This window comes from Schistocerca gregaria, chromosome 9 (genome assembly GCF_023897955.1).
Source record: "Schistocerca gregaria isolate iqSchGreg1 chromosome 9, iqSchGreg1.2, whole genome shotgun sequence".
NCBI lineage: Eukaryota > Metazoa > Arthropoda > Insecta > Orthoptera > Acrididae > Schistocerca > Schistocerca gregaria.
The window spans coordinates 93,530,788-93,674,966 of NC_064928.1; the positions used below are offsets into that span (position 1 = coordinate 93,530,788).

The 144,179-nt window shown below is 43.6% G+C and overlaps 1 protein-coding gene across 1 annotated transcript; it reads right to left on the reverse strand.

Moving 5' to 3' along the window:
* Nucleotides 1-8,206: 8,206 nt before the first annotated feature.
* LOC126292317 (dihydropyrimidinase) lies at nt 8,207-102,543 on the reverse strand. Its single transcript, XM_049986254.1, has 12 exons — nt 102,438-102,543; nt 95,651-95,745; nt 95,497-95,570; nt 76,479-76,589; nt 76,271-76,398; nt 65,064-65,243; nt 60,953-61,066; nt 53,366-53,613; nt 39,297-39,522; nt 39,031-39,141; nt 19,935-20,087; nt 8,207-8,603 (listed from the first exon to the last, which is right to left on the reverse strand). Exons 1-12 carry the CDS (start codon nt 102,441-102,443, stop codon nt 8,595-8,597), a joined length of 1,455 nt encoding a protein of 484 aa, XP_049842211.1. The 5' UTR covers nt 102,444-102,543; the 3' UTR covers nt 8,207-8,594.
* Nucleotides 102,544-144,179: the final 41,636 nt, after the last annotated feature.

Consider the following 144,179-nt stretch of genomic DNA (forward strand, 5'->3'; position numbering starts at 1 on the left):
GCTCAGAGCCATTTGAATCATTTGCTCCCTCTGTGCTCAGGACTAAAAAGAACGACGTAACGTGATCGACGGGCATACTACAGACACTGCCCAACACACCTGAGCAAAACTTGATCGGATTTTCACTGTGGTTTCCATTTCGCGACCGTTCGTTCCTTACTTTCTGAATAACCCTCGTATTTCAGTGTGCTTGTTTTGCTCAATATTAAATTTTAAATTTCCTGAAGTCGTCGTTGAAAACCTGGAACAACCAATAATTTACTTCTGCAGGAGATTTAATTCTTATAATTGCATTTTACTGACCTCGTTCTCTTTTTTCTTTTATTTTGCTGTGCTTGCTCTGTTCTTAGTAAATTAAAATTTCCTTAAGTCGTTCTTGAGGATGTGGAGCAAGCAGTAATTCAATTCCATAAGAGGCTGAATATTTTTATATAGCCTGTTTTAAATTTTTTCATTCTAAATTTTAAATGTATATTTTGATTTGAAGCATTATCTGAACGCTAAGAGTGTGCCATATGTTACTGGAAGGTATTATCCAGTCATTGTGGTCAAGTGATAAGGTAGTTGCATGTTTTGCAAATAAAAAAAGGTTTTGTCACAACATCTTGCCGCTTCCAATCCAGGAATCTTGTTTCCTCTCTCGACCGACTCTAAGATCAGTTACCTTTCGCTTTGGGGAAGGGTTTTCAATTACTTGCAATTCCAGCTGTAAAAATTGGCCAGGTGCAGGTAGCACTAGCCCACTGGCGCTTCCGTACAAACTCGATCATGTAAACAGACAGTTCATCCATTCCGGATTCGAGAATCTAGACAATTTTTGCTTGTTATCGACATTGAGTCTGGCAAGATATCGGCCTCAGGGATTCCAAGACTCTAGAGAATGTTTTAATTTCAAGCCTGACGTTGGATAACAAACGACAAAGAAATATTTCTTTCGTGTGAAATAATTACAAATTAACAATTTTCTTATTTTTTCCTTGTATTGTACCGTACTGTAAAACCTTTCTCCCTGCCAAATTTAATGATTCTGCGTCAATTGGAAGTATCTTATACATTTAAATGAGTGAGTTTGGGAGTTTCAAAATATGACATAAACGGCCGCATATTTTGATTTCGCTGATTTATAAGCTTAACGTTTTTTTACACCACCGAAGGACGATAGGCCTCAGTGACATAAATTTCAGCTTGATACGTTAACCTGCTCATGAAAAAACGTTGCCTTAAAAGACTGACTAATAGTCTTATAACAAATGACAAAAACTTTTTTTTCACGTGATGTAATTACGAATTAACAGTTTCCTGCATTTATCTTTTATTTGTACTGTACATTACTACTGATATTCACGGTACACTCGTGAAATGGTTGCTGTTGCTGTTGTGGTCTTCAGTCCTGAGATTGGTTTGATGCAGCTCTCCATGTTACACTATCCTGTGCAAGCTTCTTCATCTCCCAGTACCTACTGCAACCTACATCCTTCTGAATCTGCTTAGTGTATACATCTCTTGGCCTCCCTCTACGATTTTTTTCCTCCACGCTGCCCTCCAATACTAAACTGACGATCCCTTGGTGCCTCAGATCATGTCCTACCAACCGATCCCCTCGTCTAGTTAAGTTGTGCCACAAATTTCTTTCATCCCAATACTATTCAATATCTCTTCATTAGTTATGTGATCTACCCATCTAATCTTCTGCATGCTTCTGTAGCACCACATTTCGAAAGCTTCTATTCTCTATTCCAAACTATTTATCGTCTATGTTTCACTTCCATACATGGCTACACTCCATACAAATACTTTCAGAAACGACTTCCTTACACTTAAATGTATACTCTTCTTCAGAACCGCTTTCCTTGCCATTGCCAGTTACATTTTATATCCTCTTTACTTCGACCATCATCAGTTATTTTGCTCCCCAAATAGCAAAACTCCTTTACTTCTTTAAGTGTCTCATTTCCTAATCTAATTCCCTCAGCATCATCCGACTTAATTCGACTACATTCCATTATCCTCGTTTTGCTTTTGTTGATGTTTATCTTATATCCTCCTTTCAAGAGACTGTCCACTCCGTTCAACTGCTCTTCCAAGTCCTTTGCTGGCTCTGACAGAATTACAATGTCATCGGCGAACCTCAAAGTTTTTATTTCTTCTCCATGGATTTTAATACCTACTCCGAATTTTTCTTTTGTTTCCTTTACTGCTTGCTCAATATACAGATTGAATAACATCGGGGAGAGGCTACAAGCCTGTCTCACTCCCTTCCCAACCACTGCTTCACTTTCATGCCCCTCGACTCTTATAACTGCCATCTGGTTTCTGTACAAATTGTAGATAGCCTTTCGCTCCCTGTATTTTACCGCTGCCAGTATTCCAGTCAACATTGTCAAAAGCTTTTTCTAAGTCCACAAATGCTATGAACGTAGGTTTACCTTTCTTTGGTAGTACGGGAAATTCCCACTACATCTACCTCGGAGATGCTGTGTTTCATCGCTTGTGCGCCGACTATAATACCACGTTCAGAATCACTTAAACCTTGATAACCTGCCATTGTAGCAGGAGTAACCGATCTAACAACTGCGCCATACACTTGTCCAGTGTAGGCGTTGCCCAACGCAGTGGCATATGGTGCCCGTTGATATACACTCCTGGAAATGGAAAAAAGAACACATTGACACCGGTGTGTCAGACCCACCATACTTTCTCCGGACACTGCGAGAGGGCTGTACAAGCAATGATCACACGCACGGCACAGCGGACACACCAGGAACCGCGGTGTTGGCCGTCGAATGGCGCTAGATGCGCAGCATTTGTGCACCGCCGCCGTCAGTGTCAGCCAGTTTGCCGTGGCATACGGAGCTGCATCGCTGTCTTTAACACTGGTAGCATGCCGCGACAGCGTGGACGTGAACCGTATGTGCAGTTGACGGACTTTGAGCGAGGGCGTATAGTGGGCATGCGGGAGGCCGGGTGGACGTACCGCCGAATTGCTCAACACGTGGGACGTGAGGTCTCCACAGTACATCGATGTTGTCGCCAGTGGTCGGCGGAAGGTGCACGTTCCCGTCGACCTGGGACCGGACCGCAGCGACGCACGGATGCACGCCAAGACCGTAGGATCTTACGCAGTGCCGTAGCGGACCGCACCGCCACTTTCCAGCAAATTAGGGACACTGTTGCTCCTGGGGTATCGGCAAGGACCTTACCAACCGTCTCCATGAAGCTGGCCTACGGTCCCGCACACCGTTAGGCCGTCTTACGCTCACGCCCCAACATCGTGCAGCCCGCCTCCAGTGGTGTCGCGACAAGCGTGAATCGAGGGACGAATGGAGACGTGTCGTCTTCAGCGATGAGAGTCGCTTCTGCCTTGGTGCCAATGATGGTCGTATGCGTGTTTGGCGCCGTGCAGGTGAGCGCCACAATCAGGACTGCATACGACCGAGGCACACAGGGCCAACACCCGGCATCATGGTGTGGGGAGCGATCTCCTATACTGGCCGTACACCTCTGGTGATCGTCGAGGGGACACTGAATAGTGCACGGTACATGCAAACCGTCATCGAACCCATCGTTCTACCATTCCTAGACCGGCAAGGGAACTTGCTGTTCCAACAGGACAATGCACGTCCGCATGTATCCCGTGCCACCCAACGTGCTCTAGAAGGTGTAAGTCAACTACCCTGGCCAGCAAGATCTCCGGATCTGTCCCCCATTGAGCATGTTTGGGACTGGATGAAGCGTCGTCTCACGCGGTCTGCACGTCCAGCACGAACGCTGGTCCAACTGAGGCGCCAGGTGGAAATGGCATGGCAAGCCGTTCCATAGGACTACATCCAGCATCTCTACGATCGTCTCCATGGGAGAATAGCAGCCTGCATTGCTGCGAAAGGAGGATATACACTGTACTAGTGCCGACATTGTGCATGCTCTGTTGCCTGTGTCTATGTGCGTGTGGTTCTGTCAGTGTGATCATGTGATGTATCTGACCCCAGGAATGTGTCAATAAAGTTTCCCCTTCCTGGGACAATGAATTCACGGTGTTCTTATTTCAATTTCCAGGAGTGTATTTGCTGGCGTCACGAACTTCCTGCCTTAACTGCCTGTGACCAGCAGCAGCAGCACGTATCGATAAGTGCACTGTCCTACCATCTCTAGAGCGACCGATAGTACTTCTGGGCCGTAGTGTGTCTGGCAGTCTGTTCAGGACGGACCAGCAGTGCAGTTGGGGACGGAGCGCCGGTGAGACTCGCCGACCGCTGGCGGCACACGTGAACTGTCCGACGGAGGGAGACTGGAGCGGGACGACCTTCGGTTGGTCGTTCGGTTGGTCGTCTCATCGGCTGACGTATGTTTGGTCCTTTCGCCGTTTCCGGGCCTGGGCAGTCGGTCTGTTGGCGTGGAGCAGCAAGTAATTGTCCTCGGGATGTGGTTTGGCTGGGGCCGCTGGCGGTCTCTATGCGGTGTCGGTGTGTGTGGGGCTGTTCCCATTGCTACGAGGTTCGTGGCTCACCGACCCTGGACACGAAAGTTGATTTTTGATTCAATCTACCAGCAAGTCACGACTGTTCACATTGTTTCGTTTGGAGTTCGTTGTCGGCTGTTGGAATAATCCTGCGAGCAACAACGTGGTTTTCAGGTTGAAAAATTCTAGCCACCCTCCCGTGGAGTTTCACTGTATTTGGTTATTTGAATTGAAGCGCACCACCAGAATATTCTGCTTTGTGGCCATTAACGTTCCGGTTACCTGCCCTGGCCGTTGGCGTAAATTTCAGGCAGTGTACTTACCTCATAGTGTTGTTGCTGTCCAGCACGGTGTGTACTTTGACAGCTACGTGTATGATTGGTTGTGGGCGCCAATATCTTTTACGTTGTTCCGTTGAACTCCCTGTTGTGCCCTGGTCAGGTGAAGTGGAAGTTGTCTTGTCAGTGGGTCTTGGGTTGCCGTCGGATCGTGAATGGTTGGCCCGACTGCCTGTCTCACCTAAGCGAGCTTTAGTTTTTGAAGATCTGAGCGCCCTTGGCTGTACTGCCTTTTTTTTAAATATATTTTTTTGGTTTGTACTTGTATGGCTTATACGCCGGCCGCTGTGGCCAAGCGGTTCTAGGCGCTTCAGTCTAGAACTGCGCAACCCTCAACGGTCGCAGGTACAAATCCTGCCTCGGGCATGGATGTGTGTCATGTCCTTAGGTTAGTTAGGTTTAAGTAGTTCTAAGTTCTAGGGGACAGATGACCTCAGATGTTAAGTCCCATAGTACTCAGAGCCATTTGAACCATTTTTTATTTTTAAATTAAGTTTCTTTTGCTCTTAAGGCATAAGATTCTTTAGGCCTTCAGCGTAATTTAAAGAACTGTTTCACGCAAGACCTTGGGCATTTTAAAGGTTTTAATGTTGTTGAATTTTAAGTGTTGGGCCTTCAGCCGATTTTGAGTTTGCGTAGTTTTATTCTTAAGGCCTTCAGCGTAGTTCAAAGAACTGTTTCACGTAAGGCATTTGGTATTTAAAAAAAATTTATAGAGTTTTAAGTGTTATGCCTTCAGCCGATTTGAATTTAATATGTTTGCTCTTGAAGGGTCTGATTCTTTGAGCCTTCAGCCTAACTAAAGAACTGTTTTAAGATAAGGTTTTGCGTTTTAAGTTATTGGCCTTAAGCCGTTTTTAAATGAAAGTGGCTTTCAGCCGGTAATTAAGTTCCAAAGATTAAAGTCGTGCGTTTAAAAATTTTTTTTTGGATCTTGTGATATTTGATCAAATAATTATTTCGGCCCCTTTCCACAATTTAAACTACCTGTCCTATCCTGCAGGTTCAGCTGGGCGTTTCATTGATGTTTCTCCGTAGTTATTTCCTCTTCATGAGTTACACTTGTCATTTGCGTACCACCTCCAAACGCGCAGAAGTGCGTATGTTGTGTCTTTTTGAAACTGAGAGTCAGATCATTCGCAGAAAACCACGCAATAATACTTTTAACGACATTATGTACCATTCCTTCTGTTGCTGTGTGCGTGTTTTTCATTAATTACAATAAGAGTGTCATCAGCAAGAAGTTCTAATTCTGCATGTTGTGTGTTAGACAAAAGGTCGTTTACATATATGAAAAAATGGACGTGAGATTGAGCCGTTTGGAACCCCATAATTCATTTCTCAGAAGAATCTCCTCTGCTTACATTGAGTGATTTCATAAGTATAATTTTCTGCATTCTTTTAGTTAGATATGGGGTATAATTGCCTAACTATACCATCAATCCCATTAAGTCTCAGTTTATGCAGCAGAATATTGAAAGTCACACAGTCAAGCATCTTATACAAGTCACAGAAAATACCAAATGTTAGGGTCTGTAACACTTGGTGAATGTGCATTGCCAGTTGAACGACTCTTCTGAAATCCAGTGTGGCTTACTGAGAATATGTATTGCGGAATACATGACCTCAGGTATTTGGAAAATGACGTCAGCATTTAAATGGGTCAGTAGTTATTGACATATCTTCAGTTACCTTTACTAAAAAGGAGTTTTACAAAGCCATATTTCAGTCTTTTTGAAAAAGCGTACTGAGTTAGTGCTGCCTTCCGTATTTCAGAAAAGACTGTGCTTATCATATAGGAACAATACTCTTCGACCCCATCAAATCCAGATGAGCTCTTATTTTTGATATATATCGTAATTTCAGAAGGAGAAGTGGGTGAGGCATCCGTGTTTTTGAATTTTATGTGATTGCTCATCATAGCCTTCCGGCTCTTCTCTTGGACTATTTGGCCCCATACATTTGTATTACACTTCAGAAAGTCTTATTAAAACATCTGCTATCCGTGGCTAATCATTATAGCTCTTCAATTTAAATGTATGGTGATGTTATCCTCTTCTGTGGCTTGTTGTCCTGTCTCTCGATTTACTACATTCCATATAGTCCTAAGTCTATGGGTATAAAGTTGAAATTTATGTAAAATACTAAGATCTGTTGTGCCTTGGTAGTGTAAATAGTGATGTCTCTAAGTCAGTGCGGTCAAAAGATACGGTCCTATATGACACATCTAGATAATCGCAAACTCATTCATCGAAATCTGTGGATGAATTATCTAGCGTAAATATGTGACTGGAAACCGAGAGGTGGCGGGATCGAATCTCGGCTGCACCACGAATTGATCAGTTTTCGCTTTAATCCAGCATTCACCTCTCAGCGAAATGATGTCAAATAAAGGCTTGTGTTTGATACTTGTCTTGGCCATGGAAACTCACGAGTATTGCCGAGCCATGAGTATGGTCATTTTCACAAAGTATCTCTGAATTCTGGGTAGAAGAACTGTTCACTAGCATTGAAAAATCAGTACCTAAAGAGTACGGCAACAATGTTTTTCGGTTCTCAAATTATAACAGCTTCACACTCAAAAGTGGAATGTTGTTGTTGTTGTGGTCTTCAGTTCTGAGACTGGTTTGATGCAGCTCTCCGTGCTACTCTATCCTGTGCAAGCTTCTTCATCTCCCAGTACTTGCTGCAACCTACATCCCTTTGAATCTGCTTAGTGTATTCATCTCTTGGTCTACCTCTACGATTTTTACCCTCCACGGTGCCCTCCAATACTAGATTGGTGATCCCTTGATGCCTCAGAACATGTCCTACCAAACGATCCCTTCTTCTAGTCAAGTTGTGCCACAAACTCCTCTTCTCCCCAATCCAATACCTCCTCATTAGTTATGTGATCTACCCATCTAATGTTCAGCATTGTGCTGTAGCACCACATTTCAAAAGCTTCTATTCTCTTCTTCTCTAAACTATTTATCGTCCACGTTTCACTTCCATACATGGCTACACTCCATACAAATGCTTTCAAGAACGACTTCCTGACACTTAAATCTATACTCGATGTCAACAAATTTCTCTTCTTCAGGAACGCTTTCCTTGCTATTGCCAGTCTACGTTTTATGTCCTCTCTACTTCGACCATCATCAGTTATTTTGCTCCCCAAATAGCAAAACTTCTTTACTACTTCAAGTGTCTCATTTCCTAATCTAATTCCCTCAGCATCACCCGACTTAATTCGACTACATTCCATTATCCTCGATTTGCTTTTGTTGATGTTCATCTTATACCCTCCTTTCAAGACACTGTCCATTCCGTTGAACTGCTCTTCCAAGTCCAAGTGGAATATAAGGTTCTATACCAATTAAAGTAAGATAGTGGAAAGTGCAGGATGGAATAGAAAAGTAGATTCTGTGCATAAGTCAGAATAATAAACTTTTAATTGGTACAATACTTTTGGACAGACTATTAACAACAATTATTACAAAACCAGCCATGTTAAACTTATCTTCAAATGGCCACTATTGAAATGTACCCTTACAGCAATAAACTTACACTTCCTTCTTCTGTAGCACAGCTGGAGCTAGATATAGCTAGAACATCTCTTTACAATCTAAAATTTTAAAAAGCAATGGCATACAGTTATTCACATGAAGTATCTGAACGGTTATCAGTCGCAGCTGACAGACGCTGCAGCAAATCATGGCCGAACTTCAGCTGCCAGGCGATGCTTTACCGAATCCCACCCGATGGCTACCTGCCAGAGGGGCTCTTCACTCGGATAGAGAACTTCTTTGTGATGTCGTCTAGCTCCGCTGTAACACGAAAATCTTGTCGGAATTCTTGTGCTTATCAAAAACTGAGCATTGAAAAATAATGGAAAAACGTAAGCGGTAAGGATGATAAGCATGCGTTAGTCCTCAGTTCATTAACTTAAAAGACCTATGCATGACTCCTTTACACCACATTATAAGCTGTATATATACTAAGATGGTATCTGTTCTTTCGGACATGTCCGAAAGAAGAGATACCATAGGTGACCATGCACCTCGTTAGAATGAAATTGCAGTGTGAATGAAAACCCTTAACTGCTTACAGGCGTTGACATACGCCAACGGGGACAGATGAAAATGTGTGCCCCGACCGGGACTCGAACTCCTGCTTACATGGTAGACGCTCTATCCATCTGAGCCACAGAGGAGAATGTGGGTTTCGCGGGAGGCGTGCCAGAGATAAATCCCTGCAGTCTCGCTATTCATCTGTGTCCTCGGTGGCTCGTGGACATGATGATGCCACAGTTGGTGTCGATGTACAATGAGGCGATGCGTCCGGACATGCGCCTACCGTCGGATTTTGTAACGGGCTTTCTTCTTCCCATCCCGAAGATGGCGGGGAGTCGCAATGTTAATCAATATCGGCCTCTCACTATGCTAAACACCGATTATAAAATCTTTGCAGGACTACTAGGGTCTCATCTCAAGCTGGCGATATCCAGGACAATATCCCCTGATCAGGCTTGCCTAGGGGTGCGAAGCAACATCTCCTCGGCGTTAAGTGAATACCGTGACGTTATCGCCCTTGTGGAAACGTGTAAAATGCGAGCAGCGATGATATCTGTGGACTTCGATCGTGCGTTCGATAGGATAAACCATGACTTCTTGGCGTCAGTCATGAGCCGAATGGCGATTCCACCTGTTTTCATCTCCATCGTTATGAGGCTAATACGAGGGGCTACATCGAAGGTGATTGTAAACGGCCGGGAAGCGGGCTCGATTCCCATTAACAGCTCAGTCCGACAAGGGTGCCCACTCTCCATGATGCTGTTTGCGATAGCGCTTGAGCCGCTGATGTGTGTTATGAGGCGCTCACTTACTGGGATAGCGCTTAATGAGAACTCTTTCGTTTGCCGCGCATATGCGGACGACATGATCCTCCTTGTCAGATCAGGACATGAAGTGCGTCAGGCTGTTGAACATCTAAACTCTTACGGGACGGCGGCAGGCAGTGTCGTTAACATGACGAAATCCAAAATTATGCACATTGGACGGGGTCTGGAAGACGTACTGGGACCGTTTCAGACGGTGGAATCGCTGAGATGTCTGGGGATTACATTTACCCGTTCACTACGGCGGTCGGCGGCGGCGAGTTCTGCAGAATGTTCGTCTGACGATACGCAACAACTCACTGAGAGCCTTTGACATGATCCAACGTGTGGCATACACCAACGTTCACATAGCGTCACGACTGCCCCATTTAGTGCAGATCCTACAAATATCGAAGGGTATTGCAGATCGCCTCATGGCTGCCTTTGGTTACTATGTTAGTACTGGGATGTTATTTAAGATCAAATATGATACGTTAACGCTACAGTTCCGGAACGGTGGCCTCAACCTCACAAACGTGAGAAACAAAGTTCTGGCGCTTGACATGCGAGCGATGATACGAAATTGGCAACAAAGAAGGCATACCATAACGTCAGCTCTGATAGAAGTACTTGTTCCGCCTTCGTACGAACCCCCTATGGCGATGGGCAATATTTCGCCTTCTCTTGCACACATTGCCTCATTTCTTGTTGATTACAGTTACGTTCGTCTGAAAGTACCTTCGACGAGAATACCCACGACTCGGGAGATCTATAGATGCTTGATGGATCACCATGGCCGCAATATAATGGAATTCAAATACCCGTCGAGAACGTGGAACCACATTTGGTGTGCAGTGCATACTCCATTACTGTCAACAGCAGCGAGATCGATGTGGTATATTCTTATAAACCGTAAACTTGTGACCAGGAGTCGATTACATACAATTCATATGGTCGATTCTCCTCTTTGCACCAACTGTGGACTGTTAGCAACGGAAGAACATGGTTTAATGTGTGGCGCAGCGAGGGACGTCTGGATGCTGACGCGTCGAATACTGGCCTTCCTTCAGCGCACTAACTACACAGAAATCACATCGGATGTACTTTTTCTACCGGACAAGACCTTTTTTCCCAAACAAAAGACATATGCGGTCAATTGGATCGCTGGACATGCGACGAAATATTTGTTTTCGTACGATATTAAGTCCGTGATGGATTATTGGATGTATTTACAAGAACAACACGAGCTCATACGGAGTCATACGAAATACTGGACTTACTTTTCCAATTTCTTAGGAAGTGTTTTTCACAATCCTCCCGATAGCTGGGGGGTCCGCCCGTGACTACGATTGTCATTTACTTTATAGCTGTAAAAAAATAGAAAATAGGGCGGCCTTTGTGTTGATTTTTTGGTTTCTAAATTGTTTTTGCTGTCTCGATACTTTTCTTATCCCTAGGACAGCACAATTGTACGAATAAAGAATGTTTGTTTACCCTGCCTTCCTGGAAAAAAAAAAATAAAAAAATAAAAAAAGCGGTAAAAAAAAGCGCACAGTCCGGTACCGTGCGACTGCTACGTAATAAATAAAAAAAAGGGGGTAGCGAAAAAAAAAAGGTGGATAGAGCGTCTGCCGTGTAAGCAGGAGATCCCGGGATCGAGTCCCGGTCGGGGCAAACATTTGCATCTGTCCCCGTTGACATATGTCAACGCCTGTAAGCGGAGTTTTCATTTTTATTGTAATTTCATTATAAGCTGTGATTATACAGAGGGGTCACTTTAGCACCCAAGTTTATCAAAAGGCTGCTATTACATGTATTGTATCCCTGTCCTTAACGACGTTTGACAGACTCCAAATCACTGTGCAGTTTGATTATTTTTTATGCACAATTTACTACTACAACATAGTTATGCTGCAATTACCACCTGCATAAGTTATCTACACTGACGTTTATTTCTGCAGTGTTGCTTGCATAATGCATTATAAAGCTATATTTAATACCAATGATAGAATAATTAGTCCAGTTAATAATTATAATGTGCTGTAGTTCAACGTTTACAGCTAAGTATTGCACTCAGTTCCAGACATCATTATCTGATGTAATGAGGAAGAAAAATGTTTTAACACATTATTCACTGTCTCTCTCTCTCTCTCTCTCTCTCTCTCACACACACACACACACACACATGCACACACCTTTCTGATTAGTACATACAGGGTAAAAACTATTTAAACCGACAAGCTCTGGGAGGTTGTAGGGGACATCAAAACAAATATTTTTCCCTAATGTCATTTTTTCCTATGAGGATTATTTAAACCAGTGGAGGCCGTATTACGCTCTTCGTTGTTAGACGATGTATTAAAATCTTCAGTTGTTAAAGAGCTTATTACGCTCTTCAGATGTAGGCAACTGCTGTCCACCAGTGTTTATCAACAACAATATCCTAATCGCCGTATCCCAGATCATACGACCTTTCCTGCTGTGTACCAACGTCTGCGTGAGACCGGGTCATTTAGCAGATTACATGGGCAGGAACGCCGTCGCACGGTAAGAACGCTCCAATTTGAGAAAGCTGTCTTGCAGCATGTGGAGCGGGATCCTTCAATCAGTGCGGTTCTTCATTAATGTGTGGGTCGGTGTTGTTGGTGACTGTTTAATTGGGCCTTATCTGCTACATAAGCCATTAAATGGCAGGCACAATTACAATTTTCTCGCCAGTATTGCTGGAAGACCTCACGCTCCCTACGAGACAACGCATGTCGTTCCAACATGACGGCGCGCCGGCACATTTCAGTCGTCGTGTGCGTCGATTCCTGGACCGACGGTTCCGAGAAACGCGGATTGGCAGAGGTGGTCCTGTACCATGGCGTGCTGGATCCCCAGATGTATCCCCTCTGGACTTTTTTGTGTGGGGAGAGATGTGCAACCTTGTTTCTGCAACTCCTGTACCATGGCCTGCTCGATCCCCAGATGTGTCCCCTCTGGACTTCTTTGTGTGGGGAGAGATGCGCAACCTTGTTTCTGCAACTCCTGTACCATGGCCTGCTCGATCCCCAGATGTGTCCCCTCTGGACTTTTTTGTGTGGGGAGAGATGCGCAACCTTGTTTCTGCAACTCCTGTGCCATGGCCTGCTCGATCCCCAGATGTGTCCCCTCTGGACTTTTTTGTGTGGGGAGAGATGCGCAACCTTGTTTCTGCAACTCCTGTGCCATGGCCTGCTCGATCCCCAGATGTGTCCCCTCTGGACTTTTTTGTGTGGGGAGAGATGCGCAACCTTGTTTCTGCAACTCCTGTACCATGGCCTGCTCGATTCCCAGATGTGTCCCCTCTGGACTTTTTTGTGTGGGGAGAGATGCGCAACCTTGTTTCTGCAACTTCTGTTGCATCAGAAGAGGATCTGGTTGCCCGGATAGTAGCAGCAGCAGGAACAATTCAGGATACTCCTGGGGTTTTTGCCCGTGTCACACAGAACATCATCCGACGGTGTAACCTCTGTTTACGTGTCAATGGAGGCATTTTTTGAAATTTACAGTAGACTCTGGCTGCTTGACCCCTAAGGGTAATCTTCGTCTAGTTATCGGGACTTATCGCTGGTGACAATTCTGCAGGGTAAGTATTTAAACCGACAATCTCTGGGAAGCTGTAGCGGACTTCAAAATAAATATTTTTCCCTAATGTCATTTTTTCCTATTAGGAGTAGAGAGGAAGATTTCTCTGGGGGAAAATTAATTAAACCAACAAATAATTTTCCATTTTTTTTATGACCAATAGACAGCACAATGACACAACCCAATTTAAATTACAGTAGATTTTCAAAAATGCCTCCATTGACACGGAAACAAACGTTACGCCGTCGGATCATGTTCTGTCTGACACGGGCAAAAACCCCAGAAGTACCTGAATTGTTCCTGCTGCTGCTACTATCCGGGCAACCAGATCCTCTTCTGGTGCAGCAGGAGTTGCGTAAACAAGGTTGCGCGTCTCTCCCCACACAAAACAGTCCAGAGGGGACACATCTGGGGATCGAGCAGGCCATGGTACAGGACCACCTCTGCCAATCCACGTTTCTGGGAACCGTCGGTCCAGGAATCGACTCACACGACGACTGAAATGTGCCGGCGGCCCGTCACGTTGGAACCACATGCGTTGTCTTGTAGGGAGCGGGACGTCTTCCAGCAATTCTGGCAATGCTCTGGAGAGAAAATTGTAATAGTGCCTGCCGTTTAACGGCCTAGGTACAGATACGACCCAGTTAAGCAGCCCCAACAACACCGACCAACGCATTAACGAAGAACCGCACTTGATGAGCGCTAGTAACTGTGGCATGTGGGTTATCCTCACTCCAAACATGCGAATTGTGCATGTTGAAGACTCCATCACGCCCGATCGTTGCTTCATCGGTAAACAACACAGAAGAAGGAAATGTAGGATGCATCTCACACTGTTCCAGGTACCACTTCGAAAACTGTGCTCTGGGTGGATAATCAACTGGTTCCAGGCTGTGGACACGCTGTAAGTGAAATGGACGTAACAATTGCTCTCCATCGACTGTTCTTACATTCGCCTGACTCATCCCCATGTTACTTGCAACTGCACGAGTGCTGATTGAAGGATCCCGCTCCACATGCTTCCTAGAATTGCAGCGTTCTTACGGTGCGACGGCGTCCCTGTCCAGGCAATCTGCTAAATGACCCGGTCTCACGCAGACGTTGGTATACAGCACCAAAGGCCGTTTGATGCGGCATACGGCCGATTAGGATATTGTTGTTGATAAACCTGCTGTGCAGCTCGTCCGTTGTGGTGCGCTACGTAGTACGCACCAACCGTATCAGTGTACTCACTCCGGATGTATCGCTCCATTAGTAAACAGAGACAATGCACTACTACACTGGTGGACAGCAGTTGCCTACAGGTGAAGAGCGTAATACGCCCTCTAACAACTGAAGACCGTAATACGGCCTTCACTGGTTTAAAGAATCCCCATAGGAAGAAATGACGTTAGCGACAAATATTTGTTTTGTTGTCCCCTACAACCTCCCAGAGTTTGTCGGTTTAAATACTCTTCACCCTGTAGTCCAGTCAATCAAATTCCTGGCCACTGACGAGTCTGGAGATACCTCGGACAGCAGTGAGACACTAACCCCAGTGAGACCCACCATACGGCACGACACGCAGGAGTGACAGCCTGGGCTGCCATTTTGTTTGACAGCAGGACCCCTTTGGTTGCCATCCGCAGCACTCTCACAGCACAGCTGTACCTCGACGATATCCTACGCCCTGTTTTGTTGCCCTTCATGGCGAGCCACCGTGGACTTACATTTCAGCAAGATAATGCCCGCCCGCACACGGCGAGCGTCTCTACCGCTTGTCTTCGTGTTTGTCAGACCCTGCCTTTCCCAGAAAGCTTGCTAAATGTTTTCTCCAGTTGAAAATGTTTGGAGCATTATTGGCAGAGCCCTGTAACTATCTCGGGGTAACAAAAGAAATTTAATTGATGAAAGGAGAAAATACAAAAAATTCAGTAAATTAAGCAGGCAAAAGGAATACAAACGTCTCAAAAATGAGTTCGTCAGGAAGTGCAAAATGTCTAAGCAGGGATGGCTAGAGGACAAATGTAAGGATGCAGAGGCATATCTCACTAGGGGTAAGATAGATACTGCCTACAGGAAAATTAGAGAGACGATGGAGAAAAGAGAACCACTTGTAAGAATATCAAGAGCTCAGATGGAAACTCAGTTCTAAGCAAAGAAGGGAAAGCAGAAAGGTGGGAGGAGTATATAGAGGGTCTATACAAGGGCGATGTACTCGAGGACAATATTATTGAAGTGGAAGAGGATGAACATGAAATGGGAGATACAGTACTGCGTGAATAGTTTGACAGAGCACTGAAAGACCTAGCGCGAAACAAGGCTCCGGGAGTAGACAACATTCCATTAGAACTACTGACGGCCTTGGGAGAGCCAGTCCTGACAAAACTCTACCATCTGCTGAGCAAGATGTATGAGACAGGCGAAATACCGTCAGACTTCAAGAAGAATATAATAATTCCAGTCCGAAAGAAAGCAGGTGTTGACAGATGTGAAAATTACCGAACTGTAAGATTAAGAAGTCACAGCTGCAAAATAGCAACGCGAATTCTTTGCAGACGGATGGAGAAACTGGTAGAAGCCGACCTCGGGGAAGACCAGATTGGATTCCGTAGAAATGTTGGAAGACGTCGCATTTTGGTTGGCCGCAGACAGGGGGAGCGGCGACACAGTGACTGCATTCGCACAAGACATACAGCGGCAGCTCGAGGCCTTATGGTGTGGGGTGCTGTGTGGTACAGCCACGAATCACATCTGGAGCGTGTCGAGCGCACTGTGACCAGTGAATGACATTCTGCGAACCGTAACCATACTACAAACACCCCACACACCATTTTTCAGCAAGACAATGCCCGACCGCACATTGCTGCAAGAACATGTGCCTTCTTGATCTCACAGAATGTCTACCGTTTGTCCTCGCCCGCCAGATCACTAGACTTGTCGCCAATCGAAAAAGTGCTGGATATGGTGAATCGACCACTGCAGCGCTATGACCCAGTACCAGCCGCCACAGATGAACTTTGGAACAAGATGAATGCAGCATGGGTGGTTATACCACAGGACGCCATTAGCGCCTTATGCGTGTTCATGGCATTACGCATGGGAAAAGTTATCAGGAACCATGGTGGGCAACATAACATATACTGAACTAAAATGACTGAAATACTGATAACGTACATGTACATGTTGAGCCGAGTATCGACTCGTGTTTACATTGCATTGGTTTTCCTGTTCTTCCCCTGACACGTTTGTTTGATATGTTGTCTGTCATTAAGTGGCTGCTTGGTTGTCTTTTCCCTCTGCTATCGATATCTGCGTTTATGCTTCCGGGATACTGCTATGCATGAAGTGAGATCGGTTGTAGCCTCCTGTGGAGGCACGGAAGTAGAGGCGTTGCGCGCAGAGAGAGTGTGGTGGACACAGGAGGGCAGTGTGGCTCTCCAGCGCGAAGCAGGCGTGGTCGGTTGTACCGAGTCGCCACGTGATGTATGTAGGTTGTGTCTAACGAGCGGGTCGAGTTGACGGAAGAGCTCCCCACGTGTTGGTTGTATACAGAATCGCCCCACGAGTCGTTGCTGTTCATTTCGCGTTGGTGGGACGTTAACAAGCTTCTTTAAATCCTCCGTTTCAACTCTGGAGTTTAAAAGGAGACACCTAACATGAAGGAGCTGTCACTACCCGTCAACGTTGCAGAGAAGACGTGAGCTCCGGTGACAGAGCGTGTTGTCGCGTGACCGTGGCGTGTTGGGTACACTGGCGACGCGTGCGCGGTCGGATGTGTGGATCCTTGCCATCGGAGGTCGTGTACTGCCTGTTCGAGCATAATTGCAAGTTAAGATCGTAGAAGGTTTAATCATTAAGTAATAATTTTGTGTAACCAGCTTCTCTTCGGCATTGTGGCTTCCGGCGACCGGGTTTCCTGTCCCTGGCACCGGTGTAATTGAAGACAGTGATCTTTCCTCCTCCTCTCGTTGCTGCCCGACGGGAGGTGTAGTTTTGGCATTTTAATTGTTTCGCTATTCTGTCGTGGGTTATGAGTAAATTCATGCTTCTTGTTGGTTGCTCTTGTGGTCGCTGATTCAGGATATGTGGTTACATGTTTCCTTGCAAGAGGTTGGCTCGATATTTTGGTAAATGTTTCCTTGCTAGAGGTTGGCTCTTATTCTGTCAGCAAGTTAAGCCGTCTTATAACAAGTTTTCGCTGGCTAAAAGTCGGTGCAGTGACCAGCTTGAGAGTGTCAACTGTGTTTACGGTCGTATTTAAATTGGTCAGTACTCTGTCTAGCCCGAGCATCCCTGAGTGGGTGATTTGTGGCCGCCTTACACGGGTCCGTCATATCTGTTATGTTCTAATGATATTCCAGGACAGATTTGTTTAAAAAAAATTTTAAATTGCTCAAAGTTTGTAAATTCCTTTTATTGCCATTAATCGTGTGTTTCCTGAGACCTGTTTAATTTTTTAAATGGCGGTGTTGGTAGCTTCACTACCTCAACATACTGTATTTACTTATGTAGCCTGTTCACTAAGGTACTTTAAATTGTTTAAAAATTGTTGTATTGCTATAAATTACTTTGATTGGCGTCAAGAGCGTGTTTTAAAAGGTAGTTTGTTGTCGTACTGCTGCTAACTTCTGTGTTTAAAAAAATTTTTTTTACACTGTTGTATTGCTATAAATTACTTGATTGTCGTTAGTGCCGTGTTTCAAAAGGATGCTTATTGCTGTACTGCTAGCTTCTGTGTTTTTATTTTTTTTTTGAAATTGTTGTTTTGCTATAAATTACTTGATTGCCGATAGCGGCGTGTTGAAAAGGCCGTTTATTGCCGTACTGCTAGTTTCTATAAGACATGAATAAAACATTTGTGTGTGAAAATCTCAACTGGACAGTAAACTCCTAGAAATTTGGCCCCGTTTCCCAACTTGTGGTGTGGCCTGTAGTAACTGTAACCACTGTGTGTGTCACATGTGAATATGAACATCCTATCCCATATCGTTGAAAGTGTTCTGTTTTCCTGAACATGAGTGTACATCACGATCGCTAAACGAAACGTTAAGTGAATTTCAATCGACAGTTCTAGACGTATTTAAAGTTTCAATTCAAATTGTTGGACAAGGATATTCCGTCACAACCATTATGTGACAGATTTTAGTGCCAGCTATACGTGTGTCCAGTTTCTCCACTATAAACCTTCTCCAATTATCTGTTTCCTCTACGACAATGTACGGCCGCATATTGCTATAAGAAAACAACGTGCCTTCTTGATGCCACAGGATGTCTATGGGCACCGAAAGATAACGACATGATTCAGTAGATACGTGATCACTCATCTCGAACGTCAGGACTGGCAAAATATCTACCATCTGTTCCCCATACCGTGCTGGATGTCTACCTGTCCTCTAGATTCTTATTAAGACCTCTAAATTTCTAGTCTGGAGGGCGTCAGTTTTAGATTAAATGTTTCAGCTGACAAGTGCTGCGGTATCTCATTGAGTGGCTTCTGTCCTCTGTTACTAGTCCTTTCCTCCCTGCTGATAACACTGGTCTCTTTGACCTTGCTTTCTGGTGTGACTGTTCGTTACTGTTATTTTCGTTGTAACATTAAGAAAATTTTGTATGTCGAGGTAAGCCCCTGTGAGTAACGGGGTTCTCCTGAATATAGCAGCGCCTGGTTTAACAGAATTCAACCCTGAAGCTAGTGGTAAGCCGAAAAATGAGGCGTGGCTTTACATACGCAGACTGAATGCACCTCGTGTAAGGAACAGTCGAAATATCTACTGACTTCCTGTTGACAAGGAGTTATTTTCGGCATAATATGCGTGAAAGTACTCTCTAAAATTGAATCGGAACAACACAATTTATTGAGCCTATGAAATTCCGTTTCCCTGTAGGTTCTGATGTTACAAATTATTAACTTGTTATGGCATGAATACGTCTATTTTCTTTGTTGAAACTGTCTTAAATATATGATGTTTTTCTTTGCTGTTGCCAATTCACACAAAGAAGTCATATAAATAGTTTTGGCAAGCGACTTGTTCAGGGTAACGAAAAGCATGGAAGCCACATAAATGCAGGGATAATGAATTACTCCTATAACGTCCGCATCGTCTTTTGATAAGGCTTAACCTAATATGGCTACGCATTGTCAAAGCATCTATTGCTTTTTACCTAATTGCACAAACAGGCAGCAGCAAATTTAGGTCTCGCACAGGGTGACAGAAATTCACGCTGCGTCAATGGATAAGTAACCACTGAAAAATTATACGTATTGTCTTCTCTTTTTTCCCCGCCCCTTTTTCCGCAGTTGAAGATATACAAGTTACGTATTTTAATTACCGTCTGTTGCAGCTGTAATGACAGTCTTGTTAAGACCAGACGCATTTCGCTTTATCCTTGAGCATCTTCAGTGGCCACTGTAAAAACCATATTTTTGGGTCACTGAAGATGGGAAACGCGTCTGATCTTAATAAGACTTTCATTCCAATTGCAAAAGAAGGTATGAAGTAATACAATTACAAAATTATTTGCATTTATCAAGAAGACACTGTTACAATACCACCAGTGCAAAAGGTATGTGCACACACTGGGCAGTTTAAGGTCTACATATTGATACATTAGCATCCAAGATTCAATAAATGCAAGGTAAAAAAGAGGAGTATATTCACACAAACAGTCACATAAAATTAATAGTACTTACTTTGGCTTGTTTCACCTTCTCATATACATATTCTGAATACACTGGTGTTGGAACAAATTTTCCAAAACCTTGAACAGCCTTCAAAACCCCTGCATCAACGCACACTCTCCCATTAACTATTACATATTCTGGAACACCATGACATTCCATTCCCTGAAAATATTATTATTTTTAGTAACACAGTCAATGAGATTTCGCTCTCAAAAGTACTAAACGTAATAAAAATGTGCACAAAATATCTGTTTCTTATTAACTGTGTAAAGACAAGGAGTCTGGTAAGCCTCCTTTACAATTTCATGCCCTTCGACAGGAATATGGAGCATCATTTCATATTCACCTTTCCATTCTGCTTTGCGAAGCATGGCGTAGTGACAGATGGGAGTGTATGACATAGTTTTTGTATGACATTGTTTGATAGGGCTCCACAGGTGGGATACATAAGCTAATAGCTCAAAAAATAAAGCTTCTGTTTCAAATAATGAACAGGAGCATACAGGAAAATGACTTCTTTCAAGAAATGTTAAGTCTTTATTGTGTAAACAATATTTAGGCATACAATCTAAGAAGTCACATCAATATTAAAGAAAGGTAGTAGGAGTAATCCACTACATTACAGGCCCATATCGTTAACGTCGATATCCAGCAGGATTTTAGAACATATGTTGTGTTCAAACATTATGAATCACCTCTAAGAAAGCTGTCTATTGACACACAGTCAACATGGGTTTAGAAAACATCGTTCCTGTGAAACACAACTAGCTCTTTATTCACATGAAGTGTTGAGTGCTATTTACAAGGGATTTCAGATCGATTCCGTATTTCTGGATTTCCAGAAGGCTTTTGACGCTGTACCACACAAGTGGCTTGTATGGAAATTGCGTGCTTATGGAATATCGTCTCAGTTATGCGACTGGATTTGTGATTTCCTGTCAGAGAGGTCACAGTTCGTAGAAATTGATGGAAAGTCATCGAGTAAAACAGAAGTGATTTCTGGTGTTCCTCAAGGTAGTGTTATAGGCCCTTTGCTGTTCTCTATCTATATGAACGATGTGGGAGACAATCTGAGCAGCCGCCTTAGGTTGTTTGCAGATGACGCTGCCGTTTATCGACTAATAAAGTCATCAGAAGATCAAAAAAAAAACTGCAAAACCATTTAGAAAGGATATCTGAATGGTGCGAATATTGGCAGTTGACCCTAAATAACGAAAAGTGTGAGGTCATCCTTTTAGCAATCATATGCATTCGTTAAACTTCGGTTGCACGATAAATCAGTCTAATCTAAAAGCCGTAAATTCAACTAAATACGTACGTATTACAATTACGAAAAACTTAAATTGGAAGGAACACACAGAAAATGTTGGGAGGAAGCCTAACCAAAGACTGAGTTTCATTGGCAGGACACTTATAAAATGTGACAGACCTACTAAGGAGACTGCCTACACTACGCTTGTCCGTCCTCTTTTAGAATACTGCTGCGCGGTGTAGGATCCTTAACAGATAGGACTGACGGAGTACATCTAAAATGTTCAAAGAAAGGCAGCACGTTTTGTATTATCGCGAAATATGGGAGAGAGTGTCACCGTAATGATACAGGATTCTGGCTGGACATCATTAAAAGAAAGGCGTTTTGCGTTGCGACGGAATCTTCTCACGACATTCCAATCACAAACTTTCTCTTCAGAATGCGAAAATATTTGATTGACGCCGACCTACATAGGGAGAAACGATCACCACGATAAAATAAGGGAAATCAGAGGTCGTACGGATAGATATAGGTGTTCATTCTTTCCGCGCGGTATACTAGATAGGTATAAGAGAAAATTGTGAAGGTGATTGGATGAACCCTCTGCCAGGCACTTAAATATGATTTGTCTCCATGTAGATGTAGATGTAGATAAATAAAATTTATACTGACTTTTTGATCACCCGGTAAATGTACGCACAAATAAATGATTACAATTTCAGAACAATTCATTATTACGATATGTTTAAGAGAAAGAGCTTCACAAATTGAGCAAGTTTGTAACGCATTGGTACATTTCTGGCCCTAATGCAAGAAGTTATTCGGATTAGCATTAATTGACAGAGTTCTTGAATCTCCTTTTGAGGGCTTTTAACATTTAAATGTTCGGATAATAAGTTTCCGTCTCTTTATCTAAGAATAGATGATGAATGCAGCTAGCCGCTATCTCTGTGTAATGTCTTCTCTGTATAGACGTGTATCTGTTGCCTTTAAGATCCCTCCACCTTCACACATAAATCTATACAGTAAAGTAAGGCCCTCCGAGTTCTTCGCTGATCCGTGATAAGACAGGCGAAAAATTAGACTCATGGAGGATTATTAGTATTACCTCTATTTTCATTCGCTCTCTCTCTTTCTCTCCTTTATCTATGTACAGTTTTTAATATAATATTTCATTACGTGAAATCAGCGAAATAGGATCTTTGGTGGAGTCCTTCGTCTTGGTAATCAGCGGCTGGCTTGCTGTAAGAGATCTTTACATTTATTATTACTGTTAAACACTGCAGTCAGTCGGGAGAATCAATCCTTTGGACAATTTGTTCCTTTTACGAAAGATTGCGAATTCCAGATGTGTACGAAACCTTTTTGGGCGATTTAACACAGACTCAGTGAGTGCAGGCTCTCTTCGACACAGCTGAAACTTCCCCACTAATTACAGGCCCAACGTGATCATCAAATGATTCAGGAAAAACTCATTCGTTCATTCACTCCAGAACAAAAAAGTCACAAACCTTATTTACGGAGGAAATTGTGTATTAAATCCATCTCCATTACATGTCCAGATCTCCGGTGATACCACGCCTTAATTATTTTCCTTTTACAGTCTCTCTTCAAACAAACCGCTAGCGGCATAAATGTTAATTGGTTCGCTATAGCGAGAAGGAAAGCAGAATATGTATCTCTCAGAAACACGTCAAACCACCAACAGATACTCCAGAAGCTGTCCTAGTTACCACTCTAACAACCATGGAGAATGCATATACGCATCTCTGTTATTTCAAAGAATAAACGCACTAGAAAATACTTTGGCGTCGTCGAGCATATATTACGAGAAAATCAGATCAGATAACTTTTCCAAAGTGAGTCAATGTGGATTGATTGAAAATGATTAATTGGTGCGTGGTAGAGGGTATTTTCTGTGGGGACATTACAGGCTGTAGTGCCAAATTCTGTCCAACTGGTGCGTTAGATCGTCCGAATGCAGAGCTGGTTGGCGGGCGCTGCCAGTAATGCTCCAAACGTTCTCAGTGGGGAAGGACCCGGCGGCCTTGCTGGCGAAGGGTGGGTTTGGAATCAGAAACACAGGCAGTAGAAACACTCATCGTGTGCAGGCGGGCATTACCTTGTGAAATGTGAGCCCCGGATGACTTGCCATAAAGGACAAACGGAGCTGTGCTATAAGGGTGTCGCGGAGACTCAGAGGTCCATGGACACGGGTTGCCAGATAGATGCCGTGTTTCTTGACTCCCGCAAGCCGTTCGATACAGTTCCCCACAGTCGTTTAATGAACAAAGTAATAGCATATGGACTATCAGACCAATTGTGTGACTGGATTGAAGAGTTCCTAGATAAAGGAACGCAGCATGTCATTCTCAAGTGAGAGAAGTCTTCCGAAGTAAGAGTGATTGCAGGTGTGCTGCAGGGGAGTGTCGTAGGGACGTTGCTATTCACAATATACATGCATGACCTTGTGGATGACATCGGAAGTTCACTGAGACTTTTTGCGGATGATGCTGTGCTGTATCGAGAGGTTGTAACAATGGAATATTGTACTGAAATGCATCAGAATCTGCAGCGAATTGACACATGGTGCACGGAATGGCAATTGAATCTCAATGTAGACAAGTCTAATGCGCTGCGAATACATGGAAAGAAAGATCACTTATCATTTAGCTACAATATAGCAGGTCAGAAACTGGAAGCAGCTAAATCCATAAATTATCTGGGAGTATGCATTAGGAGTGATTTAAAATGGAATGATCATATAAAGTTGATGGTCGGTAAAGCAGATGCCAGACTGAGATTCATTGGAAGAATCCTAAGTAAATGCAATACGAAAACAAAGGAAGTGGGTTACAGTACGATTGTTCGCCCACTGCTTGAATACTGCTCAGCAATGTGGGATCTGTACCAGATAGCGTTGATAGAAGAGATAGAGAAGATCCAACGGAGAGCAGCGCGCTTCGTTACAGGATCATTTAGTAATCGCGAAAGCGTTACCGAGATGATAAACTCCAGTGGTAGACTCTGCAGGAGAGACGCTCAGTAGCTCGGCACGGGCTTTTGTTGAAGTTTCGAGAACATACCTTCACCGACGAGTCTAACAGTATATTGCTCCGTCCTACGTATATCTCGCGAAGAGACCATGAGGATAAAATCAGAGAGATTAGAGCCCACACAGAAGCCTACGGACAATCCTTCTTTCCACGAACAATACAAGACTGGAATAGAAGGGAGAACCGATAGAGGTGCTCAAGGTACCCTCCGCCACACACCGTCAGGTGGTTTGTGGAGTATGGATGTAAATGACAACTAGAGGTGCCCTCCTATGAAATGAAATGACACCCCGGACCATCATTCCTTGTCGGGCCGTATTGTGGGCTACAAGCAGTTTGGTATCCCACCAGTGTCTTTGCAGTCTGTAGAAACGATTTCGCTCTGGAATCTCATCGACCGGAGTAGACCTGTCTTCAGTGATGACTCCGACGACGAGAGAAGTTTCCAACTTGACTGTCACCCGCCCTGCGACCTGCCAACCAGAATCAAAGACCTGGAGTGTCATTTAATTTCATAGCAGGCTCCCTTGGGCTGTCATCCGCGTCGCTTTTACAGCAGAACAGTATGTCGAGATATTCTGCACCCTGGTTTGTTGTTCTTCGTGGCAAGGCGTTTTGGGCTTATGTTTCACAAGATAGTGCTCGTCCACACACGCCAACAATTTCAGCCGCTTGTTTTCATGCTGGCCAAACCATACCTCGGCCAGCGAGGTAACCAGGTTTCTCACCGACTGAAAACGTCTAGAGCATTAACGGGAGGGCCATCCAATCCGCTCCTGATTTTCACGATCTAACGCCCCAGTTGGATAGAATATGGCATGTAATCGCTCAGGAGAACATACAATAACTCTCTCAATCAGTACCAAGTCGAATAACTGCTTACATAAGGTCCAGTGGTGGAAGCTTTTTCTTCAAATAAACAGTACAATTTTTTTGAAATTGTAATCATTTCTTTGACTGTAGGTGTACATCACAACTACCGATTTCCGGATAATTCCATCGCGAAGTGTCGCTTTTTGTCTTAGATTGAATTTCATGTTGATGATGTTAGGTCAGCAACCAGCCACAAATTTACTTTCAGTTCCTTTATTCAAAGGATACCGTTACCGGTTTCGAATCGTTGTGATTTATCTTTAGACTGTTTTACACGCTTTCCTTATAACATGTCGTGTGTTTTTTTACAGATTAATTGTCCTAAAATATGAATAATACATAATTATAAACACTCCACACACAGATGATTGCGTTACAGATTTTCGTTGGATGTGACTTACGTGAGATGTCGGTTTGGAGTGTTTGTTTTCATAACATTCGTCCAACAAATGTGAATACATTCCCACTGCATTCTTATTGTTGCACACGTAAATATTTCTCACTGAACACTTTATATTTGGCACAGAGTAGATTTCTACCACGCACCACATGTTAAGATACAAACAAAGAGCTTACAAACATATGAGTATCAAAGATGCTATGATATATCGTAACATTCGAAGATGTCCTATGTTTGGAAAGGATCATTAATTATAAAGTTTTTTTTTCTGCGTCAACACCATCAACATTTGTCTTCAAATAACTACCACGGTCTCCAACCATGTCGTCATATGACAAAATTGCATGAATTTCATGTTCTGTGATTAAAAGAAATCGATCGCCTATAGCGTTATTATATTAATGAAACAAGATAATGATCAGTTTTCTCTAAATATGTGATGATGGAGCTAAGTGATCAGCAGCGCAACAGGAAGTACACTCCTGGAAATTGAAATAAGAACACCGTGAATACATTGTCCCAGGAAGGGGAAACTTTATTGACACATTCCTGGGGTCAGATACACCACATGATCACACTGACAGAACCACAGGCACATAGACACAGGCAACAGAGCATGCACAATGTGGGCACTAGTACAGTGCATATCCACCTTTCGCAGCAATGCAGGCTGCTATTCTCCCATGGAGACGATCGTAGAGATGCTGGATGTAGTCCTGTGGAACGGCTTGCCATGCCATTTCCACCTGGCGCCTCAGTTGGACCAGCGTTCGTGCTGGACGTGCAGACCGCGTGAGACGACGCTTCATCCAGTGCCAAACATGCTCAATGGCGGACAGATCCGGAGATCTTGCTGGCCAGGGTAGTTGACTTACACCTTCTAGAGCACGTTGGGTGGCACGGGATTGTCCTGTTGGAACAGCAAGTTCCCTTGCCGGTCTAGGAATGGTAGAACGATGGCTTCGACGACGGTTTGGATGTACCGTGCACTATTCAGTGTCCCCTCGACGATCACCAGAGGTGTACGGCCAGAGTAGGAGATCGCTCCCCACACCATGATGCCGGGTGTCGGCCCTGTGTGCCTCGGTCGTATGCAGTCCTGATTGTGGTGCTCACCTGCACGGCGAAAAACACGCATACGACCATCATTGGCACCAAGGCAGAAGCGACTCTCGTCGCTGAAGACGACACGTCTCCATTCTTCCCTCCATTCACGCCTGTCGCGACACCACTGGAGGCGGGCTGCACGATGTTGGGGCGTGAGCGGAAGACGGCCTAACGGTGTGCGGGACCGTTGCCCAGCTTCATGGAGACGGTTGCGAATGGTCCTCGCCGATACCCCAGGAGCAACAGTGTCCCTAATTTGCTGGGAAGTGGCGGTGCGGTCCACTACGGCACTGCGTAGGATCCTACGGTCTTGGCGTGCATCCGTGCGTCGCTGCGGTCCGGTCCCAGGACGACGGGCACGTGCACCTTCCGCCGACCAACATGGATGTACTGTGGAGACCTCACGCCCCACGTGTTGAGCAATTCGGCGGTACGTCCACCCGGCCTCCCGCATGCCCATTATACGCCCTCGCTCAAAGTCCGTCAACTGCACATACGGTTCACGTCCACGCTGTCGCATGCTACCAGTGTTAAAGACTGCGATGGAGCTCCGTATGCCACGGCAAACTGGCTGACACTGACGGCGGCGGTGCACAAATGCTGCGCAGCTAGCGCCATTCGACGGCCAACACCGCTGTTCCTGGTGTGTCCGCTGTGCCGTGCGTGTGATCATTGCTTGTACAGCCCTCTCGCAGTGTCCGGAGCAAGTATGGTGGGTCTGACACACTGGTGTTAATGTGTTCTTTTTTCCATTTCCAGGAGTGTATATTAATTCTCTTCTGTGGAACGTGCCAGACACACGTGTGGCTAAATGAGGTCAAAATGTTTATTAGCTTCACAATCCTCAACATACTGCATATATTAAGAACAACAGTACTCAATGTCATGGCGGCATACATGGCTACAGTCAAATCATAATTAGTGAAAAGAAATCATACAGAAGTAGAGGTCTGCACTGATGAAGATTACTTAACACCAAAAATAGTGGTATATGGGACTATTCCCCCCCATGAACCATGGACCTTGCCGTTGGTGGGGAGGCTTGCGTGCCTCAGCGATACAGATGGCCGTACCGTAGGTGCAACCACAACGGAGGGGTATCTGTTGAGAGGCCAGACAAACGTGTGGTTCCTGAAGAGGGGCAGCAGCCTTTTCAGTAGTTGCAGGGGCAACAGTCTGGATGATTGACTGATCTGGCCTTGCAACATTAACCAAAACGGCGTTGCTGTGCTGATACTGCGAACGGCTGAAAGCAAGGGGAAACTACAGCCGTAATTTTTCCCGAGGACATGCAGCTTTACTGTATGATTAAATGATGATGGCATCCTCTTGGGTAAAATATTCCGGAGGTAAAATAGTCCCCCATTCGGATCTCCGGGCGGGGACTACTCAGGAGGATGTCGTTATCAGCAGAAAGAAAACTGGCGTTCTACGGATCGGAGCGTGGAATGTCAGATCCCTTAATCGGGCAGGTAGGTTAGAAAATTTAAAAAGGGAAATGGATAGGTTAAAGTTAGATATAGTGGGAATTAGTGAAGTTCGGTGGCAGGAGGAACAAGACTTCTGGTCAGGTGATTACAGGGTTATAAACACAAAATCAAATAGGGGTAATGCAGGAGTAGGTTTAATAATGAATAGGAAAATAGGAATGCGGGTAAGCTACTACAAACAGCATAGTGAACGCATTATTGTGGCCAAGATAGATACGAAGCCCACACCTACTACAGTAGTACAAGTTTATATGCCAACTAGCTCTGCAGATGACGAAGAAATTGAAGAAATGTACGATGAAATAAAAGAAATTATTCAGATAGTGAAGGGAGACGAAAATTTAATAGTCATGGGTGACTGGAATTCGAGTGTAGGAAAAGGGAGAGAAGGAAACATAGTAGGTGAATATGGATTGGGGCTAAGAAATGAAAGAGGAAGCCGCCTAGTAGAATTTTGTACAGAGCACAACTTAGTCATAGGTAACACTTGGTTTAAGAATCATGAAAGAAGGTTGTATACGTGGAAGAACCCTGGAGATACTAAAAGGTATCAGATAGATTATATAATGGTAAGACAGAGATTTAGGAACCAGGTTTTAAGTTGTAAGACATTTCCAGGGGCAGATGTGGACTCTGACCACAATCTATTGGTTATGACCTGTAGATTAAAACTGAAGAAACTGCAAAAATGTGGGAAATTAAGGAGATGGGACCTGGATAAACTGAAAGAACCAGAGGTTGTACAGAGTTTCAGGGAGAGCATAAGGGAACAATTGACAGGAATAGGCGAAAGAAATACAGTAGAAGAAGAATGGGTAGCTCTGAGGGATGAAGTAGTGAAGGCAGCAGAGGATAAAGTAGGTAAAAAGACGAGGGCTGCTAGAAATCCTTGGGTAACAGAAGAAATATTGAATTTAATTGATGAAAGGAGAAAATATAAAAATGCAGTAAATGAAGCAGGCAAAAAGGAATACAAACGTCTCAAAAATGAGATCGAGAAGAAGTGCAAAATGGCTAAACAGGGATGGCTAGAGGACAAATGTAAGGATGTAGAGGCTTATCTCACTAGGGGTAAGATAGATACTGCCTACAGGAAAATTAAAGAGACCTTTGGAGAGAAGAGAACCACGTGTATGAATATCAAGAGCTCAGATGGCAACCCAGTTCTAAGCAAAGAAGGGAAGGCAGAAAGGTGGAAGGAGTATATAGAAGGTTTATACAAGGGTGATGTACTTGAGGACAATATTATGGAAATGGAAGAGGATGTAGATGAAGACGAAATGGGTGATACGATATTGCGTGAAGAGTTTGACAGAGCACTGAAAGACCTGAGTCGGAACAAGGCCCCCGGAGTAGACAACATTCCATTAGAACTACTGACGGCCTTGGGAGAGCCAGTCATGACAAAACTCTACCAGCTGGTGAGCAAGATGTATGAGACAGGCCAAATACCCTCAGACTTCAAGAAGAATATAATAATTCCAATCCCAAAGAAAGCAGGTGCTGACAGATGTGAAAATTACCGAACTATCAGTTTAATAAGTCACAGCTGCAAAATACTAACGCGAATTCTTTACAGACGAATGGAAAAACTGATAGATGCGGACCTCGGGGAGGATCAGTTTGGATTCCGTCGAAATGTTGGAACACGTGAGGCAATACTGACCTTACGACTTATCTTAGAAGAAAGATTAAGAAAAGGCAAACCTACGTTTCTAGCATTTGTAGACTTAGAGAAAGCTTTTGACAATGTTGACTGGAATACTCTTTTTCAAATTCTAAAGGTGGCAGGGGTAAAATACAGGGAGCGAAAGGCTATTTACAATTTGTACAGAAACCAGATGGCAGTCATAAGAATCGAGGGGCATGAAAGGGAAGCAGTGGTTGGGAAAGGAGTGAGACAGGGTTGTAGCCTCTCCCCGATGTTATTCAATCTGTATATTGAGCAAGCAGTAAAGGAAACAAAAGAAAAATTTGGAGTAGGTATTAAAATTCATGGAGACGAAGTAAAAACTTTGAGGTTCGCCGATGACATTGTAATTCTGTCAGAGACGGCAAAGGACTTGGAAGAGCAGTTGAACGGAATGGACAGTGTCTTGAAAGGAGGATATAAGATGAACATCAACAAAAGCAAAACGAGGATAATGGAATGTAGTCCAATTAAATCGGGTGATGCTGAGGGAATTAGATTAGGAAATGAGACACTTAAAGTAGTAAAGGAGTTGTGCTATTTAGGAAGTAAAATAACTGATGATGGTCGAAGTAGAGAGGATATAAAATGTAGACTGGCAATGGCAAGGAAAGCGTTTCTGAAGAAGAGAAATTTGTTAACATCGAATATAGATTTAAGTGTCAGGAAGTCATTTCTGAAAATATTTGTTTGGAGTGTAGCCATGTATGGAAGTGAAACATGGACGATAACTAGTTTGGACAAGAAGAGAATAGAAGCTTTCGAAATGTGGTGCTACAGAAGAATACTGAAGATAAGGTGGATAGATCACGTAACTAATGAGGAGGTATTGAATAGGATTGGGGAGAAGAGAAGTTTATGGCACAACTTGACTAGAAGAAGGGATCGGTTGGTAGGACATGTTTTGAGGCATCAAGGGATCACAAATTTAGCATTGGAGGGCAGTGTGGAGGGTAAAAATCGTAGAGGGAGACCGAGAGATGAGTACACTAAGCAGATTCAGAAGGATGTAGGTTGCAGTAGGTACTGGGAGATGAAGAAGCTTGCACAGGATAGAGTAGCATGGAGAGCTGCATCAAACCAGTCTCAGGACTGAAGACCACAACAACAACATGGGACTATTCCGTACTATTTCCGAATTTGAGAAAAAAGCTACGCTCTCTCACAAGATCTCAACGCTGATGAGAAGTGTTATTCCAATGACTAATACAGTCTTGAGTCTGGAGTCAACTTTTCCTTAAGAGGTGCAATGCACTTCACCACAATTCTACCCTTAAACTTAGTCTTCCGATTACGTCCCCTTTTACTGACGTCAGCTCTTACTTCCTAGTACCACGTGAGGATGGCTGCTTTCTTGGAAAGAGACAAGTTCTGGGACTCTGCTATTTTGACAGTCAACCAGAACTGTTTTAATATTATAACTCAAGACACTGTTTTAATCGCTAATTTATTGATGTTGGATCTTGATATGTATTTCTATTCTAGACAATTGTTTCAGTGTCTGGGGTCCATATAAAGTCATCTTTATGGAAGACATTACATGTATACAAAGATTTGTCAGTACACTGATGAGCCAGAACGTTATGACCACCAGCCTGATAGCCGGCATGTCCACCTTTGGTAAGAATAACAGCGTCGACGCGTCGTGGCATGGAAGCACTGATACCTTGGTAGGTTACAGGGGTGAGCTGGCACCACAGCTCGACCCACAAGACACCCAATTCACTTAAATTGCTCTTAGTATAACTTCATGATCCCTACAAAAGCTATGCTCGAGCTATAATTTTACACAGCACGCATTTATGATAGTATCACATTTATTTCAACAATTTTCATTTAAATTACTTAAGTACCTCTGTTATGCTTTGAAGGGTATGTGCTAAGTTCTGATCAGGGTACCTCCAGAAAATAGTCGGTAGTTGCCAACCGATAGGTTGAACGAGTATAATATCTTCGAGTAGGAGGTTCTTTGATGGTTAAGGGAGCCGGGCACGTGCAGTAAAAAACCGAGGAGTCGCAGGTTGGGGCCCGGAGGAAGCAGACGTGATGTGACAGCTGTGAGGTAGGTCGCGCTCGCTGCCCCAGACCAAACCTTAGCACGTAAATGAGAGAAGATATATAATGATTTCAAATTGGTTTTGTTAGATAGTATTCAGAGTTAGGATATGTATGTCCAAGGTTCGATACAGTAAGCGTTTGGTAAAATTTTTTTGTAAGATTGTTTTGTGTATGACTTAAAATTTTAACTATATATATATATATTGAGGGTAGGCCTACCAAAATAGATGTTTGGTTTCTTGGCCTGAAAAAAGAAATAGTGGATGAACTTGTTTTTGGAAATAAATCATTATTAAAGACTGCTAAAGTAGTCCATGAAGAAGAAATAAAAACTCTGAGGTTCGCCGATGACATTATAATTCTGTCACAGACAGCAAAGACCTTGAAAGAGCAGTTGAACGGAATGGACAGTGTCTTGAAAGGAGGATATAAGATGAAAATCAACAAAAGCAAAATGAGGATAATGGAATGTAGTGGAATTAAGTCGGGTGATGCTGAGGGAATTAGATTAGGAAATGAGACGCTCAAAGTAGTAAAGGAGTTTTGCTATTTGGGGAGATAAATAACTGATGATGGTCGAAGTAGAGAGGATATAAAATGTAGACTGGCAATGGCTAGGAAAGCGTTTCTGAAGAAGGGAAATTTGCTAACATCGAGTATAGATTTAAGTGCCAGGATGTCGTTTCTGAAAGTATTTGTATGGGGTGCAGCCATGTATGGAAGTGAAACATGGATGATAAATAGTTTGGACAAGAAGAGAATAGAAGCTTTCGAAATGTGGTGCTACAGAAGAATGCCGAAGATTAGATGGGTAGATCACATAACTAATGAGGAGGTATTGATTAGAATTGGGGAGAAGATAAGTTTGTGGCACGACTAGAATGGACCAGTTGGTAGGATATGATCTGAGGCATCAGGGGATCACAAATTTAGCATTGGAGGGCAGCGTGGAGGGTAAAAATCGTACAGGGAGACCAAGAGATGAATACACTAACCAGATTCAAATGGCTCTGAGCACTATGGGACTCAACTTCTGAGGTCATTAGTCCCCTAGAACTCAGAACTAGTTAAACCTAATTAACCTAAGGAGATCACACACATCCATGTGCGAAGCAGGATTCGAACCTGCGACCGTAGCGGTCTCGCGGTTCCAGACTGCAGCGCCTAGAACCGCACGGCCACTTCGGCCGGCACACTAAGCAGATTCAGAAGGGTGTACGTTTGCAGTAAGTACTGGGAGATGAAGGATGGAGTAGCATGGAGAGCTGCATCAAACGAGTCTCAGGACTGAAGACCACAACAACAACAACCACCTCTGTTATGCTTTGATACAGACTACACTGACTTGTCACGAGAGTCACTGATCAGCCAGAACATTATGACCATCGACATAAAGCCGTCCAGACGATAGCAGCACCTCCTGGCGAGGTGACTGCATGTAGCATCCCTGACCTTGGTATCCGTATGTAGAATGGGGAAGGCGCGCGATCTGTCTAGTTTCACCGAGGACAGAATGTGACGGTCCAGAGGGGGCGAGCGCTTCAGAAACTGCACGACTTATCGAGTAGACGAGGAGTGCCGTGGCGAAACCGAGGTGAAACCACGTCCAGACGTCGTGGGGTTGGGCGGCCAGCCCTCATCACAGATGTCGGACATTGTAGTTTGGGGAGGCTGGTAAAACAGGACAGGCGGCGAACTCTGGTGCCACTAGATCAGACTTTAATTCTGGGCAGAGCACAAGTGTGCTCGAACACACGGGGCACCGGAAACTCCTAACGATGGGCCTCCACAACCGACAGCTCGTGCATGTGCCAGAGTTAATACCACGACATCGGCACCTACGACTGAAATGGGTACGTTACCGTCGGCACTGGACGTTGTAGCCGTGGCAGAGCCTTGCATGATCTGTTGAATCGTGGGAGAGCACGAATCCTTCGTCTTCCAGGGGAACAGCTCCTCGAAACCCGTACTGCCACAGCATTTGTGCACCGCCGCCGTCAGTGTCAGCCAGTTTGCCGTGGCATACGGAGCTCCATCGCAGTCTTTAACACTGGTAGCATGCCGCGACAGCGTGGACGTGAACCGTATGTACAGTTGACGGACTTTGAGCGAGGGCGTATAGTGGGCATGCGGGAGGCCGGGTGGACGTACCGCCGAATTGCTCAACACGTGGCGCGTGAGGTCTCCACAGTACATCGATGTTGTCGCCAGTGGTCGGCGGAAGGTGCACGTGCCCGTCGACCTGGGATCGGACCGCAGCGACGCACGGATGCACGCCAAGACCGTAGGATCCTACGCAGTGCCGTAGGGGACCGTACCGCGACTTCCCAGCAAATTAGGGACACTGTTGCTCCTGGGGTATCGGCGAGGACCATTCGCAACCGTCTCCATGAAGCTGGGCTACGGTCCCGCACACCGTTAGGCCGTCTTGCGCTCACGCCCCAACATCGTGCAGGCCGCCTCCAGTGGTGTCGCGACAGGCGTGAATGGAGGGACGAATGGAGACGTGTCGTCTTCAGCGATGAGAGTCGCTTCTGCCTTGGTGCCAATGATAGTCATATGCGTGTTTGGCGCCGTGCAGGTGAGCGCCACAATCAGGACTGCATGCGACCGAGGCACACAGGACCAACACCCGGCATCATGGTGTGGGGAGCGATCTCCTACACTGGCCGTACACCTCTGGTGATCGTCGAGGGGACACTGAATAGTGCACGGTACATCCAAACCGTCATCGAACCCATCGTTCTACCATTCCTAGACCGGCAAGGGAACTTGCTGTTTCAACAGGACAATGCACGTCGCATGTATCCCGTGCCACCCAACGTGCTCTAGAAGGTGTAAGTCAACTACCCTGGCCAGCAAGATCTCCGGATCTGTCCCCCATTGAGCATGTTTGGGACTGGATGAAGCGTCGTCTCACGCGGTCTGCACGGCCAGCACGAACGCTGGTCCAACTGAGACGCCAGGTGGAAGTGGCACGGCAAGCCGTTCCACAGGACTACATCCAGCATCTCTACGATCGTCTCCTATGGGAGAATAGCAGCCTGCATTGCTGCGAAAGGTGGATATACACTGTACTAGTACCGACATTGTGCATGCTCTGTTGCCTGTGTCTATGTGCCTGTGGTTCTGTCAGTGTGATCATGTGATGTATCTGACCCCAGGAATGTGTTAATAAAGTTTCCCCTTCCTGGGACAATGAATTCACGGTGTTCTTATTTCAATTTCCAGGAGTGTATTACGACTTTTGAACACTATTAAGGGAAATACATTGTTCTTTACCAAAATCTTTCATTTGCTAACTATGCCTATCAGTAGTTAGTGCCTTCAGTAGTTAGATTCCTTTATTTAGCTGGCAGTATTGGCGCTTGCTGTATTGCAGTAGTTCGTGTAACGAAGATTTTTGTGAGGTAAGTGATTCATTAAAGGTATAGGTTATTGATAGTCAAGGCCATTCTTTTGTAGGGATTATTGAAACTGATTGCGTTACGCTAATAATATTGTGTGTCAGTTTAAGCACAGTCATTTATAAGTTTTCTAAGAGGACGTATGTTTGCAGTAGAGTTTTGGAGCATATACTGTACTGAAACATTATTAATCACCTCGAAGGGAACGATCTATTGATACGTAATCAGCATGATTTCAGTTCCTGTGCAACGCAGCTAGCTCTTTATTCGCACGAAGTAATGGCCGCTATCGACAGGGGATCTCAAGTTGATTCCGTATTTCTAGATTTCCGGAAAGCTTTTGACACCGTTCCTCACAAGCAACTTCTAATCAAGCTGCGGGCCTATGGGGTATCGTCTCAGTTGTGCGACTGGGTTCGTGATTTCCTGTCAGGAACGTCGTAGTTCGTAGTAATAGACGGCAAATCATCGAGTAAAACTGAAGTGATATCAGGTTATCCCCAGGGAAGCGTCCTGTGACTTCTGCTGTTCCTGATCTATATAAATGACCTGGGTGACAATCTGAGCAGTTCTCATAGGTTGTTCGCAGATGATGCTGTAATTTACCGTCTAGTAAGGTCATCCGAAAACCAGTATCAGTTGCAAAGCGATTTAGAAAAGATTGTTGTATGGTATGGCAGGTGGCAGTTGACGCTAAATAACGAAAAGTGTGAGGTGATCCACAAGAGTTCCAAAAGAAATCCGTTGGAATTCGATTACACGATAAATAGTACAATTCTCAAGGCTGTCAATACAACTAAGTACCTGGGTGTGAAAATTACGAAGAACTTCAGTTGGAAAGACCACATAGAAAATATTGTGGGGAAGGCGAGCCAAAGGTTGCGTTTCATTGGCAGGACACTTAGAAGATGCAACAAGTCCACTAAAGTGACAGCTTACACTACACTCGTTTGTCTTCTGTTAGAATATTGCTGCGCGGTGTGGGATCCTTACCAGGTGGGATTGACGGAGGACATCGAAAGGGTGCAAAAAAGGGCAGCTCGTTTGATATTATCACGTAATAGGGGAGAGAGTTGGGATGGAAGTCATTAAAGCAAAAACATTTATCGTCGCGGCGAAATCTATTTACGAAATTTCAGTCACCAACTTTCCGTTCCGAATGCGAAATATTTTGTTGAGCCCAACCTACATAGGTAGGAATGATCATCAAAATAAAATAAGTTAAATCAGAGCTCGAACAGAAAGGTTTAGGTGTTTGTTTTTCCCGCGCGCTGTTCGGGAGTGGAATGGTAGAGAGATAGTATGATTGTGGTTCGATGAACCCTCTACCAAGCACTTAAATGGGAATTGCACAGTAATCATGTAGATGTACAGAGGGAGGGAAAGGAGGAGGAGGTGGACAGAGAGATAGGGGATGAGGTGATTTACAGAGAAAGGAGGAAGGGGGAGGAGACAGACAGAGAGAGAGAGAGAGAGAGAGAGAGAGAGAGAGAGAGGGAGATAGAGAGAGAAAGTTTATAGATTAAGTTCAGCTGTTCTTTCTCCAAGAAATTTGGAAGTGATAAATGGTCACAAAGATAAATAGTTGAAGTCCTGGCAAAGTACATGGTCCAGTTGTTCCAGTAGATGATGACACAGGGGATGAGGAGGGTTCTCCTTTGTAACTGGTTCTCAGGACAGTCCGAGAATTATAGGTGTTGAGGATACGGTGTGGGAAATAAGTCTGCAGACAAATTTTGGGGGTAGTGCCTGTCTGTAAAGGTCTTAGTAAGCAAATTCAGGAAGAGATTTCTTGTCACTTCAAATACTGCACCAACAGAACCACTCCCAAATAATTTGGCCAACCATGGATGGCGCATTTGCAGTGTCGATAAATCCCTTGCTCAGTAAGCTGAGGATCTTATGAAAGCCTTCTGAGACAGGCACCAACCCCCAAACCTAATCTGCAGATCGATATCCTGAACTATATCAGTACATCATCTGACCACTCCCAAGAGCCATTGCAAAGGAACATCTGCTTCAGTAACCAATATCGATACTGCAACATTTGCATATTTGCACAATGCTTGTTATTCACCAGGGCTACAAGTATTTATCATTCTGCCCAGAAACGAGGAACATTCTATCCACAGTCATTCCAGTTACTCCCAAAGTTGAATTCGGCTGCCCACCCAGTCCGCGAATATCGTGTCCATCCTTAAGCCACACTTACTCCCAAATGCTTGCCAAATTGTTAATACCACTGTGGAAGTGCCCTGTGCAATACGTGTCAGACAGCCCGACTCTAATCCTTCCTCTGTTGTCCTGGTACTGACTCATCATATTCTATGCTATCAGAGAAGGGCTGCCTGTGGAGACATTCATGTCATATTTCAGCTGTGTTGCAACTTCTGCAGTGCACTTAATGTGGGCATGACCACCAGCCACCTGTGATCTGAATTAACAGCCATTGCTGAACAGTGGCAAAGGGTGCAGATGACCACCCACTGGTGTAACACACTGCTCAGCGCAATATGCTCAATTTCAATGGCTGCTTCACAATCCTAGCCATCTGGATCCTTCCTCCCAATACCACCTTTTTTGACCTACATATGTGGAATTGGCCTTGCAACGCATCATTCTTTCCTGTAATCCTCCTGACCGAAATCTCTGGTACACCCCACCCCACTTTCACCACCACCCAGTCCCAAGGGCCTGACTTCAACCATCCTGCAACCCAACCCTCTTGCCCATAGTCTCCCCTGCCTTTGTTCTGTCTATCCTTTCCAAACCACACTTTCACATCACTACATGACACTAGACCACCCAGTGTGGTGCTCATGCAGCACTTCTGTTGTACATGCTGGCTCTCCATCCCAGCTGTTAGTCACTTTTCCCAACCTCTTCCCTCCACTTGACACAATCCCCTCACACCACAGATGAGTTGCAGAGCCTAGTCAGAGAGCACATGGTGGCCACACAGCGTGTGTGTGTACTTCGAAAAAAGAATCGACTGAAAGCAAAAGAAGGTCTCAGTTTAAAAATATGCTTTATTTTTTGGCTTCTGCAACTAGACAGTGCCAAAGCCTACCACAAAGTCTTACACACAACGGACACATGTACCACTCATTCATATAAATCCACCTATTGATAAAGGTTTAAATCTCTGAATCATGTAATACAAATAAAAGAAATTGTGGGTGATAACAGTAAACTTGTAGTTTCAATTGACTCACTTAATGCCTCCATTATCCACTGAGTTGTTACCTCTACCCCTCTGATAACGTATAATGAATCTGCAATGTGTAACATGTTCATGTGCTAGTGATACTCTTTCAACATGGATCCATGAAAAGTATATGTATAATGTCTCTCTCATGTGTAACAAGTTTATGTCCTAGGGATATCCTTACAACATGGATCCATGAAACGTATAACGAATAAATAAATAAAATACCCTTAGTTCTGGAGATCGATACTGAAATTTAATCAGTTACAGATAGCTCTACAATGGCGAGAAATGTTCAAGTGGATTTTTCTAGAGCTCGTTACCCTGCTGGGAACTATCCACAACACATAGGCGGGTTTCCAGCACCTATTCAGTTACAACACTGCTTGTAACAACAAGATAAACCTTCAGCACCCCGTTTTCCAAATAGCTTCTGGGAAAACTATGTCTTAATCATCATTTTAACACCAGAGACAATTTACAATAATTTTATATCATGTAAGTTTAGATCTGCAACAAATTTAATTAATTAGGGCATATATGGTCTTATGAATATATACTTACCTCAAAAATGTTGAATTCAACAGCCTGATGATGAGTTTTAGCAGAAATAACTCTGGTCTTCACTGGATCCCAAACAACAATGTCAGCATCAGAACCAACAGCGATACATCCCTACATTAAATGTTGAATGAGAAATTAAAAAAGTATTGTTTTACGTTTAAGATAATTGTTTAAAGCGAAATGTTATGAGAGAGAATTAAAGTTACTGATTTTTATAAGTCAATACCTATTCTACAATCTATGTTTTGTAGAAGATCGAGTCTCACCTTCTTAGGATAAATATTAAATATTTTTGCAGCATTTGTGCTGGTGACAGCAACAAAACGTTTTACATCCATGACGCCAGAGTGCACTCCCTTCTCCCACACTACCGACATCCTGTCTTCAACACCATTCACACCATTTGGAATTTTGGTGAAATCGTCTTTACCCAGAGCTTTCTGGTCCTGACTGAATGTACAGTTGTCGCTGCCAACAAGCTGCAGTTTGTCTCTGAAACATAAACATTATTAAACCGTTCAGATTGTCAAATATGGAAGTACTTGACATTAGCCACGCAGGAAAGCGAAACAAAAGACGACACACAATTGTGCAGTAAAAATTTTTAGAGAGCGCGGTCATTGTGTTAATACATTTATTTTATCGCTCTCTCTCTCTCTCAACACACACACACACACACACACACACACACACACACACACACACACGCACACACACACGGGGAGGGAGCGATATATATATATATATATATATATATATATATATATATATATATATATATATATATATATAGAGAGAGAGAGAGAGAGAGAGAGAGAGAGAGAGAGCATAACATCCACGTCAGAATATATGACGATTGTCGCGCGAAGTAGCCGCGCGGTTAGGGGTGCAATGTCACGGATTGCGCGGCCACTCCCGCCGGAGGTTCGAGTCCTCCCTCGGGAATGCGTGTGTGTGTTGTTCTTAGTTTAAGTTACTTTAAATAGTCTAAGTCTAGGGACCGATGACCTCCGCCGCTTGGTCCCTTGGGAATTCACACAATTTTGAACATATGACCATTATGCAGATTGGTGATGCCAGTTCTTGTAGAGGTTGCTTCTACGGTAAAGAGGACGGATGACAGAAATACCATGACTGTGATGGTCTGGTGCAAGAAACATCCACAAAATCCCTTCTGTACAGGAAAATTCACTGATGACAATCATTGCACTCGTTGCAGGTGATAGTCATAGCAGCGGCTCTCACGAAGGGTACACATAATCGCCCTTTGGCTTGACGGGTCACTTGCGTCGAGCTTGTACTAGGATCCGTGTCAGTATCCTGTAGAATCCGCTTCTCCAATTGTGGTGTACGCACAGTCCGCCATCTCCCTGCTCTTCCGTCTGTCTGAAGGGAGCCATGGTCACACAAACGCCCAAAGAGTTGTGTGATGTGGTTGGTGTCTGTGAAGATACACTACTGGCCATTAAAAGTGCAGATGATAGACGGGTATTCATTGGACAAATATATTATACTACAACTGACATGTGATTACATTTTCACGCAATTTGGATGCACAGATCATGAGAAATCAGTAGCCAGAACAACCGCCTCTCGCCGTAATAACGGCCTTGACACGCCTGGGCCTTGAATCAAACAGAGCTTGGATGGCGTGTACAGGTACAGCTGCCCATGCAGCTTCAGTACGATACCACAGTTCATCAAGAGTAGTGACTAGCGTATTGTGACGAGCCAGTTGCTCGGCCGCCATTGACCAGACGTTTTCAATTGGTGAGAGATCTGCAGAGTGTGCTGGCCAGGGCAGCAGTTGAACATTTTCAGTATCCAGAAAGGCCCGTACAGGACCTGCAACATACGGTCATCCATTATCCTGCTGAAATGTAGGGTTTCGCAGGGATCGAATGAAAGGTAAAGCCACGGGTCGTAACATATCTGAAATGTAACGTCCACTGTTCACAGTGCCGTCAGTGCGAACAGGAGGTGACCGAGACGTGTAACCGATAGCATCACGCCGGGTGATACGCCAGTATGGCGATGACGAATACACGCTTCCAATGTGCGTTCACCGCGATGTCGCTAAACACGGATGCGACCATCATATGCTGTAAACAGAACCTGGATTCATCCGAAAAAAATGACGTTTTGCAATTCGTGCACCCAGGTTCGTCGTTGAGTACACCATCGCAGGCGCTCCTGTCTGTGATGCAGCGTCAAAGGTAACCGCAGCCACCGTCTCCGAGCTGATAGTCCATGCTGCTGCAAACGTCGTCGAACTGTTCGTGCAGATGGTTGTTGTCTTGCAAAACATCCCCATCTGTTGACTCAGGAGTCGAGACGTGGCTGCACGATCCGTCACAGCCATGCGGATAAGATGCCTTTCACATCCACTGCTAGTGATACGAGGCCGTTGGGATCCAGCACGGTGTTCCGTATTACCCTCCTGAACCCTCAGATTCCATATTCCACTAACAGTGATGGGATCTCGACCAACGCGAGCAACAATGTTGCGATACGGTAAACCGCAATCGCGATAGGCTACAATCCGACCTTTATCAAAGTCGGAATCATGATGGTACGCGTTTGTCCTCCTTAGACGAGGCATCACAGCAACGTTTCACCAGGCAACGCCGGTCAAATGCTGTTTGTGTATGAGATATCGGTTGGAAACTCTCCTCATGTCAGCACGTTGTACGTGTCGCCACCGGCGCCAACCTTGTGTGAATGCTCTGAAAAGCTAATCATTTAGATATCACAGCATCTTCTTCCTGTTGGTTAAATTTCGCGTCTGTTGCACGTCATCTTCGTGGTGTAGCAATTTTAATGGCCAGTACTGTATTTTTGGTATAGCCGTACCGCCTCTCCACCGTTTCCATCTTCTTGACCCTACACAAACAAGACCTCAGTTTGTTCCAGTCGTGAATACCGGACCATTCTGCTGCTTACAGTACGCTGCGTCAGCCACACAGCCTGCAACACACAAGGAGTCCACGGCACGTGGTCAGAGGAACTGACATCCGTCAGCTCCACCTACAGTGCCAACGCTGCAGTTGCGGACACAGGTTCACAGAGCACATGCTCATAGGGCCACATAACCTTAAACATTTAGAATTTACTCTGAAGCAGGGAATCTGGGTTCGAGTCCCATTCTGGTACAAAATTTCATTGTCGTCATTCCATTATACACCTGACAGTTGCCGGTATTCGCAGCTGCTAACACATTTCATGTATTGCGTAACGGCCGTAATCGCCGCAGTGCCTGTTCTTTCGGACATTCGTCCATTGTAGCATTCAAGATTTCACTGCCGGCGTCTTCATTAATTAAAACTTCGGGGCTAACTTGCCGTGGTCCATATATAAAACTGCTTCTCCTTCGTGACGTTTCGTTGCCTACTGCGGGCAACATCTTCTGAGGTGAGTCGGCGACTGGCTGCTAGGCGCTGGAGGTCCCGCTTATATAGAGCGCTTACATGGCACCACCACTCGTCACGTGATTTCGACTTTTACAACTATCTCTGGCTAGTGCCATCTCTCTCGATTACAGGTAATCTATTGTCACTTCGTTGGTACAGAGTCGACCGCCATATCTTGTCAAGTTTTAATCTTTCTTCTTTCTATTAAAATTATTTCCGTGCTTGTAGATCTCTATAGCTTCTCTATATATGCGAGTATAATGATGTGAGGTCCTAGCTATCACGTTTGTCTCACTAAATTTTATTTCGTGATCACCGTCTTTGAAAACTTGTTTCGCTACAGCTGATTTGTCAATTTGTCCCACTCTACAGTTCCTTTTGTGTTCCGTTAGGCGAGTATTAACACTCTTTTTAGATGTTCCAATATGAACGAAATTTTAAATACACACCGAGTCTATCACCGATCTTAAACTTTCACTAATTTTCTTGGTAGGTCGAAAGATTGTCTCCACTTGAAACTTCCCCAAAACTTTACTTATACGGTCCGTGATGTTATGAATATATTGAATAAAAACTTTTCCAGCCGCCGGTTGTTGCTGTCGTGTATTTTCGGACACTTTTCTTCTACGGTGGAGTGCTCGATCTGTTTCCTTGTCAGTGTACCAATTTCTCTAGAAAGCTGTTAGCAACGTGAGGAAGGAGAAGAAGTTTTATATATGGACCACGGCAATTCATCCCGGAAGTTTTAATTAATGATTCATGCATTGCATCGTACTTGTGAACAACACAGGGCAGTGCGATATAGTGTTTATTAAATTTAGTTTACATTCAGTACGGTGGAAGCACGTTCACACTAATCTACAATTATCATCATCATCATCTTATCATCATCATCATCATATTGGACAGTTTCCAACCTGTGGCCGGGTCTGTGTGGGACATGGGCCTCTCCGTCGTCTCCTGTCTTGCCACCATCTCTCCGCCTTCACCTTGGTCTAGTCTTCTCCTTTCATCTGGACGCATTACTCTACTCCTTTCAGCCATCTGTCCCTCGGTCTCCCTCTTGGTCTCTTTCCTTTCAATTTCATCTCGCGTATCCTCCTGGGTATCCTCTTCTCCTCCATTATCGTAACGTGTCCGTTCCATCTCAGCCTTGATTTCTCTATCTCCTCCTGTAATTAGCTCTCTGATCCTATCACTTCTTCTGCATCTACATCTACATACATACTCAGCAATCCACCATACGGTGAGTGGCGGAGGGTACCTAGTACCACAACTAGCATCTTCTTCCCCCTGTTCCACTCCTAAACAGAAAGAGGGAAAAATGACTGCCTATATGCCTCTGTACGAGCCCTAATCACTCTTATCTTTGTGGTCTTTCAGTGAAATATAAGTTGGCGGCAGTAAAATTGTACTGCAGTCAAAATGCTTGTTCTCTAAATTTCCTCAGTAGCGATTCACGAAAAGAACGCCTCCTTTCCTCTAGGGACACCCACCCGAGCTCCTGAAGCATTTCCGTAAAAAGATAATATTGTCAATCATGTAACGTCAAGAGCGACTGGAATACTCTCTTTCAAATTCTGAAGGTGGAGGGTTAAAAAATACAGAGAGTGAAAGGCTATTTACAATTTGTACAGAAAGCAGATGGCAGTTATAAGAGTCAAGGGGCATGAAAGGGAACCCGTGGTTGGGAAGGGAGTGAGACAGGGTTGTAGCCTCTCCACGGTGTTATTCAATCTGTATCTCCAGCAAGCAGTAAAGGAAACAAAAGAAAAATTCTGAGTAGGTATTAAAGCCCGGAGAAGAAAAATGGGGTTCGCCGATGACATTGTAATTCTGACAGACAGCAAAGGACTTGGAAGAGTAGTTGAACGGAATGGACAGCGTCTTGGAAGGAGGATATAAAATCAACATCAACAAAAGCAAAACGAGGATATGGAATGTACTCAATTAAGTCGGGTGATGCTGAGGGAATTAAGTTAGGAAATGAGTTTTGCTATTTGGGGAGCAAAATATCTGAGGATGGTCCAAGTAGAGAGGATATAAAATGTAGACTGGCAATGGCAAGGAAAGCGTCTCTGAAGAAGAGAAATTTGTTATCAGGGAGTATATATTTAAGTGTAAGGAAATCGTTTCTGTATTTGTATGGAGTGTAGCCATGTATTGAAGCGAAACGTGGACGACAAATAATTTTTATAAGAAGAGAATATAAGCTTTCGAAATGTGGTGCTACAGAACAATGCTGAAGATTAGATGGGTAGATCACTTAACTAATGAGGAGGTATTGAACAGAATTTTGGAGAAGAGGAGTTTGTGGCACAACTTGACTAGAAGAAGGGGTCGGTTGGTAGGACATGTTCTGAGGCATCAAGGGATCACTAATTTAGCATTAGAGGGCAGCGTGGAGGGTAAAAATAGTAGAGGGAGACAAAGAGATGAATACACTAAGCAGATTCAGAAAGATGTAGGTTGCAGTAGGTACTGTGAGAGAAGAAGCTTGCACACGATACAGTGGCATGGAGGGCTACATCAAACCAGTCTCAGGACTTAAGACCACAACAACAACAACAACATAGCGAATGTCAACAGATTAATTTTATAATTTATGTCAGAGGACGTTGGGCATTTTGGTGAGTGTACTAAAATGTCGCGTACTTTCGTGTTGTGTAGTTCCTAATTTTGGATAGGGTTATTGTATAAGAATTATTCAAGATTGAATACCTACAGGAATACTGTTTTATTACAAAAAGTAATGTTGAGCTACTCGCAATGTTATTATAATAATAACTCACTTGCAACTGCATTGAGACTGTCACTTGCAATTTTCACATTTGTACGTCTTCCAGTCATGTTTTTTTAGTTCCAGCACAGGCTTAGAATCCCTTCTTCGTATTGTCGCCGGAAAAAACGTTCGTCACTTCTAGAGAAATCATTCAAAAATCTTAACACCGTGAACTTCCGCCCCTGGATTTGACAACGGCCCGGATTCGGTTATGAAGTGAGTCCACAAGTCACTCACTGAGGGTTTAATCCCGCAGTTCCACCAGTATGAGTGGAAGCATGGAGATACCTCATTAAGTGTGGGCTCAGAATATGTTGTGAGAGTCCACAGCAAATCAATGTCAAGGTTATCGGACGGTAATTTCGTAGGTCACTTCAACAACCCTTCTTGTAAACAGATATGACCTGTGCTTTCTTGCACCCACTGGGCAGTCACCTTTTCAGTGGTAGGTCATTTCTCCTTGGTTTTCCTTTGTAAAAGAACGTTTGAAAAAGGGATAAATCATTTCTGCCATTGCCTTGTCTGTCTGCTGTGTGTATATTTCTCATGCCAGAATCGATCGCAGCGCTGTTTATTTATGGGAATCCTCTTAATTCTTTGTGACTGGCGGCGGTAATTATCTTTAATTATCTTCAATCAACAGTTCGATTTTTCGCTCGACCGCCATGCCCCATCGTTTGTGTACTGCAACTATATCGAGAAGCACGGACACTTTGCTGTTTATTTTCCCGGAATGCAGTCACGCCTATCACTTTCACAGTGATTTCGTAATATCGCATACGAACCCTCTACGGAACCCTCGAAAGGGAAATACTTTCAGTACTCACAATTTCTCAGCGTTTCGAACCATCTTCCAGCCTGCCTTGTTATTTATTTGGCACGTCCACCTCTTGTCGCTTTGGATTGGTGATCCCGGGCCCATAGCCCGCGAATCTTCCCCAGAAAAACAGCAAGGAGCACATACGAAAAGCACAGCATATCACTGTTGAGAGAACACATTTATTTCAAAGTATATGCAGATCGATTTTTACAATACATCATATCAAAAAGACAACTATGGTTAATTCAGAGCTCACGAGAAAGATAGTCCACATTACTGACAGGTAATCTTTTGAGCAGTGATATTTTTCAGATGTACTGAAATACGAGAGATGTGATCAGTAAACAAAAAGGAATCGACAGAAGATATAGCCAATTAACGCACTGTCCCTCTTCTGCCGATTTCTCAAAAGGGTTTATAATGATTTTAGCAAAATAAATTAAAAAAATTTCTGACGACAAATCAGTGGATGACATAATCTTTAAACACCACTTTTAAAAGCATAGTAAATGTCCTCAGTGATTTACTCAAAAATATGCCCCACGTTAGATAAGGGTTAGAAGGCCACAGGAATATTCAGTGATCTCACAAAAGCATTCAGTTCGGTGAACCCCTCCTTACTTTGCTACAAATTATAGAGTTATGGAATCAAGGACACTGGTTTACAATCATTCAACTCTTACTTAACAGATAGGAAACAAAGAGTAGTTGTAACTTCAAATTCAAGCAAATACTCCCCAAACTGAAAAAAAATTAACCAAGAAGTCCCACAAGGTTCTATAATGGGTCCCTATCTGCTACTTTTCTACATAAACGATTTACCACATGCTATTTATGTTCATTAACTTTTATTTGCTGAAGGATTCCAGAAAGTGCCACAAATACACTCCTGGAAATGGAAAAAGAACACATTGACACCGGTGTGTCAGACCCACCGTACTTGCTCCGGACACTGCGAGAGGGCTGTACAAGCAATGATCACACGCACGGCACAGCGGACACACCAGGAACCGCGGTGTTGGCCGTCGAATGGCGCTAGCTGCGCAGCATTTGTGCACCGCCGCCGTCAGTGTCAGCCAGTTTGCCGTGGCATACGGAGCTCCATCGCAGTCTTTAACACTGGTAGCATGCCGCGACAGCGTGGACGTGAACCGTATGTGCAGTTGACGGACTTTGACCGAGGGCGTATAGTGGGCATGCGGGAGGCCGGGTGGACGTAGCGCCGAATTGCTCAACACGTGGGGCGTGAGGTCTCCACAGTACATCGATGTTGTCGCCAGTGGTCGGCGGAAGGTGCACGTGCCCGTCGACCTGGGACCGGACCGCAGCGACGCACGGATGCACGCCAAGACCGTAGGATCCTACGCAGTGCCGTAGGGGACCGCACCGCCACTTCCCAGCAAATTAGGGACACTGTTGCTCCTGGGGTATCGGCGAGGACCATTCGCAACCGTCTCCATGAAGCTGGGCTACGGCTCCGCACACCGTAAGGCCGTCTTCCGCTCACGCCCCAACATCGTGCAGCCCGCCTCCAGTGGTGTCGCGACAGGCGTGAATGGAGGGACGAATGGAGACGTGTCGTCTTCAGCGATGAGAGTCGCTTCTGCCTTGGTGCCAATGATGGTCGTATGCGTGTTTGGCGCCGTGCAGGTGAGCGCCACAATCAGGACTGCATACGACCGAGGCACACAGGGCCAACACCCGGCATCATGGTGTGGGGAGCGATCTCCTACACTGGCCGTACACCTCTGGTGATCGTCGAGGGGACACTGAATAGTGCACGGTACATCCAAACCGTCATCGAACCCATCGTTCTATCATTCCTAGACCGGCAAGGGAACTTGCTGTTCCAACAGGACAATGCACGTCCGCATGTATCCCGTGCCACCCAACGTGGTCTAGAAGGTGTAAGTCAACTACCCTGGCCAGCAAGATCACCGGATCTGTCCCCCATTGAGCATGTTTGGGACTGGATGAAGCGTCGTCTCACGCGGTCTGCACGTCCAGCACGAACGCTGGTCCAACTGAGGCGCCAGGTGGAAATGGCATGGCAAGCTGTTCCACAGGACTACATCCAGCATCTCTACGATCGTCTCCATGGGAGAATAGCAGCCTGCATTGCTGCGAAATGTGGATATACACTGTACTAGTGCCGACATTATGCATGCTCTGTTGCCTGTGTCTATGTGCCTGTGGTTCTGTCAGTGTGATCATGTGATGTATCTGACCCCAGGAATGTGTCAATAAAGTTTCCCCTTCCTGGGACAATGAATTCACGGTGTTCTTATTTCAATTTCCAGGAGTGTACTTTAGAAAAACTTGACTCTTCATTCCCTCAAAATGAAACGAAATTAAAATCATAATGATTGAATCTGAAGTTAATTAAATGGAATGGGATGAATATATGTTGAAATGTGTGTGAATTCCTAAGCGGCCAAACTGCTGAGGTCATCGGTCCCTAGACTTACATATTACTGAAACTAACTTATGCTAAGAACAACACACACACCCATGCCCGAGGGAGGATTCGAACCTCCGGCCGCACAATCCGTGACATGGCGCCTCAAACCACCTGGGCACTCCGCGCGGCAATAGAACGAAATAAAAATTATTTGCAGTGAACAGGATATCACAGAAGCAAGTTATGCGAAGTTGTTAGGCCTAAATGACTGTAAAAATTACAATTGGAAAGTTCACATAAACTGCTTAGCAAGTAAACTCAACAGCTTAGGCTTTGCAGTGTGTATTTTTTCAGCTGCCGCAAGCACAGACAGCAGAAAGATAGTCTATCATGGCTACTTTGAAAGCAGTAGGGATAGGCCAAAGGAAGAAACAGATCAAATGCCTGTAAAGAGAGGTACGAGACAAGTTTGTTACATGCATCTAGCCCTGTTTGATATCTATTGTGACCGACATTGCTGATGTAGCCTTGAGTAATGTACACAGAATAGATTACAAGGGCAAGATAATGCTACAACATATGCAAATGATGAAGCAGCCCTCCCAGAAGATGAAGTTGATGTTCAGGAAATCATGCAAGCAGTAAGAGAAACATCTTCAGAGTGTCTCAGTATTCCCAAGACAGACTTAATGAAAACGACAAACATATGTAGCCCAATAAATATAACAGGGTGAAATAATTAAACAAGTGAACTCTTTCACTTAGGTAGCATGCTTAATGCTGACGGAAGCAGTACCAGACGAACTGCGGCGGCGCAGTTCTTTCCGTCCCTTTACGACGGACCTGCACCTACCTGTGAATATTGTCTCAGCAGATCATCAGTAGGGAAGCCGAGCGAAACCTACTGTACTTCGACGTGATCCAGGCTGCAATTTAAGTCACTAATCTACGTTTCGGGAGAAAGTTTTCACACAAATGAAAGTTTGGAAATTTTGCCCTCAGCTAATATATTCTGAAACTTGGGTGAACAAGTATCACTGCCAAGCCCGTGCTAGTCTCAACACAGTCACTCAGAATCCCTTTCACTCACGTTATCAAGTTTATGGTGTTGCATTTCCCGAAAACGTAATAGCTACCAAAATACTGATTGTTTTTGATTGATAAAGCTCGCCAAGTATTAAGTCTGTCGGTACCAAATGCAGTCACAGTGTTGTAGCCACCGACCTGCTCAATGAGCCACGCGGAATATATGTCTTACCTCGTCACAAAATTCACTTAAAAATTCCGAAATTTCTACACTCACATCGGAATAATTGTGTCGTCACTTTGTAACACTTTTGATGTACGAAACACTGCTAGATCCGGCAACTTTTCATTTCCATCGGAACTACTACTGCACACGTCCGATCTCTTTCATCGCTAGCCTTCGACTCTTCTTTAGAATTCTCTAAGTCTTCTCTAGCAGCAGAGAAAGGGGCGCGAAGAATATTGCTTTAACATTGGTCAGTTTACTTAACAGCCAATAGCAAAACAACATTCTCCAGCGTCAGTTCGCGCTTTTCGTCCATAACCAATCGCAAAATAGTAAACCTAACGACTGCACTTTTTACCGACGTAATTATCTAATATGCTGAAGTTCTGTTTATGTATTAAGTTATTTACTATTGCTATTTATACCTGAATTAACTTTCCCTTTACCACAAACTTACTTTACAAATCTATTCTACAAAAATCCCCTTTGTCCATATCCATGCTTTTTCGAAATGTTCCCACACTACTACATAACTCGCTAAACAATTATTTTCATATTAACCTTAAATCACACTCACGCATCATTCATACTGCTAAAACACGTTTCTAACGTTTTACTTACACGGAAAGTCATAATAACACTTTATGAAAATACTAGAACACTTTATGAAAAACGTTCTATTACTTTAGTGCACTCTAGTGGACACAATCGAAACTAAAATCACAGTCCTATCCAATACTGTCCTCTATCCTCCCCATCCGTCACTGTCCAGCTTTGAGACATATCTCCCACTTAACCGCCTCAAAGGCAGGATCGTTATACGGCGCTACGCCTCAGAACAAGTAGGATAAAATACGGAAAGTAATTTTTCAGAGGAATACATGAATTAGAGACAAGAGCAATAGAATTTATCTAAGAGATACTTGCAAATTGCTTAATATGTGGTATGTTGTTACATACGAAGCCCAAACTTGACCCTGAGGAATACTTGAAGAGAAATATTTTAAAAGGTTTGGAAGCTGTCAGTGGAGTTCTACGAGATAATTAAATAGGTATAGTTAAGAATGATGAAGTTCACAAGAGAATAAAGGAAACTGGAACCCTCCTAAAGCACATAAAAAGAAGGATAGTGAGACAAGTTGGAAACACGAAAGAAAACGCCGTTAGCATAAAGATGTCATTGAAAGAGAAGCAGAAGGGCAAAGACACAGAGGTAAGGTATGCTGACAGTTTTGACGTAAGGAATATCATCGCGAAAGCCAAAGGAAAGCGCAAGGAATGGACACTGTAAATGAAACAGCTCAGCAGCAACATGTCTTGACAGGAAATATAATAATGATGATAATAATATGATATGAGGCTCTGTGGAAGTTGGCTGAACAAATTCATAGAAATGCTACACAAATCCTAGTTCTCAAAAAGTGAAACTGAGAGGTTTTTGCGAAGTGGCCGAGCGGTTCTAGGCGCTACAGTCTCGAACCGCGCTACCGCTACGGTCGCAGGTTCGAATCCTGCCTCGGGCTTGGATGTGTGTGATGTTTAGGTTTAAGTAAGGGGACTAATGACCTCAGAAGTTAAGTCCTATAGTGCTCAGAGCCATTTGAACCATTTTTTTGATAGGTTTTTGTCTCGTCTACAAGGGGTGTATCACTCCAACAAGATGTGTATCGCATCGTCCGTTACGCAGGTTTTAGAGCTAATCAATTTCAAATCATGCTACTCACATTTTCAGCTTTAGAAAATTGTTCATTACCATTGCTAGGACATATACAGGGTATTACAAAAAGGTACGGCCAAACTTTCAGGAAACATTGCTCACACACAAATAAAGAAAAGACGTTGTGTGGACATGTGTCCAGAAAGGCTTAATTTCCATGTTACAGCTCATTTTAGTTTCTTCAATATGTACTGTACTTCCCGATTCACCGCCAGTTTTCCCAATTGAAGGGAGGTAATGTTGAGTTCAGTGCTTGTGTTGACACGCGACTCATTGCTCTTCAGTACTAGCATCAAGCACATCAGTACGTAGCATCAACAAGTTAGTGATCATCACGAACGTGGTTTTGCAGTCAGTGCAATGTTTACAAATGCGGAGTTGGCAGATGCCCATTTGATGTATGGATTAGCACGGGGCAATAGCCGTCGAGCGGTACGTTTGTATCGAGACAGATTTCCAGAACGAAGGAGTCCCGACAGGAAGACGTTCGAAGCAATTGATCGGCGTCTTACGGAGCACGGAACATTCCAGCCTATGACTCGCGACTGGGGAAGACCTAGAACGACGAGGACACCTACAATGGACGAGGCAATTCTTCGTGCAGTTGACGATAACCCTAATGTCAGCGTCAGAGAAGTTGCTGCTGTACAAACGTCACTGTATGTAGGGTGCTACGGGAGAACCAGTTGTTTCCGTACCATTTACAGACGTGTGCAGGCACTATCAGCAGCCGTCCGGGGTGGCCGAGTGGTTCTAGGCGCTTCAGTCTGGAACCGCGTGACTGCTACGGTCGCAGGTTCGAAACCTGCCTCGGGCATGGATGTGTGTGACGTCCTTAGGTTAGTTAGGTTTAAGTAATACTAAGTTCTAGGGGACTGATGACCTCCGATGTTAAGTCCCATAGTGCTCAGAGCCATTTGAACCATTTGAACCACTATCAGCAGCTGATTGGCCTCCATGGGTACAGTTCTGCGAATGGTTCATCCAACAATGTGTCAATCCTCATTTCAGTGCAAATGTTCTCTATACGGATGAGGCTTTATTCCAACGTGACCAAATTGCAAATTTTCACAGTCAACATGTGTGGGCTGACGAGAATCCGCACGCAATTGTGCAATCACGTCATCAGCACAGATTTTCTGTGAACATTTGGGCAGGCATTGTTGGTGATGTCTCTATTAGGCCCCATGTTCTTCCACCTACGCTCATTGGAGCACGTTATCACGATTTCATACGGGATACTCTACCTGTGCTGCTAGAACATGTGGCATTACAAGTACGACACAACATGTGGTTGATGCACGATGGCGCTCCTGCACATTTCAGTCGAAGTGTTCGTACGCTTCTCAACAACAGATTCGGTGACCGATGGATTGGTAGAGGCGGACCAATTCCAAGGCCTCCATACTCTCCTGACCTCAACCCTCTTGCCTTTCATTTACGGGGGCATTTGAAAGCTCTTGTCTACGCAACCCCGGTACCAAATGTGGAGACTTTTTGTGCTCGTATTGTGGACGGCTGTGATACAATACGCCATTCTCCAGGGCTGCATCGGCGCGTCAGGGATTCCATGCGACGGAGGGTGGATGCATGTATCCTCGCTAACGGAGGACATTTTGAACATTTCCTGTGACAAAGTGTTTGAAGTCACGCTGGTACGTTCTGTTGCTGTGTGTTTCCATTCCATAATTAATGTGATTTGAAGGTAAGTAATAAAATGAGCTCCAACATGGAAAGTAAGCGGTTCCAGACACAAGTCCACGTAACATATTTTCCTTCTTTGTGTGTGAGGAATGTTTCGTGAAAGTTTGGCCGTACCTTTTTGTAGCACCCTGCATATCACTTAGACAATCTGCTGAATGCAGCTACTCTTAAATGTGCACCCTAACCGAACCATCGCCGACAGTGAGCCTTTTTTACAAGAGAAAGTCGTGCGTCCTTGGCCGTACTTACTCTGCCAGTAGACGAATGAGGTAGCTCTTGGCAGTGACGTCAGGAGAGAGCGGGGGACTGACGATATGCGCAGCGGCGTGGTACCAGCACTTGTGAAGGCACTGCTTGCCGTCAGAGCCCAGGGCAGCCGCCAGCGTCTCTCCGAACACGGGGCTCCCGCCGGTAGCAGAGGCGACGCTGCGTGCGTGCGCCAGTGCGTCTGCTGCAGGCTTGCTCATTACGTGCACCACGTACAGCGGGCAGCTCACCTAGACAGGAAAGTGCGCCACACGTATAAAAATCATGTATGACCATATGACAGAATGGGAAGTCAGGTTTGGTTTGTTTTGGGGGAAGAGACCAAACAGTGAGGTCATCGGTCTCATCGGAATACGGAAGGATGGGGAAGGAAGTCGGCCGTGCCCTTTCAAAGGAACCATCCCGCCATTTGACTCGAGCGATTTAGGGAAATCACGGAAAACCAAAATCGGGATGGCCGGACGCGGGACTGAACCGTCGTCCTCCCGAATGCGAGTCCAGTGTGCTAACCACTGCGCCACCTCGCTCGGTTGGGAAGTCTGGATGTGACTATTGTAAATTTGCTACAAACCACCATACCTTATAGGCTAAGGTTAACAAAAACAACAACGATAACGAGAAGTAGAAATACAAACATCAAAAAACGTTTTGTATCACCTCGGTTCCGAGAGTTCCGGAACCTGTACAGAAAACTGGAATAGAGATCAACATAAACATCATTTCCGCCCTTTTTATTGCTCATGAAAACCACAAACTCCATGTTGTACCACCATACAGCGAGACCTTCAGAGGTGATGGTCCACAACTGCTGTACACACTGATACCTGTAATACCCAGTAGCAGGTTCTCTTGCATTGATGCATGCCTGTATTCGTCGTGGCATTACTATCCACAAGTTTGAGAGTTGGCAATACTCTCTTAGGATTTAAAGGTTGGCTACAGCGTGCATAGATAATCTCTGGAATCTAAGATATTGTTGTCGCGCTTCGCAGCGCACGGATTAATGAGTGGCAGTTGAAAGCCAGAATACAGGCAGAAAACGTCTTCCGAGATTGTCCTAAATGCATTCTCCGAAAATTATTTCGAGCAGTTAGTCCACGAACCCACGCGAATTGTAAATGGTTGCGAAAACACACTTGACCTCTTGGCCACAAACAATCCAGAGCTGGTAGAGAGCATCATGACTGATACAGGGATTAGTGATCACAAGGTCATTGTAGCTAGGCTCAATACCATTTCTTCCAAACCCATCAGAAACAAACGCAAAATAATTTTATTTAAAAAAGCGGATAAAGTGCCACTAGAAGCCTTCCTAAAAGACAATTTCCATTCCTTCCGAACTGACTATGCGAATGTAGACGAGATGTGGCTCAAATTCAAAGATATAGTAGCAGCTGCAATTGAGAGATTCATACCTCATAAATTGGTAAGAGATGGAACGGATCCCCCGTGGTACACAAAAAAGGTCCGAACGCTGTTGCAGAGGCAACGGAAAAAGCATGCGAAGTTCAGAAGAACGCGAAATCCCGAAGATGGGCTAAAATTTACAGACGCGCGAAATTTGGCACCTACTTCGATGCGAGATGCCTTTAATAGGTTCCACAACGAAACATTGTCTCGAAATTTGGTAGAAAATCCGAAGAAATTCTGGTCGTATGTAAAGTACACAGGCGGCAAGACGCAGTCAATACCTTCGCTGCACAGTGCCGATGGTACTGTTATCGACGACTGTGCCGCTAAAGCGGAGTTATTGAACGCAGTTTTCCGAAATTCCTTCACCAGGGAAGACGAATGGAATATTCCAGAATTTGAAACACGAACATCTGCTAGCATGAGTTTCTTAGAAGTAGATACCTTAGGGGTTGCGAAGCAACTCAAATCGCTTGATACGGGCAAGTCTTCAGGTCCAGATTGTATACCGATTAGGTTCCTTTCAGATTACGCTGATACTATAGCTCCCTACTTAGCACTCATATACAGCCGCTCGCTCACCGATAGATCTGTACCTACAGATTGGAAAATTGCGCAGGTCGCACCAGTGTTCAAGAAGGGTAGTAGGAGTAATCCATTTAACTACAGACCTATATCATTGACGTCGGTTTGCAGTAGGGTTTTAGAGCATATACTGTATTCAAACATTATGAATCACCTCGAAGGGAACGATCTATTGACACGCAATCAGCATGGCTTCAGAAAACATCGCTCTTGTGCAACGCAGCTAGCTCTTTATTCGCACGAAGTAATGGCCGCTATCGACAGGGGATCTCAAGTTGATTCCGTATTTCTAGATTTCTGGAAAGCTTTTGACACCGTTCCTCACAAGCGACTTCTAATCAAGCTGCGGAGCTATGGGGTATCGTCTCAGTTGTGCGACTGGATTCGTGATTTCCTGTCAGGAAGGTCGCAGTTCGTAGTAATAGACGGCAAATCATCGAGTAAAACTTAAGTGATATCAGGTGTTCCCCAGGGAAGCGTCCTGGGACCTCTACTGTTCCTGATCTATATAAATGACCTGGGTGACAATATGAGCAGTTAGCAGATGATGCTGTAATTTACCGTCTAGTAGGGTCATCCGAAGACCAGTATCAGCTGCAAAGCGATTTAGAAAAGATTGCTGTATGGTGTGTCAGGTGGCAGTTGACGCTAAATAACGAAAAGTGTGAGATGATCCACATGAGTTCCAAAAGAAATCCGTTGGAATTCGATTACTCGATAAATAGTACAAATCTCAAGGCTGTCAATTCAACTAAGTACCTGGGTGTTACAATTACGAACAACTTCAGTTGGAAGGACCACATAGATAATATTGTCGGGAAGGCGAGCCACAGGTTGCGTTTCATTGGCAGGACACTTAGAAGATGCAACAAGTCCACTAAAGAGACAGCTTACACTACACTCGTTCGTCCTCTGTTAGAATATTGCTGTGCGGTGTGGGATCCTTACCAGGTGGGATTGACGGAGGACATCGAAAGGGTGCAAAAAAGGGCAGCTCGTTTTGTATTATCGCGTTATAGGGGAGAGAGTGTGGCAGATATGATACACGAGTTGGGATGGAAGTCATTAAAGTAAAGACGTTTTTCGTCGCGGCGAGTTCTTTTTACGAAATTTCAGTCACCAACTTTCTCTTCCGAATGCGAAAATATTTTGTTGAGCCCAACCTACATAGGTAGGAATGATCATCAAAATAAAATAAGAGAAATCAGAGCTCGAACAGAAAGGTTTAGGTGTTCGTTTTTCCCGCTCGCTGTTCGGGAGTGGAATAGTAGAGAGATAGTATGATTGTGGTTCGATGAACCCTCTGCCAAGCACTTAAATGTGAATTGCAGAGTAGTCATGTAGATGTAGATGTAGTGTAGGAGCCCGCCTGCTGTGTGTTGGCCGAGGGGTCGTCGCCGAGCTGCCGTACTGCCGTGTCCGACAGCAGCGACACAGGGTTTGATATTTAGTTGATATTTTTTATAATTTGTTGCACGCTTATTAACTTAAAGAAAAAGGGTTTCTGTATGTGCGTAGCAGCAGACGGTAATTTTGATAATGATAGTTGAATTCTTAAGGGAAACCATTGTTAGTCGAATAGATTAAGTATTGATTTTTGTCATTGATTTATTTTGTAATTGTCTCGGAATTGTTTCACTATTTTTTTAATTGATAAGTATTTCAGTCTGTCTCAAGAGTTTGAGTAATTTGTAATGCCACTGGAGGCAGATTTACATACGAAGCGATTGTTCAAAGAGCTTCTAGCATTTTGTTAATTGAATCAGAAAGAATCGCTTTCAGAATATAATTTTCTTAAAAAGGAGTTACTTGTTTGGGTATCATTTATCGAGTTTAGATTTGACCAAACCCTATCTCTTGAATTATATGTAGTTGAAGTAAGTAGCAGCAACAGCAGGAGCCGCCATACAGAACACGCATTGAACTCAGCATGAATAATAGGTTTTTTTATGTTTTTGTTAAATAATGGAATGCAGCAGATCAAGCAGTGGCAGCAGAAAGACGAAGTAAGTTATTTGTTGCGCACAGGACCAATTAAAAAAAATAAAGTTCAGGCGATCTCTGTAATAGTAAAATTAACAAGAGTACAAGCACGAGATTTTCAGTAGAAAACACGAGGTAAGAAGATAGAGCTCGTGACTTTAAAGTTCATCAAGGCACTGTTGGTTCAGATTGGCCCATTCCTCGACGGCGATTCACCGTCGGTCCCTCAGAGAGGTCGGTGGGTCATGTCGTCCATAAACAGCCCTTTTCAATCTATCCAAGGCACGTTCGATAGGGTTCATCTCTGGAGAACATGCTGGCCACTCTAGTCGAGCGATGTCGTTATCCTGAAGGAAGTCATTCACAAGATGTGCAGATGCGCGAGTTGTCCTCGATGAAGACAAATGCCTCGCCATTATCTTCGGGTTGCACTATCGCTCGGAGGATGGCGTTCACGTATCGTACAGCTGTTACGACGCCTTCCATGACCACCAGCGGCGTACGTCGGTCCCACATTATGCCTCCCCAAAACATCAGGGAACCTCCACCTTGCTGCACTCGCTGGACAGTGTGTCTAAGGCGTTCAGACTGATCGAGTCTCCGACGATTGTCTGGTTGAAGCATGTGCGACACTCATCGGTGAAGAGAACGCGATATCAATCCTGAGCGGTCTATTGGGCATGTTGTTGGGTACATCTGTACATAGCTGCATGGCGTCGTGGTTGGAAAGATGGACCTCGCCATGGACTTCATCATGCAGCCTATTGCGCACAGTTTGAGTCGTAACACGTCATCCTGTGGCTGCACGAAGAGCATTATTCTACAGGGTGGCGTTGCTGTCAGGTTTCCTCCGAGGCATAACATGTAGGTAGCGGTAGTAGCCCTTTGACGACCTGAGCGAGGCATGTCACCGACAGTTCCTGTGTCTCTGTATCTCCTCCATGTCCGAACAGCATCGCTTTGGTTCACTGTGAGACACCTGGACACTTCCCTTGTTGAGAGCCCTTCCTGGCACAAAGTAACAATGCGGATGCTATGGAACTGTGTACATCCTACCTGGTGGATGGAGATGATGTATTTGTTATAAATAGGCAAATGAAAACTCTTAACTGGTAAACTGAAAAATACTTGAAAATCCCATCCTTGTGCAGCTCAATTGATTAATCTCAAATCTAGGAAACTTCTTTGGCTGATAAACATAACTTCTCTGAAACCATAAGCAGAAGCGTAGAGATGATTCATAAAAAAATTGAATAAAAGAAGTAGTTTATTCACTGGAAAAAATTGAATGTTCTGAATTAATTGAATATTAAAAATACATTTATATGTTGTAAGAAATGTGTATACAACATGATTATTATTATTTTGGCCTAAATATGTGAATTTTGTCTGAAAAATGTATATGGAACTCCTCAAAGGAACATACAAAATTAATATGTTATGTGCCTGGTGTGTGTTCTCCTTCTAGGTGCTGTAAATCTATCAATGCTATTTCTCTGTCCATACTATCTCTCAAGTATTTCAAAGTTAGTATTACAAATTTATCAATTTTTCAAATCTTTTGTTACTACCTAGCATTATCAATAATTCATGTGTTTCACAGTTTGAAATGTTTTGAGTCACCTTCAATGTAGTAACAAAACGATTTTCTGAAGTTTTATCATTTGTATAGTTATGAATAGTATTATGTTTATATACTTTTTAAATCTGTATGTAGTCATATATTCATTTTTATATCTTTGTTGGTATCAAGAATAGTGTCTTGGAAAAAATTTCTCAGTGATGAGGTTCTTTACAATGCTGTAAGTCTAGTATCACAATCATCCATTTCGCCAATATGTGTTGTGAATTTGCATTGGTGGACAGATGCCATTGGATGCTACTCATATATATTTTTTGAGTGCACTCATTCATATTCTCACCCTCTTGCCTTGTCACTGTTGCTGTTCTTTCTTAATTTTTCTTTTGATGAGGGTAGTTTTGACTGAACTCATCCAACATCGCTAGACTTTCTGTCTGTCTGTCTATCTATATATTTTGAGGGTTTGCTTAAAAAACTTCATGGGGTTGGGCGCTATTGTAATGAAACTCATCAGTGAACATTCTTTGTCACATACTGAACATCTGAGGTATAGGAAAAATTCATCATACAATCCAACAATGTACAAATAGCAATTTTGCTAATAGTGTAGATTTGGTGAAATGACATTGCTAAAGTGATCTTATGTATTTATAAACAACATATGTGATAAAACATGAATTTAATGTAAGATTTATTACCTTTCAAAAACTTAATTATCTTTTTGTATGTTCTATATATTTCAAAATTATCTGATGTTGGAATAGTTAATTATGAATTCTGAAAAGATAATGTAGAAAACACTGTTAATATGTACGTCTTTTGTGAAGTTAAAGAGTTACTTTGATATGCAATATATTCATACTTCTTTTCAAGTTAGTTGTTGTGAGTTGAATGTGGTTGTAGTTGGAAGCCATGTAGCAGAATAACATGCTCCAAGGCTGCTGTGACAAAAATTGAAGAAATTAAAATGGGCATAAAAAAGAACTTAGGTTAAAATCATTTTCGCCATTATTAGTGTAAATAACCTAACTCTTCCCCTATCATCTACAGACAGTAGATGAGAAGTTTGTAACATTTCAGTTTTTGAAAACTAATTCATGGTATGAGAGTGAGGAGGTGGGGGGATAGAGGGGCTAAACACTTCAGCATCCTGATGGAACCAATTTTTTTCTAGTACAATGTTCTCATGTTGACTAATTTATTTCACAAAAAATACTTATATAAGACGAAAATGCATCCTCACAAAAGCCATATATATATATATATATATATATATATATATATATATATATATATATATATATATATATATAATGGAAAGGCTGAGTTAATTAGATTTGTTTGCTTCTGAGAGACTGGATGAACTGCTACTACTCATAGATGTCAGATTTAGTCTGCATTTGAATCCTCATGGTTTGACTATTTACTTCTACAGTGTCTCAACAACATAACTGACTTTGTATACAGAAAAATGATACAAACAGCAGCAGTACTGTTATCATTTCTAGGACCTTCAAGAAGAGCAATAAAATAGGTTTCTATTATTCTAAAAAATGGCTCTGAGCACTATGGGACTTAACATCTATGGTCATCAGTCCCCTATAACTTAGAACTACTTAAACCTAACTAACCTAAGGACAACACACAACACCCAGCCATCATGAGGCAGAGAAAATCCCTGACCCCGTCGGGAATCGAACCCGGGAACCCGGGCGCGGGAAGCGAGAACACTACCGCACAACCATGAGATGCGGGCTTCTATTATTCTTTGCAGGTCCTGAACAACAGTTCAATACCTATAAATACTAACACAGAAAAGCAGACAGTTACAAACATGTATGGTGTTGCCAGTTTTAGATTTGCACAAAATTACTTCTTTCATTTTATTCAATTGAAACTCAGTAATAGTCAGCAATCACTGTGTTCTACTGCTATGTGAAATCTCATATTGGACTAAAATTGCGAGCGTATATTATTTATGTACATGACATTAAAAGTGATAACAATACCTGGTTAGCAATGACACACGCTCTTCCAATGGCTTCTGCTTCAATTGGTTCTGGCCTTGATAGTTGGTGCCCCTCAGGACCAGTAATGCCAGCAGCTAACAACTGTTGTGCTTTCTGTAATGGGCGTGGTCTTCTGTTATTAAGCATCAGTGTCATGTGTGTATCACAATCAAAAAATATGATTGACAGACATCTGTGTTTATTCATAACACTCAAAATTATCCACAGATTTACATTTCATGTAAGACATTTAGCAATTAACTTTTTCCATATGATGTATTTGTGGCAAAAAGACCACTGAGGACAGGCTAAAGATTCCAGTATAAAATGTATTAGATGGATATTGCTTCCAAATGGAAATAGTTTAGAGAAATTAAGAAAAGCTGACCTATGAGACAAAGGTAGGTCTAGGGGGGAACATGTTGAAAGAGAAAAGTGTCTATGGTATAATGATTAACAGTATCGATGCCTGATTTGATTCTTGGACTGCTCCAAATTTATTTTGAACATAATAGTATGGTTTGTGTTGTTGATGGCCTATGACACAATATATGTGTTGCAGAGCCATTGCAAGTACAAAAATCCAAATCGCTGCTATGTTTAAAGTATGAAGTGCTTTATTGTTTGTGTACATGTGGTGTCTGTTCCATCAGACATGTCTAAAACACCAGCCACCATTTTGATCTTGTATATACCGTAAATCACACATAAAGGAATTAAAACATTAGCTACCAGTGTGCATTGATTTATATCAACAGGGCATGTTGAAAGTTTATGTCAGACCAGGATTCGAACTTAGGTCTCCCACTTACTAGGCACATGCGCTAACCACTGTGCCATTTGGATACAGTGGTCACCATAACTGCACAGATTACTCTAGCATGCCTCTTACAAACATGTTCAAACGATATATATATATATATATATATATATATATATATATATATATGAGGTGACGACAGACAATGATCCCTTTAGTGCAGATGCAAACCAAGCTCGAATTCTTGTATTAATTGGCGAGATGACACATGTAATGAGACTAATAAGAAGGGCCACTACATCAATAATGTGTTCAGGCTCTTGGTCTGATGGAAGGCATCTAGGGTAGTCCTTACTGTTCTGGTGACCACTGCATCCAGATGGTTTAGTGGTCAGCAGACCTGGCTAATAAACAGGAGAAATGGCTTCGAATCCCATATGGCACAAATTTCAACTCGCCCCTTTCATATAAATCAGTTCCCAATTGCAGATAATGACTTAAACCCTTTGTATCTTGCTTTATTTTTTGGTTTTGCGATAGGCCCATTTCAGCTACAGTACCATTTTTTATCTCTCTGCAAATAATACATTACTTTGTTGACTTTGCTTTTTATTCTTATGTGCAACTATTGATAATTTTGTGTGATGATACAATATAATTTAGTTGTTTGTGATGTCGATAAAACATCGATTGTTGCTGCCACTGTGTGATGATTTAATTGTTATGTCTTATAGGTAGCATGATTACATGATTGTAGCAACTGTACTACCATATCTCGATCATTAATACAGTTGTAGACGAGTTTTTTTGTTGACTACGGCCTCTTTGTTCTGTTTACTAGCTTTTGTTCTTTTGACAGCTTTATTTAATGTGACACCTGCTATTTTATAAGGTTACAATTACGGTTTAATGACTTAATCTATGAGTTTCTATGTATTAGATACTGAGAACACATCAGAAATAGCTACAGTAATCTGTCCACTTTTGTCAGTCACATGAAAACAGAAAATAACAAAGTAGAACCAAACAGAATGAGCAATGCAAATATTATACATAATACTATCTCAGAAGAGATAGAAATCTTTATATCAACCCTTAGAGCATATTAAATGACCAAACAGATCGTAAATAGAAACACTATATTGAAAATTTTATTGTCATACTAGATATAGAAAATGGATATACATACACGGCCAAAACTTTTTCTAGAAAAGGTAAAATTAACGCAAATATAAATCTCTAATACAAAGAAACTCAGAGATTAATAAATTAAAACGAAATTGTAACCATAGAAAATCGCTGGTGTCGTGTCAAGTAATTCGTCAAAAGTACAAATATTAGTAAACAGAACAAAAAGGCCTTAGCCAACAAAAAATCTCATCTACAAGAATATTAACGATTGAGATATGGCAGTATAGCCGACACAATCACCTTTAAGACACAGCAATCAAATCATTAGACAGTGAAAGCACCAATCGTTTTTTTGTGGACGTCAAAAGCAGCAAGACATAAGTAACACTGTGTAATCACATAATATTTTCAGTAGTTGTGCAAAGGAATAGAAACAAAAGTTAACAAGTTTATGTATCATTGGCAGGAATGTAGAAAATGGCGCTATAGGCGAAATAGGCCTACCACAATGTGAACAATAAAACACTAAATACTTCAAACACAGTAACGATTTGAGTTTCTATACTTACAGTTGTATGGAATTGTGCATATTATGGAAAACAAGGAGCTGCTTGCAATGAAATTAACTGACATTCTAATACTACTTGAAGCTGATCAACAGAAGTTCCTGGTCAGAGATTTTAGTAGGCTGGTCCAGCATATTCACATAACGTTCACTTGACCGTTAGGGGATGACTTATTTTGTGACCAAGAGCATCATCATGCTGACACAGAAAAAGTTCAGGTCCAAATTGTTGCCATAACTTAAAAATGGTAATGGTCTTTGAGGTGTGTAAATGCCTGCATTCGTTTTACTATTAACCAAGGTGAATGGTTCAAGTCGAAATCACAATAAACAGTTCCAGAATATCACATCAGTCACTCAGAGTTTCACCTCACAACACACTCAGGTAAAACCACTATGCATTGCATCTGCTTGGTCAACATGGGCACATCTGAATACCAAATCAATGTATGGTGGCTAATCACTCCATAAATATTTATTCTGTTGTAATACAGACAAACAATAACGCTCTTTACGCATCTAAGTGATATCAAATATTCATTCTCCAAATTACTTACTGAAAACTGAGTTGTATCACATCTTAATATAATCTTTGCTGCTGATGGCCACTGTATCTCAGCTGCAACACAATTTATCTAAAGTAATTAACAGAGATACCCTGAAATCTGTTTGTGAAATATGAAATACGCTTTGTCAGTTCACAGCAACCAATTTTTATGTCTGAAAAAGTGATAATTGGGTTTAGTATTTCCTTAATATCTTTACAGTAACAACCTTAACAGCAGGCACAGACACACTTAGATGCTGTGAAAATTCTCTGATGAGCACCTCAAATTTTTGGGGTCTTATAATCACATCTCAATGAAATTACCTATCCTTTTCATTTTTGTGCTTGGACAGAACATGTCTGTGATGTTGACACACTGTGCCTATTCTTGTATACCCTCCAATGAACAGCTTCTATTCCGTGATGTTTCCAAGGACATTTGCTTACTTTGCATATCTAATAAAAGAAACTGAGTTTTGTAATTCTGTTTCTCACACAAATATTTTTATTCAGAGAAAATAAGTAATGGAAAAAATAAATACAAACACTAATGTAGATGAAGCTTTGATCTGTCTAAAGGTACACAGACAGGATTGACATTGTTAGTGATATTTCGGATAGTGACGTTTGTTGGAGCTAACTAACTAACAAAGACACACATATGGCTATATTGTCACAGTGTTACTGCAAAGTAATAATTATCTTATGATGTCCTAGCTCTAGGCTGTCTTAACTGACACATTTTAATGTAAATAAAATAAGTAATTAATTCTTAAAAATTGTTTCAAATAATAACTTTGTTTTGCGCACAAGCAATCTATGCTACAGCTAAACCTTCATTAATCAAAGTTTGACGTTACAGCAAAAAATTAAGACAGTTTTTTTCCTGCTATATCATACATTGAATGTTCCACTATAAAAACCCAGTAAATCAGAATAAATTCATTAGTATGTCTACAGTTCAATAATAAGTGTGTACTACACAGATAAAATCATTTATCAAACTCCAGTGGTCATCATATACTATTACATGTGAAAATTTTTATTACCACAGTGAAACATCCAGAAATATAACTGAACATTAAAATAATGGAAGTAAGTCAGTTACCTTAGCTATGATGGAACCATTTTCGGCGTGAACTAGTGCTATTGCTCCAAGTTCGTTACATCTTTTGAATATTTCAAATAATTCTGAATCATCCACCATAAAAAAATCTTTGTAAGCCATAAATGATTTGAAAGAGTTTATTCCATGATGTTTACAAAGAAGTTCCATTTCTTCTCTAACCTGCAATACATGAACACACACACATTGTGCCAGTGATAACATAATGTTTTCGAGATTATATTTGTAGGGACTACACTTATCATAGATTACCGTAATTTACAGAAATGTGTTCCCCCCTGTAATATGTTACAGAACTGTGGAGAACTTGAAGAAAGTCAATACTGTCAAGACGCCTACTATTATGTGTAAATACACTCTAAGAGAAAGAAGATGACGCACAATGAAGGAATTATCCGAATGGAACGGAATTTGGTAGACATAATGCAGATGTCTAGACAAACAAATGACCACAATTTCAGAAAAATTGGATGATTTATTCAAGAGAAAGCGCTTCAGTTCTCGTTCCGTGATGTGTTTAAAGTTTTTAAAACCTTATAAGCCATATGCTGTCTCCCTTGAACATCATTCTTCATATTAGAAATAAATCAGTCCCAATGATATTGGTGTGCCTTTCTTACTACACATTTAGGAATATTTCTTCACTCCATGTAAGAGTGCATGTTCTCATCTTTTCATCTTTAGTGTTGGCTATGAGTTTTATACATGCATCCTGTTTATCTTTAACAGCTTTTCTTGTAGGCACCTTCCAATTTTTAGGCCCTTTTTTTCCTTTTTTTAATGCCAAGAGCTTCTTCTACTACTGTATGTATAACATTCTTTATACTTAGTTATTTTTCTTTCATATTATCTTTAGTTTGAAAGTTAATTAGCTCTTATTCAAACTGCTTTGGGAAAGACATTTGATGCTGTCCTCTTCCAGTAAGTATACTTTATAAACGCTTTGATATCGTTGGTTCCTCATTCGTTTTGTCATTTTCTTCCATTTCGCTAAAGATCTATTTTGTAGATTAGTAGAAAATGATCTGGATCTGTATCCTGATCTCCATAAACTCTTTTATCCCTCACTTGACTCGCTAGCTAAACATTTACTAAAATGTAGTCAATTACTGAGGTATGACCTCTACTGGCCTACTATACTGATGCATATCTCTTTCCTTAGAAAGTGATTTTATTATTTTTAGATTGCTGTAAGTGGAAAAGTCTTTTTGTATCTTTCCATTTTCATTACATGTCGGTTTTCCCAAATTTCCTTTAATCGCTACTGGGATATTTCCTATTCTGGCATTGAAATCGTGCATCATAATAATCTGATCAGTAGCACTGTATTTATTCAGAGTCTTCTGTAGTTCTTCATAGGAGGTTCTGGATTCATGGTTCTAGATTCATCCCTTTTTTCCTTCTTCTGGTTCATATACTCTTATAATGGTAGCATTGCCTCTTCTCAGTTTCAGTAGAAGAGTATTCTTTCGCTTATGTATGTGCAATCTTTGATTTCTTACGCAATTTTTTCTTGCTCTTTGATTTTGTTCGACTCCACTACAGAACACGACGTAATCGCCTAGATATTTAGTACTCCTCATTTTTATTTTCTTTTGTGTGATCGCTACAGCATCGACATTAATGTCTTTAATATATTTGCTAGTTCGGTCTCTTTTTGGAAAGTTCCTCTGACATCCCAGGTTGGTAATTTGATATATCCGTTGGCCCACATTCGTTTGTCCTTTTTTCAAAAGAAGGTACAAATAAACAATATTGAAGAAGAGGAGGAGTAAATTATTACAAAGCATTATGGTGTGATGATACAGTACAAGAATCTGTAATTGAAATAATAGATGGCAAGGGTTTAGCTGAAATACATCCTGACGCAACAACAATCTGCCTTGACATCTCTTAAGAACAAAATAGCTACAGGAAGAGATTCTCTTAATGCTGAATTGCTAAAATATAGAGGAATGATGCTACGTCTATTGCTGTTACGTCTCTTAAACGAATGTTGGAATAGCAAAATTATCTCCAAAGACTGGAAGATTGCTAGAGTGATATCAGTTTTTAAAAAAGAGACAAAAATCTGTGCAAAAACTATATAGGAATAAGTATACTAGACTTAGCATACAAGATGTATGCTTAGATTTTAAATGCAAGACTTCAAACATAACGGAAGCAATACCACATGAGCAACAAATGGGTATTAGGAAAGGGTGTTCTACGATAGATGCAGTTTTTGTTTTACATCAGAGAATACAAAAAACGTAGAGAATATAATAAAGAAACAGATATTGCTTTTATTGATTTTTAAAAAAGGTTTTGACAATGTTAATAGACATACACTTTGGAAGATAATGACTAATTGTGGATATGTAAAAGATCTAATAAATGCGATAAAAACTATGTACTGGAGCACTACAGATCTCAACGGAAAGATGACTAATGAGATATCAACAAACAAAGCAGTACGACAAGGCTGCTGTATCTCCCCAACTTTGTTTAACGTTTACATGCATGAAGTAATGCATATATGAAAAACAGTATTTCAGAAAGGTGTACGCATTGACAGGACGACTCTTTTAAGTATCTCGGTATGTGCTGATGATGAAGTGATCCCAGCAGATAAACAAGAGGACCTTCAGAGAGGAATTTACTTACACAAAAAAGCAAGTGCGAAATTTGATATGAAGATCTGAACAGAAAAAAAACTAAGACTGTGGCCTTCATGGGGAAAGAACATATTCTGAAACCAAAATAATCGCAGGTCAAAATATCTTACAGCAAGTAAACCACTTCACCTCTGTAGAATGTCAAGCGACATATTGCTACAGCAAAGATGTAGACATTAAGCATAGTAAATTTAGCTGGGTATGTGGAACAATTAACAGAAACTTTGAAAGCGAAAGAAAGAAAGACAGTCCAATTAAATTGAAGAAGTGTAGGAAGCAAGGGCTTCACAAAATGAGCAAGTCAATAATGCGTTGCTCGATATCAGGCCCTAATGTAACCAGTTATTTGGTTACGAATTGAATCAGGGAATTATGATGTCCTCCAGAGGGCTATCGATTCCTAATTTTGTCCAATTGATGCGTTAGATCGTCAAATCCTAAGCTTCTTGGAGGGCCTTGCCTATAATGCTCCAAACGTTCTCAGCTGGGGAGAGCTCCAGCGACCTTGTTGGATAATGTAGGTTTTGGCAGGCACTAGGACAAGAGGTAGAAATTATCGTCATGTGCCGGTGGGCATCATCTTGCTGAAAAGTAAGCTCAGGATGGCTTGCCATGAAGTGCAATGTAACGGGGATAGAGTATAGTCGACGTACGGTACTGCTGTGGTGTAAGGGTGTCGCGGATGAGAATCAGAGAGGTGTTGTTGTTGTTGTTGTTGTTGTTGTGGTCTTCAGTCCTGAGGCTGGTTTGATGCGGCTCTCCATGCTATTCTATCCTCTGCAAGCTTCTTCATCTCCCAGTACTTACTGCAACCCACAGCCTTCTGAATCTGCTTAGTGTATTCATCTCTTGGTCTCCCTCTACGATTTTTACCCTCCACGCTGCCCACCGATACCAAATTGGTGATCCCTTGATTGCTCAGAACATGTCCTACCAACCGATCTCTTCTTTTAGTCAAGTTGTGCCATAAACTCCTCTTCTCCAAAATTCTATTCAATACTTCCTCATTAGTTATGTGATCTACCCATCTAATCTTCAGCATTCTTCTGTAGCGCCACATTTCGAAAGCTTCTATTCTCTTCTTGTCCAAACTGTTATCGCCCATGTTTCACTTCCATACATGGCTACACTCCATACAAATACTTTCAGAAACCCCGACACTTAAATCTATACTCGATGTCAACAAATTTCTCTTTTTCAAAAACGCTTTCCTTAGCATTGCCAGTCTACATGTTATATCCTCTCTACTTCGACCATCATCAGTTATTTTGCTCCACAAATAGCAAAACTGCTTTACTACTTTAAGTGTCTCATTTCCTAATCTAATTCCCTCAGCATCACCCGACTTCATTCGACTACATTCCATTATCCTCGTTTTGCTTTTGTTGATGTTCATCTTATACCCTCCTTTCAAGACCCTGTCTATTTCGTTCAACTGCTCTTCCAAGTCCGCTGCTGTCTCTGACAGAACTACAATGTATTCGGCGAACCTAAAAGTCTTTATTCCTTCTCCCTGGATTTTATTACCTAATCCGAATTTATCTTTTGTTTCTTTTACTCCTTGCTCAATATACAGATTGAATAGCATCGGGGAGAGGCCACAACCCTGTCTCACTCCCTTTCCAACCACTGCTTCTCTTTTATGTCCCTAGACTCTTATAACTGCCATCTGGTTTCTGTACAAATTGTGAATAGCCTTTCGCTTCTTGTATTTTACCCCCGCAACCTTCAGAATTTGAAAGAGAGTATTCCAGTCAACATTGTCAAAAGCTTTCTCTAAGTCTACTAATGCTAGAAACGTAGGTTTGCCGCCGGTCGCCGTGGTCTCGCGGTTCTAGGCGCGCAGTCCGGAACCGTGCGACTGCTACGGTCGCAGGTTCGAATCCTGCCTCGGACATGGATGTGTGTGATGTCCTTAGGTTAGTTAGGTTTAAGTAGTTCTAAGTTGTAGGGGACTTATGACCACAGCAGTTGAGTCCCATAGTGCTCAGATCCATTTGTAGGTTTGCCATTCCTTTATCTTTCTTCTAAGATAAATTCCTCGGCACCCGAGCTCTACAAACAGTAAGCCAGACAGCGATTCTATGGAACGACTCACACCGGCATGGATATAAGAAGTGCACAACCTGCGAGACCGCTTCAGAAGACCGGCGGACGCACCAAGAACTCTTTGATTCACACAAGGAACCAGATTAATGAAGGTGGACAGAGATCAGTTGACTGCGACATGCCAACTGCTATCCGTTGGTGGACAGCCAACTAACACACTTGCAAAAGTATTTCTTTCACCGTGTGTGGTGTAGATGTACTGCCACCACACCAAGAAAAAGCCCAGTTATTTCCCACTCACATGGCTGGCAGCAACGCAGCTGGTCGCCATCCACGAAAGAACACCATCACTTCACCACAAAGGGAGAGGCTGATGCGGCATCATATCGATAGTGAATTGTGATGTCACTCACAGTGATCAGAAAACAGAGTCGATGGCTGACTGTCTATGATTTTTTTTATGGTTTTAGTTCGCAAAGGTCCTACGGTCATTAGCGCCCGTTCTGTGGCTTAGGGAAAGGTAAAAAGGAAAAAAACGAATTGGAAATCAGCAGCAATGGGAGCGAAACTCAAAAAGTGGGGAAACTAAAAAACAGAAGGAAAGTTTAGAAAACCACTAAAGAAGGGGGGAGGGGATGTTTTCGCCGTAAAGGGCTTAGAATGACTGATGTCATCTCACTGACACTGATAAACTCGAGGACGCGAGATGCTGAGCGCGTGTCATCTGCTAAAATGGAACAGGCGACTGCTGTAGACGGGCGCGTAACGGAGTAAACTAGGGGCACTCAAGTAAAGGGTGTCTCACCCGTCCAGAAATGAGAGAAGTGGGGACAAAGTGGGGGAGGATCACCACTTAAAAGATGTGGATGGCTAAAAAGACACTGCCCTAGCCGGAGTCTAGTTAAAATTACCTCCTCCCGACAACGAGTTCGGGAGGAAGAGGTCCAAGCACAGGGAAGAGCTTTCACGGCTCGCAGTTTATTATTGGGAAGTGTCGACCAATGTCCGTGCCATAAAAAAGCAACACGACGACATAAAACACTCTGTAGGTCGGCGAAGGGAATCGTGCGAACAACAGGCTGAAGAAGAGAGACTACAGCCTTGGCCGCTATATCGGCCGCCTCGTTACCACGGATACCAACGTGTCCTGAGATCCAGAGGAATGGCACAGAGACATCCTCCAAGTAGAGCAAGTGGAGGCAGTCCTGAATCCGGTGGACCAGAGGGTGGACAGGATAAAGAGCTTGGAGGGTGAGGAGAGACCTGAGCGAATCTTTAATATACAGTATCCGCTGATGGCGACGGATGTATTGGACAGTCTAGAGAACAGCGTAAAGCTCCGCAATATAAACCGAACACTGGTCGGGCAGCCGAAATCGATTTGGGCTGTCGCCAACAATATACGCACTCCAAACACCAAATGATGTTTTTGAGCCATCAGTGTAAGTAAATGTGGCATCCTTCATTTGTGCGCGTAGAGCAGCAAATTCCAGACGATAAACGAGAGAAGGGGTACCATTCTTGGGAAGCTGACAAAGATCTCGGAGCAGCACGTCCGTGGGCGAAGCCAAGGTGGTGCTGTAGCCCCAGTTGTCAAGAAAGTTATAGAAAAGTGGAAGGAAAGAGAACATAGCAGTTGACGGAAGCGGACTCCCGGTGGTAATAGAGAGGAAGGGCAGCCTGCATACCCTAAATCCAAGGAGGAGTGCAGAAAAAGGTCATGGAAGACAGATGGCTAGCGTAACGACTCAGAAGGACCGCCCGCCGATTGGACAGCGGGGGTTCAGCAGTCTCAGCATAAAGGCTTTCCACGGGGCTGGTGTAAAAAGCTCCAGACGCTAGACGTAATCCACGGTGGTGGACAGAGACGCCGATGAATAGACGGCCGAGCAGAGGGGTAAACTATGCTTCCATAGTCCAATTTCGAGCGCTCTAAGGCGCGATAGAGGCGGAGAAGGACCACTCGGTCCGCTCCCCAGGAGGTACCATCCAGGAAACGGAGGGTGTTGAGGGATTGCAGACAGCGAGCCCAAAGATAGGAAACGTGGGAGGACCAGCACAGGTTTCTGTCAAACATAAGTCCCAATAATTTAGTGACGTCCGCGAACGGAAGGTCGACAGGGCCTAGATGTGGGGAAGGCGGAAGAAACTTCTTATGACGCCAAAAATTTACACAGACTTTGAGAAAACTGGAAGCCGGCTCCGAGAGTGGAGGCGATCGAGACATCCTTAAAGAAGTTGTACAAGATGGCTGGTCCGTTGAGAGCTGTAGTAGATCGCAAAATCGTCGACAAAGAGGGAGCCCGAGACATCGGGAAGGAGACAATCCATAATTAGATTTATGGCGATGGCAAACAGTACAACATTTAGCACGGAGCCCTGGGGTGCCCCGTTTTCTTGGGAAAAAGTACGGTAGAGAGTAGTGTTCACCCGCACTTTGAATGTGCGCTCTGTCGTAAATTCACGAATAAAAAGGAGCAGCCGACCTCGAAAGACCCAAGACAGCAGTGTGCGGAGGATGCATGTCTTCCAACAGGTATCGTATGCTCTCTCCAGATCAAAAAATATTGCTACCGTTAGGCGTTTCCTGAGAAAACTGCTCGTTAAATAAGTGGAAAGAGCAACAAAAGCGTCAAGTGCAGAACGATACTTTCGGAAACTGCATTGGGCAAGTGTTAAGAGGCTTTGGGACTCCAGCCACCAGGCTAAACGGCAATTCACCATACACTCCAAAACCTTGCATAAACTACTCGTGAGAGATATCGTGTGTAAACTGTATACCATGCAAAGTGTTCGACTGATTAAGTGTATTTGCCAAGTACTAATAAATAAAATTAATATCATAAATGTTGTTTATGTGGACTTTCTATCAGTTCTCATAGTCGTATAATCCACCTGAAAAATAGGTGGGACAAAAACAACTAAACGTAAGGAGGAAAATGTAATGGAGCAGAGTGAGGGGGAAAGATTATCCAAAAAGTAAAAGCAATGATGAAATACACAACAAGGTAAATAAATGAATGAAGATAATGTGTAAATGGAGAGTAAAGAAAGAAAATGGGAAAGAGTATACAGTGTGAGTTAGGAGAAAAGGTACATGCTTTCAGGTGTGATAGTATTAGCGATTCTGAACAAAAAATTAGTTTGAACATATGTGCTGTTCTTAATAATTTCCGAGGGAACTAATGAAAGCGATGGGGAACAGGATAAATATAGTTGATAGTAAATGAAACGTGAAGGGCGTAATTCAGTTTCCTCGCAAAAGGTGTTCAAAAAGTCCGACAACGACTGCAGTACCTTTTGCAGTTCTTACAGACAGCTGCTGTATTGTTGATCTGATTTCATTAGTACAGTCTTTAACTTGAGCAGACACATGTAAAATTCGAGCGATAGGATGTACATGAAGATGAAATGGGAGATATGATACTGCGTGAAGAGTTTGACAGAGCACTGAAAGACCTGGGTCGAAACAAGGCCCCGGGAGTAGACAACGTTCCATTAGAACTACTGACGGCCTTGGGAGAGCCAATCCTGACAAAACTCTATCATCTGGTGACCAAGATGTATGAGAGAGGCTAAATACCCTCATACTTCAAGAAGAATATAATAATTCCAAATCCAAAGAAAGCAGGTGTTGACAGATGCGAAAATTACAGAAATATCAGTTTAATAAGTCACAGCTGCAAAATACTAACACGATTTCTTTACAGACGAATGGAAAAACTAGAAGAAACCGACCTCGGGGAAGATCAGTTTGGATTCCGTAGAAATATTAGAACACGCGAGGCAATACTGACCTTACGACTTATCTTAGAAACTAGATTAAGGAAAGGTAAACCTACGTTTCTATCATTTGTAGACTTAGAGAAAGCTTTTCACAATGTTGATTGGAATACTCTCTATCAAATTCTGAAGGTGGCAGGGGTAAAATACAGGGAGCGAAAGGCTGTTTATAATTTGTACAGAAACCAGATGGCAGTTGTAAGGGTAGAGGGACATGAAAGGGAAGCAGTGGTTGGGAGGGGAGTGAGACAGGGTTGTAGCCTCTCCCCGATGTTATTTAACCTGTATATTGAGCAAGCAGTAAAGGAAACAAGAGAAAAATTCGGAGCAGTTATTAAAATCCATGGAGAAGAAATAAAAACTATGAGGTTCGCCGAGGACATTGTAATTCTGTCAGAGACAGCAAAAGACTTGGAAGAGCAGAAACGGAATGGACAGTGTCTTGAATGTATGGAAGTGAAACATGAACGAGAATAGAAGCTTTCGAAATGTGGTGCTACAGAAGCATGTTGAAGATTAGATGGGTAGATCACATAGCTAATGAGGAGGTATTGTATAGGATTGGAGAGGTGTTTGTGGCACAACTTGACTAGAAGAAGGGATCGGTTGGTAGGACATGTTCTGAGGCATCAAGGGGTCACCAATTTAGTATTGGAGGGCGGCGTGGAGGGTAAAAATCGTAGAGGGAGACTAAGAGATGAATACACTAAGCAGATTCTGAAGGATGTAGATTGCAGTACGTACTGGCAGATGAAGAAGCTTGCACAGGATAGAGTAGCATGGAAAGCTGCATCAAAGCAGTGTCAGGACTGAAGACAATAACAACAACAACAAGTGCTTCCTTTGTGTCCATCCTGTGCTCGTAGACTTCGCTCTTAAACCAGGCCCCAGAAAGAAATGTAATGGTGTAAGATCAGGTGACCTCAGTGACCAAGAAATGACTCCACAGTGTCTGGTCCAACGCCCAGGATACGTTTCCGTGTCGTGCTGAAAGTAGATACCACGTCGTGTTGGCAAAGGAATATCCTTCAAGTATTCTGGTAATGCATGCTGAAGCGAATCAAGGAACCACTAAGTGCAAATGAAGTGTGCATTGAAATGGCCATTAAGGCAACACTTCGTAGCCTGATGTTGCTTTAGTTATATTTGCATGAGAGTGCTGGTGAAGGAGAACATGCGAGTGATGTCCATGACTTTCACACAGGTCTATGTTGGATACGATTAAGAAAACGACATTTGTACATTTGAAGTTTTTTGTTCATAATCAGAAATACTATCCCCCCCTCAAAACATATCCCTTGTCTCCTGACTCACCTGTAGACAATGACATACCTGTATGATTAACAGATTTTAAGGTTTTGAGGATTACGGAAAAGCAGTAAAATAGGCAGAATTTCGTTCCTGTGGTTCAAGAGAAATGATCTAGATAAGAATTCAGATAGAACGGATAAAGAAAGGGAGGAAGAAAGATCTGGAAGGAAGGAAGAAAGGAAAGAAGGAAGACTAAAAGGAAGGAAGGAAAAAGAAGGAAGAGTGGAAGGAAGGAAGATTGGAAGGCAGAAAGATTGGAAGGCAGAAAGAGTGAAAGGATGGGAAGTCGGAAGGAAGGGAAGAAGACTGAGAGGAAGAACGGAAGAAAGATTGGAAAATTGGAAAGAAGGATGGAAGGAAGACTGGGGTAGGATATCTGGTGTATTCTTTACAAAGAAACCATTCTGTCATTCACGTTAATTGATTCAAGGAAAAACTAAATTTGGATGGCTAGGAAGGAATTTGAACTCTGCTCTTCCTGAATGTGAGTCCAGATCTTAACTATGGTGCTCAGGATAGGTAAACAATTCAAACCTTTAAACAATATGTGCGAGTAGTTAACCATCGTGTTCAACAGCCTCATGGATCAGTTTACCTTGAGGGAACCCTTTTATAGTAGCCATTCATTAGTCCAGAGGCGACTGTTGATATTCGTCGAATGGATAAATAGGTTGGATAATACCCATTACTGTAAACATGCCTCCACAAATGTATCACTTTTTTGATCAATGTAATATACCAATGGAAGCAAAAGAACAGATGGTGGCTTTAGGATACGTGGAACATGCCTTGGATCAATGACAAATATATGACTCAAAGCAAAGCTGGTTGGAAGAGATTTTATTCGACGGAAGATATGCAGCTCTGTAGAAGAAAACCCACTAAGTCGTTTTGGTAGCACAGCATAATTATGGGACCAGAATGAATTCGCACTCTTCAGCTGAGTGTGCACTGATCTGAAACTTATTGGCAGATTAAAACTCTTTCTGCACTGAGATGCGAACCTTGGACCATTGACTTTCGTGGGCAAGTGCTCTACTGGCTCAATGATCCAAGTATGATTCATGACACGTCCTCACAGCTTCGCTTGTTCCAGTGTCTCATCTCCTACCTTTCAAGCTTCACACAAGTTCTGTTGAGGAGACTGGATAGCTCAGTAGAGGACTTGTGAAACGAAAAGTCCCAAATGCAGGATACAGTTTTAATATGCCATGGAAGTTTCACCATTATGAGAACTTCAACAACTATCTCATGTAAGATATTCCTCATTTTAGGTCAGTTGCTGCTACAGATGATGATACGATACAAAATATACCACAATTAAGCAGTATTACAGTACATAAGAATGCGATAAACGATGAAAGTAAAGAGAAGTACTTCACGTTATACCTTGTCCGACCACCAGGTGACTCCGACATGTAAGCCATAGTCACAACAGACTTTTCCATCTGCTAACTTTCTGTATTTCTGGTAGATTTCCAGAAGTGACTGGCCTTTATTGGGCACAGCAAAATCAACTGTAAATACAAAGTGCTCAGTCCGTGCTGTGTTTAAAAATTCACAATTTTGATGCATAATGAACTGTCAGTTTACTTACTTATCATAGTAGTTCCTCCAGCTATAGCAGCCTTTGTGCCTTGGTAGAAATCATCAACCGTTACTGCATCCATAAACTGAAATTCTAGATGTGTGTGGGGATCGATGCCACCTGTAAAGTAATAAGAAGTCATATCCTCAATTTCCTGGTATTTGCCTGGAAACCTCTATTAAAATTTGCAATAATCTCTGTAAGCCAGCCTTTACATTAGCACTCACACTTTCCAGCGGACAGAACACCAAGTTTTCTTATCCTATAAGATGGAGCTGGAAATGTGTTATTTCATATTATAGGCACATGGAACTAAATGGAACCTACAGTAAGGAGCTGGTGATCTTTATGCTGCCTATAGTAGAATGACTGTTCCCTATTTTTTGCATGTGTGTTTCACCATGCCTACCGAAAGGTTGTTGTAGTAATGGTCTTCAGTCCTGAGACTGGTTTGATGCAGCTCTCCGTGCTACTCTACCCTGTGCAAGCTTCTTCATCTCCCAGTACCTACTGAAACCTACATCCCTTTGAATCTGCTTAGTGTATTCATCCCTTGATCGCCCTCTACGATTTTTACCCTCCACGCTGCCCTCCAATACTAACGTGGTGATCTCTTGATGCCTCATAACATGTCCTACCAACCGATCCCTTCTTTTAGTCAAGTTGTGCCACAAACTCCTCCCCAATTCTGTTCAATACCTCCTCATTAGTTATGTGATCTACCCATCTAATCTTCAGCATTTTTTTGTAGCACCACATTTCGAAAGCTGCTATTCTCTTCTTGTCCAAACTATTTATCGTCCATGTTTCACTTCCATACATGGCTACACTCAGTACAAATACTTTTAGAAACGACTTCCTGACACTTAAATCTATATTAGATGTTAACAAATTTCTCTTCTTCAGAAACGCTTTCCTTGCCATTCCGAGTCTACATTTTATATCCTCTGTACTTCGACCATCATCAGTTATTTTGCTCCACAAATAGCAAAACTCCTTTACTACTTTAAGTGTCTCATTTCCTAATCTAATTCCCTCAGCATCACCCGACTTAATTCGACTACATTCCATTATCCTCGTTTTGCTTTTGTTGGTGTTCATCTTATATCCTCCTTTCAAGACACTGTCCATTCCATTCAACTGCTCTTCCAAGTCCTTTGCTGTCTCTGACAGAATTACAATGTCATCGGCGAACCTCAAAGTTTTTATTTCTTCTCCGTGGATTTTAATACCTACTCCGAATTTTTCTTTTGTTTCCTTCACTTCTTGCTCAATATATGAATAACATCGGGGAGAGGCCACAACCCTGTCTCACTCCCTTCCCAACCACTGCTTCCTTTTCATGTCCCTCGACTCTTATTACTGCCATCTGGTTTCTGTACAAATTAAATCACAAATCTGATGAACACTAGATGTTTGAGCTTATGATAAAAACCTGTTAGCACCATATGCCAAGACTGGCAATGAACAACGACCAACTGAGAGTCGGCGTATATGTTGTGCCCTGGTACATAGTTCCAAATACCTGATGTATTCGAAAGAGCGCATGATCTCTCATGGAGTTAAAGAGTTTGAAACCTTTGCTACATTCAAATGGCTCAGCTGGAATAGCGAAGAGCCCCGGAACTGCTTTGTAAACGGAGGATCAGCAACTTCCGGATGCAACGTAGAGCGCTAACTAGATGCAGAGGTGAAAGCTGAGGGAGGTGAGGTAGAATCGCCAAGGACCTGGGGAGACAGGGATAAAACCAACACTAGTGATAACGTCATCCACTGGCGCAAAAACTACCCACAAGACTAATGAATACAAGTGTCTTATATGGCAAGACGATGGGTCACCTTAGAAACAAAATTCCAGCACACAGAAGATAAGTGAATTGTCACCTATTCACCTACTTGCCATTCCGCCTCCTATTCACTTATTTTCTTTGTGAGTCATCTGGATTTGTGTCACTGGTGTTCACTCACTAATGATCTTTCTGTATTGACTGACTGGCTGAGATAGCCTAAGGAAGACTTTACTTACGAAAGGTTCCATGGATTGAGTATATGGAGGATTTTCTTATGGTGTGACCACCCGATACGTACCTCATAGCTGAGATCGACAATGCCCAACCTGGTTATACAAGATTTTTGGGGCCGCGGCCAGATATTTTTATGCTGTCTCACGTATTAGGTGTCCTCCCTCCCCCCCTCCCCCCCCCCCCCCCCCCCCGTTAGCTGCGGGGTCAGCGCGACAGAATGTCAATCCTAAGGGCCCGAGTTCGATTCCCGGCTGCGTCGGAGAGTTTCTCCGCTCAGGGACTGGGTATTGTCCTAATCATCATCATTTCATCCCCATCGACGCGCATTTTGACAAAGTGGCGTCAAATAGAAAGACTTGCACCCGGCGAGCGGCCTACCCGACGGGAGGCTTTAGTCACACGACATTTTTATTTACGTACTAGGTATGTTCCCAATTGTCTGATGAACTCGTTCTGTCCCTGTGTTAGGTTGAGAATGAAGTGGACTATTTCTTAACATCTTTACTTCTAACAAATGACTCAACTCCTTCATTATGTCTTACACGAAGCTCGTCCCTTTGTGTGTAATTATTGTGTCCGACACTCAGAACTTCAAAATGTGCCTATTAACTAACACTTGTGCGACTTTGATTGCCTGCTGGTGCGGTATCAGCGCCATATCAATGCAACAAAAAAAAGATCCATTGTGGTCAGCTGGTGTTCAGTTTAATGACACACACTCTTCCATCCCAATCAAATTTAACGGTTGCATTGCTTGTGGCAACCTCAGCAATAGCACCTAGTTCTGGTTCCACATGCTGTTAACCTTCTAACAACCCTACCACGACAAAAATCAAAAATTAATTATGATTGTAGTGTTTCTCACGCTGCTAAATACTGCATTTTCGGGTCAGAATAAAGTTATATGAAGTGGCAGGTGTCATTAGAGCACAGTCAACAAAGTCATTTCTTGAAATAATGGATAAAATAGGCACTCATCTTTTCGTGTTCTCACGCTGGTCTCGTTGTGAACTCATGGCTCAATCGTCGAAAATCTAGGTAGTGATGATTCCAAGCTCGGACGCAGAAAGAGGCGTAGATGTTATTCTGCGATATTCAAAAGTTTTGTACATGTGTTTCATAAACCATTCTTGAATATTAAACTTTTGCAAGTTAGGACCACGTTGATGTAAGAAAGTAATCAGGACTCCGAATTTAAGTTACACTTTTTTTTATTACTTTTGTTGGAATGTCACGTAACTCGTTCCAAAACATCACTTCACAATATAAAACATACTTGAAAATATCTTCCTCACTGTTAAAGTTCACATTTCATAAACTGTCTACAATTTGAGTCTTTTTAACATTACAACCAAAGCTTGACTCTCTAATAACCGCTTACGCGCCCAAAAATCAGAGTTACAAGTACGTCAAAGATCATAGTGACAAAAGAAAGAATACACATAAGAATAATATCATTGTAATATATACATATCGATGTATCGAAGTACCTCTACATTAATGAAATCAAATCTGAATGTTGTCACAGAACTATGTTAACTATTTTACAGAAACACACTAGAATATTGCTGGTATCGAGAGGTTGTGGCGAGGTGCCGTAATGGTTACGTAATTCAAGTACCATTACAACTTTCTAAACAGTTTCTGATGTAATGATGCACATCGTTCATTCTTCCCTTCCACCAATACTTTTCCGCCACTCTTCGATTCGTCACCCTGCATCCCCATGGCCTGATAAGATGTGACGAGGATTCCGCACACTAGTTTTTGCTCCAACTCGGCTGGCACAGCCACCTTTGGTCATAATTTTGTTTCTCACACACCAAACCGTCACGCATGCTAAACTGATGCTGCTTGCTACACAAACACCGTCCGCACGGGCCTCGGAGGTACCTACCGGCCGCCGTGTCATCCTCAGATCATAGGCGTCACCGGATGTGGGGATGCGGGAGGGGAATGTGGTCAGCGCTGCGCACTCCCGGCCACTTCTCAGTCACGCAGCTCCTCCATTGGCCTCACAAGTGTGAGTCCACGCTGCTTGCCAACAACACTCGGCAGACCTGGACGGTGATCCATCCAAGTACTAGCCAAGCCCGACAGCGCTTAACTTCGGTGATTTCTCATCGGTGCTGTGCGCTGTTCACCACTCAGCGAGGTTCTGACCCAGTGCTCGTACTACTGCTGCACTGCTGCTCCACACATCTGCATTTCTACCCTTCTTTTCTATGAACATGACTGTAGTAAGAAAGACACCGCGAAGTACTGCATTAGCAGCTGGTATAGAGTATGGCGATATATCAGTTGCAAAAACGTGCATTTTAGGTGATTGCAGGATGAACGTAGCCGCTCTCAGCTGAAAACTGCACCGTGCAGCGGTGATGACCGTAGCACGTTATGCAGAAATGATTAGCATTTTAGTCATCTCGGTGTGAGCGTGGGATTTTTTATTATCTTGTTATTCTGCGCAACGGATTAATCTGACATGTTCCCATTACCCTGTGGCTCCTGCAAGATGCAATTTCCACCCCCACACTACTACGGAAGTCAGACAGACGCTCCTAACGTTCTACAGAGAAATGCCTGAAAAACTTTCATCAATAAATATCTTCAGGAGTCGTCCCCATGTAAGGAAACGACACAAAGATTCACAAAATTTCTTACGTAACTAGTGGGATACTTGGTTATTGGAGTAGTGCTAGTTAGTGTCAGAAAAACATGAAACTAACGAAAATTGTTATTTATTTTGCAAAAATTCTGAGAACGCACAATGGCACTTTTAGTTATGAATTCAACAAGTTATATCCTGGTTCTTTTCGGAATGTGAAGTTACCTCCCAAGGATAGGATTCGATAATGAAATTTCTGCAGAAAGGCTGAAAGCCACACCTACTCAACTTGAATAATTCTCCATTAGAATGTGCTAAGTACGGTCGAGGCTGTCGCGTGTGAAATGCAGTGAAGGGTACTGTTGTAGAGGAAATATGGGGCTCGCAAGAGCTGTAGTGCACAATAGCGTAAGCTGCGATGACTGCTGTCTGCGGCACTCACTGCTGACAAATAAGATAACTCTCGTTCTGTCTTGATTGATCTTCGCCAATCAAACTCTCCCTATGCCTTGATGAAGTCAAGGATTCCTATTCGCCCCTAGTCTAACTATTGGCATGGTACACCGGTCAGATAACCAGTCCACCACGATGCCACTCAAAAATTCGCTCGCAGGCGTTTAAGTATAACTCTGTCCGTTCACACAGCACAATAAGTGTATCGGTCAACACAGTGAACAACGCTTAATCGCAAGGAGTCAATACAGAGTCGCACATCGGTTCGCTCTCGACAGCGGTGCTCTCCCAGTGAAGTACTGACGACAGACTTGTTCCTCGCTCTTTGAGTACACGTACGAGCGCGCACGCTCTCGTCACGTGTTCTCACTCCAAGAGCAACCGCGGAACGACTCTTCTCCACGCCAGACGTGAAGGGGCATATCTTTTGTTTTCTTCCATTACTCCTTCAGCCCGAGGCGTCAGGAATAGCGTCTGCCAATCGGCATTACTCTTCTAAAATGGGAGAATGACGTTTCGTTTAAGGCGACCAGTCCAGAAGCTTATAGCTTTAGCGGTTAGCGTTTGCTGTCTCCCTGTGAAAATCTCTGAAACTACATGCTATGTGTAAAGAATGCGTAGGCTGATCAGTCTCACACAATGTAGCGGAATTTACTTTTAAGCCGAACACGGGGTCGTTCCTCCTTTCCCCCGGGCAAACGCTGTCCGCTCCACGGGAGGTTACTGGCCAACATAGACAGGCTGGATCGTCCTCCGAAGGGACCGGTGTCCCGTTCTGCGGTTTCTCTCCCGAACTAAAAGCAAGCCCCTGCGACTGTCGTGTCTTGAGTGTGTGTGTGTGTGTGTGTGTGTGTGTGTGTGTGTGTGTGTGTGTTTGTGTACGCCACCCTCGAGTATTTCAACCACGGTGCGCTTATTTGTTATTTGCATATCGTTAACGTGAATTCTTACAACATTGACTTTATCTTATCGAGTTTGGGCGTCTTGATGTGCGGAATGTGATTGTGAGGGCGGAATATGTAAGCAATGATGTCTTACATCGGTTCAGCTAGTGTCGTGTTACCAAGTGGGCACAGGGCTCACAATGGGTCCTGATAACTTGTTCCATGCGTGATGGCATCGACGCGTATAAAGTGTGAGTTGCGTCCTGTGGTTAGCCATCCATGCTGCAATCACCTGGTTCCAAGATTCTGTCGTGGTTGGCATTGGGTCAAGGCTCTGCACCTGCCATTTCACAATATCCCACATGGTTTAGACTGGCGACAGGCCTAGCGATCTGGTGGGTCAGGGCAAAAGGCCAACTTCCTGTGACAGCAAGAAGGCACGTGTTCGTGCAGCAACATTTAGGTGTGCATCGCCTTCCATAAAAATTGTATCTGAAGTGTTGCGCAGGAAGGGTATGGCTACGACTCGCAGGATGTCATTCACGTAGGTCACACTGGTCACAGTGCCCTGGACAGCTATCAACTGTGATTTGTGCTTGTATCCAATACCACCCCGCAACATACGGCCTTGAGTTGGCGCTATACAGGGTAAAACGTATTTAAACCGACAAACTCTGGGAGGTTGTAGGGGACATCAAAACATCAAAACAAATATTTTTCCCTAATGGAACTATTTCCAATGAGGATTATTTAAACCGGTGGAGGCTGTTTTAAGCTCTTCAGTTGTTAGAAGTCATATTAAGATATTTCGTTGTTAGAGGGCGTATTAGCTCTTCAGTTGTAGGCAACTGCTGTCCACCAGTGTAGTAGTGCATTGTCTCTGTTTACTAATGGAGCGATACATCCGGAGTGAGTACACTGATATGGTTGGTGCGTGCTACGTAGCGCACCACAGCGGACGAGCTGCACAATGGGTTGATCAACAGCAATATCCTAATCGGCCGTATGCCGCATCAAACAGCCTTTGGTGCTGTGTACCAACGTCTGCGTGATGCCGGGTCATTTAGCTGCAATTCTAGGAAGCATGTGGAGCGGGATCCTTCAATCAGCACTCGTGCAGTTGCAAGTAACATGAGGATGAGTCAGGCGAATGACAGTCGATGGAGAGCAATTGTTACGTCCATTTCACTTACATCGTGTCCACAACCTGGAACCAGTTCATTATCCACCAAGAGCACAGTTTTCGCAGTGATACCTGGAACAGTGTCAAATGCGTCCTACATTTCCATCTTCTGTGTTGTGTACCGATGAGGCAATGTTCGGGCGTGATGGAGTCTTCAACATGCACAATTCGCATGTTTGGAGTGAGGATAACCCACATGCCACAGTTACTAGCGCTCTTCAAGTGCGGTTCTTCGTTAAAGTGTGGGTCGGTGTTGTTGGGGAATGTTTAATTGGGCAGTATCTCATGCCTAGGCCATTACATGGCTGGCACTATTACAATTTTCTCGCCAGAGCATTGGCAGAATTGCTGGAAGACGGCCCGCCCCCTATAAGACAACGCATGTGGTTCCAACATGACGGGGCGCCGGCACATTTCAGTCGTCGTGTGCGTCGATTCCTGGACCGACGGTTCCCAGAAACGTGGATTGGCAGAGGTGGTCCTGTACCATGGCCTGCTCGAGCCCCGCATATGTCCTCTCTGGACTTTTGGAGAGATGCGCAACCTTGTTTACGCAACTCCCGTTGCATCAGAAGAGGATCTGGTTGCCCGGATAGTAGCAACAGCAGGAAAAATTCAGGATACTCCTGGGGTTTTTGCCCGTGTCAGACAGAACATGATCCGACGGTGTAAACTTCGTTTACGTGTCAATGGAGGCATTTTTGAAAATCTACTGTAATTGAAATTGGGTTGTGTTAATGTGTTGTCTCTGGGTCATAAAAAATGGAAAAGTGTTTGTTGGTTTAATTAATTTGACCGCCAGAGAAATCTTCATCTACTGGTTTAAACACTCCTCACAGGAAAAAATGACATTAGGGAAAAATATTTGTTTTGATGTCTCCTACAACCTCCCAGAGTTTGTCGGTTTAAATACTTTTGACCCTGTATGTCTGCGTGGATGCAGTGAGTGTGATGCCTGTCCCCCTGTCTGCGACGAACGAAAATGCAATCATTTTCAAACAAGCAGAACCTGGATTTGTCCGAAAACACTATTTGAAGCCATTCCTTTCCCAGGTGACGTCGTTCCATACGCCATCTCCATCTAGCATGTTCCTGCACATTCGTCAAAGATAGACGGAGAAGTCGACGACGCGCACGTAACCCATGCCGTAATAAAAGTCGACGGACTGTCACCCCTGACAGTGTAGCATGTGTTACACTGTTCCACAGTTGCACCAGCGGCGAGGAGGACTCAGTTCTGTCCTACGAAGCCATTCTGATAATGTGACGATCTCTTCGAGGGGGTGGGGGGGGGGGCAGAGTTGTGGGTGGTGTGACCTGATCCATCTCGTCGTGTTCTACGGCTCTCCATGAACCAGTCTGCACGCAGGCGTTGCACTGCCGAAACACTTCTTCCTAGACGATCATCAGTGTTCCGGATGTATACATCTCAGAGCTGCAGGCACAATATACCGGTAGGTGGTGTTGCGCCAAGATATCGATGTTGATCTTAAACCCGCACCTCGACATGGTTCAAATGCTAACCATTTCTGCAGAACATACTAGTTTACATGTCCTGTAAATATAAACGTCCTATCTCTAGTGTTTCAAGCTGTTCTGGTCTTTCTCAACATGACTGTACTCCTTACCACTCTTGCTAAAAGACTGGATATTGCCACTACACCGGTGTATCTCAGTACAGAGTCAGCTGTGATGAGTGAATTCTGATTGAGGAAGCTCTTGGTGTAGTCGAGGTAAGGTCCGAAGTGTGCCTTAGTGTTAACTTCTGCAGGAGAGTGAAAAGGGAGCGACAAACAAAGCTTCGTGACGGAAGGACGCAGGGAAGACCTTCAGGTGGTACACTTCTTGTAGCTGCGAGCTTCTGGCGACAGCAAAAGCGCTGTGGCGGTTGCTGGATATGCAGAGAGAAGCAACCTGGCATGCTTACATGGCTCCCAGACTGTTTCCTCGTGAACACCCGAATCGTATAGCTGGTGGCTCGGCAAGACAGCAACCTGTTGTGAACTGCTGTATGTTTGGTGCCTGCGATGAAGCCAACAGCCAGGGCCACGGCAACATCACTGAATTTTTCAGGAAATCCTTAATTCTTTCCTTGGTCCTGTGGTCTTTGTGAAGAAGAATGATGGCTCATAGTGTTTCTGCCTCGACTACCTTTGACAACAAAATCAAGAAAAAAGATGTCTACCTGTTGCCAAGAATTGATGAACCCCTATACTGCTTGAAAGGAGCAGAATATATCTCAACTCTGGACATGCAGATAGCCAACTAGTAAGTCGAGGTTGACGACGCTGTCCAGGGAAAGACTGGCATTATAGCATCTGTTGGCGTCCACAAATTCTGAGTTATGTCGTTTGGCTTGTGTAATCGTCCAGTCACTTTCGAGCGTTCCATGGCAACCTGCTTCGGCACTTCGACACTTTGCTATCTGGATGACATTGTTGATTTTTCAAAGACGCCCAAGTGACTTAAGAACAGTGCTGCATTGTGTTAGTACTGCAAGCCTCACCTGAATCTGAGAAAGTGCCTTTTCGTTGGCCAAGAAATAAAAATCTTGTGGCACCTAGTCCTGATCCAAAGAAAATGAGGCCAGTTACAGATTCTCCCACTGCTCGGTGCGTGTGTGATGTGAGATATTTTTCCAGAATGGGCTTGTACTATCAGCGGTTCATAAAGGTCTTCTGCACTGAGCATTTCCCTTGGAACAGCTACTCCAGGGAGACGAAGAATTTTCCTGCAACTAGATGCAAGAACGATCTTTCCATGTCCTTAAGGGGGCGCTAACAGTAATCTTGATCCTAGCGTTGTATGATGAGACAGCTGAAACAGAACTTTACACCAACTCTAGCCATTATGTAATAGGTGCAGTTCTAGAACAAATTCAACAAGGTGCTGAAAAGGTGATTCCTAAGTCGTGAACTAGGGATGCTGTACAATCGACAAAGAGTTCATTGCAGTTTTTTGGGTAATCAACAAATTAGGGCCGCATTTATTCGGCAAACTATTCACAGTTGTGAAGTACCATCATTCTATATGTTGGCTGACATCCTGAAGGATTGTCGGGCCTACTGACGAGATGGGAACTGAGGCTTCAAGAATACAACAGTGGTGTACTAAAGTGGCCGAAAAACCAAGGACACCGACTGAGAGCAAAGCAGCGTGGACAAGAACTCAGCCATTGCTACATTACTTCACATTTCTGCTGAGCAGAGGGGAGGTCCAGCATTGATGAAAACCATGGAAGCCTTGAAGGGGGAGGAACTAAGCAAAGAAGAATTTATGTTTTAGAATTTATGAAGATTGCACAAGAGGTGCTACAATCTGATGGCGTGAAAATGCTTCCTCTGAGCACTATGGGACTTAATATCTGAGGTCGTCCCCTAGAACTCAGAACTAATTAAACCTAACTAACCTAAGGACATCACATGTATCCATGCCCGAGGCAGGATTCGAACATGGGACCGTAGAGGTCGCGCGGTTCCAGATTGAAGCGCCTAGAACCGCACGCCCACACAGGCCGGCAACTGACTACCACTCAGAGACGAATGGCCTCACAGAAAGCTTTAGTAAGATGTTGGCAGAAATGCTCTCAATGTATGTTGATGTCAACACAGAGATTAGTATACGAGTTGCCTGTCGTGACATTCACATGGAAAATGGTGAAGCAAGACACTACAATCACACTATTTTTTCCGCTTCATGGTAGTGGGGTCGAGATGGCAATGGATACACTGATCTCTTTTCAACGGGATGATATTCGGACGACTACATGAAGTATCTTGTCACAAGGACCGAAGAGGCGAGACATGGCTCGTATAGGAACGCTGGACTCCAAGGGGAAGGACGCCAAGCACCGTCGTGTGGCACAGCCAGCGAGAAATAGTACGGACTTTTATGACTGTGCAGAAAGTGGGTCTAGTAGGAAATTTACAAATGCACGACTCTGAAGTGGATCGTGTTCTTTGTCACTTTTCACCGAGCGAGGTGGCGCAGTGGTTAGCACACTGGACTCCCATTCGGGAGGACGACGGTTCAATCCCGCGTCCGGCCATCATGATTTAGGTTTTCCGCGATTTCCCTAAATCGCTCCAGGCAGATGCCGGGATGGTTCCTTTGAAAGGGCACGGCCGAATTCCTTCCCCATTCTTCCCTAATCCAATAAGTCCGATGACCTCGCAGTTTGGACTCTTCCCCCAAACAACAAAAAACAGTTTGTCATTTTCCAGACGTCAGATACGAAGCCGAGGATTATAACACGTCATCAAGAAAACAAAAGCGCAGAGACGTTGCCTAAGTCCTCCGCATGAAGCAGGTCGACGAAGAGGATGTGGCAACACTGCCAGAAGGCGAGGACCGCCAGCGCTGCCCTACAGAGGCCCACCTACAAGATTTGGATCTAGGATGCTGTTGTCAGGTCCAGCGAGAGTTTCTGCACTAGCGAGTCGTTGTTTCCTCAGGAGATGGAGCACGGCCGCCAGCTGTCCTGCATGCAGTGTGGCGTAGCGGTTGACATCGCTGGCCGACCATCAGAAATTATTTGTTACGCGTTGTTCATCATTTCTTGAAGGTTCTCGAAATTTCTAATGTTTGTGATGTTTACCTATTCTGGAATATGCCGTGATTATACTCTAAAGAGCCAAAGAAACTGGTACACCTGCCTAACATCGTACAGGTCCCTGCGAGCACGCTGGAGTGCTTGCATGGGCTCGACTAATGTCTGGAGTAGTGCTGGAGGGAACACACACAGTGAATCCTTCTGGAGTGACCACAGATCCTTAAGAGTACGAGTGGGTGGAGATCTCTTCTCAACAGCGCCTTGCAAGGCATCCCATGTTCATATCTGGGGAGATTGGTGGGCAGCGGAAGTGTTTAAACTCTGAAGAGTGATCCTGGAGCCAATCTGTAGCAATTCTGGACGTGTAGCGTGTCGCATTGTCCAGCTCGAATTTCCGAAGTCCGTCGGAAGTACAATGGACATGATTTGATGCAGGTGATCATACAGGATGCTTACGTACGTGTCGCCTATCAGAGTCGTATCTAGACGTACCAGGGGCTCCATATCACTCCAGCTGCACACGCCCCACACCATTACAGAGCCTCCACCACCTTGATAGCTGCTGACATGCAGGTTCCATGGATTCATGAGGTTGTCTCCATTCCCATACAAGTCCATCCGCTCGATAGAATTTGTAACGAAACTCGTCCGAACAGGCAACAAGTTTCCAGTCATCAACAGTCGAATGTCGTTGTTTACGGGCATAGGCTAGGCGTACAGCTTTGTATCGCGCAGTCAGCAACGGTACATGGGTGGGCCTTCGGCTCCGAAATCCCATATCGATGATGGTTGGATGGTTGGCTCGCAGACACTTGGTGTTGGCCCAGCACTGAAATCTGCAACAATTTGCGGAAGGGTTGCACTTCTGTCACGTTGAAAGATTCTCTTCAGTCGACATTGGACCCGTTCTTGCAGGACCTTTTTCCAGCAGCAGCGACGTCGGAAATTTTATGTTTCATTCCTGATATTCACGGTACACTCGTGAAATTGTCGCAGGGAAAATCTCCATTTCATCCCTACCTCGGAGATGCCGTGTCCCATCGCTCGTGCCTCAACTATAGCACCACGTTCAAACTCAATGAAAGCTTGATAACCTGACATTGTAGCAGCATTATCAGAGCTAACAAAAGCGCCAGCCACTTATATATACGCGCTCGCGAAGGCACTGCTGGTTTCTGCCTGTTAACGTATCTCTGTATTTTAATTCTCGTACCTACACTACTGGCCATTAAAATTGCTACACCCAGAAGAAATGCAGATGATAAACGAGTTGCATTGGACAAATGTACACTCCTGGAAATTGAAATAAGAACACCGTGAATTCATTGTCCCAGGAAGGGGAAACTTTATTGACACATTCCTGGGGTCAGATACATCACATGATCACACTGACAGAACCACAGGCACATAGACACAGGCAACAGAGCATGCACAATGTCGGCACTAGTACAGTGTATATCCACCTTTCGCAGCAATGCAGGCTGTTATTCTCCCATGGAGACGATCGTAGAGATGCTGGATGTAGTCCTGTGGAACGGCTTGCCATGCCATTTCCACCTGGCGCCTCAGTTGGACCAGCGTTCGTGCTGGACGTGCAGACCGCGTGAGACGACGCTTCATCCAGTCCCAAACATGCTCAATGGGGGACAGATCCGGAGATATTGCTGGCCAGGGTAGTTGACTTACACCTTCTAGAGCACGTGGCACGGGATACATGAGGAAATGCATTGTCCTGTTGGAACAGCAAGTTCCCTTGCCGGTCTAGGAATGGTAGAACGATGGGTTAGATGACGGTTTGGATGTACCGTGCACTATTCAGTGTCCCCTCGACGATCACCAGAGGTGTACGGCCAGTGTAGGAGATCGCTCCCCACACCGTGATGCCGGGTGTTGGCCCTGTGTGCCTCGGTCGTATGCAGTCCTGATTGTGGCGCTCACCTGCACGGCGCCAAACACGCATACGACCATCATTGGCACCAAGGCAGAAGCGACTCTCATCGCTGAAGACGACACGTCTCCATTCGTCCCTCCATTCACGCCTGTCGCGACACCACTGGAGGCGGGCTGCACGATGTTGGGGCGTGAGCGGAAGACGGCCTAACGGTGTGCGGGACCGTAGCCCAGCTTCATGGAGACGGTTGCGAATGGTCCTCGCCGATACCCCAGGAGCAACAGTGTCCCTAATTTGCTGTGAAGTGGTGGTGCGTTCCCCTACGGCACTGCGTAGGATCCTACGGTCTTTGCGTGCATCCGTGCGTCGCTGCGGTCCGGTCCCAGGTCGACGGGCACGTGCACCTTCCGCCGACCACTGGCGGCAACATCCATGTACTGTGGAGACCTCACCCCCCACGTGTTGAGCAATTCGGCGGTACGTCCACCCGGCCTCCCGCATGCCCACTATACGCCCTCGCTCAAAGTCCGTCAGCTGCACATACGGTTCACGTCCACGCTGTCGCGGCATGCTACCAGTGTTAAAGACTGCGATGGAGCTCCGTATGCCACGGCAAAATGGCTGACACTGACGGTGGCGGTGCACAAATGCTGCGCAGCTAGCGCCATTCGACGGCCAACACCGCGTTTCCTGGTGTGTCCGCTGTGCCGTGCGTGTGATCATTGCTTGTACAGCCCTCTCGCAGTGTCCGGAGCAAGTATGGTGGGTCTGACACACCGGTGTCAATGTGTTCTTTTTTCCATTTCCAGGAGTGTATTATACTCGAACTGACATTACATTTTCACGCAGTTTGGGTGCATAGACTCTGAGAAATCAGTATCGAGAACAACCAACTCTGGCCGTAATAACGGCCTTGATACGCCTGGCATTGAGTCAAACAGAGCTTGGGTAGCGTGTAAAGGTACAGCTGTCCATGAAGCTTCAACACGATACCACAGTTAATCAAGAGTAGTGACTGGCGTATTGTGACGAGCCAGTTGCTCGGCCACCATTGACCAGACGTTTCCAATTGGGGAGAGATCTGGAGAATGTGCTGGCCAGGGCAGCAATCGAACATTTTCTGTATCCAGAAAGGCCCGTATAGGACCTGTAACATGCGATCGTGCATTATCCTGCTGAATGTCGGGTTTCGCAGGGATCGAATGAAGGGTAGAGCGACGGGTCGTAACACTTCTGAAATGTAACTTCCACTGTTCAAAGTGCCGTCAATGCGAACAAGAGGTGACCGAGACGTGTAACCGATGGCACCCCATACCATCACGCTGGGTGATACGCCAGTATGGCGATGACGAATACACGCTTCCAATGTCCGTTCACCGCGATGTCGCCAAACACGGATGCGACCACCATGATGCTGTAAAAAGAACCTGGATTCATCCGAAAAAATGACATTTTGCCATTCGTGCACCCAGATCCGTCGTCGAGTACACCATCGCAGGCGCTCCTGTCTGCGATGCAGCGTCAAGGGAAACCGCAGCCATGGTCTTCGAGCTGATAGTCCGTGCTGCCGCAAAGGTCGTCGAACTATTCGTGCAGATGGTTTTGTCTTGCAAACGTACTCATCTGTTGACTCAGGGATAGAGACGTGGCTATACGATCCGTTATAGCCATGCGGATAAGATGCCTATCATCTCGACTGCTAGTGATACGAGGCCGTTAGAATCCAGTACGGCGTTCCGTATTACCCTCCTGAACCCCCCTGATTCCAATTCTGCTAACAGTCATTGGATGTCGAGCAACGCGAGTAACAATGTAGCGATACGATAAACCGCAATCGCGATAGGCTACAATCCGACCTTTATCCAAGTCGGAAACGTGATGGTACGCATTTCTCCTCCTTACGCGAGGCATCACAACAACGTTTCACCAGGCAACGCCGGTCAACTGCTGTTAGTGTATGAGAAATCGGTTGGAAACTTCCCTCATGTATTCATGTGTCGGTGTCTCTCTACGGTCTACGATTGCTCCAGTACTAAACTGGTGGTCGCTTGATGCCTCAGAATGTGTCCTACCAACCGATCCCTTCTTCTAGTCAGGTTGTTCCACCAATCTCTTCCCAACTCTATTCAGTAACTTCTCATTACTTATGTGATCTACCCATCTGATCTTCGGCATTCTTTTGTAGCGGCACACTTAAAAAGCTTCTATTATTTTCTTGTCTTAACTGTTTATCGTCCATGTTTCACTTCCATACATGGCTACACTCCATTCAGATACCTTCTTTGAAAAGACTATTCTATGTTAACAAACTTCTCTTCTTGAGAAATGCTTTTGTTGCCATTGCCAGTCTACTTTTACATCCACTCTACATCGACCATCATCAGTTGCCGGACGTGGTGGCCGAGCGGTTCTAGGCGCTCGGTCCGGAACCGCGCGACTGCTACGGTCGCAGGTTCGAATTGTCCTCGGATACGGATGTGTGTGATGTCCTTAGGTTAGTTAGGGTTAAGTAGTTCTAAGTTCTAGGGGACTTATGACCTCAGATGTTGTCCCATAGTGCTCAGAGCCATTTGAACCAGTTTTACGTTCCACTATCCTCGTTTTGGTTTTATTGATGCTCATCTTATATCCTCCTTTCAGGACGCTATCTATTCCGTTCAACTGATTTCCCAAATTCTTTGCTGCCTCTGACGGAATTACCATGACATCGGCACACCTCAAAGTTCTTATTTTTTCTCCTTGAACTTTTTGTTCAACATTTTTCTTTGGTTTCCTTTAGCGCTTACCAATGCACGAATGTGGATACAGTTTGTATGAAATTGCGGGATTTGTTGGTCTTTCGCGGCTGGCTGTTCAACGTGTGTAGAAGCAGTGACGTAATACTCATGGTCACGAAACACGATCTCAGAATTGCGGTCGCAGAAAGATACAGACCGAGAATGGCCGGAGACGCGTTTAACGACTTCAGAATCAAAATCGAGTTGATGCAAGCAGTGACTGAAGGTCCATCCCAGCATGCTAGTTAGAGAACATTTCGACGGGAACTGCATGTAATCAACATTTGGAGTCTGTCGCACAAAGAACGACAACACAAAGTTCAGCGGGCTGAAAAAATGTGTCATTGGTTTTCTGAACACTTCCCTACCTTTTTCCATTTCGATTGGCCCGCCAAAATCACCTGACTTGAATCTCAGAGAAAGTCTATGGGACATTTGTTGGAATGACGGATCAGACACCGACATCATCATCCCCATAATTTGGTGAAATTGCTCGATCAGATACTGCAGTGAGTGACTTAACGTGTGTGCGACGTATCTGCACAATATTGTAGTGTCACTTCCTAACGGAATCCAGGCGGTTAACAAATCCAGGGGCGGAATTATATAGGTTTAAACGATGCTTATGATTTCCCTAGGGGCCACAAATTTTTTCGTCTGGTAAGCTTATACAGCTGGACAGTATTTTTAAAATTTCTGGAGACTAGAAATTTGTAGGAATCAGACGATCGTGTGAAACCGAGCTCGCCCTATTCGTCCACGGGACTCAGAGGGCCATAGACACGGGTTCCCAGGTAGATGCCGTGTTTCTTGACTTCGGCAAGGCGTTCGATACAGTTCCCCACAGTCGTTTAATGAACAAAGAGCATATGGACTATCAGACCAATTGTGTGATTGGATTGAAGAGTTCCTAGATAACAGAACGCAGCATGTCATTCTCAATGGAATGAAGTCTTCCGAAGTAAGAGTGATATCAGGTGTGCCGCAGGGCAGGGTCGTAGGACCGTTGCTATTCGCAATATACATGGTTCAAATGGCTCTGAGCACTATGGGACTTAACATCTGTGGTCATCAGTCCCCTAGGACTTAGAACTACTTAACCCTAACTAACCTAAGGACGTCACACACATCCGTATCCGAGGCACAATTCGAACCTGCGACCGTAGCAGTCGCGCGGTTCTGGACTTAGCGCCTAGAACCGCGAGACCACCGCGGCCGGCTCGCAATATACACAAATGACCTTGTGGATGACATCGGAAGTTCACTGAGGCTTTTTGTGAATGTTGTATATCGAGAGGTTGTACCAATCGAAAATTGTACTGAAATGCAGGAGGATCTGCAAAGAATTGACGCATGGTGCAGGGAATGGCAATTGAATTTCAATGTAGACAAGTGTAATGTTCTGCGAGTACATAGAAAGAAAGATCCTTTACCATTTAGCTACAATATAGCAGGTCAGCAACTGGAAGCAGTTAATTCCATAAATTATCTGGGAGTACGCATTAGGAGTGATTTAAAATGGAATGATCATATAAAGTTGATCGTCGGTAAAGCAGATGCCAGACTGGGATTCATTGGAAGAATCGTAAGGCAATGCCATCCGAAAACATAGGAAGTTGGTTACAGTACACTTGTTCGCCCATCTCTCGAATACTGCTCACCAGTGTGGGATCCGTTCCACATAGGATTGATAGAAGAGATAGAAGGGATCCAACGGAGAGCAGCGCGCTTCGTTACAGGATCATTTAGTAATCGCGGAAGCGTTACGGAGATGATAGATAAACTCCAGTGGAAGACTCTGCAGAAGAGAGTCTCACTAGCTCGGTACGGGCTTTTGTTGAAGTTTCGAGAACATACCTTCACCGAGGAGTCAAGCAGTATATCGGTCCCTCCTACGTATATCTCGCGAAGAGACCATGAGGATAAAAGAAGAGAGATTAAGAGCCCACACAGAGGCATACCGACAATCTTTGTTTCCACGAACAATACGAGACAGGAATAGAAGGGAGAACCGATAGAGGTACTCAAAGTACCCTCCGCCACACACTGTCGCGTGGCTTGCGGAGTATGGATGTAGATGTAGATGTAAAAGAATTCTAAATGTCGTGTGTCGAGGACCCCCCAGGGAGGGGGAGGAGGGATAGACCTCATCGCCCGCTGCTAGGCTTTTGTGATACCCCTTCGGCGACTTGCGCGTCGATGAAGATTACCAAGACGACAGAAACAGCCAGTCACTGAGCGGAGGAAATCTCCAATCAGATTGGGGTTCATAAAATGAAACGACAGTTTCAGTTACAACTGGAATTTTAGAATTCTTTTAAGTGTTCTAAAAATATTGTCCAGCTCTGTGGTTACTAACGACATCAGAATGTGTGCTTTCGGCTACGCAGAGCCAGAACACGCAAACTATGAATTAACATGATTCGAGCCAATAATTCTGCACTCTAAGCATCTCAGTCACTTAAGACAGCCAACCATACAATAGCTGCATGGTGTATTTCACCTTATGAAAGCAAAATCTGAGATTGCTCGTTTTCCAATGAAGCTACAGAACGGTTAATGAAAAACTAAATATCAGTCATTAGAAAAATAGCCGTGGCCCATGAAGTAAAAATTTCTGATTCTTAGCCAGGAAGGGCTAAGTGTTTTGCTACTTACCAGGTATCACATACTTCCCACGAGCATCAATTATTCTCGTACCGCCAGGAACGGTCAGATTGCTGCCAACTTGCCTGCGGAAAACAAACTTTGAACTTCGATGGAGACTTCTTGACAGTATTAAGATAATGCACTTCAGATTGACGAAACTCACTTTATTACTCCACCTTCAATGTAAACATCTCCATCTATCACAGAATCGACATTGACAATCTTCCCATGTTTGATAAGTATCCTGTTCTGGGAACTCTGCAAAGAAAGAGAAAGAGTGCAATTAACTTTATTATCAGTCTAACAAACCACTTCCTGACAACTTGAAAATGGACTTTCTTGATACATATGAATTACATGCCGCAGTTCACGTTGGATCGCGGAGATTCTGTAGCTAATGCCTCACTAACAAGGTATCTCAGCGGATGAAAAGGTTAACAATTACATGGTTCTGTAATACACATACAGTGAAGAGCCAAAGTAACTGGCATGAAGTTGTGCTGGAGGGAATTGATACCGTGAATCTTGCAGGGCTGTCCATAAATACGCAAGACTATGAGGGGGTGGATATCATTTCGGAACAGCACGTTGCAAGGTATCCCAAATTTGCTCAATAATGTTCATGTCTGGGGAATATGGTGGCCAGCGGAAGTGTTCAAACTCAGAAGAGTGTTCCTGGAGCCAGTTTGTAGCAATCTGGACTTGTGGGGTGTCGCATTGTTCTGTTACAACTGCACAAGTCCGTTGGAATGCACAATTGACGTGAATGGATGCAGGTGACAGGATGCTTAGGTACATCTTGAAACATCCCCTTAGAAAAAATTATGTATTACTGTGCTGATAAACCTCTTACATTATTTGATTTTCAAACAGCTGAGCAGAACTGAACGTACTCAGACATTTGGCTCTTTACCTGTTCTCATCAATACTAAACTGACACACAACATTTTTAGCGCAACGCAATCTGACCTTCAAAAATCCCTACAAAAGAATGGCCCTGACTAACAATAACCTCTACCTTTCCCAAATCACTTACCTCACAAAAATCTTGGTCACTCGAACTACTGCAATACAGCGAGCGCCACTACTGCCAGCTAAATAAAAGATTCAAACTACTGAAGGCACTAACTACTGATAGGCATAGTCAGCAAATGAAAGATTTTGATAGAGAACAAACAATGAATTTACCTTAATAATGTTGCAAAGTCATCATATATATATATATATATATATATATATATATATATATATATAATCAGTTCATGATATCCAATATTACAAATTTACTCTTTCTGATGGACACACATCCAGATCGTCCGCCCTCAAAAATCCGCCATCTCTCTCCCCACATCTACCACTGCTGGCGGCTCACCTCCTACTGCGCAACGCTACGCGCTGTTCACATCCAAAAGCCAAACACTACAATAGCGAATTCCAACAATGCTAACCAGCCACAGACTGCACACAGCACAGTCAGTGATTTTCATACAGAGCGCTACGTGGAATTACCAACATGAAAACCTAAACAGCCTACTTGCAGTGTCATATGTCAGAGTCGTATCTAGGTGTATCAGGGGTCCCATATTACTCGAACTGCACATACCTACACCATTACAGAGCCTTCACCAGCTTGACCAGTCAATTGCAGACATGCAGAATCCATGGATTCATGAGTCTGTCTCCGTAAATATAAACGTCCATCCACTCGATACAATTTGAAACGAGACTCGTCCGACAAGCCAACACGTTTCCAGTCATCAACAGTCCAATGTCGGTGCTGACGGACCCAAGCGCCTCGTGCATTTGTCAAGGGTAGACGGGTAGGCCTTCGCCTCCGGATGAGGATATCGATGATGTTTCGCTGAATGGTTGGCCCGCTCACACTTGTTGACATCCGAGGACTGAAATCTGCGCGGGCCGATGTGGCCGAGCGGTTCTAGGCGCTTCAGGCTTGACCCGTGCGACCGCTACGGTCGCAGGTTCGAATCCTGCCTCGGGCATGGATGTGTGTGATGTCCTTAGGTTAGTTAGGTTTAAGTAGTTCTAAGTTATAGGGGACTGACGATCTCCGATGTTGTCCCATAGTGTTCAGAGCCATTTGAACCATTTCGAACTGAAATCTGCCATATTTGCGGTAGGGCTGCGCTTCTGTCACGCTGAAAGATTCTCTTCAGCTGTCTGTCCCGTTATTGCAGGATATTTTTCCGGCCGCAGCAATGTCTGAGATTTGATGTTTTACCTGATTCCTGATATTGACGGGGACACTCGTGAAACGGTCGTACGGGGAAATCCCCCCCTTCATCGCTACCTCGGAGATGCTGTGCCCCATCGCTCGCGAGCCGACTACAACACCACTCACTTAAAGCTTGGTAACTTGCCATCGTAGCAGCAGTAACCGCACTAACAACTGAGCCAGACACTTCTTGTCCTGTATAGGCGTTGCCGAACACGGCACCGTATTCTGCTTGTTTACATATCTCTGAATTTGATTGCGGATGCTATACCAGTTTCGTTGGCGCTTCAGTGTGCATCATCTTGCTGTTTTGCACTAGCCTCTCGCATGAAAATAACACATATTGCTAAAGCACACACACAGTATAAATACTTCAAGCACTCAATGCCACAGCACAAAGGAGACTAATACAAGGGGTGGACAAAAACATGGTACTGCCACAGTGACTTTTCAGCAGACTAGAAATCTACTCTGTAGGAATCAGCATGGGTTTCAAAAAGACGGTCGTGTAAAACCCAGCTCGCGCTATTCGTCCACGAGACTCAGAGGGCCATAGACACGGGTTCACAGGTAGACGCCGTGTTTCTTGACTTTCGCAAGGCGTTCCTTACAGTTCCCCACAGTCGTTTAATGAACAAAGCAAGAGCATATAGACTGTCAGACCAATTGTGTGATTGGATTAAAGAGTTTCTAGATAACAGAACGCAGCATGCCATTCTCAATGGAGAGAAGTCTTCCGAAGTGATTTCAGGTGTGCCGCAGTGGAGTGTCGTAGGACCGTTGCTATTCACAATATACATAAATGACCTTGTGGATGACATCGGAAGTTCACTGAGGCTTTTTGCGGATGATGCTGTGGTGTATCGAGAGGTTGTAACAATGGAAAAATGTACTGAAATGCACGAGGATCTGCAGCGAATTGACGCATGGAGCAAGGAATGGCAATTGAATCTCAATGTAGACAAGTGTAATGTGCTGCGAATACATAGAAAGAAAGATCCCTTATCATTTAGCTACAATATAATAGGTCAGCAACTGGAAGCAGTTAATTCCATAAATTACCTGGGAGTAGGCATTAGGAGTGATTTAAAATGGAATGATCGTATAAAGTTGATCGTCGGTAAAGCAGATGCCAGACTGAGCTGCATTGGAAGAATCCTAAGGAAATGCAATCCGAAAACAGTACGCTTGTTCGCCCGCTGCTTGAATACTGCTCAGCAGTGTAGGATCCGTACCAGATAGGGAGCAGCGCGCTTCGTTACAGCATCATTTAGTAATCGCGAAAGCGTGACGGAGATGATAGATAAACTCCAGTGGAAGACTCTGCAGGAGAGACGCTCAGTAGCTCGGTACGGGCTTTTGTTGAAGTTTCGAGAACATACCTTCACCGAAGAGTCAAGCAGTATATTGCTCCCTCCTACGTATATCTTGCGACGAGACCATGAGGATAAAATCAGATGGATTAGAGCTCACACAGAGGCATACCGACAATCCTTGTTTCCACGAACAATACGAGACTGGAATACCGGGAGAACCGATAGAGGTACTCAAGGTACCCTCCACCACACATCGTCAGGTGGCTTTCGCAGTATGGATGTAGATGTAGAATAGGGTGCCAAAAATTGTTGGCGTTCAAAACAGCTTTCAGTCGTCTCCGAAGGGGTGGATACAGTTGCTGCATGATTTTAAAGGGAAAATTTATAATATTCTTTCTGGAATATAGTGGCAAATTCTGCTAACGATGATCGATGTAGATAGCGATCACTTATCTATCTCCCGTGTGGACCACAAAGTCTCAGTAATACTGAGTGGCCAGCGGAGACGGGCCAGTGCTTCCTGGTGCTCACAAAGCCAGTCCTGGACTATGCGAGCTGCGTGAACAAAGTATGACGTCACAACTGAAGAAGAAACAACGTGTCGTAGCATAGACGGGATGAACCAAAATGGTCGAAAAATTCTCGTCAGTAATGCGACCTAGCAGAATAACCATGGTACCTACGGAATACCATGAGATGACTGTCCAAACCATCACCTACATCTACATCTACGTTTATACTCCGCAAGCCACCCAACGGTGCGTGGCGGAGGGCACTTTACATGCCACTGTCATTACCTCCCTATCCGGTTCCAGTCGCGTATGGTTCGCGGGAAGAACGGCTGCCGGAAAGTTCGAATCTCTCTAATTTTACATTCGTGGTCTCCGTGGGAGGTATAAGTAGGGGGAAGCAATATATTCGATACCTCATCCAGAAACGCACCCTCTCGAAACCTGGACAGCAAGCTACATCGCGATGAAGAGCGCCTCTCTTGCAGAGTCTGCCACTTGAGTTTGCTAAACATCTCCGTAACGCTATCACGCTTACCAAATAACCCTGTGACGAAACGCGCCGCTCTTCTTTGCATCTTCTGGTACGGATCCCACACTGATGAGCAATACTCGAGTATAGGTGGAACGAGTGTTTTGTAAGCCACCTCCTTTGTTGATGGACTACATTTTCTAAGGACTCTCCCAATGAATCTCAACCTGGTGCCCGCCTTACCAACAATTAATTTTATATGATCATTCCACTTCAAATCGTTCCGCATGCATACTCCCAGATATTTTACAGAATTAACTGCTACCAGTGTTTGTTCCGCTACCATATAACCATACAATAAAGGATCCTTCTTTCTACGTATTCGCGATACGTTTTCGGATTGCATTACCTTAGGATTCTTCCATTGTTACAACCTGTCGATATACCACAGCATCATCCGCAAAAAGCCTCAGTGAACTTCCAATGTCATCCACAAGGTCATTTATGTATATTGTGAACAGCAACGGTCCTACGGGACTCCCCTGCGGCACACATGAGATCATTCTTACTTCGGAAGACTTCTCTCAATTGAGAATGAAACGCTGCGTTCTGTTATCTAGGAACTCTTCAATTCAATCACACAATTGGTCTGATAGTCCTTATGCTCTTACTTTGTTCTTTAAATGACTGTGGGGAACTGTACCGAACGTCAAGAAACACGGCATGTACCTGTGAACCTGTGTCTATGGCCCTCTGAGTCTCGTGGACGAATAGTGCGAGCTGGGTTTCACACGATCGTCTTTTTCGAAACCCATGCTGAATCCTACAGAGTAGATTTCTAGTCTCCAGAAAAGTCATTATACTCGAACGTAATACGTGTTCCAAAATTCTACAAGTGATCGACTTTAGAGATGTAGGTCTGTAGTTCTGCACATCTGTTCGACGTCCCTTCTTGAAAACGGGGATGACCTGTCCCCTTGTCCAAACCTTTAGAACGCTACGCTCTTCTAGAGACATGCGGTACACCGCTGCAAGAAGGGGGGCAAGTTCCTTCACGTACTCTATGTAAAATCGAACTGGTCTCCCATCAGATCCAGCGGCCTTTTCTCTTTTGAGCGATTTGAATTGTTTCTCTATCCCTCTGTCGTCTATTTCGATATCTACCATCTTGTCATCTGTTCGACAATCTAGAGAAGGAACTACAGTGCAGTCTTCCTTTGTGAAAGATCTTTCAAAAAAAAACACATTAAGTATTTCGGCCTTTAGTCTGTGATCCTCTGTTTCAGTACCACTTTGGTCTCAGAGTTTCTGGAGATTTTATTTTGATCCACCTACTGCTTTGACATAAGACCAAAATTTCTTAGGATTTTTTGCCAAGTCAGTACATAGAACTTTACTTTCGAATTCATTGAACGCCTCTCGCATAGCCCTCCTCACACTAAATTTCGCTTCACGTAATTTTTGGTTGTCTACAAGGTCTTGGCTATGTTTATGTTTGCTGTGAAGTTCCTTTTGCTTCCGCAGCAGTCTTCTAACTCGGTTGTTGTACCACGGCGGCTCTTTTGCATCTCTTATGATCTTGCTTGGCACATACTCATCTAACACATATTGTACGATGGTATTGAACTTTGTCCACTGATCCTCAACGCTATCTGTACTTGTGAAAAAAAGTTGTATTGAGCCTTTAGGTACTCTGAAAACTGCTAAGGCCATCAATCCCTAAGCTTACACACTACATAACCTACATTAACGTAAGGACAAACACACACACCCATGCCCGAGGGATGAATCGAAACACCGCCGGGACCAGCCGCACAGTCCATGAGTGCAGCGCCTGAGACCGCTCGTCACTTTTGCAGCTGCTCTTATTTTTCGTCACAGTCCTCTTGAATGACCGTCTGTCAGGATCACTCAACACATACTTTCGCTCGCGCTGTCACTTAGCTGGTGATATTCTTCCACTTTTTTTTTCTATGCGGCACAAATCTTGCATACGGTGCTTCTTGAAACACTAACCACTTAGGATTCCTTGGTTAGGGAATCAATCACCGTACGGGCACCAACAATTTACCCACTTTGGAATTGGCTCCGTCGTAACGTACACGCGACTACACAGCACACTGTGTTGTGACTACGGCTGACTTTTACAACGTATCGAGGATATCACACAGGTGGCCTTCGTGGTCAAATACAACAGCACAACCTGAAGGCTTGGCTACTACTTGCATTTATTTTCAAGCGTACTTTCCTCTCATTGTTACCACATTTTTATCGGAGGCCTGTATACTGACGCTGCATATTATGTATTTTTGTGGGTTCAATTGCGTTACAGCACATACGGCACTGAGCCATCCCTATTTTTTGAAAATAAACATGGATTATTGTTCTTAGTGAAGTGATAACAGAAACAGGTTTCTTACCTCCATTATGAAGTGCAGGACGTTCAGAACCCGATCACAGTAAAACCCGATATGTGCCCAAATTGACACAGAAGCGTCTTATTTAAATGTTCTCAAGTGCATGAATTCCCCCCCCCCCCACCCCCTCCCTCTGATGCCCAGGGGCGGAGCTACAGCAGCCCAATCGAACGAATAAGAGACATAATTAGCGGAAAGTTCACATCTGTACACGAGGGCAAAAAAATACTACTTTCTTATTTCATTATCAGCATTTAAAAGTAGATGAGCAAAAAATGCCTGGTCAGACTGGGGTTATCTCCATGCGGTAATGCTATCGCACCCTCTGTAGCGAAACGAACTACTTCGATAACCTTTCTAGAGTAAATACCAGTGCTTCAACGAGCCATATCTGGCGCTGAAGGCGCTGCAGTCCGGAACCGCGGGGCTGCTACGGTCGCAGGTTCGAATCCTTACTCGGGCATGGGTGTGTGTGCTGTCCTTAGGTTAGTTAGGTTTAAGTAGTTCTAAGTTCTAGGGGACTTATGACCTAAGATGTAGAGTCCCATAGTGCTCAGAGCCATTTGAACCATTTTTTTTGGCGCTAAAGGACCGAACTGAAACAAGCGCTGAAAAAGTGGTGGCGACAATGAAATTGCCGTATTCATCGTATCTTTGCCGAGATGACATTCAGAAATCAATAGACTATTTTCTCGGAGAAATGGTACAATGATCAAACTGTTAGAAAATCTTTAGGCCGGATTTAACTGCCTCTAAACTGGAAATATAGGGTGGCGCAGGGAAACGGAAAAATTTCGAAATAACGTCATATCCATGAATAGATTCATAAAACTAGTAATTTATTAACGAAAGTGAATGTATTCAGTATGCCGCTATTCAGGATGTCTTTGCAATCAAAATGTGCAAAAGTGTCTCTTTACTTTTTAAAGATGACATCGGAAAGATGTGCTCCCATTTGGCGGTCACACTCTAACAGCCTGATAAACTCTGGAATGCGCGGTGTAGCAAATCTTGGGGAATGGCAGTGATTTCGTTTTCAATGTTCTCCTTCAGTTCATGGATTGTTGCAGGACGTGTACGGTACACCTTGCCTTTAAGATATCCCCACAGGAAGAAGTCGCATACACTAAGATCAGGGGATCTCGCAGGCCATGCAATGTCACCGTTACGTGAAATAATGCGTCTCCCAAACAATTGACGAACTGCTGCCATCGATTGTCGAGCAGTGTGTGACGTGGCTCCGTCCTGCTGAAACCACATGTTTTCGACGTTAAGCTCGTACAGTCCCGGTGTAAAGAATGTTTGAAGCATTTCAACATATCGAACGCATGTTACTGTCACTGCGCTACCATCCTCACGTTCAAAAAAATAAGGGCCGATAACACCATGACATGACACAGCACACCATATTGTGACCTTGGCGCTATGTAGTGGTGCTGGTGAAACTCACAAGGATTGTCCTGTGCCCAATAACGAAAGTCCTGTTTGTTCACGAATACGTTCAGGTGGAAATGGGCTTCTTCTGATATCCATAAGTTACCAAGGAAATTCGCGTCCTCGTTGATTTTAGCCAATATCTGACTACTAAACTCCATACGTGACGCTTGGTCTCGTTCATGTAAGTGTTGCACAGTCTGCAACTCGTAGGGATGGAAGTCTAATTCGTGCAGTATTCTTTGTAAGCTTCGTCGCTGAATCCCTAGCGAAGATGCATGCTGTCGAACGGAGCGGTGAGGACTTCTCTACATCTACATTCACACTCCGCAAGCCACCCAACAGCGTGCGGCGGAGGGCACTTTACGTACCACTGTCATTACCTCCCTTTTCTGTTCCAGTCGCGTATGGTTCGCGGGAAGAACGACTACCGGAAAGCCTCCGTGCGCGCTCGAATCTCTCTAATTTTACATTCGTGATCTCCTCGGGAAGTATAAGTAGGGGCAAGCAGTATATTCGATACCTCATCCAGAAACGCACCCTCTCGAAACTTGGCGAGCAAGCTACACCGCGATGCCGAGCGCCTCTCTTGCAGAGGCTTACACATTGCTAAACATCTCCGTAACGCTATCACGCTTACCAAATAACCCTGTGACGAAACGCGCCGCTCAACTTTGGATCTTCTCTATCTCCTCCGTCAACCCGATCTGGTACGGATCCCACACTGATGAGCAATACTCAAGTATAGGTCGAACGAGTGTTTTGTAAGCCACCTCCTTTGTTGATGGACTACATGAATCTCAACCTGGTACCCGCCTTACCAACAATTGATTTTATATGATCATTCCATTTCAAATCGTTCCGCACGCATACTCCCAGATATTTTACAGAAGTAACTGCTACCAGTGTTTGTTCCGCTATCATATAATCATACAATAAAGGATCCTTCTTTCTATGTGTTCGCAATACATTACATTTGTCTATGTTAAGGGTCAGTTGCCACTCCCTACACCAAGTGCCTATCCGCTGCATTTCGCTACAATTTTCTCGATTGCAGCTCTAGCAGCTGCAATGTTCTCTGGGTACGTACTGTTGGAATGACACCTGGAGATTTCTTTTTCAAGGCAGATCCTGTTTCTTCAGAATTACGCACCCACGTTGTAATCGCATGCGCAGATGGGACACGTCCATGACGTCCAAGCTGGCAATGCTGTCGAAATGTTCTGTGCGCGGCAGTCGCACTATCACCATTTTTGTAAAACGCTCTCACAGCTACTGCACGTTCCGCACCAGTCCAATTCTCCACGATTACTAAATGGCGATGCGTTCACATCAATTGCGCAAAGTTTCGAACATCTGCCGGCGCTACAGTGCTGCCAACTGTGACGTTCAAAATTTCCCGTTTCCCTGCGCCACTGTGTATCTGCTTGGGAGCATCGAATTAGCTCTGTTTTAGTTACTAGACGTTGCTTCCCATCATAGCCGCAAGGGAAGGGCCGGGATGGGATGGATCACTGCCAGCGCTACTGTTCGTTACAGAATTCTCTATAACTTCTGGCAATCATTAGCTGCGACCGCATTAATCCGTAGATTTAACAATGCGGATGGTGTCGAGAAATACTTCAGTTTTACAAATCACTATACGTGGTGGCCAGAAACAGTCTGGATAGCTTGTACGGTTGCAGCAGGGGAGATTATACGGAGACATAAATGTTAAGAAAATAATTCGATACGTTGTTCCGTTTCCGAATTATTTGGCATTGAGGTTAGCCAATCAGGTGTAAATTCAAACTCTTGGGTGCACTAAAATGCGCTAATGGAGAGACATCTGCGTGTGCGTGAGTTACCACTTGTTGAAACGGTCATTACCAGCAGAAATGTTCCTTTTTCGGAAGTCAGAAGTCAGGAAACAAAACGAAGAATATGTTTGGAGACACTACCTGGCAGGCAGCTCCAATTTGTCCACACAATTAACTGATTCGATAACTTCAGTGATAATTAAAACGGAAATGGCGCAACGAATCGAATTTTTTTAACAGTTATTTGTCAGCAGAGCCTACAAGTTTTCAGGCTGCCTCTGAACACACTGTATATCTTGCGTTTGCTTATTCAAATGTTCAAATGTTCAAATGTTTGTGAATGCCTAAGGGACCAAAATGCTGACGAGGGAAGCTCCCCATCGCACCTCCCCCCCCCCCCCCCCACGTATTTAGTTATAAGTTGGCACAGGGTATAGGCCATGAAAAACTGAACACAGATCAATCGAGAAAACAGGAAGAAGTTGTGTGGAACTATGAAAAAAATAAGCTAAATATACAAACTGAGTAGTTCACGGCGAAGATAGGCAACATCAAGGATAACGTACGCTGTGGAGCACCGTGGTCCCGTGGTTAGCGTGAACAGCTGCGGAACGAGACGTCCTTGGTTCAAGTCCACCCTCGCGTGAAAAGTTTAATTTTTTTATTTTCAGACATTATCTGACGTGTTTTCCCGTGGAGAGTTCGGTTGACCTATGACCTTGGGATCAAATGTTTTCGGTTCCAATTGGAGAGGCACGTCCTTTCGTCCACTAATTGCACGTTTTTGCGGTGCGTTCGCAAAACACAGATACTAAACTTATTACAGTGAACAGAGACCTCAATGAGCGAACGGGCAGATCATAACTTAGCAAAAATAAAGAAAGCAAACTTTTCACTCGAGGGAAGACTTGAACCAACGACCCCTGTTTCCGCAGCTGCTCACGCTAACCACGGGAGCACGGCGCTCCTGAGCTCGGCCTACCCTTTATGTTGCCTAGCTTGCGCATGAACTACTACTCAGTTTGTATATTTTGCTTATTTTTTTCATAGTTCCACACAACTTCTTCCTGTTTTCTCGATTGATCTGTGTTCAGTTTTTCAAGGCCTATCCACCGTGCCAACTTATAACTAAATCTGAGAGGGGTGCGATGGGGAGGTTCCCTTGTAAGATCATCTGTCCCTAGACTTACACACTACATAAACTAACTTATGCTAAGAACAACACACACACCCATGTCCGAGGGAGGACTCGAACCTCCGGGGGGTAGGGCCGCGCAATCCCTGACATGGTGCCTCAAACCGAGCGGCTGAAATTTCTTAGTTGTCGATCTGTTCGCGGGGAAATTATGCTCAGTGCTGAGTTTGGTAGGGTACGCTCGTGGGTGCGTCCCTTTTAACATTTTGAATCTTCAGAGTGGGAAGAAGTTATATTTAATTTATATCAAAAGATAGAAAAATCGTACATCAGTGACGTTATTAGCAAAGGCAGCTAATGATATTAGATTTCGCCTATATCTGGGGCACTTGTATGCTGATATTCCTTCCAGGTTATTTAGTCACTTAGTAAATTTAATGTTCGATGTATCATTTTGCAAGATAAATCGTAAAGATGTGGAACGATTCGTTGAAGCCAAACTCACAATCTTTTCGAAACGTGACGAGAATATGTGTCTGCAAAACATTTTTGCCGTAGTTGCGCATGTGAATGTTAAGAGCCACGGAATTAAATAATATTCTTATGCGGTCAGATTTCAAGAAGGCACCGCTTTCACTGTTTTGCCGAGACGCCGTTTGTTCACTCCTGTATTCGGTGAAGACGCTTAGGCCAAGTGAGGAATTCAATTATACTTTTAAAGTAGAAATGAACCGTACGATAAGCGACATTCCTCATTCCCAGCGAATAAAACCGTTGTTTGAGAATTACAAAGGTGATGAAAGTAGCAAAAACAGTGGATATGAAATCGTGTGTGCTGAAAATGTGCCACTGACTAGCGGGCCTATTTATGAACAAAATGTGCAAGAGTTGGGACACTAGGCCAGAAATAAATAAACAATGATTGAATATTCCGCAACAGTGGACAACAATTTGAGTGTCATGCTTTTGAGATTGACATTCCCCCGAAAGAACATAAATAACCAGAAAGATACACTTTGTGATGAAAAGTATCCGGACACCCCCAAAATCATACGTTTTTCATATTAGGTCCAGTGTGCTGCCATCTACTGCCAGGTACTCCATATCAGCAACCTCAGAAGTCACTAGACATTGTGAGAGAGTAGAAAGAGTCTTTCCGCGGAACTCACGAACGTGGTCAGGTGATTAGGCGTCACTTGGGTCATACGTCTGTACGCGAGATTTCCACACTCCTAAACATCCTAAGGTCCATTGTTTCCCACATGATAGTGAAGTGGAAACGTGAAGGAACACATACAGCACAAAAGCGAACAGCCCGACCTCGTCTGTTGACTGACAGACACCACCGATAGTTGAAGAGGGTCGTAATGTGTAATAGGCAGAAATCTATCCAGACCATCACACAGGAATTCCAAACTGCATCAGGATCTGCTGCAAGTACTATGGCAGTTAGGCGGGAGGTGAGAATACTTGGATTTCAGGATCGAGCAGCTGCTCATAAGCCACGCCGGTAAATGCCAAACGACGCCTCGCCTGGCGTAAGCAGCGTAAACATTGGAGGATTGAAGAGTGGAAAAACGTTGTGTGGAGTGGCGAATCACGGTGCACAATGTGGCGATCCGATGGCAGGGTGTGGTTATGCCAAATGCGCGGTGAACGTCATCTGCCAGCGTGTGTAGTGCCATCAGTAAAATTCGGAGGCAGTGGTGTTAGGGTGTGCCTTGCACTCATTGTTTTGCGTGGCATTATCACAGAACAGGCCTTCTTTTATATTTTAAGCACATTCTTGCTTCCCACTGTTGAAGAGCTTTCCGGGATGGCGACTGCATATTTCAACACGATCGAGCACCTGTTCATAATGCACGGCCTGAGGCGGGGTGGTTACGCTACAATGAAGGACTGGCCTGCACAGAGTCCTGACCTGAATCCTATGGCACATCTTTGGGATGTTTTGGAAGGCCGAATTCATGCCAGGCCTCACCGACCTCGATACATCTTCTGAGGGCAGCACTCCGTGAAGAATGGGCTGCAATTCCCAAAAAACCTTGCAGCACCTGATTGAACGTATGCCTGCTAGAGTGGAAGCTGTCATGAAGGCTAAGGGTGGACCAACATCATACTGAATTCCAGCATTACCGATGTAGGGCACCACGAATTTATGAGTCATTTTCAGCCAGGTGTACGGACACTTTTGATCAAATAATCTACCTATTTGGAACCTGCTTTAATGAATCAAGTTCATCTGTGAGGTACCTTATTTAACCTTAATTCTAGATATTATATGTTTTTGTTGTGGTCTTCAGTCTTGACTGGTTTGATACAGCTCTCCACGCTACTCTATCCTGTGCAAGCTTCTTCATCTCCCAGTACCTACTGCAACCTATGCCCTTCTGAATCTGCTTAGTATATTCATCTCTTGGTCTCCCTCTACGATTTTTACCCTCCTTGCTCCCCTCCAATACTAAATTGGTGATCCCTTGATGCCTCAGAACATTTACTACCAACCGATCCCTTCTTCTAGTCAAGTTGTGCCACAAATTTCTCTTCTCCCCAATTCTTTTCAATACTTCATCATTAGTTATGCGATCTACCCATCTAATCTTCAATATTCTTCTTTAGCACCACATTTCGAAAGCTTCTATTCTCTTCTTGTCCAAATTATTTATCGTCCGTGTTTCACTTCCATACATAGCTACACTCCATACAAATACTTTCAGAAACGACTTCCTGACACTTAAATCTGTACTCGACGTTAACAAAGTTTTCTTCTTCAGAAACGCTTTCCTTGCCATTGCCAGTCTACATTTTATGCCCTTCGACCATCATTATTTTGCTCCCCAGCAAAACTCCTTTACTACTTTAAGTGTCTCATTTCCTAATCTAATTCCCTCAGCATCGCCCCATTTAATTCGACTACATTCCATTATCCTCGTTTTGCTTTTGTTGATGTTCATCTTAAATCCTCCCTTCAAGACGCTGTCCATTCCGTTCAACTGCGCTTCCAATTCCCTCGATGTCTCTGACAGAATTACAATGTCATCGGCGAACCTCAAAGCTTTTATTTCATCTCCATGGATTTTAATACCTATTCCGAATATATAAATCCAAATTATTTATTTGCTTTGTGGTACGTGTTAAAAGTGTAATTTCTTACACCAATAATTTTCACGCATTTAACTTTGGTAATAGGTCACTCAGAGTAACATTCGATCTTTGGCAGAAACATTTGACAGTCGGCAACAGAAACCAAAACATTGCATTGAAACAAGCGTAATATGTAAGAAATTGCCCACGCAACCTCTAAGTACAGTTCAAAACATTACTACTTAATAGGAAATACCAACCACCAGAACTGTTTATAACCTAAAGGCACAGTGACAAAAATGTAAATTAAATAGCTAACATCTGTATATATTCCAGGCCACTGATGATGCCTTTGCAGAAAATAAGAGCGAAACGCGTATGGCACTAAAATTGTGTTTTATTCAGTTGCTGCCAGGCGGTCCATAAGTAAAAATTATCAAAATACCGTAATATTACAAGCAACTGAGGAAGACAGGACTACAAAAGTTGAAGATGTGTGCATCTATAGCTACCCCCAAACACATTATACGAAAAAAGAAAGTATAGTTCACAGCATTAGAAGAGAGGGAAGGGTGAGAAATTTTCCAGTCGGAAAGGGAAGTCAGACTGCGATTTTGTCAAATTCTATGGCAGCGAAAGAGAGCCACGTGCTGTCTCGAAGTTACGAATTCTGCATTCCAGTTGGCATGGCGCACAATACTGTGACGAACTGGAGAGAAGTATATTAACCTGATGAACTTCTAGGTCGCTGAAAGCTAATTCTACTGCTGAATATAAGGATGGCTTTGGAGATTTTTCCCAGATTCATCTCCTCACATATTGGCCCTGGGCTACACTTTATCTTACAGACGCAAAAAAAAATGTAGCTTTCAAAACACATTTTGTACTAGTTCAGCCATGCCATTTGTCACTAAAAAACCAGAAATCATGACAGTAATTCAATAAATCCATTAACGTAAACAACCCCGAAGTTTTATGAGCAAACGAAGTGTTGTAGATGGAATTGGCGTTGAATAAGCTCTTATCAACATTTTGTGCTCCTTTCGGCACTTGGAGAGGTCTTCATGCGATAGTTTTGTTGATATCCAGCAGGATCGTCTGTACTTCCTTATCTAGTTGAAATTTTAAATTTTTAATTTGAATCGCAAAATCAAAGGTAGTAAGAACAAATTATTTTCATGAATATTTTGTTTCTTTATTTTCATAACTCGTTAGATAACGTAGATTTAATTACACGAGAATGTAACTTCACCTTGTTGAATCACATGGCTGGCATCCACATTCGCCTCAATCATATACACTATAAGACGATAAGAGATGAGTCACCAGGAAGAAAATACCTGAATGGAACGGAAGTCGGTAGATGTGGTGTTCATGTACAGACAAACAATACAGAAAAATTGGATGGTTTATTCACGAAAAAGAACTTCACAAACTGAGCAAGTTAGTAACAAAAAGTTATAAAAATAAATAATAATTATGATTATAAAATATCCAACATTCCACATAACTCCTTCACACTATGTTTTTTCCTTCTCTTTTCCTTTTCTGGCATACACCCAAGCTATGCATTGTACAATACTAACAGCTCTTCCTCTTTATGAGCTCAACATCTCATTATAGAGGGATGCTGACTCAGGATAGCAAATGGGAAGGTGTGGTACAGAAAAAGGTCCAGAGATCACCAGTGTGTGTGTTTTTGTATGTGTAGTGAGTGAAGTGTTGTAAAACAATGTATGTATAGTGTGTGCAGTGACTGGCAGTGAGATATGAGTGAACAGTGTGGCATTACATTACTTAATAAATTATTTGTAAAAAAGGTGTTGTATAACAGGAGTAAATGTAATGATTGCCTCTAACTACACTACTGGCCATTAAAATTGCTACACCACGAAGATGACGGGCTACAGACTCGAAATTTAACCGGCAGGAAGAAGATGCTGTGATATGCAAATCATTAGCTTTTCAGAGCATTCACACAAGGTTGGCGCCGGTGGCGACACCAGAACGTGCTGACATGAGGAAAGTTTCCAACCCATTTCTCATACACAAACAGCAGTTGACCGGCGTTGCCTGGTGAAACGTTGTTGTGATGACTCGTGAAACGAGGAGAAATGCATACCATCGCGTTTCTGACTTTGATAAAGGTCGGATTGTAGCCTATCGCGATTGAGATTTTTCGTATCGCGACATTGCTGCTCGCGTTGGTCGAGATCCGATAATTGTCAGCAGAATATGGAATCGGTGGGTTCAGAAGGGTGATACGGAACGCCGTGCTGGAGCCCAACGGCCTCGTATCACTAGCAGTCGAGATGACAGGCATCTTATCCGCATGGCTGTAACGGATCGTGCAGCCACGTCTCGATCCCTGAGTCAACAGATGGGGACGCTTGCAAGACAACAACCATCTGCACGAACAGTTCGACGACGTTTGCAGCAGCACGGACTGTCAGCTCTGAGGCCATGGCTGCGGTTACCACTGACGCTGCATCACAGAGAGGAGCGCCTCCGATGGTGTACTCAATGACGAACCTGGGTGCACGAATGGGAAAACGTCATTTTTTCGGATGAATCCAGGTTCTGTTTACAGCATCGTGATGGTCGCATCCGTGTTTGGCGGCATCGCTGTGAACGCACATTGGAAGCTTGTATTCGTCATCGCCATACTGGCGTATCACCCGGCGTGATGGTACGGGGTGCCATTGGTTACACGTCTAGGTCACCTCTTGTTCGCAATGGCGGCAGTTTGAACAGTGGACGTTACATTTCAGATGCGTTACGACCCGTGGCTCTACCCTACATTCTCCAGATCTCTCACCAACTGAAAACGTCTGGTCAATGGTGGCCGAGTAACTGGCTCGTCACAATACGCAAGTCACTATTCTTGATGAACTGTGGTATCGTGTTGAAGCTGCATGGGCAGCTGTACCTGTACACGCCACTCAATGCCCAGGCGTATCAAGGCCGTTATTACGGCCAGAGGTGATTGTTCTGGGTACTGATTTCTCAAGATCTATGCACCCAAATTGCGTGAAAACGTAATCACATGTCAGTTCTAGTGTAACATATTTGTCCAATGAATACCCGTTCATCATCTGGAATTCTTCTTGGTATAGAAATTGTAATGGCCAGTAGTGTAGAAGTCTGTGGATGTACGTCTATACGAATTAGCTTATTTTAAATTGTTCTAAACTTGTGAATACTTTGACACGTGCTATGTACTTGTAAAAAGAGATTGACGGATGATTAAAGCTACTACTACTATGACATGATTGCCCACTCTAGCCGTTATGCAAGCAGTTACCCGGTTTGGAATAGATGGCCACAATTGTTTGATGCACTCCTGAGGGATCTCGTGCCAAGTTCTGTTCAATCTGCACGATAGACTGGTTGGCGGGCCACACTGCTCCAAGCTTTGTCAACTAGGGAGAGCCCCTGCCACCTCATTGCCCAAGGTAGGGTTTGGTAAGCACGGAGACAAGCAGAAAAAAATTCTCACCTATTGCGGGCGACCGTTATCTTGATGAAACGTGTATGGAGACGTAACATCAAAAGGTTTGAATCTTGCCCATTTTCGAAAAAAATCCTGTGGTCGACCATGCTTTCCATGGAAGTATAGTTCTGTAGTTCCGCTGGAGAATACAATTTTTAGTGGCCAATAATATGCTGTCAGTCTGACCTGCTGAATAGTTCTTGTGCACAGCCCTGCTCCCGTGTAACAGCGGCGATGTAAAATGTGAAAATGTGCCGTGTCAGACCTATCATCGCGAATTAAAATGGGAAACTGTCACCTAGTGTAAAATGGCGAGACACTTACACCATGCCGGGACTCCAAGAGGGGTCAAGGATTAACGGAGGCCGGAGTGGCCGAGCGGTTCTAGGCGCTGCAGTCTGGAACCGCGTGACCCCTACGGTCGTAGGTTCGAATCTTGCCTCGGGCATGGATGTGTGTGATGTCCTTAGGTTAGTTACGATTAAGTAGTTCTAAGTTCTAGGGGACTGATGACCTCAGAAGGTAAGTCCCATAGTGCTATGAGCCATTTTGGACTAACGTGAGCAGTCGCCTAAATATTTAGGCCCTCCGACATCACCTCTAGTCTTGAATCGAACTTTCATTGTCACTCATGATTTGTACTATTACTCCTCAACACTGCAGCCGAAGATTCTCCCACGGGGTACGTATGAATAACACCGCTGAATCGGTTTTTTCACTGGTGCTACTCCCACATATCTCGCTAGAGGAACTCCTGCAGTAGTTTTCGAGAGTAACACGAGAAAACGTAAGCGACAATAGAACTCTGTGTAATTTAATTTCACTGAATTTCCTTCAGTTGTCACGACGCTGTCAGCAGAGGCCACAGTTATCCGATCATCGCCATGATCCATAATAATATTATAAATGGTATCCGTACTAATATTATAAATGCGAAAGTAGCTCTGTTACGCTTTCACGACTAAACCGCTGATGTGAATCTGATAAAATTTGGCATGCATATAGCTTGAGCGCCGCGGAAGAACATACGTGACTTTAGAAAGTGTGTGGTATAACATATTTATTGATTTGAACAATATAACGCGAAATATGGAGTAATAATTACTCTTTGAAAAAGGTATTTACTGTTTGACTTTTGAACTCTATTATACTTGTCAAAATAGTTTTTATTGTCTGATATTTTCAACCCAATGAATCCAATGTTAATACAATCATTTCATACTAACAGGGGTGTCACCGCCAGACACCACACATGCTAGGTGGTAGCCTTTAAATCGGCTGCGGTCCGGTAGTATATGTCGGACCCGCGTGTCGCCACTATCAGTGATTGCAGACCGAACGCCGCCACACGGCAGGTCTAGAGAGACTTCATAGCACTCGCCCCAGTTGTACAGCCGACTTTGCTAGCGATGGTTCACTGTCTACATACGCTCTCATTTGCAGAGACGACAGTTTAGCATAGTCTTCAGCTACGTCATTTGCTACGACCTAGCAAGGCGCCATATTCAGTTACTATGAATGAATTCTGAACAGATAATATTGTGAAATGTACCATCAAGAGCGACGTTCATCATTAATGGATTAAAGTTAAGTATAAAACTAATTACGTCCGCTTTCTGAATTCTAATTCCTTGTCAGTATAGTCCTTCCCTGCTCACGCCAGCCTGCGTGAGCTAAAACGCGTGCATTTCGGCCTCCATTAGTAACACGGTGTTGGCTCTTCTGCCAACACAACACTAACATCAGTCACAAACCCGTCACATTTTAGCCACTGAGCGTCGTGTGTCTCTTATAACGTCTTAGCTTGTGGTCATGCGATCAGCGTTGCCGTTCTCCGACCCTCGTTTCAGTTCCTACCCGGGTCATTTCCTCTTTCTTTTGCTCGCGTCTGGGTGGGTGCATTGTCATCATCCTTTTATCATCACTGTCGTACAACTCGCCGATTCGACGTCAAAAATAAAAAGACTTGCACGAAGCTCACCGGGGTCTCCCCGCCAGTAAAGCTATGCGCACATTTCATTTCACTTTACTGGTACGCGAGTGCTGGTTGGCAGCTACAGTACACCGCTTGTACAATCTTGAATGTACTTAATTCATACCAATCCATACTCGGATACTATGTCACAAATGCGAAAATCTGTTGTGTTTTCTCGACTAAACCGCTGAACTTTGTTCCAAGAAATATGGCGGTGAGATAGCTTGAATCCCAATGTCGGGATGGTTCCTTTCAAAAGGCGCGCCAGAATTCCTTCGACATCCCTCCCTAATCCGATGGAACCGACAACCTTGCTGTCTGGCCCCCTCCCCCAAATCAAGCAACTAACCCTGATAAAAAAGATAGGCTACTTTACAAAGAGTGTAGTACAAGATATTTAGTGATTTGAAGAATATTACGCAAATTAAGGGAAAATATTTACTCTTCGAAAAAGCTATTTCCTCGTGCACTTAAGGACTTTTATCATAATTGTGAAAATGCTTTTATTCGTTGATATATTCCACGTAATATGATTCAGTGTAAGCAATACAATACTGATTTTGGTACACAAAACGGGTCAGAACACTGTTGCGGAAATAAAGAAACAAACATTGCAAATTTAAACAGGTGCAAAATCCCCAAGATTGGCGGACTTCCATGCGAGATGCTTATAGTAGTTTCCACGACGAAACATTGTCTCGTAACCTGGCAGAAAATCCAAAGAGATTCTGGTCGTATGTGGAGGATGTTAGCGGCAAGAAACAATTAATGCATTCTCTGCGCTGTAGCAATGGAGATACTATTGAAGACATTGCTGGCAAAGCAGAGTTACTAAACACAGCCTTCCGAAATGCCTTTACAGAAGAAGACAAAATAAATATAGTAGCGAAGCAGCTTAAATCCTTAATAAAAGCAAGTCTTCTGGCCCAGACTGTACATCAATTAGGTTCCTTTCAGAGTATGCTGATGCTTTAGCTCCATACTTAACAATCACAAACAACCGTTCGCTCGACGAAAGATTCATACCCAAAGACTGGAAAGTTCCACAGGGCACACTAATATTCAAGAAAGGTAGTATGAATAATCCACTAAATTACAGGCCCATATCGTTAACGTCGAATTGCAGCAGGATTTTGGAACATATATTGTGCTCAAACATTATGAACTACCTCGAAGAAAACGGTCTATTGACAAACAGTCAACATGGGTTTAGAAAACATCATTCCTGTGAAACACAACTAGCTCTTTATTCGCATGACGTGTTGAGTGCTATTGAGAAGGGATTTCAGATCGATTCCGTATTTCTGGATTTCCAGGCCTTTAACACTGTACCACACAAGCGGCTCGTACTGAAATTGCGTGCTTATGGAATATCGTCTCAGTTATGTGACTGGATTTGTGATTTCCTGTCAGAGAGGTCACAGTTCGTAGTAACTGACGGAAAGTCATCGAGTGAAAGAGAAGTGATTTCTGACGTTCCCCAAGGTAGTGGTATATGTTCTTTGCTGTTCCTTACCTATATAAACGATTTGGGATGCAATCTGAGCAGCCGTCTTAGGTTGTTTGCAGATGACGCTGTCGTTTATCGACTAATGAAGTCATCAGAAAATCAAAACAAATTGCAAAACGATTTAGGAAAGATATCTAAATGGTGCGAAAATTGGCAGTTGACCCTAAATAACGAAAAGTGTGAGGTCATCCACATTAGTGCTAAAAGGAATCCGTTAAACTTCGGTTACGTGATAAGTCAGTCAAATCTAAAGGCCGTAAATTCAACTAAATACCTAGGAATTACAGTTACGAACAACTTAAATTGGAAGGAACACATAGAAAATGTTGCGGGGAAGATTAACCAAAGGTAGGACACTTAGAAAATGTAACTGATCTACTAAGGAGACTGCCTACACTACGCTTTTCTGTCATCTTTTAGAATACTGCTACGCGGTGTGGGTTCCTTGCAAGACAGGATTGGCGGAGTATACGAAAAACTTGAAAGAAAGGCAGCACTTTTGTATTATCTGAAATATGGGAGAGAGTGTCACAGAAATGATACAGGATTTGGGATGGGCATTATTAATACAAAGGCGTTTTCCGTTGCGACGGAATCTTCTCACGAAATTCCAATCACGAACTTTCTCCTCCGTATGCGAAAATATTTTGTTGACACCGACCCACATAGGGAGAAACGATCACCACAATAAAATAAGGGAAATCAGAGCTCGTACGGAAAGGTAGAGGTGTTCGTTATTTCCGCGCGCTATACGAGATTGGAATAATAGAGAACTGAGGAGGTGGTTCGATGAACACTCTGCCAGGCACATAAATGTGATTTGCAGAGTATCTGTCTAGATGTAGATGTAGGCTCAATTTCAACGTGTTTAATCTATACTTCCATACTAGCACTGCAATTATTAAATGCGAAAGTAACTTACTCTATTACGTTTTGACGACTCTACCGATGAACCAATTCGGATGGTCCTTGGTATGCAGATAGTTTGTATCCTGCGGAACACCATAGGGTGCTTTAGAAAGCTGTATCTCTTCGAGTGTTACTAACATTTTTACATGTGGTGTACTGAGTGGCGTGCTGGCAATTCTGGTGCGATGATCGGCGGCTCTTGGTGTCTACATATTACTCCGTGGCAGTGCTATTCTAGTATTATTGAGCGCGTGGTTGCAGATATTGAGTTCCCACACCAAGTGACACAGACTGAGTTTTGGTGAGGACTCAACAATAAAAGCCCGAGAACTATAGTTAAAACTATCCCTATAAGCCTTGTAAACGTCTGAGTTAGCTACGACAGTTACTCGAATCCAACAAACCTCAGAGTAATCTCACGTCCTCCAGAACTTTGATTCAGAACGTCAGGTGGCCTTGACATTAGAGAGCCTGTATACAGGGAGAGTGGCCATAGGTGAAGTTGCCCGTGATTGGTTGATTAGCTTTGGCGGGAAAATGGCGCCAAATGTCTCTCGCGGTTCCAATGTTCGCCGTGCTTTTGAGTTGAAGTTCAGAGGACTTTTGGAAGCGATTAAAAGGTATTTGAATTATTGAGAGATTTGTTATGCGTTGTGCATGCATGTTCGGTTTAGTTGTATGTCGTTTTTAGTACATAACTAGCGTTTGCGATCTTAAATACGAGTTGAAATAATGAAGCATTTTGTGATGACCTCGGTAGGCCTACATGTTTGAAGTAAACACGTTAGTAATTGTACAGTATTGTTTTTGACATCTGTAATTCCACGAGTGTCATTTTATTTCTAGGCCATTGTTAGTAATTCCAGGTAACTATTTCATAAATGCTGTTAGGGCAGGAAGTTTGCCAGATTTCTTTCTTCATTTTGTCGTGGTTGCTGAAACACTATTCATTGTAAATAATTGTAGGTACTCTTGAAGACAGTTTTTAATAGGCCTACTTACTGCGGGGTGGCAGGGATACGGTAGTTTTCTTGTTATATTTGGTTGTTATTACAATAGCCTACATTTAACATTATTGTCTTGTGCTTTTGAATCGGTGAGTGCGTACTCCACTACTCCACTACTGGCATTTCAAAAGTCCCGCCAGCAGTTTGGCAGAAAAATGGCCGCCGTATCGTCCGGTTGGCCACTCTCTCTGAATACAGGCTCTATACATAGGTCACAAGCGTGTCGCATTTTAGACGCAGACGGCGCGAGTCTCGGAGCTTCAAAAACGCTTGAAGACTCACACCGACGGCGTCATTTAAAGGCTGTACGGCAAACAGAGAGCAGTACATGTACTTGTGAAATTTTGGTGAGGTAGTATTTGATTATGATCTATTAATTGACCACGTTAATCATACATTAGCCATTGAGGAGCTGTATCAAAAGTTGCTGGTACCATAACACATGGGAGAAACGGTTAGTATGTGTTTCTCTGATCTCACATGCAGATCTAGGTGAGCCAGAGGAGCAGCTAAAACTCTACTTCTGCACGAATGTAGTGAATCGAGGCATTTTTAAACATAATTAGATAATATAATGCATACTTTCAGATACGACATACTGCAAAATAATAGAAACGCGTTCATTATTTACCTACATACCGGCACTGCATACATTTTTATGCTTAAGTCTCTACACCACTATACAGGGTGGTCCACTTATAGTGACCGGGCCAAATATCTCCCGAAATAAGCATCAAACGGAAAAAACTACAAAGAGCGAAACTCGTCTAGCTTGAAGGGGGAAACCAGATGGCGCTATAATTGGCCCGCTAGATGGTGCTGCCACAGGTCAAAGGGATATAAACTGCGTTTTTTTTAAAATAGGAACCCCATTTTTATTACACATTCGTGTAGTACGTAAAGAAATATGAATGTTTTAGTTGGACCACTTTTTTCTCTTTGTGATAGATGGGGCTGTAATAGTCACAAACATATGGCTCACAATTTTAATCGAACAGTTGGTAACAGGTACTTTTTTTAAATTAAAAAAACAGAACGTAGGTACGTTTGAAGATTTTAATTCGGTTCTTCCAATGTGATACATGTACCTTTGTGAACTTATCATTTCTGAGAACGCATGCTGTTACAGCGTGATTACCTGTCAATACCACATTAATGCAATAAATGCTCAAAATGATGCCCGTCAACCTCAATGCATTTGGCAATACGTGTAACGACATTCCTCCCAACAGCGAGTAGTTCGCTTTCTGTAATGTTGGCACATGCATAGATAATGGGCTGACGCATGTTGTCAGCCGTTGTCGGTGGATCACGATAGCAAATATCCTTCAACTTTCCCCACAGAAAGAAATTCGGGGACGTCAGATCCGGCGAACGTGCGGGCCATGGTATGGTGCTTCGACGATCAATCCACCTGTCATGAAATATGCTATTCAATACCACTTCAACCGCACACGAGCTATGTGCCGGACATCCATCATGTCGGAAGTACATCGCCATTCTGTCATGCAGTGATACATCTTGTAGTAACATCGGTAGAACATTACGTAGGAAATCAGCATACATTGCACCATTTAGCCTGCCATCGATAAAATGGGGGCCAATTATCCTTCCTCTCATAATGCCTCACCATACATTAACCCGCTAAGGTCGCTGATGTTCCACTTGTAGCAGCCATCGTGGATGTTCCGTTGCCCAATAGTGCATGTTATGCCGGTTTACTTTACCGCTGTGGTGAATGACGCTTCGTCGCTAAATAGAACGCGTGCAAAAAATCTGTCATCGTCCAGTAATTTCTCTTGTGGCCAGTGGCAGAATTGTACACGACGTTCAAATTCCTTGTCCATAGAAATATGGTACGGGAGCAATCGATGTTGATGTAGCATTCTCAACACCGACGTTTTTGAGATTCCAGATTCTCGCGCAACTTGTCTGCTACTGATGTGCGGATTAGCCACGACAGCAGCTAAAACACTTACTTGGGCATCATCATTTGTTACATGTCATGGCTGACGTTTCACATGTGGCTGAACACTTCCTGTTTCCTTAAATAACGTAACTATCCGGCGAACGGTCCGGACACTTGGATGATGTCGTCCAGGATACCGAGCAGCATACATAGCACAGGCCTTTGAGCATTTTGATCACAATAGCCATACATTAACACGATATCGACATTTTCCGCAATTGGTAAACGGTCCATTTCAATAGGGTAATGTTATCACAAAGCAAATATCGTCCGCACTTTCGGAATGTTGCGTGGTACCACGTACTTATACGTTTGCGACTATTACAATGGCATCTATCGCAAAGCGAAAAAAGAGGTCCACCTAAAACATTTATATTTCTTTACGTACTACATGAATATATAAATAAAAAAATGGGGGTTCCTATTTTAAAAAACGCAGTTGATATCAGTTTGACCTATGGCAGCGCCATCTAGAGGGCCAACCATAACGCCATCTGGTTTCCCCCTTGAAGCTAGACGAGTTTCGTTCTTTGTAGTTTTTTCGTTTGATGCTTATGTCGTGAGATATTTGGCCCGGTCACTATCACTGTAGCACCCTGTATCCACAAACGTCTCGTGAGATTACTAGCTTGCTTACTTACCGTCACTCACCATCACAAAACCGACAGAAGCAGCGGGTAACAGCGAGTGCTACGACAAATTGAAAACTGTTATGAAAGCTAAAAGGCTAAAGCATTATTAGGACTACATCTGTAATTACCACTTCTACATAGATACTCCTGAAGCCACGGTACGGTGCGTGGCGGAGGGTATCTTGTACCAGTATTAGTCATTTCTTTTCGTGTTCCACACGCAAACAGAGAGAGGAGAAAACGAGTATCTGTATGCCTCCGTATGAGATCGATTATTTCTTATTTTAATCTCCGTTATCCTTTCGCGGAACGTATGTTGGTGCCGTAGGATGAATCTGCAGCCAGTTTCAGATTTTTTCTGTAGTGTTTTGTGAAAAAGAATGTGGTCTTCTGTTGTGTACATAGTTCCGTGTAGTCAGCGCATACACAACTTTCCCACTAGAGCGCGCCCCGCTAAGCACAACAGCGCAGGCGCAGCGCTCTTCCGTCTCTGCACTACGAGATGGCGCTGCCATAGAGACGGACCAAATTCTGCTTCCGCCGATCCGCGTATTAATATGTAACGCAGCCAATGTGATTGCTGCTAACGTAAAACCTTTTCTCCTCGCGGATCACACTCGCTCAGTGATACCTGAACGCGCGAGGTATTATAACAAGTGTACAGAGCTCCGATTACTCAGTCTGCCTTAGTCTGCATTTGTCTATACCAGTCAATAGTCAAGTTTCAGTCTGCCCCTAATAAGATTATCATATTCCTGTACATAACCTTGAAGATAAATGAATAGACACTTTGTCAAGTATCAGAGCTATGTGAGAATAAGATTAACGTACCAAGGCTAAAGGAACTTCAGAATGTCAATTGTAAACAGCATCCAGAATGAAATTACGTAATATCTATGCCTTTTTATTATTTTAATAAATGTGTGTGAAAATTAATCAAGTTCTGTTTAAAGTTGGTCACAGTCAATCTGCTACTCTAAGCGTGCAAGTGACATTTCTATCGTCTGACCTAACGGCAGAAGATAAACACGTCACGATAATACCACGATACATATTGCTGACACTCGCCTACTTCGCTAGAGCGACAAATCAAATAATCTGATGGTGTGTGTACCGAAGGTCTTACAGGACGCACACCGCATCTTCCCTCCATGTTTACCTGTCTATGGAGAACAACAGACAGGGTTTTATTATTTAAGAAGTCATTTAGCTACTCTCATGTCTGGGAACCTACTCCGTATGCTTGTACCTTCGTTAACAGTCTGCAGGCTTTCTGGAAACCTAAGAATTTGGACTCTGCTTCTTGCCCTTCATACTCGTACATGATGCGCAGATATCATGTGAGAAGGAGGCAAACTGTTCTGATTTGGGGAAAGAAGAAAGTGGTACCGCAATTTCCCTTTGCACACACTGTAAGGTAGTTGCATTTCAGTATATTCGAGCCACGAAGACTTAGATGTAGAAGTGAAGTTAGTAACACTGGTTACAGTAGTATTCTCCTAGTTCTCGCTGGGACGTTTTATGACTTTCATTTCGGTTACAAAAGACAGCATGATAGATACCCCAAAAACGCCAGTGAAACTGCAGAAGTATCCATTCAGACTGTGAAGACGTCATAGTTGGGATTTGGCTGCCAAAATAAGAAGTTCATCTAGTCAACGGTCAACTAGTCGAGTCATCAACAAAGTAGGGAGGTATTCTCAGAAGTGTATATTTGAGCAACAAGTTCAACAGTACGCTTTTCTAAGTGTACTGTCGGGTATATAATGTTGAAAGATAAGGAAAGAAGCGATAAACTGGACAGAAATTTACTGGCGGTGCGCCCAGTATGGAATAGACGTATTACGCGACACTCTACTGGTTGTGCAAAATTGAGCTCAATATTCCCTAAAACCAGAGTGAAGGAGTAAAACATCTCACTTACATTGTGTAAAAAGAAAATGATTCTGGAAGGAGTAAAAGTCTAGGAAAACGCAACGTATTACACCGAAAGCCTTCAGATGTAGTAAATACGTAAAGAATGCGCAATGTGAAACGTCCCCTTAGAAAAATTTATGAATGACTGTGCTGATAAACCTCTTACATTATTTGATTTTCAAACAGCTGAGCAGAACTGAACGTACTCAGACATTTAGCTCTCTACCTGTTCTCATCAACACTAAACTGACACACAAGATTTTTAACGCAACGCAATCTGACTTTCAATAATCCCTACAAAAGAATGGCCCTGACTAACATTAACCTATAACTTTCACAAATCACTTACCTCACAAAAATCTTTGTTACTCGAACTACTGCAATACAGCGAGCGCCACTACTGCCAGCTAAATAAAAGATTCAAACTACTGAAGGCACTAACTACTGATAGGCATAGTTAGCAAATGAAAGATTTCGGTAGAAACAAACATTATATTTACATTAATAGTGTTCAAAAGTCATTATATATATATATATATATATATATATATATATATATATATATATATATATATATATATATATATAAGTTCATGATATCCAGTATTACAAATTTACTGTCTCTGATGGACACACGTCCAGATCGTCCGCTCTCAAAACCCTGCCATCTCTCTCCCCACATCCACCACTGCTGGCGGCTCACCTCCAACTGCGCAACGCTACGAGCTGTTGATACCCAACTGCGCAACACTACAATAGCAAAATTTCCAACAATGCAAAGCAGCCGAAGACTGCATACAGCACAGTAAGTGATTTTCATACAGAGCGCTACGTGGCCTTACCAACATAAAAACGTAAACAGCCTACTTACAAATGTTGCCTGTGATTAGGCAGTGTGGGGCATGGAATTATTAGACCAAATAAAAACTGATAGCGTCAACGGTACGAAGGGCCAAACACAGAGCGACACTCACAGATTCCTACGCCAGCTCTTTTTTTTTTTTTCTTATTTTGAGTAACCAGTCTTCTGACTGCTTTGTTGCGGTCCGCCACGAATTCCTCTCCTGTGCTAACCTCTTCATCTCTTGCAACCTACGTCCTCAATTATTTGTTAGATGTATTCCAATCTCTGTCTTCCTCTACAGTTTTTGCCCTCTACAGCTCCCTCTGGCACCATGGACGTCATTCCCTCATGTCTTAGCAAATGTCCTATCATGCTGTCCCTCCATACCAGTGATTTCCACACGTTCCTTTCCTCGTCAATTCAGCTGAGAACCTCCTCTTTCCTTACCGTACCGGTCCACCTAATTTCCAACATTCGTCTGTAGCACCACATCTCAAATGATTCTTTTCTCTGCTGTTCCGGGTTTCCTTGTTTCACTATCATATGAGGGGCTTATTTCAATAGCGGTACAAGTCCATTACCTTCACTTTACTGTCTATAATGCCTCTGAAATTACCGAGCCCAACAAACAGAAAGAAAGGTCCATCTCTAGCAAGAAGCGATATGTTTGAATATTCCTGATAGCGTGGTTACGGTTACTACAAGCCACACCACAAGTTGGGAAACCGGGCCAAATTTCTAGTAGTTTACTGTCGAGTTGAGATTTTTACACACAAATGTTTTATTCATATCTTACAGAAACTAGCAGTACGGCAATAAACAACCTTTCAAAACACGCCGCTAAAGGCAATCAAGTAGTTTATAGGAATACAACAATTTAAAAAAAATTAAAGAACATTAGTAAACCGCCTACTAAAGTAAATACAGAACTTTGATAATAAAGTACGGTGAGGTAGTGATGCTTCCAACATCGCCATTAAAAGAATTAAACAGGTCTCAGCAAACGCACGATTAATGGCAATAAGAGAATTTACAAACTTGGAGGCATTTAAAAACGTTTTTAAATAAAAGTGTCCTGGAATATCATTAGAACATAGCAGATATGACGGACCTGCGTAAGGCGGCCACAAATCACCCACTCAGGGATGCTCAGGCTAGACAGAATACTGAGCAATTTAAATACCCCTGTAAAGACAATTGCCACTCTCAGGCTGGTCATTGCACCGACTTTTAGCCAGCGAAAACTTGTTATAAGATGGCTTAACTTGCTGACCGAATTAGAGCTAACCCCGTGCAAGGAAACATTACACCACACAGTCCTGAGTGAGCGACCACATGATCAACCAACAAGAAGCATGAATTTACTCATAACCCACGACAGAATAGCGAAACAATTATACTGCCGAAACTACACCTCCAATCGGACAGTAACGAGAGGAGGAGGAAAGGTCACTGTCTTCAATTACACCGGTGCCAGGGAGAGGAAACCCGATCGCCGGAGGTCACAAGGCAGAAGAGACGCTGGTTACATACAATTATTAAGTAATGATTAAACCATCCACGGACTTAACTTGCAATTATGCACCAACTGGTAGTAGACGACCTCCGATGGCAAGGATCCACACATCCGATCGCGCACGCGTCGCCAGTGTACTCAACACGCCACGGTCACGCGACAACACGCTCTGTCACAGGAGTTCACGTCTTCTCTGCAACGTGACCGGTCCTTCACGTTAGGTGTCTCCTTTTAAACTCCAGTGTAGAAACGGAGGATTTAACGAAGCTTGCTAATGTCCCACCAAGGCGAAATGAACAGGAACTACTCGTGAGGCGATTCTGTGTACAAACAACCCGCGGAGATCTCTTCCGTCAACTCGACCCGCTCGTTACACACAACCGACATACATCACGTGGCGACTCGGTACAGCCGACCACTGCCCTTCTGTGTCCACTACACTCTCTCTGCTCGCAACCCCCTTACTTTCGTGCCACTGCATGAGGTTGTTATTGTTGTTGTTGTCTTCACTCCTGAGACTGGTTTGATGCAGCTCTCCATGCTACTTCATCCTGTGGAAGCTTCTTCATCTCCCAGTACCTACTGCAGCCTACATCCTTCTGAATCTGCTTAGTGTATTCAGCTCTTGGTCTCCCTCTACGATTTTTACCCTCCACGCTGCCCTCCAATACTAAATTTGTGATCCCCCGATGCCTCAGAACATGTCCTACCAACCGATCCCTTTCTAAACATTCATGGTGGTGTCTGATTGTTATATATCGTGTCTCCCTACCAATTTCGCGCAACGACGCTCTGAGCGTGTTTTTTAGGGAATTAACTAGTTTGAACCTGGGACCTGTTGCTGGTAAGGAGACGCCAGACCACACATGACATGTAGAATTCAGAAGAGTTCAGTGAGACTAGCGATGATATAACCAAATACTTAATGATCTCATCGTCAGCTCCACTGCACTCCCTGTAAAAGAATCTTAATACTAACTAAATTTAGTGGAAAGGGTTCAAGGCTTTCCTATTTTTAGTTAGCTGGTAAAATAACGTCAAAAAATCAGTTAAGTTTACCATTGGAAATTTTATTCTACTCACAAAACATTGTTTATAAATTGCACTATTGATAAAAGGAGATGTTTTAATACAGGATGGTAAAAACCAACTGCGTTCAACAAAAATGTGAACGAATATTCCCTGAATTGGTTTCCAAGTTCTACAATCGATCGAAGGATGACCTATGCCATATCACATCTGTAATCTAGGTTTAATTTAAGTTTCACAAAAGAGAAAAGTATCAAAAGGTCTACAGTGACCCTCAATTATCTTTAATTACTTATCTAACTTGTCGTAAATTACAGTGGCTGATGTGGCTTCTCAATAACTATATAAAAGAAAAATCATCGCGTTTCATATCTGTTCTTCAAGTGGCAAATGTGAACACCATGAGTTTTAATTGACGATCGACACTAGTATTACGCAAAAAAGAGTGTGTAACAGATGAGACTTCTGCAATTCTGAGTGAAGCCTTATGCGCTCAAAAATGTGGCATCGCGTGCGTTCATTACCTTGTCGGTGTTTAAGCAGCGACAGGGCGGCAGCGGCTGGCGCAGCAGCCATCCAGCTCGCCGTCTCGGACCCAACTCTCCTCTAACTTCTCCTTACTACAATTTACCGAAGTTGGTTTAAAAAAACTATCTGGCTGTGTTTTCATCTGACCAATCAGGGTCTCAATGTTAACCTTAAGCTCCCCCTACAAAAATTCTATGTATCCAATGAGAAACGTTATACTTTTCGTGGTGGGGCAATGTTTTTAAAGTTTGCAACGTAACAGAGACGCTAAAAAGTCTCATGCTAACACCTGCAGCTGGTGTGGTCCTTTTAGCGTTATCGTAAGATCTATACTGTTTTTCTGGAGGGCTCTAGCTTTTAACATGGGCTGGGGGGTGGTCCTTGACGTACCTGAGACGCGAAAAAGTCTCACGCTAAAACGTGCGGGTGGTAGTGGCCCTTTTTTGTTATCGTAAGATCTATACTGTTTTTCTGGAGGGCTCTAGCTTTTAACATGGGCTGGGGGGTGGTCCTTGACGTAACAGAGACTCGAAAAAGCCTCACGCTAAAACGTGCGGGTGGTAGACTTCGCGGTGGGCTAGCGACGTGGGTGTCCACTCCGTCCGTTATCGTAGGGCATTCTAGCTTAACACGGTTCTGCTCTCGGCTTGTGTCCTCGTTTCTCCCCTCGGAACTGCGTCTGCCTCACGGTGGGAAGGTATGACATGCATTTAGCCATTCTTGTGTTAGTCTGTGGCATTCCATTTGCTCACTCGTTACTTGTATTACTTTGGTTAATTTAATGTCACGATTTATTCGGAGCTATGTGACATACTAGTAGATTTGCTTATTATGTCAGGGTTTTCATGGAAGGTGGTGCATTTGCCTGACACCTTACACCTTCTTCTAGTCAAGTTGTGCCACGATCTCCTCTTCTGCCCAATCCTATTCAGTACCTCCCCATTAGTTATCTGCTCTACCCATCTAATCTTCACCATTCTTCTGTAGCACCATATTTCGAAAGCCTCTATTCTGTTCTTGTCCAAACTATTTATGCTCCATGTTTCACTTTCATACATGGCTACACTCCATAGAAATACTTTCAGAGACGACTTCCTGACACTTAAGTCTATACTCGATGTTAACAAATTTCTCTTCTTCAGAAATGCTTTCCTTGCCATTGCCATTGCCTGTCTACATTTTATATCCTCCCTACTACGACCATCATCAGTTATTTTGCAAAACTCCTCTGCTACTTGAAGTGTATCATTTCCTTATCTAATTCCTTCACCATCACCCGACTTAATTCGACTACATTCCATTATTGTAGTTTTGATTTTGTTGATGTTCATATTATATCATCCTTTCAACACACTGTCCATTCCGCTCAACTGCTCTTCCAAGTCCTTTGCTGTCTCTGACAGAATTACAATGTCATTGGCGATCCTCAACATTTTTATTTCTTCTCCATGGATTTTAATACCTACTCCGAAGTTTCCCTTTGCTTCCTTTACTACTTGCTCAATATACAGATTGAATAACATCGGGGAGAGGCTACAGCCCTGTCTTACTCCCTTCCCAACTACTGCTTCCTTTTCATGTCCCTCGACTCTTATAACTGCCATCTGGTTTCTGTACAAATTGTAAATAGCCTTTCGCTCCCTATATTTTACCCCTGCCAACTTCAGAATTAGAAAGAGAGTATTCCAGTCAACATTGTCAAAAGCTTTCTCTAAGTCAACAAATGCTAGAAACGTAGGTTTGCCTTTTCTTAATCTTTCTTCTAAGGTCAGTATTGCCTCACGTGTTCCAGTATTTCTAGGGAATCCAAACTGATCTTCCCTGAGGTCAGCTTCTACTAGTTTTTCCATTCGTCTGTAAAGAATTCGTGTTAGTATTTTGCAGTTGTGGCTTATTAAACGATTGTTCGGTAATTTTCACATCTGTTAACACCTACTTTCTTTGGGATTGGAATTATTATATTCTTCTTGAAGTCTGAGGGTATTTCGCGTGTCTCATACATCTTGCTCACCAGATGGTAGAGTTTTGTCATGACTGGCTCTCCCAAGGCCGTCAGTAGTTCCAATGGAATGTTATCTTCTCCCGGGGCCCTTGTTTCGACTCAGGTCTTTCAGTGCTCTGTCAAACTCTACACGCAGTCTCGTATCTCCCATTTGATCTTCATCTACATCCTCTTCCATTTCCATAATATTGCCCTCAAGTACATCGCCCTTGTATAGACCCTCTATATACTCCTTCCACCTTTCTGCTTTCCCTTCTTTGCTTAGAACTGGGGTTCCATCTGAGCTCTTGATATTCATACAAGTGGCTCTCTTTTCTCCAAAGGTCTCTTTAATTTTCCTGTAGGCAGTATATATATCTTTCCCCTAGTGAGATAAGCCTCTACATCCTTACATTTGTCCTCTAGCCATCCCTACTAAGCGTTTTGCACTTCCTGTCAATCTCATTTTTGAGACGTTTGTATTCCTTTTTGCCTGCTTCGTTTATTGCGTTTTTATATTTTCTCCTTTCATCATTTAAATTCAGTATTTTTTCTGTTACCCAAGGGTTTCTACTAGCCCTCGTCTTTTTACCTACTTGATCCACTGCTACCTTCACTACTTCATCCCTCAGAGCTACCCATTCTTCTTATACCGTATTTATTTCCCCCATTCCTGTCAATTGTTCCTTTATGCTCTCCCTGAAACTCTGTACAACCTCTGGTTTAGTCAGCTTATCTAGGTCCCATCTCCTTAAATTCCCACCTTTTTGCCGTTTCTTCAGTTTTAATCTACAGTTCATAACCGATAGATTGTGGTCAGAGTCCACATCTGCCCCTGGAAATGTCTTACAATTTAAAACCTGGTTCGTAAATCTCTTTCTTACCATTATGTACCCCCCCCCTCCCCCCCCCCCCCATGAACCATGGACCTTGCCGTTGGTGGGGAGGCTTGCGTGCCTCAGCGATACAGATGGCCGTACCGTAGGTGCAACCACAACGGAGGGGTATCTGTTGAGAGGCCAGACAAACGTGTGGTTCCTGAAGAGGGGCAGCAGCCTTTTCAGTAGTTGCAGGAGCAACAGTCTGGATGATTGACTGATCTGGCCTTGCAACATTAACCAAAACGGCCTTGCTGTGCTGGTACTGCGAACGGCTGAAAGCAAGGGGAAACTACAGCCGTAATTTTTCCCGAGGACATGCAGCTTTACTGTATGATTAAATGATGATGGCATCCTCTTGGGTAAAATATTCCGGAGGTAAAATAGTCCCCCATTCGGATCTCCGGGCGGGGACTACTCAGGAGGATGTCGTTATCAGGAGAAAGAAAACTGGCGTTCTACCGATCGGAGCGTGGAATGTCAGATCCCTTAATCGGGCAGGTAGGTTAGAAAATTTAAAAAGGGAAATGGATAGGTTAAAGTTAGATATAGTGGGAATTAGTGAAGTTCGGTGGCAGGAGGAACAAGACTTCTGGTCAGGTGACTACAGGGTTATAAACACAAAATCAAATAGGCGTAATGCAGGAGTAGGTTTAATAATGAATAGGAAAATAGGAATGCGGGAAAGCTACTACAAATAGCATAGTGAACGCATTATTGTGGCCAAGATAGATACGAAGCCCACACCTACTACAGTAGTACAAGTTTATATGCCAACTAGCTCTGCAGATGATGAAGAAATTGAAGAAATGTACGATGAAATAAAAGAAATTGTTCAGATAGTGAAGGGAGACCGAAAATTTAATAGTAATGGGTGACTGGAATTCGGCAGTAGGAAAAGGGAGAGAAGGAAACATAGTAGTTGAATATGGATTGGGGCTAAGAAATGAAAGAGGAAGCCGCCTAGTAGAATTTTGCACAGAGCACAGCTTAATCATAGCTAACACTTGGTTTAAGAATCATGAAAGAAGGTTGTATACGTGGAAGAACCCTGGAGATACTAAAAGGTATCAAATAGATTATATAATGGTAATACAGAGATTTAGGAACCAGGTTTTAAGTTGTAAGACATTTCCAGGGGCAGATGTGGACTCGGACCACAATCTATTGGTTATGACCTGTAGATTAAAACTGAAGAAACTGCAAAAATGTGGGAAATTAAGGAGATGGGACCTGGATAAACTGAAAGAACCAGAGGTTGTACAGAGTTTCAGGGAGAGCATAAGGGGTCAATTGACAGGAATAGGGGAAAGAAATACCGTAGAAGAAGAATGGGTAGCTCTGAGGGATGAAGTAGTGAAGGCAGCAGAGGATAAAGTAGGTAAAAAGACGAGGGCTGCTAGAAATCCTTGGGTAACAGAAGAAATATTGAATTTAATTGATGAAAGGAGAAAATATAAAAATGCAGTAAATGAAGCAGGCAAAAAGGAATACAGACGTCTCAAAAATGAGATCGACAGGAAGTGCAAAATGGCTAAACAGGGATGGCTAGAGGACAAATGTAAGGATGTAGAAGCTTATCTCACTAGGGGTAAGATAGATACTGCCTACAGGAAAATTAAAGAGACCTTTGGAGAGAAGAGAACCACGTGTATGAATATCAAGAGCTCAGATGGCAGCCCAGTTCTAAGCAAAGAAGGGAAGGCAGAAAGGTGGAAGGAGTATATAGAAGGCTTATACAAGGGCGATGTACTTGAGGACAATATTATGGAAATAGAAGAGGATGTAGATGAAGACGAAATGGGAGATACGATACTGCGTGAAGAGTTTGACAGAGCACTGAAAGACCTGAGTCGAAACAAGGCCCCCGGAGTAGACAACATTCCATTAGAACTACTGACGGCCTTGGGAGAGCCAGTCATGACAAAACTCTACCAGCTGGTGAGCAAGATGTATGAGACAGGCGAAATACCCTCAGACTTCAAGAAGAATATAATAATTCCAATCCCAAAGAAAGCAGGTGCTGACAGATGTGAAAATTACCGAACTATCAGTTTAATAAGCCACGGCTGCAAAATACTAACGCGAATTCTTTACAGACGAATGCAAAAACTGGTAGATGCAGACCTCGGGGAGGATCAGTTTGGATTCCGTCGAAATGTTGGAACACGTGAGGCAATACTGACCTTACGACTTATCTTAGAAGAAAGATTAAGAAAAGGCAAACCTACGTTTCTAGCATTTGTAGACTTAGAGAAAGCTTTTGACAATGTTGACTGGAATACTCTTTTTCAAATTCTAAAGGTGGCAGGGGTAAAATACAGGGAGCGAAAAGCTATTTATAATTTGTACAGAAACCAGATGGCAGTAATAAGAGTCGAGGGGCATGAAAGGGAAGCAGTGGTTGGGAAAGGAGTGAGACAGGGTTGTAGCCTCTCCCCGATGTTATTCAATCTGTATATTGAGCAAGCAGTAAAGGAAACAAAAGAAAAATTTGGAGTAGGTATTAAAATTCATGGAGACGAAGTAAAAACTTTGAGGTTCGCCGATGACATTGTAATTCTGTCAGAGACGGCAAAGGACTTGGAAGAGCAGTTGAACGGAATGGACAGTGTCTTGAAAGGATTATATAAGATGAACATCAACAAAAGCAAAACGAGGATAATGGAATGTAGTCATATTAAATCGGGTGATGCTGAGGGAATTAGATTAGGAAATGAGACACTTCAAGTAGTAAAGGAGTTTTGCTATTTAGGAAGTAAAATAACTGATGATGGTCGAAGTAGAGAGGATATAAAATGTAGACTAGCAATGGCAAGGAAAGGGTTTCTGAAGAAGAGAAATTTGTTAACATCGAATATAGATTTATGTATCAGGAAGTCGTTTCTGAAAGTATTTGTTTGGAGTGTAGCCATGTATGGAAGTGAAACATGGACAATAACTAGTTTGGACAAGAAGAGAATAGAAGCTTTCGAAATGTGGTGCTACAGAAGAATACTGAAGATAAGGTGGATAGATCACGTAACTAATGAGGAGGTATTGAATAGGATTGGGGAGAAGAGAAGTTTGTGGCACAACTTGACTAGAAGAAGGGATCGGTTGGTAGGACATGTTTTGAGGCATCAAGGGATCACAAATTTAGCGTTGGAGGGCAGCGTGGAGGGTAAAAATCGTAGAGGGAGACCGAGAGATAAGTACACTAAGCAGATTCAGAAGGATGTAGGTTGCAGTAGGTACTGGGAGATGAAGCAGCTTGCACAGGATAGAGTAGCATGGAGAGCTGCATCAAACCAGTTTCAGGACTGAAGACAACAACAACAACAACAACAACCATTATGTAATCTATCTGATACCTTCTAGTATCTAGTAACATGTTTCCCAGAAGCAAAAACGCAGATATCGATTGCAGAGGGAAAATACAACCAAGCAGCCACTTAATGACAGACAACATACCAAACAAACGTGTCAGGGGAAGAAAAGGGAAACCAGTGCATGTAAACACCAGGTATAGCACGCGTCGATACATGGATCATGTGGTTGGAATTTTAATAGGTAAAAGACTGAAGGACAAGGTTATCATTGTAGTGGCACCACAATTTATGATAGTGAAAGTTAGTTTTGTGCAATATTCTGAGCACAAGTTACAGCCAGGTGTGGGCCGTATTGCAGTGAGTCACATATACCGACTATTGCGAAGTAGAATGGAGGCTACAGCGCCATCGAACCACTGAAAAGCGTTAACGCAGCAGTTTGAACAGCGTGAGCTACAGGCAGAAGGGGCCCACTGCCGCAACCTTGGTGTGGTGAGTACGTTACTTGGAGCAGAGCATTAGCAAAACAGGGGCACACTGCTGAGTATAAACTGGTGCCGTTTTCTGACGAGATTCATTCGAGTGTGGCAACTCTCCTGGACGGCCGGGCGTGTCACTCCACTAGCTACACACAGCAGTAGATGGGGCGCCAGAATTCCAGTCGGCGGCGGGTCGCCGGTTCGACCCTCTGAAGCTGACGCGGTGCCCATAGCCAGCCAGCCAGTGGTGGGCCATTCCACGACTCGCTACCATGGGTAGTCGTCCCGGCTTCCGACACACGTCGGAGGCATCCCGAGGTGAGGGCCGCAGATTCAGATGCCAGATCGTGGGCCCTTGCGATCGCTGCGATCTCAGCTGTGCCAGCGAGGAAGGAAGCAGTCGACTGCTCGGCGGTGGGGCAGGCTGCTGAGCCAAATGCTGGCACAGACTTGACGACGCGGGCCTACGAAGCAGGTTGCACTGGGTCGCTGGGGTGGTGGCCTCAGCACTGCAGGAGCCTGTGATGCAGACCGAGGTGAACGGGGCACTGTAGTGGAAACAAATACATCATTTGGGAAGCTCGGACGAGTCTTAATACGGTGCCTTCTAACTCTTTCCCTCTACATTTGGTCATCCTGATACATTCGGCGGCAGAAGCCGCCACTACGTCAAGGATGGATATGTTAGTGGAAGAATAATGATAATGAGACTGAAAGGGAAAAAGAAAGAGTTATCATCCAGGTCTATATGCCAACAAGTAATCATTAAGATGAACAGGTAGAAGCATGTTATGAGAAGATAGAAAACTTAGGAGAGAGAGGGAAAAGAAATGCATGTATTGCTATAATGGAGGATTGTAATGAGGTAGTTGGTGAAGGACCAGAAGTAAAAGCTCTGGGAAAATTTGGACTGGGAGAAAGAAATGAGACAGGGCAAAGATTGTTGGAATACTGCAACGAAAATTTCATTGAAGTTGGAAATACTCTATTTGATAACCACAAAAGACGACAATATACTTGGATATCTCGATTTAACAACAAAAGATGTCAAATTGATTACATAATGATACAACAAAGATACCAAAATTGTCTAAAGAGTGCCAAAAGTTATCAAGGGGCGCATATTTATTCAGATCATTTGTTAGTAGTAGCTGAGGTTCTAGTTAAATCAAAAACAACCTGGAAAGTACAGAAGAGAGAACACATTAACTTTGAGAAACTGAAAGACAAAGGCAATTGTGAAACATTAGGGAATGCATATTGTGAAATCATGATGCAAGGACAGGAAACGGAATGCAGAGAAGGAAGACGGGATCGTTTTAAAAATGAGGTAAAAAACGCAGCTAAGGAAACCACTGGAGTCAAGGAGAGGAAAAAAGTAAAGAAAGAATGGATAACACCAGATATGATAACCAAGATGGATGATCGCAGGAAATGGAAAACTGTAAACACAGAAGGAGGGAAGTGCAACTACAGGAGGTTAAATAATGAATTAAGAAGGGAGACAGAAAAAGCAAAGGAGAAATGGCTGAGAGAAAAGTGTGACAAGATAGAGAAATTAGAGAAAGAAGGAAAATATGATTTGATGTACAAAGAAGCAATGGAAAAGAGAAAGAACAATGGACTAAAAGAAGTAGAGGCCTCAAGCGGTAAAATGGTGAGTGAACCCCAAGAAGTAAAGAAGATGGGAGAATATATGGAATGGCTATATGCTGCAGACAGACGACGAAATGAAGCCCTTGGGATAAAAGAAGAAGATAAAGTTGCAGATGATGACAAAGGAAATACAATGCTAACTAGTTAGACTGAAGAAACTATGAAGGAGATGAAAAATGGAAAGGCAATGGCAATTGAGATTCCTGTGGAAGTGTTAAAGTCATTGGAGAAAGAAGGGAAAGGGAGTTGATTGAATGACAAGAAAATGGCCGAAGGACTTTAGAGAAAGTGTCTTAATACCTATAGAAAAGAAAAGGCACAGCAAAAAGTGTGAGGAACATAGAACAGTGAGCCTGATATTGCATGCAGCCAAAGTCTTGCTGAGGACGCACAACAGAAGACTACATGGAAAGGCTATATGGAAAGCTGAACTGCGTAATAGGAAATGAACAATTTGGTTTCAGGCGAGGGGTGGGAACTAGAGACGCCATTGGGTTACTGGGAGTGATAGGGGAGACATACATAGAAAAGAAAAGGAAGATGTATGTTGTTTTCATTGATCTTGAGAAGGCTTTTACTGTGTCAGTCGGGACAAATTGATGGAAATCCTAAGGAAACATGGAGTTGACTGTAGGGATAGACGGCTATTAGAAATTTATATTTGAACCGGAGAGCAAGAGTAAGAATAGGAGGTTCAATGAGTGAAGAAGCTGAATTGGGAAAAAGTGTAAGACATGGCTGTTCTTTATCGCCAAAACTGTTCAAGATTTATCTGGAGGAAATTATTAATGAAAGTTTTGATGGAAGGAGAGGAGTTTGTATGGGGGGTGGAGTGTATAAGATTTGCAGACAACATGGTTGTGATGGCAGAGAGTGCAAGAGAGATGGAACAAATGTTAGATTATCTAAACAAAAAATTAGATGAATATGGAATGAAGAGAAACAAGAAGAAAACGAAAAGCATGGTAATTGGAGGAAAGGGGAGGAAATGCCGTATGAAAATAGGGGGACAGGAAATAGAGCAATTGAAAAACTTCAATTATTTGGGAGTGTAATAATGGATGATATGTATTGCTCAACAGAAATTAGGAAAAGAAGTGCAATGGTAAAATAAGGATTCAAGGAAACAGGAATTACTTTGTGGACCACTAAACAAAGATCTGAGGAAAAGACTTGCCAAATGCTACATATGGAGTGTTGTACTGAGGCCTGGACATTGAGGATTGACGGCACTAGAGATGTGGATATGGATGGTTCAAATGGCTCTGAGCACTATGCGACTTAGCTTCTGAGGTCATCAGTCACCTAGAACTGCCTATACTTTTACAAATAAATTCATAAAACTTTGTCAGCATGACCACTCATCGCAGTGGAAGCTCAAAAACGTAGCAAAATACCTTTTTTTTACATGTGAAATTTCATCATTTTTTCACTTATTACTGGCTGCATTTGTTGCTATGGGTACACTTTTCTTCCTAAGTAAAAGAGGTACACTTTTCTTCCTAAGTAAAAGAGATTCTTCGATGAATTTTTCATAGCATACAAACAGTAGTTACAGGTGTATGAGACTCTAGAATTTTCCAAATTTATTGAAAAACTGTGGAAAAATTGAGATAATTAACTATAAAACCTGTGTTTTTTCTAAAAATGAAGTTTAAAATGTAACACTTCATTCATTTTTTCATAGATTAATTAACTTATATACACCTGTAACTATGGTTAGTATGCTGCGCAAAAGTCATCGAAGAATCTCGTTCTTAGGAAGAAAAGCGTACCTATAGCAACAAATTCTGCCAGTAGTAAGTGAAAAAGTGATGAAATTTCACATGTAAAAAAAGTGTTTTTTTTACGTTTTTGAGCTTTCACTCGTATTAGTATTAATTCTGGATCCTTCCTGGTCATGCTGTTACAGTCTTATGAATTTATTTGTAAAAGTATAGACAGTGGAAATTAAAATGTCCTGTGGTGCCTCTCCTACTCCAAGTCAGCCCGTTTGACGTCCTACCCCCATAAATCAGATAATGCACTCGTCCTAAATGGAAATTTGTCGTAAGGTCGTATGGGAGCAAACTGCCGAGGCCATCGGTCCCTAAGCTTACACACTAATTAATCTAAGTTAAACTAACTTACGCTAAGGACGACACACACAACTATGCCCGAGGGAGGAGTCGAACCTCCGATGGGGGGAGCCGCGTGGACCGTGACAAGGCGCCCCAGACCGCGCGGCTATCCAGCGCGGCATTCAAGTCCTGTTGTGAATACTGACATCCTTCGTCAGTGTGTTCAAAGATTTCAGCAGACTTCCGAAATATGGGAGCGAACATGACTATCACGATGCGACGTTTAGAAGTTTGTTTTAGAGCTAACGGTAGACATCTTGAGCATTTCATTTAGCCATCAGAAAACAACATTTTCAGAGTAAAAAGACAGAAACAAAACAAGCATGTAACAGCAAAAATGTCTGTCATAAAGGAAATAAAAAAGAAATGAATACTTTCTGCTCCTTTCTTGAGTCCTCTGTGAAGTCCAGAGAAGTTTTCCACGTATCAGAGTACGCAAAGGAACTTGCCCCCCTTCTTGCAGTGGTGTACCGTAGATCTCTAGAAGAGCGTAGCGTTCCAAAGGATTGGAAAAGGGCACAGGTCATTCCCGTTTTCAAGAAGGGACGTCGAACAGATGTGCAGAACTGTAGACCTATATCTCTAACGTCTATCAGTTGTAGAATTTTGGAACACGTATCATGTTCGAGTATAATGATTTATGGAGAGTGGAAATCTACTCTGTAGGAATCAGCATGGGTTTCGAAAAAGTCGATCGTGTGAAACCCAGCTCGCACTATTCGTCCACGAGACTCAGAGGGCCATAGACACGGGTTCCCAGGTAGATGCCATGTTTCTTGACTTCCGCAAAGCGTTTGACACAGTTCCCCACAGTCGTTTAATGAACAGAGCATATGGACTATCAGACCAATTGTGTGACTGAATTGAGGAGTTCGTAGATAACAGAACGCAGCATGTCATTCTCAATGGAGAGAAGTCTTCCGAAGTAAAGAGTGATTTCAGGTGTGCCGCAGGGGAGTGTCGTAGGACCGTTGCTATTCACGATATACATCAATGACCTTGTGGATTACATGGGAAGTTCACCGATGCTTTTTGCGGATGATGCTGTGGTATATAGAGAGGTTGTAACAATGGAAAATTATACTGAAATTCAGGAGGATCTGCAGCGAATTGACGTGTGGTGCAGGGAATGGCAATTGAATCTCAATGTAAACAAGTGTAATGTGCTGCAAATACATAGAAAGAAAGATCCCTTATCATTTAGCTCCAATATAGCAGGTCAGCAACTGGAAGATCGTATAAAGTTAATCGTCGATAAAGCAGATGCCAGACTGAGATTCATTGGAAGAATCCTAAGGAAATGCAATCCGCAAACGAAGGAAGTAGGTTACAGTACGCTTGTTCTCCCACTGCTTGAATACTGCTCAGCAGTGTGGGATCCGTATCAGATAGGGTTGATAGAAAAGATACAGAAGATTCAACGGAGAGCTGCGCGCTTCGTAACAGGATCATTTAGTAATCGCGAAAGCGTCACAGAGATGATAGATAAACTCCAGTGGAAGACTCTACAGGAGAGATGCTCAGTAGCTCGGCACGGGCTTTTGTTGAAGTTTGGAGAACATACCTTCATCGAGGAGTCAAGCGGTATATTGCTCCCTCCTACGTATATCTCGCGAAGAGACCATAAGGATAAAATCAGACAGATTAGAGCCCACACAGAGGCATACCAACAATTTTTGTTTCCACGAACAATACGAGAATGGAACAGAAGGGAGAACCGATAGAGGTACTCAAGGTACCCTCCGCCACACATCGTCAGGTGGCTTGCGGGGTATGGATGTAGATGTAGTAGATGTAGATCAGTTAAGACCCTGTGTATCGCACAAACGAATGTACCGCACTGTTAGCGAACTCCTGCCGCTACGTGCCCCGGCGGCTGGTCTTATCGGTGAGTGACTTGCACAACGTGTGTTGTGCTCTCCAGGATGCTCTCTGAGGTCACGTTCCCTGAACTTGAAACGCGTAACGAGGACGTCCGCAAAACAAGAAGCGCCGCCTCCACTCTGTGAGACAAACACTGACGACGACTCGGTAAACTTCTGGCCGCTATCAGACCCCTGACAGGAACTGGGGAGGGTCAGCGCGGGCCAACTGTTGCATCAGACGGGCAGTTCGGGTGCTACGGCCTCGCCGAGCTCCCATGGGCCCATAGAGCACCACGGTGCGGCTGCCCAAACCATAACCGAACGCCCCTTATGTTATACACTTGGGACTAACTCGGCCAGAAGTACGAAAATAGTGTGCAGTAAAATTAAACCGACCAAATGGCATTCTTCCTGATACGTGTTACAAACGGACACAGTGGGAAGGACCTGGCCCCTTTGCTTCTTTCTTTTATCACTCGTTTATTACATCAGAGAAATACAAATTTTAAGACAAAATTTAACTACATGAAATACTGCTCCCAGTAAAGGTTAACATAAGCAGTGACAAAACTTAGTTGTCTTAAGGGTTTCTGCTGGCAACAAATTTTAAGGAGGCAATGTAAGGTTTATATCAATTTAGCTCGAACACGTAGCTAGTGACTGAATCACGACACAGACACTTCAACAATTTTGGTATCAAATAAATTGCGTGAATTTTTACTCACAGTAACCAACTAATCAACGGCCTTGCCACTGAATAAGTTGTAGGCCATTTGGAACGAATTAACAACACCCCACAACTAGGGGAGTTAATACCGACAGTCTTTAAATGCCTTGCTCCCCATTAAATAAACAAACTTACAGTATCCAGAATGAGATTTTCACTCTGCAGCGGAGTGTGCGCTGATATGAAACTTCCTGGCATATTAAAACTGTGTGCAGGACCGAGCCTCGAACTCGGGACCTTTGCCTTTCGCGGGCAAGTGCTCTACCATCTGAGCTACCCAAGCACAACTCATGCCCCGTCCTCACAGCTTTTTAATCTGCCAGGAAGTTTCATATCAGCACACACTCCGCTGCAGAGTGAAAATCTCATTCTGGATACATCCCCCAGGCTGTGGCTAAGCCATGTCTCCGCAGTATCTTTTCCTTCAGGACTGATAGTTCTGCAAGGTTCGCAGGAGAGCTTCTGTAAAATTTGGAAGATAGGACACGAGATACTGGCACAACTAAAGCTGTGAGGACCGGATGTGAAGCGTGCTTCGGTATCTCAGATGGTAGAGCACTTGCCCGCGAAAGGCAAAGGTCCCGAGTTCGAGTTTCGGTCCGGCATATATGTTATGTTCTCTAAACTTCAACAAAAGCCCGTACCGATCTACTGAGCGTCTCTCCTGCAGAGTCTTCCACTGGAGTTTATCTATCATCTCCGTAACGCTTTCGTGATTAGTAAATGATCCTGCAACGAAGCGTGCTGCTCTCCGTTGGATCTTCCCTATCTCTTCTGTCAGCTCTATCTGGTACAGATCCCACACTGCTGAGCAGTATTCAAGCAGTGGTCGAACAAGCGTACTATAACCTACTTCCTTTGGTTTCGGATTGCATTTCCTTAGGATTCTTCCAATGAATCTCAGTCTGGCATCTGCTTTACCGACGATCAACTTAATATGATCATTCCATTTTAAATCACTCCGAATGCGTACTCCCAGATAATTTATGGAATTAACTGCTTCCAGTTGCTGACCTGCTATTTTGTAGTAAATGATAAGGGATCTATCTTTCTATGTATTCGCAGCACATTACACTTGTCTACATTGAGATTCAATTGCCAATTCCTGCACCATGCGTCAATTCGCTGCAGATCCTCCTGCTTTTCACTACAATTTTTCATTGTTGCAACCTCTCGATATACCACAGCATCATCCGCAAAAAGCCTCAGTGAACTTCCGAAGTTATCCACAAGGTCATCTATGTATATTGTAAATAGCAACGGTCCTACGACACTCCACTGCGGCACACCTGAAATCACTCTTACTTCGGAAGACTTCTCTCCATTGATAATGACATGCTGCGTTCTGTTATCTTGGAACTCTTCAATCCAATCACACAATTGGTCTGACACTCCATATGCTCTTAATTTGTTCATTAAACAATTGTGGGGAACTGTATCGAACACCTTGCGGAAATCAAGAAACACGGCATCTACCTGGGAACCCGTGTCTATGGCCCTCTGAGTCTCGTGGACGAATAGCGCGTGCTTGGTTTCACACGACCCTCTTTTTCGAAACCTGTGCTGATTCCTACAGAGTAGATTTCTAGTCTCCAGAAATGTCATTACACTTGAAAGGACGCTCTCGGCTTAAAATGAATTATTAAACATGTAGAAATTAATCAGTTGAATGAAGTGTAAAGCTGTGACGTTTCAAGGTGAGCAGACTGGAGACGAATTAGCTAGGATACAGGCGAACTCCAAGCTGTCCGGTGGTGTCCCTTACTTGGAATTCTGCGCGGAAATTAGCATGCAAACCATTCGGCAGCTGTCAGCAGTTGCTGATGCGGAAAGAAAAAGTTACGTGATCCCTTGAAATTACCCGATCCCCTGCCCTGGTCCTTCTGGCCATCCTGGGCCGTGCGAGATGAATCCGTCATTAACGTGAGCCGGCTCCGGCAGGTCTCCCCACGTAATTAAAACACGCCAAGGCAGCAGCGGGCTCCCCTCAAAGCCGCGATATTGGATTTCTCCAACTCGTTTCGCACGGGGGCCGTGCCAATAACTGGGTGCCCCCCCGCCGGGCACTTCTTGGCTGAATAAATCAGCCGGCCGTCCCCAGTCGCAGGCAGCGCGCGGCCCCACGATCGCTAACGACATTTGTGACCACAGCGCGGAGTTTGTTTTACACCCAGAGACGTAACTGTAGGGTCGTGCACAGGTGTGGAACCACTGGTCAAGGGCAAAAACAAGTTTTTTTTTTAATTTATGTTAAGCACTGAAAACTCAGAAGTAAAAATAGCACATGAAATCTTCTTCGTTTGGATGGATCACTAGTTTCGGCTCACAATCTAGCCATCTTCATATGACAAAACATTCTTGATTAGTGTAGATGCAATCACGGATTCACGTATCGCCAAAATTTTTCTTACACTACTGGCCATTAAAGTTGCTACACCACGAAGATGACTTGCTACAGACCGACCGGAAGAAGAGGCTGTGATATGCAAACGATTAGCTTTTCAGGGCATTCACACAAGGTTGGCGCCGGTGGCGACACCTACAACGTGCTGACATGAGGAAAGTTTCCAAGCGATTTGTCATACAGCAGTTGACCGGCTTTCCCTGGTGAATCGTTGTTGTGATGCCTCGCGTAAGGAGGAGAAATGCGTACCATCACGTTTCCGACTTTGATGAAAGTCGCATTGTAGCTTATCGCGATTGCGGTTTATCGAATCGCGACATTGCTGACTGTTAGCAGAATATGGAATCGGTGGTTTCAGGAGGGAAATACGGAACGCCGTGCTGGATCCCAACGGCCTCGTATCACTAGCAATCGAGATGACAAGCATTTTATCCCCACGGCTGTAACGGTTCGTGCAGCCAAGTCTCTATCCATGAGTCAACAGATGGGGACGTTTGCAAGACAACAACCATCTGCACAAACAGTTCGACGACGTTTGCAGGAGCATGGACTATCAGCTCGGACAACATGGCTGCGGTTAATCTTGACGCTGCATCTCAGACAGGACTGCCTGCGATGGTGTACTCAACGGCGAACCTGGGTGCACGAATAGCAAATCGTAATTTTTTCGGATGAATCCAGGTTCTGTTTACAGCATCATGATGGTCTCATCCGTGTTTGGCGACACCGGGGTAAACGCACATTGGAAGCGTGTATTCGTCATCGCCATAATGACGTTATCACCCTGCGTGATGGTATGGGGTGCCAGTGGTTACATGTCTCGGTCACCTCTTGTTCGCATTGACGGCACTTTGAACAGTGGACGTTACATTTCAGATGCGTTACATCCCGTGGCTCTATCCTTCATTCGATCCCTGCAAAACCCTACATTTCAGCAGGATAATGCACGATCGCATGTTGTAGGTCCTGTGCGGGCCTTTCTGGATGCTGAAAATGTTCAACTGCTGCCCTGCCAACACAATCTCCAGATCTCTCACCAATTGAAAACGTCTGGTCAATGGTGTCCGAGCAACTGGCTCGTCATAATACGCCATTCACTACTCTTGATGAACTGTGGTATCGTGTTGAAGCTGCATGGGCAGCTGTACCTGTACACGCCATCCAAGATCTGTTTGACTCAATGCCCAGGCGTATCAAGGCCGTTATTACGGCCAGTGGTGGTTGTTCTGGGTACTGATTTCTCAGGATCTATGCACCCAAATTGTGTGAAAATGTAATCACAAGTCAGTTCTAGTATAATATATTTGTCCAAAGAATACCCGTTTATCATCTGCATTTGTTCTTAGTGTAGCAATTTCAATAGCCAGTAGGGTAAAATGACAACATCCATACGTGACATATGAACCGTAATTTTACTTTGAAAATCTTTTCTTGAATAATTTACTTTATTTACTAGCGATCCACCAAGTACATTAACACATTTAATCACACTAGGTGACCGTGGACGTAGTTGCCAGGACGTAACCGACGGAACATAAAATTA

Excerpts from the sequence above, each read along its gene's own strand:
- LOC126292317 (XM_049986254.1), bottom strand. Across the intron at positions 95,571-95,650 it reads ATTGAAGGTGGAGTAATAAA|GCAAGTTGGCAGCAATCTGA; the intron begins GTGAGTTTCGTC and ends TGTTTTCCGCAG. Across the intron at positions 61,067-65,063 it reads ATGGTTCCATCATAGCTAAG|AAAGCACAACAGTTGTTAGC; the intron begins GTAACTGACTTA and ends CGCCCATTACAG.